We start from the raw sequence: 140761 nt of genomic DNA, 5'->3' as shown, positions 1-140761 counted from the left end.
GATAAAAATTAGTTCTGATTAAGAGTCTAAATTATAAAACATCTTCTGCAATATTTTTCTTTATAGTTATGATATAGAGAAATATTATGAAATCCTTATATTAAAAGAAACAAATTTTTGATATTTTATCCCCACTCCTGTCCTTGCGTTTTCCATAAATATCTCAAAACACTTAATATTGAGACCTAGACTGCTCTTATGGCTAAACCATGCTTTGTTTGTTTAAAATCTTTCATAGTAACAAAGTGCTTAATCTAATAGAAGTATAATAAAAAAATAATTATCAGTATTGTATCAATCATCAGACCTTATACCATTGGAATTCTGGAAAAAATAGGGCCTGAATTCATTATAACCAGGAATTGAAGGATTATTTCAAATATTGTGGCTAAGAATGTGTTTTCTTATGCTACATCAATTAGAGAATGTATTGTAATCTTAAATCAGAAATAGGAAACTTGAAAATGAATTATTGAAAAATTTAAATTTATTAGTCACTTCATTTGATGAAGCTTTTTTAGATATCTGATGTAATTGAAAATGAAATATCATGGATCTATATTTTTATCTAATATAAAATTCAGATTGTCCCAGAGAATTGCCAAAGTGAAAGTTATTTGAAAAAGAACTATCAGTGTGTCATAATGTTATGACATTACTTTTTGGGGATTTTTGCAGTTACACTAAGCATTCTTTTGTCTTTTTACTGACAAGCAGTCATATAATTCTACAGAAAAACTATTAAGGCATTCATCCAAGGTTTTCTTCCTGGAATCGCTCTGAAGATATTTCTTATATTGCTCCCAACAATATTGATGCTTATGTCGAAGTTTGAAGGATTTACATCCTTATCGGTTTTGCAGAGGAGATCTGCATCTAAATATTACCTCTTCATACTTGTTAATGTATTTCTAGGGAGCATAATCACTGGAACAGCATTCCAACAACTCAATTCTTTCATTCACCAGTCAGCAACGGAGTATGTCTTGCAACTTATCCTGATTTCTGAAAGTAATTATGCAGAATAATTATTTCAGAGTTTTAACCAATTCACTTATTTACAAATTGTTGATACCAACATCTGGGCATGGATGTGCATAATGGTTGATGAATCCATTGGCTCAGAAATTCATACATCTATGTCGACACCATGTTTTATGCATGAATCTTGATCCATGTTTTTATCAATATCAGCTAAACATCAAATTTTTGGGGAACAAGATTTTAAATACTGGTCCTATATTGATTTTGATTACATGTTAGTCTGGCATAATTAGAGATACCAAACCATATATAGGCCTATATCACCCAATGTCACTGAAAAAACTAATAAAAGAAGTGGTATACTGAGCAATTCTGAGCTCTTTGGTTTATTATGGACATCAGCATTCAATGAAATATTTCTTACTATTTTTATCTGTAAACCTAATGAAATAATATATCGCCTGTTACAATTTTCAAGCTGTGCTGACAGTTATTTGCTGTTAGATGTGGAACGAATTCTTAAATATAAATTAAATAGCTAAATGTTCTCCTAGGAAAATAGTAAAGCAAGTCTAAAAGGTGAATTATAAATGTAACATTCAAATCAGGAGTTTTTCTCAACTAAATCCTTTCACAAGAGTTGTAAAGGAGTATGATTGACTGAAAGAAGTTGTAGTTACGTATGATCAGATGGGCAACAGTTCTATTGATTTCTAAATAAATTATTGTGAGATTCAACCTAAAATTATGTATTAGATGGTAAATTTGATGTAGAGGTTGGGGAAAAAAAAGAACACATAAAATAGGCAGTGTACTTCAAACCTAGTTCCAAAGTTTATGGTTTACTGGCTGTACCTATCCAATTGTGTACTTGTATATTAGTGTGCCAACATATTGGTTGGTTCCAATATCTTAAGTAATTTTTAGTGTCTTTTCATTGATGTACCAAGGCAAACCATGTTATACCAACCAATATGAATTAGTCCAGTACGATTTTGGCATGGTGCTGATGCCAACAAGTAAACTTTGTTGCAAATTGCAATGATGAAAAAGAAAGAGATCCATCAAGTCATTTAATAAATATATATGGGATGAGAGATATAGTAATAATAACTTTTGCAGTTTATTAACATCTCATATAGATTTGCCTCGAAAGGGGAGAAGAGAATATTTGATATACTGTAGAAGTGTCTTTTAACAAATTAAGTATAACTAAGAAAAAAAAATTAGTTGCTGTTAGTTTTACTTGTGATGTTGGTTTCAAGAGTAACCAATGGTGGGAAACAATCCATGTGGACAACATGACATCGTTGGGATATGCATTATTTTCATTTATTTATCTATTGTGGGTGGGAGGTTTTAGGAGAGGGGAAGAGTTCTTGTATTTATGTCATTTGACACTGCCAAACTGAAGGGTTGATGGGATATTTTCACACACCCACAAGCTCTCTCATCCTTTTCCCTCTTCGTCTTGTTTTTTCCCTTTTGTCATCATTCACACAATTCTGTTAACATGACAGCAAGTTAATATATACCTCCTATTTGATACTGCCTGTTATTTGTCTACCCTCTAAAGATTAAAATAGTCCCTTTGCTGGAACCTCCCAAAGTATTGGTTATATGGTTGCATGTGAGCATACAATAATAATTTATTTTTAACTCCTGTACTTTCAACTTTCAAGTGCTCAACTTCAACCTCCTGTCACTAGTTATTCTCCTCTTTTGTACTAGGTTATGAGACTCCTTTAGTTCTTTCAGACAGTTGTCTTCTGGTTATGTTTGGGCTCTTAATTCACCATTACTTCAAGCTTTATGACATCTTAGGGTTTTTCACATTTGAATAGAACTAAATTGCCAATATTTTGTCTACTCATTTACTCCTCAAATCAACATTTAGTTTGTTACTTATCCATTATAATGTTTATTTGATTATGTAACAATGATTAAAATTTATAGTCTTTCTGGTCCATTAATCTTGGCTTCATCTTATCATAAATTATTGGTTTTTATTCATTTCCACTTTTATTGTATCTATTTTATGCCCTTATACTTCTAGAATTTTCTCATTATACATTTATGCTTTTGAAAAATTAACAGTTGTCTTCTTGTGGTAAGACCAAGAATTTAGTTTTGCTGGCCATACTTTAATCTTTTCAGGACATACCACCATTTATAAGTCCATCTAGGCTATGATAGTACTTGTTAAAATACTTGTGAATAAGCCATAATGCAAAACTAAATTCACAAGCATACCACAAGTACTTGTCAAGCATAGTTTATAAGTACTTTTCAATCTTTGTAGCAAAACTATTTCACAAGTACATACCACAAGTACATACCGCCTAGAAGATTAACAAGCATGCTACAAAGATGAATGCCAGTTTTCATGCTAGCATATAAAATAAATTCACACACCTCATAACAATGCATGGTGTGGCATCATAGTAGCAGTACCAGATTAATGACCTGCTGGAAAAGGATTACATGATAACTCACCTTGGGTGAAACACAACATAAACATTTTTACATAATTGGTTTTATTCTTTATAACTATATAGTATACTAATTGTCTTGCATTTTATTTATTATTCTTTTGTGCTAGAAATTAACATTAAATGAGATATCTTATAGTTAACATGACTAGTCAATTGTACGAGGTTGAATCTTTCCATATGTATCATTTATCTATATCTAACTTGTATAATTAATTGTTCATCAATTTAGTAAGTTATGTAATAAAGTCTTTATACTTCGAAATTTGTCCTGTTATGTAGAATTCCAAAGACAATAGGTGTATCCATTCCCCAGAAAGCAACATTCTTTATCACATACGTCATGGTTGATGGTTGGGCTGGAATTGCTGGAGAGATCTTAAGATTGAAGCCTTTAATAATCTACCATTTGAAGAATTTTTTCTTGGTGAAGACTGAAAAAGACAGGGAAGAGGCAATGGATCCTGGAAGCATTGATTTTGCCTCATCAGAACCTCAAATACAGCTCTACTTTCTGCTTGGTCTTGTATATGCAGTGGTCACACCATTCTTACTCCCTTTCATAATAATTTTCTTTGCCTTGGCTTATGCTGTCTTTCGTCATCAGGTAAGCACCTCAGGAATTTAATGATCCTGAACATTCAGAGTTGCCATATATTTTATAAAAAGATCGTGTTATGTTAATTCTTAATACATTTCCATGTCTGATTCAATGAATAACATGTGATAGTTGCCTTGAGCTTGGTTATGTGGAGTATATTCTTTCTTACCCTTCTATGCAGTTCCAACAGTATAAGCCCATCTAGGCTATGATAGTAGTTATTTGTTGTGGTAAACCCAACGAAATGAGGTACTTGTTTGCTAAACACCTGATATATTGGGAATAACAAGTTGATCTTTAGAGAATGAGCCTTATGTTGGAAAAGCAGAAAATGTGGTTAAATGATAGTTTGTTATCCATGAATTATAACTACTTGCATTAATGCTTCTTGTTGGCTATTTAGGGCCATTTCATCTGTTAATTGTGATCGGGAAGTTGGCCTTTGGCGAGGTTGAGAACTCATCTGTCATGTCTTCTGCTCTTTTTTTCTCCTATATCCCTATTTCTTGTCTCATTGCTGAAAGAGAGAATCTTTGCTTTGCCCCCTTGTTATTGCAAATATGAATGAGAACTAAGGTCTAATCACATTGTAGAAGTAAGATCTAGTTGATCAAATATATTAATACTTCTCAATCCCTTCTATGTTACTACTATCTTCTTCTTGATTATCTTTTGATGGGAGAAATGACAAGTATGATGCAGTGAAATACTGCTTTCCTTGGTGGTGTGCGAATAGTTTCCTGTTAAGTCGTGATATTGTGTAACATCTAGTTGTTCCTACATTATGGACTGGGCATACCAGGCAATATGGACTCTTATTTACTAGTATGAGTGTATGACTAAGGACCAGTATCATATAGGTTGGTACTATTCATAATAAGTTTTTTCAAAAAAATAATTCTGGTGATACTGGGTGATACATGTTAATATGTTGATAACAGGCTGATCCCAACCAGTTACTGAAAGCAACATCAAACCAAGATTTAAATCCTTTCTTGGAAATGTTAGTGTCTAAATAGCCTAAAGAAGATATTACTTTTTCAAGGTCCTTAGGAGGCATCCATGATTTCCTTTTCCTATATTTTTTTATAGATCAAGGGAAGCATCTTTTATATATTGCATAATCAAACTGGAAAACTGAATTCTCTCTTTTAATAAAAATAGAAATGAAGAAATTGCTAGAGAATTGCACAAACATAATAACTGAAGATCTCAAATATTTGTTCATGAACTTCAAAGAAATCTATACATACAAAGTCTATTAAATTTCCTTGAATTTCGCAATCATGTTCATTAGTATGAATAGTGGTCCTAAAAGGCTAGAGTGAGAGTTTATTAGTTTTATGAAGCACTTGACTTCTCTTTCCTCAAGCTTTTTGTTATATTCTCATCTATTTCTAAATGGAGGATAATACTTTGTGCCGTTTGTGGTGGATGACTTCTATGCCTGTGGAGATAAATAATTAGGGAAGTAAACTTAGTGAAAGAGACATTGCATTGAAACAAAAAGGAATTAAGACATAGAGTCTCCAAATTAGGTTTCCAAACTACCACGTCTGTGCTAGCTTATTTGAAGTGGCCTACTGTGGAATAATCATATTGCATATTATTCACTTCTTTGTCCATCAGATAACTTGTATTCTCTTGTGCTAGCTTATTTCAGGTTAATAATAGCTAAAATTACTTGTGGAATAATAATTTATATTATATGCTTACTTCCTTGTCCATCAAATAATTTGCATATAATAAAGGATAACGGCAACATAATGCTGGAATACTCGATTCATGTTTGTCACTTCTCTGTTAACCATCAAACAACTTGCATCTAACAAATCTAGTATTTTTTGCTGATCCAGTTTTTCTCATGATTCAGATTATTAATGTCTACAATCAAGAATACGAAAGTGGAGCAGCATTTTGGCCAGATGTCCATGGTCGTATCATCACTGCTCTGATTATTTCCCAGCTGCTTCTACTTGGACTTCTAAGTACAAAGCATGCTGCAAACTCGACGCCTTTGCTACTAGTTCTTCCTGTATTGACCATATCATTTCATAGGTTTTGCAAGAACCGTTATGAACCTGCATTTGTTAAATATCCACTTCAGGTAATGTTTTATTAAAGATGAGTTAGAAAGATTAACAAAAAGACTAAATCTATGAATTCTATTTCAATTTTTTTAATTTTATATTGAAATTGTAAGTCTATATTATTATTAATTTCATATTCATTTTATTTAAATGATAGACTTGTCTGCATGATTGCTTGTCAGATTTTCACGAGTCACATAGGATATTGTACTGAAATTTCTATTGTTTTCGTCAGTAATCAGATTTAATTCTAAGGTCAACTTAAAGCATAATGTGTGCTTGAAATGTTGGTAGTTCCTCATAATTCAGTAAATAAAGAAAAAATGGAAGATTTTCCAAAATATTCTGCATGTTTATTGTGGCAGCAAAAAAAGTTGATTAGATGCTTTCTTACTCTGTTACCCATTGAATGGTCTGGAGTAGGTTTCCTCTTTTTGTCTATTTCTATACCTAGAGTCTCAAAGTTTCAGTTTCTTCCTATAATTGTAATCAGTAATAGCTGGAGTATCACATATCTTCCTCAAAAATTGTGATGTTACGTGTTGCTATTTTCATCATCACAATAGAGATACTGCAAGGATGTAGGTCTTGTAGCTATTTGCACTTGAATAACGACAACATTGATAAATCAAATGCGGACAACTGCTGCTGCTGTTATCCGTCATATGATTGTTACATCGTAGCTTTCACTATAACTACTATTGCTTCTCTGCAAAACTAAATCAAATAGGTAATCAGTTCTAAAAAATGGCTCATCATATTACTACTCAAATCATGTCTTATATTGGCATGCATCTTCGATAGCCTTTGTCAGCAGTGGCCAAATCTGAATCGTAGCATCGTCTGCATCCATTACTGGGAGCTAGTTGATATTATTGTATGAGTCCTCAACATTAACTTGCTTAGATATGCTTTCCGTTTACTAAGATGCTGCTAGAGGTGATTTGAAATGAGAAGTAGTTACATATCTGTTGAGTATGATTTTTCTCTTGATAAAAATTTGATCTTATGCTTTTTCACTTGCAGGAAGCAATGATGAAAGACACATTAGAGCATGCCACGGAACCTAACCTGGACTTGAGAGCATACCTCCTGAATGCATATGTACACCCACTATTCAAAGATGAGGATGACGATGATAGCTTTTCGGGTGGTGGGGAGCAAGAGTATGAAACTAAACTAGTACCCACGAAGCGCCAGTCCCGGAAGAACACACCAGTGCCCAGTAAATACAACGGTTCATCATCACCTTCTCTTCCTGAAATTGTCAAAGAACAGTTATAATGTAGCATGCATGGTCATGTGCTCGGTGATGTGAATTCCCCTGTAAATTAGGTACCATAAGGAGCGGGATGTTGTGTGTTGTTAAATCCGTCTTGTCCTTCACTGAGACTACGAGATGTGTGATGTATTTAGAAGGCATCAGCAAGTGCTGAAGACAGATCCACGCGAACTCATGTCATGTTGTACAATCCAATGCACTTAGTTTCGGTAGCAAAATTAACAATGTCAATTTTTTTCGAGATATTTGAAAATGTGCGGAGGCTAAACTGTTCCAAGATTCCATTAGATATTTCTTATTCCTTGCATGTTCCTTTTGTATGTATATAGTGAACAGAGTGAAAGCATTCTAAATTGATTGATTCTATGGAGTTCGTTGTTGGTCACATGCCTGATAAATCATTTGTCATGTTCATCATTTCTTGTGCAGCTAATGCTGTGGATACTCTACTAGATGAAACCAAGCTTTCCTATTATCTCATGAAATGTCTTACTCCGGCTGAAATTGGTTACCATGGTGATGATAGTTGCGTTATTGGAATGCGTCTCGGTGTTTAAAGGAAATAATTTTATACCAGCATCCATTTTGTTTATTTAGTCATATTTTATTTCTATCTTTTCATACATATTAGAAGAAATTCTTTGAGAGTCATAGGTACATAGAATTTTTCATAGCCTCCATCCCCTTTTACCGGATGGACAATTAGAACTTGACCTCATCAAATTGTTACCAAAAAGATGGTGAAGAAAGCACTATGTGAAACATCATCTATACTCAAATTGCTGCATTCCTGATGAGGAGAACACTCGAAACGACACCGCTATTGTGTATGTATACTCTTTATATAGTAGAGTCTGATATGTAAACATCATTAAACTTTATCTACTAGCCTTTTTATATTAACTGAGATGTTTTATCGGTTGGCGGCCTAACAGGTAAAAAAAAATCCAGGTGAGAGTGATGCAATCAATCCATCATCCTGGACACCGTCATAACTCAAGTAGCTATTGGCGAATTAGGCACAAGGAGATTTGTTCGCTCGCCAATAAGATCTCCCCCTTAGCCCAAAGGGCAAGGAGCTATGGTAGGACTATGGACTTCGGAGTTCATGGTCAACCTAGTGTCATCGAATCCTAAATCCCAAATCAGCCTGCCTGCCGATACATTTTATATCGCAAATGTATAAAGATGCATGTTGCGTGATAAATATACTTAATCTTATGTCGATCGAGGAGAACCAAGTTCTTACAAACGTTAGGATCGCCTTCTATATTATGCAAAACCTTGAAGATTTATTATCGATACATTAGTAATTGCAAGATATGAATCGATGGTTCAGATATGTACTGACCTCAACTATATCGCATTTCACCCCAACTGTCTAGGAAACTCTTGTGCGTCCTAATTTGAAGCTCATGAACCTAAAGATAGGTATCTATGACGGAGTCAATGGAGCAATATTATATAGCATTTAAAGCTCAAATGACACTCTTTTAGATATAGTTTGATGTGATGTACTTTCTGTACAATCCCGAGGCAAACCATGAAAGAGTAGTAGTAGTGAAACCTTTTGAAGTTTTTAAAATATTTTATTATAAGAATTTTAAATTTATGTTGAAATTTTTGATTTTTATAGTAGCATGTAAAGAGCTCTTACATCTTTCCGTATGTTATCATTCATCTTAGATTTTTTATCTTCAATAATATTGAGCTCTTACCTATTATACTCAACAAAACTATTTTCTATTAAATTTCACAATCATTGTAAAATAAATAAGTTCTCATTTTAATGGTCCAAAATTGATAATTTTGAACTTTGAAAATAACAAGAAGTTGATTAAAAATATTTACTCCGTTGCATGTCATCTTTCTTTTTTTTTTCCCATCTTTTGGATCCATTTATCTTCCATTCTTTTTTAATCAATATACTTCTACTTATCTTATTCAAATCAGATATTATCCTCATTAACTTTTCTACAAAACTCCATAGAGAAAGGAGAGAAGATAGTAGAGGGAACGAGGATCAATCTGTGATGCTTTGGATTCAGCACCTATTTATATTATTTAAAAGATAGTATAATTTTTTTTAAAATAATAATAATAATAAAATAAATCATGATCCAATAAATCCTTTTTATTTTTATTTTTTATTACATCTAATCTGGATCATTTGAGGTAATCTTATCACATATCTGATCACAGGTGAGCTCAGATGGGTCAGCCTGGTGGACCTGTCCACGAGGAGGCTACAGAAGCTGTTGGGGCGCCGTCATTCTCGCGACCACCTCAGGCTCCGGTGCAGGTCTTCGCGGATGATGGCTCACGATGGAAGCCTGCAAGGGGATGAAGTATACTTAGGGAACGGAGAGTTCTGTTGCTATACGCAGGGTTTGAGTGGGACTATATATAGTGAGTATGAATGATGAACTGTGTAACCTTGGGGGTGTTAATGTAGCGATTTAGTTTGCTCGTAGGAAAGAAAGAAAGAAAGAATAAGAAATGGTTACCTGCATTTGTGATTCTAATACTACATTGGGTTTGAGTTTATGCTTTTTAATGGGCGACAGAGGGTATAAGACAGCTTGCCAACTGAGGAAGAAGGTGAGAATCTATTTGGCGGCATGAGAATCTATTTGGAGACATGAGACACGACATACTTGAGGAGCAAGAAAAGGTTAAAAGAAGTCATCATGAAGTGTTTTTCTACTTAGGATATCCATAATTATCACTTACCCATTAAACAGAAGCATATTTCTATCTTTCTAACTCAACCATAGACTATAAATAGCTCTCTTTGGTCATTCCATATCCTTACCATTTCAATTCAAGTAATCTACATTCAAGTAAGGATGCGCATAGCATTCATGGATTGGCAAATTGAAGTGGATCAAATAAGCTACAAAATGTACCATGATTAAGTAGTGACAACAACAAAGCTAAAATTAAGAGGCAATTGTTTTATATAAGACGAGTCACTTTGTAAGTTATTAACAATGGAATTGAGCAAAGTTAACGAACGACACAAGTGCTCTAGCTGATGACAATATTGATGAGAATTGAACATGTGTAATTTCCAATATTTTCTCATCTTAAACTTATTTAATCTAATGTGTCAAGTTTCTTCTTTTTGCGGTTGGAATCTTTGAACTTTTGTTGTAACATGCTCTTTCTTTGTAGCTCATTTTTAGGCACTATATTATCTTGATGGAGTTGAATTGATGCTTGGAATGAAATTGGATTTCTTTTCTTTTCTTTACATTTCCTTGATTTTGATTTGACGAATTGTTTAACACCAATGATCATCTTGTGTTCTTCGAGAGTTGCAGTGAATCTCTCATTTAGAGTTTTATGCATAGCTTTTCACATTTTTATCTTCTTTCTAATCTGCTTTAAAGACTAATGGATCATAAATTACTACAACAACAATAATAAGGTCATCTTCATAATGCACCAATTCTTCAGGTTACATCATAATATAGATTCTTGATCGTTCTTGTCCTAAACCTCTTAGATCATGTGACCCAACGTGTAATCCACACTCGTCTGTTGCATGCTGATAGTGGCAAATGACAGATGTTACTGGTAAAACAAGAATCATAACCATCATCATTCAATGTCATATTACAGGAGAGGTCTGTGGAAGACAAATGGCCGCAAGACTTTTCCTGCTGCAATTTATAAGGTCTTTTTGAACATCGGTGGTTTTGATCATCTGCTAGGGTTTGCCAAGAAGAATTTCTGCTAAAAGAACAATGTTTCCAACTCAGAGCACTGATTGGTTGAGTCAGTAGTTGTATTGCGTGCACAAAAGTTAGAGCATAATTGTTTTGATAGAAATGTTTGATCATATCACCTGCAATATGATGCAAATTTGAGAGTATTTAGATGTGTTTTCAAGACGAATTAGATTGAATGAACACACAAACTCGAAACTGAGATCGACAAACAACACGAACAGCACAATACCATATCCAATGCCGGTTTTTGCTTATTCTTAGGACGCTAATCACCAGACCTTTTTAGTTGAGAGCATGGAGGAGATCGGATCGAGACTCAGGAGTTCGCTTCGTCACCCTCTTCTTCTCTCGAAGGAGCAACCAATGGATCACTGAGGGTATCCTCGGATGACTCAACCTGGCGAACCTCTTGTTGAGGAAGCTGCAGGAGCGGTGGCGCCGCCGCCGCCGCCGCCTCGGGTTCCATCACCCCCATAAAGTTGATAAAAGGGGGAAGCCGATCGGTGCTCCGGTACGCCGCCCAGAAGGCATGGTTGGCGGCGAGCGGCGTCATGTATATCCCACGAGCTTCCTGCAGGCGACAATGGCGAGGTCGTAGCATCCGCATGCTCGAACGCGCCGCGGGCGTTGGTACTGCAGGCCTTGGCTGGCGATGGCTCGCCATGTACGCCTCATGCTGCCGCCGCAGCTCCTCCATCTCGCGCCGGTGCATGGTCATATGACCTCCCAAGGATTGCAGGCTTCCAAAGTGCTTCCTGCAGAAGGAGCAGACATGTGACGCGAGCCGAGGCTCGGTGCCGAGTACCGGCGCAGCAGTGGAGCTGCCATGGGGCACACCACCACCGCCATTCATGCTGCAAGAGATGAAGTAGATCAAGAGAAGAAGTCGGTCGCTAGGGAGGGTTTGGGTGGGTTTTATTAAGCAATGCGTGCATTGTAGCTACGACATGAATGATGATGAACTGCATCTTCTCCTTGTTGCCAATGAGAAGAGGGGTGTGAATGTAGTGATTTATTCTGCTCTTTATCTTGAGGAAACAAAGTGGAGCAAGAAAAGAAAGAAGAGGAAAGAATTCAGAAACTGTACCTATTTATTAGAGTAGGAGTTGACGCCCTCCACGTATGCATGGGAATTGTAATTTGCTCTTTAATGCACGACGGAGGGTGTAAGACAGCTCGCCATCTGAGGAAGAATCTATCTTTCTGGCTTTCAACGCCTCGTAGAGGTCGAGGGCGGGGCGTTTTGCGTGGGCATCATGCGAATTCTCAGGTGGATGAGGGAGACTGGTGTTCTCGAGGAGGAAAAGGTTAAAAGAGGTCATCGTGAACCTTTGCATGAACTCTGCAAAGCTAAAAACTTTTTTTCTCTCTCTTAATTTGGAATTTCGGAAGATTTTTTATTTTCTTCTTCTTGTTTATGATGTAGCTTTTGGTTTGGTTTGATTACTCGAGTGTACAAATGTAAGTCATTAATAAAGGTAAAATTAAGAGACTATTGTTTTATATAAGACAAGATTCACCGTAAGTTATTAATAAGACAATAATTGATCTAATTGATTAGCTGATTCCAATATTTTCTTTTTTTTTATTACGCGTATGAAAAATAAAATCATCTCATATTAATCATGTCCATATAGGGATGAAATAATATATTAAAATATCTTAATTTATCTTTTAAATATTATTAATATTAAATAATATCAATTAGCTCTCGAGTGACTTAAATCTTAACTCAATCGGTCGGATTAAACTAGATTTAACTAGAACTTAATTATATCGTTCTTTAATCCTTATATAACTAGCCTGAAATCATCGTAGACTAATATAATTTAGATTATATTAAATTTAATTTCTGTTAAATATATTTGAATAAGTCAAATTAGTCTAGAATATGTTAAATCTCATTTAGTTCAATCAATGTTTGGATCCAAATAAAATAAAATAAAGACAATGGATTAGATTGCAAAGCACTAGGCCAACCCATGTATTGGTCATGTGTATTGCATATGATTATACATTAATTATGCTAAGTTAGATCAGTCCATAGCGTATGGATAAGTTTGTGCATTGCATATATCTACCTATATTGGATTGGGCCAAGTTAACCTACAGGTTGGTTCTTAGCATGGTGACTGAGTCTGGCTTATTAGTTAGGCCTCTAAAGCTATGTCTAGCCAACAAACTAATATCGGCCTAAATATTAATCAATTCTCGTAAATCTGAGTTTTAACATCATGGAATTATAATCAAGATATTTATTCATTAACATTAAGTCATTACAACATCATAAATAATAGTAGATTAAAAATAAAATTACATAAGAAAATAATATTTTTAATAAAATATTATGTTAATCTAATAGAAATCAAATATTACTCATGCATATAAGGTAAAAAAATTTAAAAACTATATATATCATGAATAATTATAATATATTTTAATTTCAAAATAAAATTTTAAATGCTTGAAGGAATAGAAAAAAATTTAGAAACTACATATAGCATAAATAATTATATATTTTAATAAAAAAAAATAAAATTTTAGACATTTAAAGGAATAAAAAATTATTTTTTAGGAAAGAAAGGGGAACTCATCTCTTCTCAACCCCATATAAGTGAGAAAAAAAATAAGTGATTCTCTCCCCTTAAATAGGAATAGATAAGCTCTACGTATAAGATAATAATTTTTAAAATTTTATATTTATTTAATATTCATTTTTATTTAATTTACTGACAAAAATAACATCACCAATTTAGAATATTGAATATTTATTTCTTAAATTTTATTAGCAAGAAAAAAAAATAATTATACTTAAATTGAGAGATTTGATTACAAAGTGACTATGAAATTGTGAAATGTTTTGAGTATTTGATAAATAATAAATAAAAATTATATTTTAAAGATACATTAAAGTGTTGTTTGGTAAAATTTTATTTTCAAATTCCATTGAATATTTTATGACAATTTTACCATTATAATATTTTTAATATTTATTCAAAAGTGATTATATTTTTATTTAAATGAATAAGTAAACAATAAATTAAATAAATGAATGTACGCAATGTTATAAAAAATTTCATATGACCCAAATATATATATAATAGTTTTTAAAAATAAATAAATAAAATTCTACCTTTGTAGAAAATATAAATCATATTAATTTCTCACTAAATCAATTTGACAATGTTGTAATTTTAGATAAAGTTAGTTATTATATATTTTATAATTTAAAAATTACATTTCTTCTTACAAATGTTGAAATGCTGATCATTAAATATATTAAATATTTTTTTGTTAAAAAAATATTAAATATTAATTCATATTTAAAATATATATTGGATCATTTTATACATAAATTTTAAAATATATTTCCAAACACACTCTTAATTATTTTCTTCTGGAACAAGCAAACCCTTCAGGTTACGAGAAAGACACTATGTTCTGACATCTCATGGGTGAACTAAGTGTGTCATCCATTATTGACATCCAATCGCTTCATCTATATAGACAGACACTCTTCTTCCCATGGCTTCCCTGTTTATTGTCATCGGATGAATTCCCATGTTACGAGCACCGACGGCCACATCTTGTACATGAGTCAAGATGGCAGGTGTCACAATAGCCGCCTCCTCCGGGAATGGGGTTACGTCCCAAGTCCCTACACACAAACATTGTTCCACAGATTCGGCATGGCAAAGCCCTGAAGCCAGTCAACTTTATTAACATGTGACCTGTGCTCAAGATTGATTGAAACACAATACCACCCTGAAGCCGAGTCCCATAAAGAAGATCTACTAAGAACTCAGAGCCATGCGAATCCAAACTAACAGACGCTGAAGAAAAGACTGCATCATAAGATGATTATTGTCTCCACACTCGGGTGTTTTTTTTCCGATCGTCAGTGTGTTTGATGATTTGATGGATCGATACACTAACACAATGGAATAAGACATCACCGACCAGACTGCATGCATCAAAATGACGACCGACGACACGACTACGACGAAACACAAATGACCAACCTATCACAGCCAACGTCGGCACCATCACCTCTTAGATGTCGTTTCGATACCAGAAGACGCCCTTCTTCGTGCTCCCCTCGTCCGGCTCCACGTAGAGGCACTCGCGCGCCTCCCTCCACATGGCCTTCAGCAGCGGCGTGCCGTCGTACTGGTAGTACTCGCCCAGCAGGGGTTTGATTACCTTGGTAGCCTCCATCGCGTGGTAGTGCGGCATCGTCGAGAAGAGGTGGTGGGCGACGTGGGTGTCGGTGATGTTGTGGAACACGTTGTTGAGAATCCCGTAGTCTCTGTCCACCGTCGCCAGCGCCCCGCGCAGCCAGTCCCACTCGCTCGAGTCGTAGTGCGGCAGCGACGGGTGCGTGTGCTGCAGGTAGGTGATGAGGACCAGCCACCCGTTCACGATCAGAAGCGGCACTCCGTACACCCTCACCACCCACCAGAAGCCGTAGCTGGCGGCGATGCGGTAGAGGGCGTACACGGCCGCCATAAGGCCTGCATCGGAGATGAAGATCTGGGCGCGTTCCCGGTCCGTGTAGATGGGACCGTAGGGATCGTAGTGGCAGGCGAAGCGGGGGTAGGCGCGGCCGGAGACATTGAAGGCGAGGTACAGAGGCCAGCCGAGGGTGAGGGTGACGGCCAGGGTGAGGATGCGGCCGGGCGGGTTGTTGAGGTACGTGGAATACCAGCGCATGGCGGACTTGGGCTTGGGGACGAAGACCTCGTCGCGCTCCATGGAGCCGGTGTTGGAGTGGTGGCGGCGATGGCTGTACTTCCAGGAGAAGTAAGGCACGAGGAGGGCGGAATGCAGGACGAGGCCGACAACGTCGTCGAGGAGGGAGTAGTCGGAGAAGGCGTGATGGCCGCACTCGTGGGCAATGACCCACACGCCGGTGAGGACGCAACCCTGGACGACCCAGTAGAGCGGCCAGGCGGCGAGGACGATGCTTGGCGGCAGCGTGGGGATGATGGCCAGCGCGAAGTAGAGGAAGAGGGAGGCGAAGAACAGGTCATGGACGACGTAGGAGAAGGAGCGGAGAACGGAGCGCTCGAAGCAGCGAGGCGGGATGGCCTTCTTGATCTGGCCCAGTGTGAAGGAGGGTTTCTCGGTGGGCGAGCGGTGGAGTGGTTTGCCGCCCCCGCCGGAGCGGAGGGGCACGTCCTCCGTCGCCGTCGCCTGCTCCTTCGCCGTCATGCGTCCGCCCGCTCCCATTGCTGCTATGGGCTCACCTGCGACCCACAACATAGATTTTTACGGGATCAGCCGGAAGAGAACAGAAGAAGCCAAGAATGATGGCCCAATCTAGCTTCCAACTTTGCTTTAAATTAACATAATAAAATAAAACAATACAAGAAAGCACATGCGGAAAGGCCGTTCCATAACGGAAGCAAGCAGTGGGCACAGATACGGCAACCCAAAAATTCTCCCCCGTTTCCTAATGCAGCTCTGACTTAATAGAGCTTTGCGCAACCTTCGGTAACACGGTTGGAGACCCCACAAAAACCCTCCAAACGTACTATAAACACAAGACATTCATCCTGGACGATAAAGCTATAAATGAACCAATTTGAACCAAAGAAATAAATGAATCGATTTGACGGGGTTGGAAATAAATGAATCGATTTGACGGGGGTGGAAGGAGCATGTGAGACGGACAGCGTTGCCTCGTAAATCTCTGTCTACATTTATTAGAGTGAGTCCAAAGTGGGAAAGAAAACGAGAAAGCGTCCCAAAGTTGACAGAACATGCATTTATATATTTATTTAATAGAGTGGGGACCACACGGGAGTGGAATATGTCCCGGACCACTTCGCGTCCCACGTATGACGCCGACCCCGCATGGAGATTCGCCGTCCGGGGGTGCATTAATTTTAGTGCTCCGCCGTTCGTTTTCCTGATATTATGATGTCTAAAGGTGGGGATTCATCGTCGCCGGTGTTGGTCTTGGGACGCTGCGGGCCACCGAGATGGACTGTCACCGACCCCGGTCAAATCAGGACTGTCGTCGTCCACGTCAGCCCTAGAATGCACCATGTGCTCGTTCTCCTTTTTTTTATTTCTCGTGGTGGCAGAGGGGCGGCGTCGACAGAGGCTAGCGCGGTCCAGCTGTGCTGCGACGTCTCCGGACAAGGGGATGTCGCGTACCTACAGCGGAGGGCGGGGCACAACCGATGCGAGCGGGTGCCGTGTACGACTGTCGCAGCGATCTGTGACATTGGCCAGCCGTGTGGATCGAGGGATCCGAAGGAGGGTGGGAACAAAAAAAGGGGAAAGAGGCGAGTTCTTCTTCGGGGTTTAATAATATGTGCTACTACAGTTTGTTCTTCAAAATGAATGCATTTGGAGATGAAAAATCTGGCGTGCTATTAGCAGTAGATGTTTTAGGAGAAAAAAAAAAGGACTTGAAAAAGATCGACTATAAAAGATGATGGAAGGGAAAAAGAACTACTTTGGCCGGTAGATAGATGGAGTCGTTTCAGATCTACAACGGTACAACAAATACAAAAACAAATCACAACTAAAAAAAGTAGAGCAATACCAAATAAATGCGATGAACATTTCATAGAGGAAATAAAAGTAGGAAGGATTCTTGTAGACAGAGAGCACCAGATCTAACTCGAACAAGAGAAAGGAACATTATTATTCACGTACCTGAGAGAGAAATTATTGATGAAGAGGAGGAGGAAGAGGAGGAGAAATGATAGATGACACCAATATCAATCTGTGCCTCCTCTTCCTCTCTCCCTCTCTCTCTCTCTCCCTGTGACTCGCGCCGGGGTGGAGAGACTGTTAGCTGCGAGAAGAGAGACCTGCCCTTCATTTCCCCTTCCTATCCAAGCTTATCAAGGGCTTCCACGTGCGGGACCCACACGAGCAGTGTGTGGCAGCAGGCCGAACCTTGTTCTCGTGGCCCTCGGTCATTGGTGCTCCTGACAAGATGGCGGGGGAGGGGATGAGCCAATCCCCTCCGGTCCTCTCGCTCGCTCGCTTGCGGGGCCTCTCGATCGGGCCGATCTTTTAGACCGTCGGTTCTCTTGGACGCTACTGGGTCTTCACGGCCGATGATGACATCGCTTTGCCTTGCCTTCTCCTCATGCATAATGACAAATTGGCCCCTGGAGAGCCCATAAAGGACGTCAGATAACCGGTGAAATTTTTCCCCACATTATGAAGATTGGGGTAGGGTGGTCATTTAGGGACGGGGACGTATCTGCCGATTTCGTGAGTTGCGCGCTCACAAGCCATTCAAATACCCCAGACTGCAATTCCGGAACCACCATAAGATCTATGAACGACGGAGGCCATGGCATCGACGATGCGACAAGTGGACGTACTTGCCGACTAACAGTCTGGTGGAGGAGGGCAGGGCCAGCTAAGGCGCGGGTGTTTGCAAGGGGACCAGCGGGGAGGGTGACGGACACGCAACGTGCAGAGAGGGGGAGATGCTGGAGGCAATCGCGGTCAGTGGCTACACGACCACGGTCTGTGGCGATGGAGGGGAGGATGGAGTCTACCTGGGAGCGGAAGGCGGGGAGGGCGAGGGCGCTGGTGGGGGTCATGGACCGCGGAGAGGATTGTGAGGGAGGAAGGGGGACTAGCAGAGGGTTTTAGGGTGGCGCCGCAGACTTGGGTGATCTCTAACGGGAGCGGAGGAGGGGAGGAAGACAAAGAGGAGGAAAGCTATCGCCAGTGACGACGTCACGAGTAGGGTCTGTGGCAACGGAGGTGAGGATGGTTTTGCTTGGGAGCAAGAGGAGGGGAAGGCATCGACTGGGTCAAGACTGTCGAACTTTGATTTTGTGATTTGTATGAGAAAAGCTAATAAAATAATTAAATGAAAACAAAATTATGAGTTAGCCATGTTGATAAAAAAGGATAATGCCAAAATAAATTAAAAGTGCTTCAGAGATTGTATTTATGTTGAGATGGAAGTTTCAATCATATTGGAGTTTATTTTAAGTTGTTTTATTAATATAATTATAAGATTATAATAACTTCAATCGGGTCTAATTTAGTTTGACAAAGATGATATTTTTTTTATCTAAATTTATTATCTTAATATTTTTATATTTTTATTTAATTTTTTATTATTTTATTCATATCTAGATAAATTATTATTCTCCTAAATGATATGATGTTTAAAATTTAAACTTTCCTATTTTAATCATGGTCAAACTCATTAGAGCCTTTAGATTCATTGAAGGCCAATTAAAATTTAACAATCACTTCTATACATATTTATTACTATAACTTAACCTCGTATTTAAGTTTGTTAATATATTTTACTTTGTTAGGTTGAAAAACTATACCTTCTTGTTACAAACTATGATTAAAATAGATATTAATATTTATACATTTTTAACCAAAATTTTATAGAATATTATAACCTGAATACTGCCACCCAAATAATTTAAAACGTACCATCATATAGTTATATCCCAACTTCAACTTAACAAGAAAAAAAAGATGTGACATCATCATCTTCGACCATATGTCGTCCACCAACAAAGTACATCACCTTCGGACTCTCCATCTCGAAGGACCACAACCACCTATGTATCTTAATAATTTTTTAATATTATACTCCTCTTTAATTTATATTTTTATTTAATTTTTTATTATTCCATTCATGTCTAGATAAATTATTATCCTCCACATGAATGAATGATGTTTAAAATTTGAACTTCCCTATTTTAGACATGATCAAACTTATTCAAACCTTTAGATTCATTGAAGGCTGATTAAAATTTAACAACCACTTTTATACATACTTATTACTATAACTTAACCTCATATTTAAGTCCGTTAATATATTTTGACATATTACGCTGAAAGACTATACCTTCTCGTTACAAAATATGATTAAAATAAATATTGATTTTTATAATTTTTAACCAAAATTTTATAGAACATTATAGCTTGAATACTGCCACCCAAAAAATTTAGAACAAACCATCATATAGTTATATCCCAACTTCAACTCAACTAAAGATGCTGCATCATCACCTTCGAACTCTCTTCCGTCTTGAATGAGCACGACCACCTAAACAACCTCATAGAAGGTAAGCTAATTCCATACTTATTAAGTTAAGTTGATGCATTAGAATATTCCCTGAAGTCAATAACAACATTTGCTTTGTTAAGAAGGACTGTGTTAGAACCCATTGCTCTTAAGCAATATTTCCTGCAGTGAAATTCTACATATTACTTGAGCTGGCGTCAACAAGTCAAACTCGGTAAACCTGTCAAAGAAACCGAGAGACGGAATCCTGTGAAAGAAGAATCGTTATAGAGAGCTCAAAAGTAGGGTTTTTATGGGTTGGGCATTTAGGTCACAAACATATAAATGGATGGAAATACGTACCTCCAACGAACGAAAAATCGATCCGAGACTAATTACAGAGAGCAAGTGCAGAGTGCATACTAGTGGCCGGTGATGCCGTCGGCGAGGCCGTTGAGGCGATGGCCCATGAGGCATATGTCGGCGGCGGCGATCTCGCGGGCGACGTCGGGGTCGATGGCGTGGAGCACGGCGAGCGCGTTTCGTGGCCCTCTCCCCGGATCGCGCTCAGATGCTTTTCGAACATCTGCACCTCGAATCCCCTCCTCTTAGCCACCAGCGTCAAGACCAAGCCGCCCAACCCACCACCGGCCACCGATATCCGCGGCTTCCTCTGCCCCGCCTCCGCCACCGCGGGATGAGGCATGCTGGCAGATGGGAGTAGCGGAGAAACGTCCTGAAATGAGAGGAGAGGGAAGGTACATAGGAAAGCTCGAGACGAAGGAAAGAGAGAGCGGCGTCACAGTCGAGGAACGAGGAGGGGGATGTGTAACCGATCTCTGTGCCCTTTAAACGCCGTCTTCTAATTCCGAGAATAAATCGTCCATAGAAATATATATCATTCTGCAATTAACAATTAAACTCTCCAAGAAGAGCAATGAATAAAAACCACTTACTTAATTCTCGCAGTCCCCAACTACAGATCGAGCAGATTCTGCCCAACGGCAGAAAACATGAGCTTCCCAAGTCCCCTTGCTGTGACAAGAACCATGATAAATAACATTTCGACACACTATGCATTATATCATGATGGTATGGTAATGCATTTAGAAACCGGCCCATCCGGCGGGCTGGTTTGCATCTGCCTTCTTTGTTGCCCCACTGTTAGTCCTCATGGAAGCATTTCCTTGAGCAGAGCTCCCAGATATCTGCGAACCAGACGAAGCTGTAAAACTCCCCAAATTGAAGCCCCACAGATCTGTTGAGGGATTCACGGCCGACATAACATTTTGATGGCCATTGGTTGCCCCGAAAGCATTCCACGTCTTTGTCTCGGGTCTAGGTGATGGAGAAGGGTGCATCATTCCTTGCTGGAGTTCCCACACAGTTCCTTCAATCTTCATCCTCGGCTGCAGCGGGCACAGACATGGTGAGAAATTAGTGTGAAGCCACAAGTTGGGAAGCTTTAAGAGAAGTGACGGAGGAAGTACCGGAGTTATGGACTGCAGGCTCCCAGGATGCTCATGGTTCTTTGTGCTGTCTTTGCCCGGTGGTGATGGACTTACTGCTGCAAGAGCATGCTTCAATTCCTGTATCTCTTGTCGTTGAGAACGGCAAACTGCGGATAGCTTTTCATATCTGGATGTAATTTCAGTTTTCTCCAAATTGGCCTGCTTCAGCTGCCCTTTTAGCTGGTCAACTTCTGCTTCTAGCTCTCTTTTATGTGGTATATTATCACCGGTAATGTTCTTGGAGTTCAACTTGCCAGTACCGAAATCAGCCACAAAAGTATTAAATGTCTCATTCTCAAAAGCTGGTTTCTTCTCTGGGTTGGAACTTTGTTTCATCTCTTGGAAAAATTTGATCTCAAAGTCCTCACCAGTGCGTTCATCTGGCCTCTTCACAGGGTCCCCTTGTTCAATCCTGACTTGATTCCGAAGATAAACATGTCTTTCCCTTGGAGGGCTAACTTTGCAAACACTTGTATTGCGATTCTGAGTCGATGCTGATTGTTTGATCGGTTCATCGAAGTGGGGATCTTTGTTATCAACAACTGCAGAATCCTTTGCATGTTCAGTGGACCAGAATGCACCAAGCGCCCCACGACCTGTCTTTGGAGCATCTTGAAAGGGTTTGGTCTGACGCATCTCCTTGTCGGATTCCCGTGATGATGGTACCGAAGCAAGGCCCCTTCGAGGCAACAAAGTGGTCTTTCTTGGAACACCTTTAGAATTCAAATTGCAATAATCATCATAATTAGGATATACTGCAAATAATATCAAATAAAAAAAAATCAAATGATGTTGGTATCTGTTTTCAAGAAAGGCATCTGATTATGTGTTTTTAGACAGTGTAGCAACCAGATAACAAGTAGATTTCTTCACTGCAGCAAATGGAAGTAAGAAAATAAAACAAGTACAATTCTCCTCCAACTTCTCCAGGTTTTTATCAGGCAATCCAAAAGTGAGGCTTTACTTGAAAAGAAAGATCTTCACAAATAACTTTTCTGGAAATAAAAAAAGCAACTGATTGTTGTCATCTGCAAGATTTCTTTTGCCTAGAGGTTTTCAAGGGAATAGAATACTCAACGGAAAACTATGATAATATGAACATAACTACTAGTTTTGTATGAATCATCATGAATGATCATAATTCCTTCACAAGGAAAACAAAATTTTGTAGATGACTTATCTACCCTGTAGACAAACATTTATATGCATAAACTGGATAACTAGCTAAGTTTGGAGCATATTTTTACCTTGATCTTGAGAACCTGAAGGAGGTGGATGCATTTCAACAGCTCCACTAGAGCCATCAGGTAAGTGCTTTTTCAACTCCAAAGGAAGTAGTTCATTAACACGAAACCAGACCTGTCAGATAGATACACTATCAGCACAAGGATATGAGATTTATCCCAACTCCACGGTTACCACATATGCAATAATCTATGACTAACCTAGATTCATGGAGATGAATGACCAATCAAGCAAAGCCCTTGCCTGCGTGATGTCTGGCCTGGTGTTTGGAGAAGCCTTGAGCATATCCTTGATCAGATCGGTCAATGCAGAACTGTACTTTGGTACGTCAGGTATGCGATAGTTCCCATTCAAGACTTGAAGCTTTGATTCACCATCAAATGCAGATTTGAGGAAGCAGATTCGGTATAGAAGGCATCCAAGAGCCTGAAAGATGTAACGATTAAGTTATAGACTGAATAAAGTGAATCGACTATCTCTATTATGCATGCAGAAGCAACTCCAGTTCAGAGTGTGATCTGTTTATAAATAGGGAAAATAGGTTTGCATCACATTTGGCAACTTTGTTTCTTTCTTTCTGTACAGCCTTTCTTTTCTGGATCATGTGGAAGAACCTTGTTTCGGAAGATTTTCGTAGTAGAACTTTTTTTCTATAAATTTCCGAAACAAAAACCGGGAACAAAGATGGACCGAGGATTGCCGTACTGATAGACTATAATTTTATGAGAAGTTCTTTAAATACTAAAAGTAATTTAGTTGGGACCAGCAAAATTACTTCTGAAGTTCGAAAATAAGAGATAAATTTAGTCTCTTATATTTCAAATACAAGAAAAACAAAAAGACAAAGTCAAGCGATGTCCAAGTTAATTGCAAACATATTAAAAGTGTGCAGAAATGTAAAAGTAGAATAGTTTCACTAATAGTTCAAAGCATCAGATTAAAAATTCAAGCTTAATTTATTGGATAACAACAAAAAAGTGAAAAAAAGAAACATAAAGTTTGCTACAAAACTCAAACTGGCAAGATATCATATGTGCAGAGCAAAAAGATAAGATCCTCGAGAGTGGGAAAAGAAGAATCTCCAACTGATAAAAGCTGAGGGAATTCAGTCAGATAACTAACCCAGATGTCCACTTTCTCGCATATAACTTCCCTTCTAAACAGATCCCACATCTGGATCAATTTAAAAATTAAGAATCAAACAACCATTAGTTGAACAATTTATAACAGCATTTTTCTAATTAATTTAAAATCAAATCAATTCTTTGGTTAAACCTCAGGGGCCCTATATGCAGGAGTTGTGTACTTTCTGATATTGTCTTCTTCAATCCCCATCTCTTCAGGCTTGTCAAAGCATTTGTGATTGGTTGAGGTGCTGCCAAAGTCACATAACTTCCAAGCTCCATCAGGTCCTAGAAGAACATTTTCAGCTTTTAAATCCCTGCAAATATCAATAAGCACGATACCTGGCATGAGATATTCTAAGCAGAATGAAGAGAGATTTAAAGCTACTGATCATTTTTAGCAACAGATGTGGATTGGAGTGTCGACATTGAAGGACAACTTGTCAACCAATTTAATTTTCATCTCCCTTTCTTATCTTACCTTCTACCTGTGGTCATAAAAGGACGAGAAAGGATAGCAATTTGACAATTTGTCCCTTTTGGAAAAGGCGAAAGATTTGCTGAAAAGATGCTATTGCATTACAGAATAACCTTGAAAATTGTTCTTAGATCATAAAAAATTGCAAGAATCACCAGCTAATTTATATATTTTTTACCATTCCTTCCAAACTCCACAACAAACAAGAAACTTTTGGGCATCAGAAAGGACAAGATAAATAGCTAAATGTGTTGGCACATCAATATCATGGTAAGCGAAAATTGGAACATTTAGAACAGGTATGTGAGCCTACCTGTGGGCTATGGGTGGTGATTGGGAATGCATGAAATGCACTGCATTGCAAACATCTCTAAAAATCAAGAGGACCTGTTTCTCCTCAAAGTATCCAGACCCTCTGTTTTCCAGCAAAGTAGCCAGAGACTTCTCACAGAACTCCATTACAAGCAATGCTTCCTTCCTCCTGCCCATGTCCAATATGGTGTGTGCCACAAGAGCAACAACATTTGGGTGTCCTCTGAGCAGCTTCATCACAGAGATCTCCTTCATGATGAGATCCAACAAATCATCATCATTGCAGATCACGTGCTTCAGGGCATACTGTTTGGATGGTTGCACAACATCAGTGGCAACATAGATGCAGGAAAATCCCCCTTCCGCGATGGCATTTCGAACATGAACCTTTACATTACCAACATCGATCGTTCGGCCTTCAAGGCTGGCAGGTTCCTTGCCAGCAAATGGCTTAAACATCCACATGATTGCAACAAGCAATCCAAATAGCACTCGTAACTTCAACTGCAGATCAGATCAAAGGTGTTACTAAATATCGACCTATCATCTTAACAAGGTAAGCCTCTGTTAATTGTAGCAAAATGAGTTAAATAAAGATCAAAGTTCATAAAAGGATAAAGGAGACACAGATAGGAAATTCCATAACAAAGCCTCAATACCTAATCTGCACCAAAGCCTTTCGACACAACAATCCAGGATTTTAGACTAGTAACATGGAATAGTTAGTAGCAGCACCCATCGGAGGACAAATTTCCAGACTGCACAAAAATGACTGACATCAATAGACACACATAATTCTGGAATTATCCAATGAAGTATTCGACTTAACTCTGTAGTTAGCTCTACGATATTGTAAACGACTGATCTAACTCGTCTTAATTAATCCTTTCAACAACCAACGAGTGTGTGGTCTAAGAATCGAGCGTAGGATCTAAAATACGCAACGCATTACAGATCCGCTTGGAGAACCAAGATCCGAGGAATGAAGAGCCTAAATTTGGCGAGGAAAGCGGGTTGCCGGAAGCGGCCACGGATATCCTTTCGGGCTCCGATCAGATCGAGACAAACAGGAGAAAAAAAATCGAGGTTTGGGCACATACGCGATCCGGAGGCTCCCGAGGAGATGAACACGAAAGACACCACGGTCTAAGACTTCGATCAAAGCGAGATCGTAGGCAGGCAGTCTCCCACGAGATCTGGATCCAGATTCTTGGCTTGGAAGAGCGGAGACGAGATTGTGGGAAGGTGAAGAAGAAGGGTTGGGGATTTGGCCTTTGTAATCACTCGTAGCTCCGTCGCGGAGAGGAGCTGCGGCCTGCGCTCGAGACGCGTGGAGGAGGATGGGCGAGCAGATTTATTCTAATGACATCATCGCCGTCCAATCCGCGAAGCCTACCTACATTTAGAAGGATCAGGACCGTCCAGTATCTCGTCGGTGGCCCAAAACGCTTATCAACGGACACGTATGTGGTAACGTAGCTATTTGGTGGCTTGTGTGGTCAGTTGGAAGGTCCGTTGATTGGTTGCATATCTTGTTATTTATGGAAACCCGTCTCATAATTCAATCTACAAAAATATTTTTTTGGATTTTGTATTATTTTTGTTATAAATAATAAACAAAATATTTTATGAACAATATTTTGCTGTACATTAGGGTTGACATTATTGAATCAAAAGATTTTTATTTCTCTTGTTGTTTTCTCTTCTAATCAAATTGTGTAAAGGGTAGGTGACGTAAGTGAGTTTTGATTAAAGGATTCTAAACCATCAAAGTTTTCTTGCAATCCAATTACCAACTTTCTTATTATAATATTGATATACAATATTTTTAATATCCTCTCCCCTTGTTAGATTTGGAGACATAGGAAATAAGAAGCAGCTGAATAATAGTGTTTCTTACATTTATTGGTGTGATCTAAAGATTAAAAGGAAAGGAAAGGAAAGAATACGTCCATATTATAAAGAACTAAAAAAGTTGGGTGGTATATGTTGCAATTTATCCCGATTTAACAAGTCTAAGATATTGGATTAAATTGGTGCCTAATCTTATTTATTTTAACAATCAACCGACTCACTTAGACTTGTTGATTTAAAATTTAAACATGATATCAAAGTCAAATCCATAAAATAGTGAGGATGTCAAAATAATAATAAAAAAACCCTATGTGTTTTTTTTTTTTTTACTATGTCAGATTTTTATTGCACCTTTTTGCAAGTCCAAATATTTCAGGATTGATAGTTTATTTAATGCTCGTTGTTCTTATTTCGAAGATCTTATTGAAACATCTAAGCAGTTTTTTTTAATTTTTATTTTTGCATCTCTCCCTTCTGTTGGTCATCTTTGAATTGTCATATTGTTGTGTGCGAACAGTCTTATGGTGGCTTAATTATTTTTGTAAAGTTAATATGGATTTGCTTCTACAATTTAGATTAGTTTATCTAATTTGTAAATTTTCTTTTAACAAATTTAAGTGATAAGATTGATATTCGTAGAAGTAATTTTTATTATAAATTTTAAAATTGAAAGACTTGTTAAGAATCTAACCCATTGAAGATTTAATTTTTAAGATATGATAAATTTTAAAAATTAAATGAGGTCGGTTCAAAAGTAGTCCTTTCAATTATCATCTTCCTCTATGATCATAGCTCTCTAATTATTGATCCCTCTCTTTGCTCATCCCTTTACAATCATAGCTCTCTATCTTTCCTTGTACGGTGTTGTGAAGGCTTCCTTGTCTTTGGCCCCTCCTCTATTGGAGAAGCTGACGAGGAATGCCTATCTTTCGATCCTCCATCTGTTGAGGGTGTTGGGAATCTACTCTACAAAATATTACTTGTGTGATGATAAGGTCATTTAATCTCGCATTGATTGAGGAGTATGGGAACCAAAAGCTCATAAGTCCGTCAGGTCTTTCTTACCCTTAAAGGTATTTTTTGGAGCTCACATTCTCCGAAAGAATAAAAATCGTACTCGATGTGATGGTAAAAGGGTGTCGTGGGTGAAATTGCTTGTTGGTTACAGCAAAAACATTATTTTTTATTTCATATATTTCTACATTTATTTTTTTATGGAATCAAGCTATGGTCAAACATGAGGAGGAGACTATGAGATAACGAAGAAAACATGAGGAGAAAACTATGAGATAGTGTTTGGCCTCGTGTAAAGTTTCTTAAGAAATCTCCTCTTCTACGTATTTTGTTTCCAAAACCTAGAAAGTCTCCTCTCTACCTTTAGTTTTAGATTTAAAGAATAATTTATTTTTATTTCATTTTTAATTTAAAATAGATGCGATTTTAGTGCTTACATATTGTCCATTGTCCATGGTCTTTTCGTGATAGCTCTTATATCTTTTTCTATAATTTTAACCAAATATTGAAAACTTTCCCGGTTTGGATCCAACACCATGGATTACCCATGGAATATTAGAATAGGGAATGAGTTTTTGGGCATCATAAATGCATTGGGTCGTCCGCTAAAGATCGAGGACTCTTTGAAAATGGAATAGGTAGGTATTTAAGGGTTTGTGTTGAGATCGATCTCACCACTCTTCTATGTAAAGCATTTAGATTGGGAACCAACAAACTAGTTTCTTCCAACCTTGTTTGTACTATAATTTGCTTATTGTCTGCTTTCTATACAGGTATGTCGGACATCACTTAGCAAATATCATTCTTCTTTAGTGAAAAGTGGTGTGGAGGAGGGAATGTTGGATTCTCCTATCAAAATCTCTCCTACTTCAACTATGCCTTTGGTGACAAGAGATCTACAGGTGCCATATAAAGATTGGAACATCTTGAAACCATAGATTAGGGTTCAACTACGCTTGCGTCGATGGTGACAGTAACCTCTAGCATTGGGGATGAAAGGAGGCTTACGCTGGTCCACTTATGTCTTCAAGTAATACTATTAGAAATATCTTTTAAATGCTTTCAGTTTTTAGGAGGGGTATTTTTTTCAAGTATTTGAGAAACCTGATTGTTCCAAGAATGAGAAGTCTCATATAACATATTATCAATTAGATTAGGAGTTGGTAGGGGACTTATTTATGGAGTTGCTAATTAATTTTGTTTTGAACTTTATTCGTCTCTATTCGTTAAGATACCGAATGTTATCCTTGATAATATTATAATATTTATTATACATTTTTTTTTGGGAAAGTGAAGAGAACTGTTATAGTTTACATCTCTTATATTAAGTGGTGGTTATAGGAAGGTTTGACACTAAGGACCTTCGTATTATGAAATTTACTTTGCATCGAAAAGAGAATATTATAATATTTAAATAATTTCAAAGGCTTGTTGGTTGATGTGGTTAGTTCTAAGTATAATTGTGTTGACCCATTGGAATTTACAATTCTCTTCTAAAGATAATTGGTGTTAGAGATTATTTTTAACTATTTAAAAAAATTTTATATGACTGTTTTTTTTTTTATGTTTGTGGGTAATAATTCTACAATTGGAGCTTTTTTAGTTCCTTGAGTTTTAGATTTACTAATTTCTTTTAATCCCACTTTCTCTAATGTTAAGTTGAAACAATAGAGGGCAACAGTGAAGGGGCAACATTATTATTTTAAAAAATATTTTATGAGAAATTAAAAAAAGACATTAATTGAGAATTTCACCAAATTAGAGATTTTTTTTAAAATTTATCCCAAATAAAATCATATAAATAAATATAAAAATAAATTTTAAAAATAAATAAATTAAGTTTTATTTTATAAAAGACATAAATCATATCAATTTGTCGCTAAATCATGTTTTATATTACAATAATTAAAATTCATCCGGGAATGTATAGCGACTCACACCGAACCTTAATATATAAGCGATCGACACTGAACAATAAGTACAGGTGACTCACACTGAACCCCTACTAATTCCCGTTGGTGCCCGCACGAGCCCCAAAAGCCTTTCCTTCGTGGGCTCTGCGGCGCTCGACGCTTCGCCTTTCGTGCCCTCTCTCTCTCTCGCTAGATTCTTAGGGCTCCGATCGAAGCGGAGCTCTCCCCTCGCCGCTTCCTCCTCCTCTTCTCCCGATCCTCAAGAAAGTAATCCATTTTCCCTCACTCTTTGCGATCCATGCATTTGCTTGATATCATTTTCTTTTTGAGATTCGTCGTATCGATCAATTCCTTCGCTCTCTTTTTGTGGTTTCTCTTCACGGTTGATTTCCTCCGACGGAGACATACAAGAGTCTGGTTTGGTCACCGGTCTTAGAACGAGTTGAAAGGAAACAAAGAAAGGGTTTCGCTGCAAGTTTTTGTTGTATTTGCTGTTGGCACGCTGACGGGTGATTTGTTCCGCTGGATACTTTTGATGGTTCGATTTAGGGTTTTGAGTTTTAGAGGTTTTCGTTCCCTTACCGCTTTTGCCCGCGATTCGATGATTTAGGTTTTTGGATCTGATTTGTTGTACCTTGATCTATTTACGACCGTAGGTCTTCTTGGTTCTAAAAGGCGATTCTATTTGCATTTGGGCTTTAAGTAGTTATTGTTATTTAATGCCAGTGGAGTCCTCCTATGGTGCGTACGGAGGTGAAAGTGGATGTTTGGTTGTTTGGGTTTTGCTACGTTTGATTTGCTTCGACCTCAGTTTTGTGCTACGATATGTCCAAGGGGATGGTGGTTTGGCCCTTTTGTGAGTTGGCCCCCGGTTTAATACGGTTGTGCTCACGGTCTCTTGTGGTCTCTTATGGTTCTTGATCAGTTATTATGCCCCTTCTGGGGATCATGAGTACAGGCTTTGAAGGATGCTTTGTTTCTTACATACATCTGCATGGGTAAAATTTGGTTCAACACTTTGGCATGCACTTTTTAGTTTAAGGGTGCCAGAGAATATCGTCGGACCACAAGTGAATATATATGTATAAGTATTTGGAGCACAAAAGCTGTTTGGCTTTCCTAGTTTACCTTGATCTGTTTATTTTTGACTTAGACTATTGGATAGCCTGCTGTTACTGAATTTTCTGATTTCTTGATATTATTTTCTTTCAGATTTTCATTTTTCGGTTTAAAGGATCCTGCAGATTTTCATTTCTTTTTGTTGGTTTTATGGACACTCTCAATTACAGTGAACTAGGAAGCACATTTTCCTTTTGAATTTTGCACGTCATTATACATATTGTTCCTGACTTTCTATTGGTTCTAGGATTGATACTGCTCTTATGTTGCATATGTACTACTTGTGCTGTGATCTTATTTGCTGCCCCTCTAGTTATTTGTTTAAGAAGCCAAGAAACATCGAAGTTTGGTTGTCTTTTTTTATATTTATATATTTTGCTTATATGGATGATGAACATTATAGTTCATTTTTTTTACTATCCTATTAGTATAAGATGAACCTTGGTAGATTTCTAGCGTTTGTATGTTAATTGTCGTATTACTATTCGTATTATCTTGGGGATTGATGATACTTTTGTTTTATTGTCACGAACATAGCTGGTTTTGCCTAAGTCGTGCGCTATCTTTGGGTATCTGTCCGCAAAGGTTAGTCTTTTCGAAATCTTCTATAGTCTCTCAGGACCTACAAAAGAGAAAGTAGGTTAAAAAAAATGTTTCAATCGGGATCTACAAGTAAGTAATCATTTCAGTAAATATTTTATAAGTAATGCAAATTATAAATAAACATTATAAGCTATAAATGATCGTACAATAAAAGGGTCTAAAATGATCCATTATAGATCGAAATTCCTATAAGTGGCCATATAACACAACTTTTATTCGCAAGTAGGTCACCAGAATAAAAAAATGAGGTTGGTAAGTCTACTGGTAGTTTTTTATATGCTGTGTAAAGCATAAATAAAATTGAAAGACACTGACATATATAAGCATTACATTGAACATTTTGTTTATTATTTTGTTCGAGATATTTTCTCATATTTATTTCTTCGACGTTTTTGTTGAAATCCTTGATAACATTGTAACTTTCCGTCTTTGTAAAGTCTTTAATCTTCTGTTCCAATCGCAATGCGCCTCTTGGCCCCCCAATTGCTGTTGTTAAGTAGTCAAACTTTTAATCCACTATGTTGTTTTAACATGTTAATGACTTTGATTTTAATATGGGGTTTTTCGAGTTGTGTATATCATTATTGTTTCCTGTGGATTTTTCAGATAAAGAAAAGATCATTCATAGTATGCGTCGGTTTCTCAAATAACTTATGTCGTTTGAACTAGGTGTATGCTTGTTAGAGCTTTAATAAGCATCGTGACATCGTCATGTAAACTTTTGAAAATTTTGGATTCTTCCTTCATAAAATGTGTCTATCGACTTTTCTTTCACTTAGTTTTCATTTTCAAGAAAGTTTGCATCACTTTCGCTTTCGATTGATATTTTGTTTAAAAATAAAGCGGATAGTTTACTCTTAGTAGCACTGATTACAATTGGTGAGGATTTGATAATTATTATTTTTTATTTGATTTTTTTGTAAGGGTTTTTGAACATTTGTAGAGCTCCTTCGCTGGATATATAAGAGAATTTAGGTATTCAGTTTCGCCCATTCTATTAAAAGTTTGAGAAGACAAATTATTTTGATTTTGCTTGCCTCCTCGAGGGTTGTAATCTATGCATCAAGTTGGTTGTTAGCATTTATCAGCTTTTTGCTCACACTTCTAGAGCACTCGTAGTATTTGTACTCATTGCGTTTAGTTAGTTATTGTGATTTATCTTCTAAATGCGATTAAACTTTTAGAATATAAGAAATTTTTATCCTAACTTTGAGTAAGTCTCTAATAGTTTGAGTCATCTTCGGGATTGTATCGTCTTCTTCATCAACCCTGTCCTATACTCTTTTGAGTAGCAAAGGTACATAACCGTATATTACTTGTTTCGTTCTTTTTTCGTGCACTCTTGCATCGACCTGAAGTTTTTAAATTTTGGCTATTTTGATGAGAAGCTCATTAACACCAGTCTTACGAAACTCCTTGGCCTCTGCTATCCACCTCCTCGACTATTTTCACGATTAAGCGTTTTCCTTTATGAGACTAGAAGATCTATAAGTTCACGGAAGTCCCGTATCTGTGCTACCATAGTGTTGTCCTGCTTAAGACATTACTATCCCTTGCCTTGCATTTGCATCCCTGTTTTCGTGATCGATAGATCTGGCTCCATAATACTGTGATACTCTTTCGAGTCCACTTCTATTCTAACTGATGCTTGGTTTTGGTTAGCTAAGTCCCTTTAGACTTATCGTTGTTCTCTCGTCCTTTTTGACATTCTGCTTCAACATATTTGTATTCTTTAAGTAATTCTCATTGGTTGATAGAAAGATAGACTGCAATTCTCATGAATGGCCTCTGTTATCATATTGTAAAGTTCACACCAATTCTGTTTTTCTTAACTTCTTTGGTAGTAACATTCGTTTACTCAGTCTTTTCCTCGAACTTGTCGATCTCCCTTACGCGAATATGGTCTCTAAAGCAGTCCAACTCTCGAGCCGCACTAATCGTACTTTTGCATTATCAAAGTCCATCACATGAGACTCACTAGTATTTGCATTCGAACTTTTTCCTCGGTGCTACGTCAGCCTCATATGCTGATGACTAAGGCTTTCATCTGCGGTATAATGATTTTTACTTCTTGAATTCATAGCCCTTCTTATCATTGTGTTGTTCACCGAAGTGGAGCTCTTAGTAGCTCCCGATCATACTTTCGTATGATATAGTTCCTTACGGGACTAGATTCGTGTGTATCGGATTGTCACGAACTTTTTCACTAGCATCTGCTGCTTTATGTCGTCTCCTGGTGGCATGTCTATTGTATTTTGATCTTTGTGGGATAAACTCGGATTTTGATCCCTCCATGTGTGGCTTATGCCAACACATCACAGGGCCTCTTTCATTTTCGATTGTGTTCGATCCTTTGGCAATCGACCTTCGTCCACTTGCTCTCGGGTCACACCTAGATGAAAACACCGCTTTAGGATATTTCGTCGACTAGTAGCTCCTGAATTCCATCGAATTCGCTGAAATTGGTGCACCATTGTCTGGATTTTGGGCCTCTGCCCCTACTAGCATAATCATCGCTGCGCATCGCTTCATTAATGGCAACATGAATGATAGTACTATGACATATTCTTCAAGAGTGTTCGCCTCCGCGTCCTCTTGCCCCAGGCCTTCTGAACCTAACTTCGCCTTTGCAAGTTGAGTCGTCTTTGTTCTTTCGTCAAATGCTTCTCGGAGATAATGTGCATATACCAAAAAGATCCCTTCGTCTTTGACAACTTGCAAGATGAGTTCGCTCTATCAGAATGAAGGACTTATGAAACGACATTATCCCACTTTTGTCTCTATAATAGTTTATGTCCTTGAACTTTATCTAAGGAAAGCTCTGTGCCTCCGCTCTATGTTTTATCGCCTATGTCGGCTCGCTTCATGCGGCTTGGGTACTTTGTTAAGTTACACTCAAGTTGCTCTGCTCCTCGATTTGTATTGAGTTGATGATTGTCCTTATGCCCACAATTCAATGGGTTAACCCTCCATTGAGTCCGATCTCCATATTGACTCAAAGTGTGCCTTCATTTGTGTTGCCTTGGGTCGCTCCCCCACTTGATCTCGCAATACATCATCTCAAGCGAGATCATGCGACGACTCCTTGCCTCTCGCTCGGTCCGTTGAGTTTTGTGAAGTTGTTTTTAGGTACTCCTCAACATGTGCGATCCGTTGCACATGGTTCTCTCCCTTTGGAGAGTTGAGACTTATCCCTCCTGGCTATATGTCCCATTGTAGCAACTTCTCTCTTCGTTTCCTTCTCTTTGAAAGTTTCAGAAACCATCACCCCCTTGGACTATTCCATATTTCTGAATAAACTGTATATTGTTCTGTCTCCCGAAAATGCACTTGTTAGATTGCAACTCCACGTCAATATAGCTCCTGTTGCACCCCTTAAGGCCTAGCAACATGCTGAACTCGTTGCACACTTCAGGCTCTTACAAACGTATCATTCTCATGCCGAAGAGAAAGTTTTAATGCTCCATGGCGTGGAGTTTCGGTCGCCTTGGGATGAGCACGAACACTATATCGTTCGCATAGAAGCCCTTGCATGAGTATCGAATTCTTCGAGTTAGCAACTCTTTCGGTCACTGAACAACCCATTCCACATTGCATGGTCTTATTTTTTACCAAGCGACTCACTTGCCTTGAGCACCATTAAGTATGGTTGTCAACGTTGAGCCGTAGCTCAAACTCGGCCATCCCAATCTTTGTGTGCTACGCATTCTTCCTAGCTTGTTTGTCCTCGTGGTGCCCCTTGCGCGAAGGGTTAGCCATTCCTTTGAATGTCAATCTTAGATGCCCGCTCTTCTGCGCGATTCCTTTTCCCTACATCTCCATGCTCGTTTTCCCTCAAACCGTCGCGCGTGTTGGCTGCCCTCAATGTAATCACGCTAGGTCCCTCACGTTTGCATGTCAAGTGTTTCTATGAGTGCTTGTCCCGCTCTGATACCATCTATCACGGACTTAGCTGGTTTCGTGTAAGTCATGTGGCACTCTTACGTGTCCGTCCGCAAAGGTCAGCCTCTCCGAAACCTCCTATGGTCCCTTAAGGCATATAAAAGAGAAAGTAGGTTAGAGAAAGCGTTTCACTCGGGATCCATAAGCAATCATTTTAGTAAACAATTCATAGCCAATGCAAAATACAAACAGACATTACAAGCTCTGAACGGTCGCACAATAAAGGGTCCAAAATGATCCACCACAAACCGAAATTCCCACAAGTTCCCATATGACATAATTTTTGTTCGCAAGCCTAGGACGACCACCAAAACCAAAGAAAATGGGGCTGCTAAGTCTACTAGCAGTCCTTTATATGTCGTGCAATGCATAAACAAAACCGAAAGACACGGAATACGTAAGCATTATATCGAATACCCCGTTTATAATTTTGTCCGTGACACTATGTTAACTTATCTCTGGGTGTTAAAATTTGTGTGTGTACTGTGTAGCTCTTTCAGCAGCATGCCGTTGATTTATGTAATCTGTTTGAAGATTTTCACAAGCCTCCATGTCATCACTATTTGCATTGCAACTTTAAAGATATTTTCACCCTAATAGATGTTCCTACTGTTTTATGGTTTTACAGGCATGGCATTGCCAACTGCATCTCCTGTTTCTCCTCTGAGTCCACAAGTGGTATGAGTTGGTCCTGTGTGAGTTCCTCTTCCATGAATTTGGTTTTTTGTCACCTTAAATCTGACGTTTTGGTTAATGGCTTCGCAGATTGGTAATGCATTTGTTCAACAGTATTACCAAATTCTGCACCAATCACCAGAAATGGTTCACAAATTCTATCAGGATTCAAGCATTGTAAACCGCCCAAATTCTGATGGAGAGATGACTTCAGTGACAACAATGCAAGTATGTTTATCCAAAAACAAGTTGTACTACTTCAGTTTATTTATTACAGAGGATGCTTGAATGCTCTTTAAGATTCAAGAACATGCTTTAATTGGATCAGTGAATCATTTGAATGAACGAGTATGGAAAGATTTAATGATTGGCTTGCATGAAATAGTCACCAATGCCTTTAATAACATGGTTCATGTTTCTCTTTTTGTGTTTTTTTCTTCTCGTATTTATTTTGAATTTCTGTTTATACTAATGTATTTTTCTGGTAGTTTATTAGTTTGTCCTTATGTCTCCTTGACAGTGTAATTCATTTTTCTATAAATTCTTCATTCTAATGATGTTATATTCTATTCATTATTATTGATGGAAATGTAAAACCTGCAAACTGCATGAACCCTTTGTTTAAGTAACACAAAACAGAGTATTTATAAATTTTGTAGATATTTTGTTCACATTATCCATCTTTTGTGGATTGGACAAGTGGAGGTAGAAAACTGGAATCGTATTATGATTGGTTTGCATTATGGTTTTTGCAGCTAGTGTCTTTGATGGAGGGAGAATATGGAGATTTTGGATAGAAATTTTTTCTAACCAGTAGTTTTTGTTATTTAAGCTGTGTAAAAGGATGACTGCTAACCTTGCTATATTTTGTTTCTTTATATATATTATATTATTATGTGTATGGTTTGGATTATATTGTTTCATTTTATGTCTTTTTATCATTAATGATTCCTTACCAATGCACATTTATGTGCCTTGTAAGATTGGACTGATCTAAATGTACATTTTCAAATATGGAGCAGGCGATCAATGAGAAGATAATGTCGTTGGATTTCAGAAACTGTTTCACTGAGATAAAGACTATAGACTCACAACTGTCTTACCAGAACGGGGTGCTTATTGTAGTGACTGGGTCGTTTATTGGACAAGAAAATGTCAAGAGTAAATTTGCACAGTCATTCTTCCTTGCACCTCAAGAAAATGGAGGTTACTTTGTCCTGAATGATGTGTTCAGGTTTTTGAGTGAAACACAGCCAAGGGAAATGAACCATTTTTTGAGTGATGGCACAAATGATGATGCCCTCAAGGCTCCTCTAACTTCTGATACAGGTACAAAATTTGATCTATAAATTTAGCTTTATTTTCTTGCTTATGATAACTGACATTTTTTATATTTTTTTCAGAACAAAATTTGCAGGAGTATCATGATGTGGAAACTCTACAAACAGAGGAGGATGGTGACAATATGGAAGATGTACTCAACCAATCAGAGGATGGTGGTTCAGGTGTTGAAGATGAGGTTGTTGTGGATCTTCCAGCCAATGCAAGTGAAATTGATTCACAGACAACTCACGAAGTGATTGCTTCTGGGGCTCAAGATGATGTGCCTAAGAAGTCTTATGCATCAATTGTGAGTTAATTGTTCTAAAAAAGTTGTGGACTAAAAGGTGGTATCTAGTTTGTACTTTTTTTATATTTTGCCTCTTTTTTAGTGATCAAATTGCATTAAAAGTTCTTTTCCTTGTAGTGTTGTAGCTGTTTAGTTGATGATATTTTTTGCAATTTTTTTAAAAAATAGCTTCTTTCTATCTCTCAATTGTTGCGGTTTTCTAGGAATTTTAATTTTGTTTAAGAGAGTTGTTTACCTCTAGGAGTTGTTTTATTACTAATTTATTTTGTTAAATTTAACTCTACTGTCAGGTTAAAGTGATGAAAGGAAGCCCATCACCGGCACTGGTTCATGTGACTCCTAAGGCAAAGGTGGCTGCAGAGAAACCAGTGGTTGTTTCTCCAACACCAGCTACTGTCCCTGAAACATCTGTTCCTGCTATCAATGATGTCCCTGAGAACAAAAACAATGTTGAAGGTATTTCTAGAATCAAATGTTCTACTTTTCTTTGAGACATATTCTCCTTACATGTGTACTTTCTTATTTTGTAGAGGAGGGTCATTCAATCTATATCAGGAATTTATCTCCGAATGCAACAGCCGAGAAGGTTGAGGAGGAATTTAAGAAATTTGGGCCTATTAAGCCCGGTGGCGTGCAAGTCAGGAGCCACAAGGTTTGGAAAATTCTGGAGATTTTGTTAAGTAAGTTTATTTGATAATTACAATTTTTGCTTCTTTTATATTTGCAGGTTGAGCGGTACTGTTTTGGTTTTGTTGAGTTTGAGTCGCTGAAATCCATGCAAGCAGCAATTGAGGTATTATAGTTGGACTTTAAGTAGACTGGATTTGATTTTGAAGGTTGTGTGTGTTTGAATATTATGTTGGTCGGAATAAAAAATTTATATAAACTTTAGAGGAAGTCTGTTTCTTTCATGAGAGAATATTTTAGACACATTATCATGTTTTACCATTAGATACTCTTCGGTTTTTGATTTTGAAGGTCATGTTTTTATTGAATATTTTGTAATAGAACTATGTGAACTCTAGATAAGTTGTTTATCTCACAAGAGAAATCTTTGAGCCAATATCTTGCTTTACCGTTAAATATTTTCTGCCCCAGCTTTTGATGTTCTTGGACAACACCTTTTCAACCTAAAATCGCCTCATCAGCCTACTGTCATTTTCACTTAGGATTTTCTGCAGTGGTTGGAGAATTACTTTGGTATTTCTACTCTGTTTCATGTGTGCTTCAGATTTCTTCTTATGATATGACTGACTGGGGGGCCTGGTTCAGTGTTTGGACATTGCTCTAGATGATTATTGTTAGTTTATGTTGTATTTTCTTATTGTTAGTGTTTGGACATTGCCCTAGATGATTAAAAGATTTGTTTAATCATTTTATTACAGCGGGAGCTACATAGTGATTGATGTATACTCTTTCTAATGGTACTAACAAGAAAGATCTTTAAACAGAATTAGTAATCAAATAAGGCGGTAACTTTTTCTTTTGATTTATGAAGATGGCAACTGACAAGTAAATAATTAATTGTTGTCAGGAATACAAGTGGTAGAAGTGTGATAAAACAAATATCATGATTCTTGAAAAACAGGAATTGTTAGGTTTTGTCTATTGGAATTCTTACTAAAAGTTCAGTTTGGATCAGTGTAATCACAAGGCGCTCGGGCACTCGTCTAGGCACGTATAATATAATTAAGGATGGCTGGATAACATAATTGGTGGGCACTTGCATTGCTCCTGCAGTATTATAAGAAAGTCAACAATAGGTTTGAATATTTTTTTAGCTTTCAAAAGTTAATCATCACGTTTTGTGAAGTCTATATTTTTAGATGAATTCTTTTTAAGAGTTGAGTATTTACTCTAGAATTCATCTGCCTTCATCAGTAGACATATATATTAAGAATTTCTCTGCTCTTAAAGAACTGACTAGTTGCTTCAATTTTGCTAAATTTGGGGAAACTGAATTGAGCTGGAAGTGCTGAAGGATTCTTTTGCTGTGATACTGGGGCTATATTGTGCTCCATGTATCTCTTGTAATAGGAAGATTTATCTGTTGCCCATGCCCTCTGTAGGATCCAACCTGATGTATATCATATGTTTGGCAATGGCCAAGGGTTTACTGCATAATCGGATGGTTCTTTTGGTCACAATAACCCCTTTGTAGTGGTTGTAAGATTGGCTGATTTTGGACCTCTCTAGTACAAGTAGGTGAAAATATTTCCAAAGATATAAGTTAGAAGAAAAATTAAGTTCCATTGATGAGAAAAATATACTGAAAATGGCAAGGATGGCCATAGAGTTGATCATATGCATGTCAGCCCCAATTGTTACATTTGGCTCATCATCATGCCTGTTATGTTCTTGAATGCCAAATGCCAATGTGATTCATGCTCAATGCAGCTTGCAATTAATTATGAAATGTTGAAACCTAAATCAATATTCTGAACTGATTGCACATGGACAGTATGACTGTGTTAGTTTCCAAAGATACAAGTTCGAAGAAAAATTAAGTTCCATTGATGAGAAAAATATACTGAAAATGGCAAGGATGGCCATAGAGTTGATCATATGCATGTCAGCCCCAATTGTTACATTTGGCTCATCATCATGCCTGTTATGTTCTTGAATGCCAAATGCCAATGTGATTCATGCTCAATGCAGCTTGCAATTAATTATGAAATGTTGAAACCTAAATCAATATTCTGAACTGATTGCACATGGACAGTATGACTGTGTTTGCATATTTACCCATCTGAACACTCAGTTGTATGTATATATGGGATAACCGTGTTTGGGCCTCCATATTTTATTAGTGTGCATGTGATGCATGTGTATGTGAAAGCTTGTATGAAATTTTGGTTTTTTATAAAAGTCATTCTTCTTCCTTTGATCTTTGTTAGCATAATCTCTTTACTGATAGTTTATACTGGACTTGTTGCAAACTCCTAGGCATCACCGATCACGATTGGAGGTCGTCAAGCTATTGTTCAGGAGAAGAGAACAACAACACGAGGCAAGTATCGCCTTTTCTTCATCTAGTTGATTAGTGTATATTTTGCAAAATCTGTTTCATTATTAAAATTTTAATTTCTGAGCATGATATCTGCCTGCTGTTCCTGCATGAAACTACTGTGGTTTCATGTTCCATTCTTTTGTTATCATGAAGTAGGATTGTCAATTGTCTATAATTTTGTTCAGTTGCTAGAAACTTAACAGTTTGAGGACATTGAGCAACTTTTTAATTTTTGTTTAGAATTTGATATCGTAGCTTGATCATCAGCCTTTTTTGCCATCCATGCAGATAGGTCATCTTTCAAATTTTATTATATTATGATTTATTTCATTTATTGTTTGTCTTTTCACTCGTTTTGTCCTGGACTTTCTAGTTTTGGAATGGACAACATATTGTTAGTAGTAGCAGATATTTTGCTGGACTTAATGTTATTATAACTGGTGGTGTTAATTTCGCTGGGATAATAATTTTTGGCTTTCTTGCAATTTTGAATGATAGCAGTTGTGAATGGTGTGGTCACCAATAGCAACAGCGGCAGCGGTGGGCGAGGGCGCTTCCAGTTGGGAAGAGGTGCTTTCAGAAACGATAACTTCCGGGGACGTGGAAACTTTGTCTCCAATATGAGCTTTAGGAGGAATGAGTTCAGGAACCGGGCTGAGTACTCTGGACGTGGTTGGGACCCGACTTCCGGTGGGAGTAATGGTTATCAGCCGCGAGCCTTTCAGAATGGGAATGGCATGGTCGGCCGCCCTAGAGGACCCAAGCCAGGTGTTGTTTCAGCTTAGAGCATTTGATGATTCTGCCTCTTTACAGTAATGGCAAAACAATCTATTTCTTGATTAGGTATTTGATCTATAATTGGAAACCTTATTGGAAATCAATTTTTGTCTGGGTTTTTAACTGTCGGCAATAGTTCTGTTTTCTCTTTATCTTGGTGCATCTTGTACTATTTTTTAAATCAAAATCTAGGTAGCCGGTTTCATATCTTATAGGAGTTTTCATTTTGGAGAGTACATTTGAGATCTTCCTCAAAGCTTATATTGGTTCTCTTGCATGTGCAACTTGATTATCTTTTTGCACAAGTTTTTGTTGATTGGATATTTTATTGTTTTGTTACTTGTAGCTGCTAAAGCCATCATTTATCAATTTTAGACATTAAATGTATGGCTTTTGACTGGGGAGAAATTTCAGACTGTGGTACACAATGTGCTTTTAATTAATTGCTTCCATTTGGATCATGTAGTAGAATTATATTGTTGGTCTCAAATAAAATATCATTGTTTATAAATAATGTTAATGCTTTAACTTTTTTTTTTTCTTCTTGTCGATGGTATCATGAACTAATATTTTTTTTCCTGTCAGTATATATAGGTATTTGTTGTCTGATTTACTTTTTCCAGCAGACTTAGATGTTTCTGCAGGTTGCAATTAGGTGCCAATTGGTTTGGGGATAAGAAATCCGTGGATTTCATTAGGTCCATGACAGTGTTTGGCTGCATGTTTAAAATTTCAACCTGAGATTTTTAAATGTCAAGATATTTATACTTTGGTTTGAGGATATTTCGTGCTCATTAATGTTAATGTACATTTTGGTTCTTGTATCGGAATGGAACTACTAGTTGTAAGTGATTTCTCAACATTTTTTGTCATTGTTATTCGTCCATTCCCCCGGATGATCCTCAGGTTCCAGCTTTGACAAATTCATATCGCATCATCTGTGGTAGAGATGTTTTGCAGACGAACTTGTAGATTGTTTTCTCTCGTAGATTGATAGCTTCCTGCTGATATATAATTTTTTTGCCAAGCATTGCTCCCCGTGATTATCATTGAACTGTTTGTTTATTTGAACCAATGGTTTTTCGTTTTAGTGCTCGCTCCTTTACACCTTCTGATCGCAATGTTCTTTAATTTTTCAGAATTTTTTTTTTCTATGTTCCTTTCATCCAAGAAAGGTGTAATATGTCAGGCATTTACCGACTGGAGATAGAAAATTATCAGTACCATATTCGACAAAGAAAAGGCTTTACGTGCGTCATAAGAAAGTATACTCGCTTTCATATCCAGAAACAAAGGGTGAATCCAATGCAACATAAGAATATATGCAGGGCAGGAGGCCATACGTCTCTTATTGATTCAAACCTATATTATATGATTTTGTTTCAGATATAAACAAGTAGTAGTATCAGCATGACCAACTAGTGATGTTTTAAAAGAAATCTATATGTTCGTGCAGAAGCAGAACAGATAACATCCATAGGTGCAGAACCCAAACATCTCTGACTCGACCATTCTCTTCACAAACAGGGTCTCCAAAACTAGTAATAATTAATATTAAGCATCAGCTCAACATACTTTAAAACAAAAAATGTCAGTGGTTTAACTAGAGAAGACTCACTCCCTCCACATCTCTCTGACTTCACCTTTCTCCATCAGCATCAGCAATAGGTTTGAGATCAATGGGCTTTTCCATCTCGGGCTCAGCAAAAACAAGATGGCAATCTCGGTTTCACACAAAAGCCACAACAAAAAGTTAAAAAGGCTACACAACCAGAGTGAACCAACAACATGAAGAATGCAACTCTCAGATCACAATCTCAGTTTGGCACAAGATCTACAAGAAAGGAACAGATTGGATCAGCAGAGTGCCGTGCCAATCCGGAATCCAAAAGCAAATGCCATGGTTTCAAAGACCGCAACTCAAGTCATGAAAATTCCCATCAAATTAGATAGGAGTTGAGCTAAATACTAGGATCAGCTTGGTTGAAGCTTGATTTGTTTAGGTATATTGAAGTCCAATATGGCCCTAATTGAGCTAAATACTCAACTGGTTCTAATTAGGTGAAATATGGCCCTGTAAGTAAACTACTTTCTTCCAGTTAGGCTACTTCAATTGTTCTAGTGCGCTTATTGATGAATGGGATGGTGTGATGAAACTTTTAGCTTATAGTTCTAGGTTATCACCCTTTGACATCTTAAGAGGAGGAGACATGGGTTTTCTGGTTAGACTGTTAGCTGTTAAAGACTCTGTTGACTGTTAGCTGTTCAAAAGCAGCTCTCTTCCCTTTTTTAAGTTTGAGACTAGCAGCGAAAAAGATTCAACAAAAACACATGCACAGGTGTGCTTCTTGTTATTGTTTGGCATTAGATACAAAAACTAGATGACTAAAATGAACACAACTCGATTACAAATTCTCGTGAAAAGTCAGACGAACTAAAGATAAATCAATTACCAGACATAACACTAAGCACAAATAAGACATAGGAAGTAGGACCACATCCATGTTATAATGCTGTCATCTGCAGCATCCATTAACGAAGACTTTCTGCTCTTGGTTTTGCTTGCGACTCGACGGTCTTACCAGTTCATGGAGTCCAGTTAGGGTTCAAATTTGGCTTGAAGTTCAAGATCTAATACTAGGTCTGGGATCAATTTTATAATGAAACTATTTTCTATATATCTTCTTTCCTTATGAAATTTTTTCCCTTTCCAATTCCAAACTACAAAGATCAATATCATCACAAAGATTAATTATTTTAAAGATACAACTAATTGCAACATGGAATAGTTATTATCCAACCTGTCTTATGGCTACATGTTTGCTTCTTTTTATTTTCACTAGTTCTTCAGAAGATTCACATGTTTAGAATAAAAACCAATATCATAATGAGCACATAAAAGAACAAGGCAGAGACTGCTACAACAAAAATGGATCTACTGGTTGACGCTTGATCCTTGTATCACAAAACACATCATATGCTATAACTGAAAGCGCAAAAGACCTAGATATTTAAAGGAGGATTGGGTTCACTGTACGATGAGAATCACAAGTTTGATGATGCAGAACTGATATGTCACAATCAAAACTAAGAGTTCTGGATAGCATAGATTCTCATAATCATCTCTCAGTAAACTTGACAAGAAAAAAAGCATCGATTATGAGACCTATGAAAAGTGAAATATTATCCACCTTGTGCAAGTGCCCTTAAAAAACATGCACAACAGGCCGAGTGAAGATACTAAACATTGCCATGACAGCTTATAGTGGTGAAATTGTTGATTTACATCTTGTGAAGTACAAGAAGAAAGCAATTGATATAATCCACCCAGGTAAAGGATAAAGAAAATTTTAACCGCCGTTGAAATCCAAACCAAATAAAAAAGGCTTATCTCCCACAAATGATATAATACAATGCAAGAGGTTCCCACCAATGCGAGGTCTGGGAAGGTCAGTCCTATCTCTAAATATAGAGAGGTCATTTCTATGACTCAAACTATGATCTCTCGCAAAGAAGCAACCTTACTATTGCACCAAGATTTTTTATCTCGTATCGCATATTGGTCCCTAGTCGGATCGGTACGAATCAGTTGGTACCAATGTATAGATGCATGATACACTAGAATGTACCAAAGACTTGAAGAGGAAGAAGGAAAAGAGGAAGGAAGGTATGGTGATGAGGAAGAGGAGGAAGAATAAGGAAGAAGAGGAGGTAGTAGAGGAAGAAGGAAGAAGAGGTGACAGTGGAGGAAGAAGAAGGAAGAAGAGGAGGCAATGAAGGAAGAGGAAGGAAAAAGAGATGATGAAGGAAGAGGAAGGAACAATAGAAGGCGACAAAAGAAAAGATATAAGGAAAAGGAAGAAGTGTAAGAGGAGGAAGAGTAGGAAAAACAGCATACTTGAAGTCGATGATAGGCGATGGGCGATGAGCGGCAACAACTCACAGGTTTGTCCGTGAGCGACTATGGGGAAGAGGGCTTGTAATCCTGTGAAATATTTTTTTCCTTTTTCTATTTGTGGAACTGAACTATCCAAAACGGGGGCACAAGTTCATGCCTACCACTGTACATACCACCCATTACGTAATGGTCCAAGCAAAACCATCACCCACGATACCAATGCCTACCCTCAAAATGTGAATTATGTCTAAGCTTGGTAAAATAAGAAGAAATGCAACATAAGTATAGGAAGTGACGAAGACATCACATTTAAGGGAACAATAGTTGATAAACAAGGTCAGTTCAACTCTAGGGCCATGATACACACACTTCCTACAGTTTCTTTCTGCTAATGCAAAACTTAGTAGAAAATTTTCCAACTAGCCTACACTGATGGCTGAAACTTTAAAATGTTAGCAGATGCATCACAGATCATAAAGCTGACAAAAAAATTGTTAGGCAGAAGTATTACCTTTACACTTGTTTCCACCCTTCCTATGTGAGCCTTCGACGAACGTACGTCAGCATCACATAGTATCCAAAAGAAACATGACCTATGAGTAATGTAATTTTTCCATAACATTATAAAGCATATATATTTTCTTCCAACATCAATAATCAAGGTCAACACATTACTTTTATGATATTCATAGAAGTACAGAACAATAACTTGGTGAAACAACTAATTTCATTTCTAGCTATCATGGTGAATTTTTTAGTCAAGGATGTATGCAAAACTCATGTGCCTGACAAAAAGCAATTTATTAAACATTTGGATTTCGTAATGCTCATGTATTTTGTATGTCTCTTGTTAGGGCAGAATAATCAAATATCTTAGTAGCGGAACCACCTAATGTGTCAGTTACCAAAGAAAAGTTGGAAAAAAACTTCACAGAAGTCTATGAAAATTCTCTCTCAATTAATCTGGTTAATATACAACTGACCTTTTCTTGTTTCCTTTGCAGATATATCAGTGAGCCTCTGAGAAAGGACTAAAAAAATTTATAATTCACTGGCAACAGCTACAACTTAGCTTCTTCTTGAAGGTGATAAAAAAAATGGACCACTTGAAGTCGAAATTACAACCAATACTGAATGGGTTAATCATGCAGCTAATATTGGTTCTAGCAAGTAGGAGGCTGAAGTTGCTTTAGCCGTTGAACAACTTGCTTCATAGTCGGTCTGATAGAAAGTGAATCAACTGTACACCTGACAGCTAAATGCAACGTGTCCACCAAAGCATCATGAGGCCCAACATCCCACAGCCCTTCCATGAAGAATTCACGGGCCCGCCCCTGGCGGAGTAGCATGCAAGCCCAAGCAACAATATTAAAGCCATTTCCGTATGGAGAAAATGAAGGATCCAATGCTTTTTTGTCTGATATCAACTCCATCAGTACCACACCGTAGCTGTATACATCAGCCTTATCAGAAACACGACAAGTCATTGCATACTCTGGAGCAACATAACCAAAAGTTCCAGCTACACCGGTAGTTGCATGTGTTTCTGAGTTGCCTAGAAGCCTTGCCAATCCAAAATCAGAGAGATAAGCTTTGTAATTGTCCAACAAAATGTTGCTTGGTTTAACATCCCGGTGGAGGATACGGGGCACACAATGGTCATGCAGGTAAGCAAGTGCACATGCAATATCCATAGCAATTCTATGGAGTACCCTCCAATCAACAGCTCTTTTGTGCCTTTCCTGTATAAACCTCTCAAGATTTCCTCCTGAAAGGTAGTTATAAATGAGAAACATTTCCTCCTCACTAAGATGATACCCTATCAAAGTAACAAGATTTGGGTGGCGCAATCTCCCAAGTGTTTTAATCTCTGCATGGAATTGTTGTACTCCTTGAAATCTTCCTAGAGAAAGTCTTTTTATGGCCACTAATACTCCAGGTGAAATTTCAGCCTTGTAAGTTGCTCCAAAGCCTCCATGTCCGACGCAATTGCTTGCATTAAAGTTGCCAGTGGCTCGAACAACACTCTCAAAAGTAACTGGTGCTCCAATGTCTGTGAAAAGTGTAACCTCTCTTCTTCTTGAAGACTGGGCTGCAAATCTTGGTGCACATTTTCTTGTGTATATGTAGAGGACAATTAAAGCTAAAAGAACAGAAACGACAGCTGCTGCTGATGCTATTGAAGCAATTTCTACAGTGCTGAAACCAGTATTGTTACTATCATTTGTTGGCCTTATAGGTGAAGAACCAGTGTAATCCTGTGTGCTGCGCCCTTGCCGGCCAGAAAGCGATGGGACAGATACAGTATTTACAGGACAAGAGTGGATCAAAGGGTTTCCAAGAACACTATCACATGTCAACATGCTGGCGTTCAGTGGTAATGGCCCAGACAAGTTATTGAATGACACATTAAACTTTGTTAAAGATGTCATTCTAGCTAAATTCAAAGGAATTGTTCCAGAAAGATTATTGTTGTTGAGAAGAAGAATAGTAAGATTCTTCAGGTCGACAAGGTCAGTGGGAATTTTCCCTGAAAGATAATTGGAAGACAGATCAAAATACTTAAGATGATGCAATTGACCGAAACCAGCAGGAATGTTGCCTTTAAGATTATTCTTTCCCAGTGAGAGATACTGCAGATGCTTCAAATTCTCAAACCTTGCAGGAATCTCACCTTCAAGATGGTTTCTGCTGAAATCTAAACTGATAATGCCTTCCAAGAATCCAAAACCATGAGGAATCACTCCACTAATATTATTACGAGAAACATCAAAAACCACAAGAGGCAGGCACATGGCACCAACTTCTGTTGGAAATTGTCCAGAAATCCAGTTATTACTTAAGTTGACAATGAACGCTTTGACCTCATTGCACTTATTAAATATGACATCACTTAATGGCCCAACAAGATTATTACCATTAGCGAGGAAAGCATAGACAACCTCCTTCCCATATCTATCAGTTGAAAGTGGTAAAGATGGTAGGACGCCAGTGAACTTATTTTGTCCAAAGTTATGGAAAACTGTAATATCATCACCAAAATCATACATATCCAACGAGATTGCAGCCAGTGTTGTATATGAAAAGAATGAAGAATACCCAGATCCTAGGTCATCTAGCAGCAACTTTGATGAAGGGCAAGATTTCAAGTTAAAGCTTGGGATGGAACCAGATAGACGATTACCACTAAGATCAAAAACATCCATACACGGGACAGGAAGATCCTGATCCAGCCAACCTGTCAACTTGTTTGAGCTCAAGTTAAGAAATTTAAGATTCTGGCACTGACCAAATGCTTTGGGAATACCCCCAGTGAAGAGATTTTCCCCTAGATTAACAATTTTTAAGCTCTCGCAAGTACCCCAACTGCTTGGAATCTCCCCTTGTAGCATCGCCTTCGGTGCCCATAGCACTCTAAGATTTGGCAGGGCTGTGATATTCTCATTGATCCTACCTTGGAAATAATTGAACTCATCAGCGTCAACATTGCTTGAATTAACAGAAAGAATTGTTGGATTGTACGGGTTTGAAAGAACGATAACAGATAACTCAAAGCACCCTCCAAGTTCAGCAGGCACAGGGCCACTCAGACAGTTCCTCGAAACATCTAAAACTTGGAGCTTTCTCAACCGGCCCAACTCTGGAGGAATAACATCATCCAACAGATTAGATGATAGTATGAGTGAGCGGAGCTCACTGCAATCTCCCAAGCTACGAGGAATGCTACCGACCAGAATGTTACCGGACAGGTCCAAATGCTGCAAACTCCGGAAACCATCTCCCAGCTCATCTGGAATCGAACCACTGAGCTGATTCGAAGATAGATATAGTTCTCTGAGGTTAAGAAAATCGCCAACGAAACCAGGGATTGTGCCATTGAGCTGGTTGCCGGAGAGGTCCAGGGTTTCCAAACGAACATAACTAGAAAGAGACAGTGGGATCTCACCACGGATCAGATTCGAAGCCAGGTTCAGCACTCTTAAACTACGTGGTAAATTCGATGGGAGAAAGCCGGAAAGCAGGTTGGCTTCAAAATCGACCACCTCGAGCTTCTCCAATCCCCAGATCTCACTAGGGATCTCGCCACCGAAGGCATGGAACGGAAAGGAGAGGACTTTAAGCTCCACAAGCGCTCCAATGCCGGGGCTCAGCTTTCCGGACAACCGCCTGCAGGAATCCGGGCAGCGCCGCCAGAACGGACCGGACCGAGAGCAGGACGAAGGGAAACGACCAACATCGGTGGAGATGTTGAGGGCCACGACCTTCGATCTCGCGTCGCAGGAGACGCCGGGCCAGACACAGTGGTCGGAGCCGGTTGCGTTGGACCAGAGGGCGAGGAGACCGGCGGGGTCGGAGACGACAGAGGCCTTGAACTGAAGGAGGGCAACCCTCTCGGCCGAGCGGGAAGCGGCATCAAGTGAGGACGAAGAAACGACGGCGGAGGCGGCGAATGGGATTATGAGGAGGAAGACACGTACTAGGGAGGTAGGAGGAACCCGGCGGCGTGGCATCGCCACCGTCCGGCGCATCCTAAGGGGAATCGGAGCCCCTACGCCAACGTTAGGACGGAAAAAGAAACCCCAGCCCTGGTTATCGAGGGAGAGAGAAAAGGTGAAGAGTGAGAGACGACGGAGACTAAAAATGTAATTTTCTAGAACGAAAGGGACTTTTTTGGGAGAGCGCTTCTTCGTCGTCTTCTTCTGCTTCTACTACTACTACACTCGACTCCCACTCTTTTATCTTTTTTTCTCATCTAAACATACATCTTATTAGAAAACACACATTTACACCCCCAATCAACCGATAGGCCAACCCGAGTCTATCAAGATCTCGTGGCTCGCGAAATGGGTATCCAGAAACCGCGTCCATTCTCTAGGTTCCCACTGCTTTGCTGCTGCCGGTGCTCTCTCCCGCCGTGGACAAATCCAAACGGGCACTCCTGAAGGCACCCACGGTACACCCAATTTACAGGGCACCCAGGAAGCGGGGCCCACTATTCGAGCCCGTGAGCTAAAATTTGAGGTGTCGCAGACCGAGTGTGAAAAGCGAGTGCCGCTTCGTTTTTCTTTGTCATTTGGAAACTGCATCAGTCCACGCGAGCGCTCGCGTGGGGCCGTCAACGCGTCGGGAAGGATAAGAATAGAAAGACACGTGGCGGGTGGCTCGGACGACAGGGTGGGCGTGACGCCAGAGTGACATGGGCCGTCGATTGGACCGTCGGATTTGGATATGGGAGCTGGCATCCGTTTGATCTCATCTAGATTGATTGAGGTGAGGTTGATTGTTAGGAATATAATCTTATTTTCTTCATCTTTTATAAGTTTTGCACATGTTTTTTTTTTAATTACTATTAGATATTACATTACAATTTACTATCATCGGTCGTCACTCAACGTAGCATTTGAGAGGCCACCGGGAGAACATTAATTTGAATGCCTTGTTAAAATCATAAACTTTAACAACACAAATTTGGAAGGTAAATAAAAGCAATTAATGCAATCAAATAGTTTCAATTAAATTATGGAGGTAAGTAGGTAGGTACCATCTCCAGCACCGACACCTCCCAAGAAATAAGGCAGATCGGATGGTGATAGGTGCTTTCGATTGGACGACACATTTCACACGTTCAATCGGTGTCTTATTCTTCGTTGTTTACTAAGTAGAGTTATGTCCTTATCACAAAGTGCATAACGTGCGTGGTTGGACTAACACCCAATATGAAGGGTAGAAAGACGTAGCTTGCAACAACTTGTGGTGCATGTCGGCATGCAACCATTAGTTGGTTTCGAAGTATTGCAACAACAGTTAGCAGTCATGTCACAATATCTCAGACTTTGATGCGATGGTCGCATACTCCCATGTTGTCTGAGCCCGTACAAAATGACGTCGTATAGTACAGAGTTGCTCCGGAAAGCTCGAAACGATACCACGCGGTGTCGATCCGTGCAGATCGATCATCGCTCGCATGGAAGGTATGAGTCGACTACTCGAGGAGTCGATGACCATTAACATGTATGATCGACCTTTGTTTGCAAGTATAAAAGCCGACCTCCTGACCAACGTCAGGGGTTGGACTTCGAATACCTCAACTCCCCTTAACTCTATTCAACACTGATTTAAGCTTCGAATGGGTCAAGTTGAAAAATTCATCTTCCGACCTCGATCTGTGTACAGGAGCTCAACGACGAAGAAGCAGACCACTCGCTAAGAGAGAAGACAACACTCGGAAGATGAGACTTAGACTCAACCCGACCTGACGCTCGCTTTTTCCACTCGAGCATCCACCTGGGTACCCTTGCGCATCTAGGACTGGACCGAACCGTACTGACACCCCTAGCGTAAAGGTTCACCAACACTAAGCATCGAGAAAACCCTTTTTCTTTCTCAATATACGAGAAGAAATGTGAGAAATACGAGGGAAAAAATTTAGTTTTTTTGTTAAATTATATATATACATCCATTCTCTTGAACAGTTGACTCGTCAGTCGATCAGGCGTTTTGTTTTCTTTAGCGTAAGCTGTGTTTTAAAGAATTTATAGAAGATGTTATTTAAAGAAGCTCGCATCAAAGATGGTAACTGTTCTTATGTGGTGGTGTTGGGCCTTCCTTGCCTTCTCGAATGGACTGTTCGACTTTTATTTGTGAATTAGTTGTAAACTCCTAACTCATAAGAATTTGTATCACACAGCTCTTACTCCATATGATACTATAGATTTTTATCGATTAATTAAATTATTATTAATTTATTTTCTAATGAGTAATGTAATTTTTAAAAAGTAAATAGTTCAAAATTTATTTTTTGCATGAATCATAAGAAATAAATATTATTTACCTTTCGATGAGAGTTTATCTTTTCGTATCATCCTCCATTCTTTATCGAGTATTCTCCGAGAAGTAGTATGCTTTTTTATTTTTTATTTATATTTTATTTTTTTTTATTAAAATGGTTATAATATGAGATAGGTATGAATATACAAAATACTTGAATTGTTTTTTATTTTGTTTAAGTCGACAGAGCCTGCTATCTGATAGTATGTTCTCTCAAACAAACAACTATTTTGATTTGCCTGTTCACCATATGGTAGCTGTTAATCCATGAACATGACGTTTGTGAAGAACATATGGTAGCTGTTAATCCATGCTTTTCAACTCGCCATTAGTTAGTTGCTCGAAATGGACCAAGTTGTATATCAGAACCTTGGATTTGTCTAATTGATGCAATCAGTAGAAGCTAAGATGATAAAAGCAAGAACAGCACCCCCTACTTGCACCACCACCGGCATATGAAAGCAATAATGCTCTCGACTGCACCCCCAACAGAAGAGAAAGGAAGCGGAGGGTGAGACACAACCTCACCAATGAGGTCGTCGCCGGCAAAACGTCTCACCGACTACCATTATAGACTTTGTTTCAAAACCCTAGTAGAGTTTCTCTATCTAGATTTTTCAATAAATTTTTACATTAGTATTATTGGATTATGACTTCATGTAATATGTCAAATGTACAAAAATACTCAAGTATCATATCCTAGTGGAAATATGTAGTACAATGTATTTTTTTTAAATAAAAAATATTTGTATTATGTTAAATAGCATATTTGATGCTCACACATGAATTCAAAATTGAGACCTATCACTTATATAATAATGAATTAATCAATCGAGATAGAGTTTATTATCATGTTATTCTAGCATAAGAACATGGCATCTAATGCCTCAATAATGACATCTAATTAATTACTCTATGATGTTGACGTTATATGTGAAAAAGCTAAATAACATCATCTAATTAAATCAAAATAAATTAGAACCAAGCATTTCTTTTTCATTATCAAATCTTGATTCGTGAAACTAATTTATACAAGTGCGATAAAATCCATAGATATTTGTACCTGAATGGTCTTCCTAAGGTGTCATTGGGATCGATGATGCGTCTGATTTTACAAGCATGGAAGGTTAGTGCGTAGAGTTCAGAAAGTTATCAAGGTGACTCTTTTATGTTCGAAGATAAAACGATCTTTTGCCTATAAATATTATCATAGGAGTTTACTATTTCGAGCTCATTTTTACTATTCACAATCCCTTTATCCTTCATAATCTTTTAATAAATTAATAAAAAAAATATAATATTTTACTATTCACAACCTCTTTAATTTTTCTTTTATCCTTTCTTACGGTCTACGTATGCACTCTACTATCGTTAACTTTTTTTATCGATTATTGTTACCAATCACCACCCCTAGCTTGTCCCTACTACTCCTTGTCATTGATCGACTCTCCCCATTATCCATCGTTAATCACTGCCCCAATTTGCCTCTTATCACTTCGTGTCGTTGCACACATTGCTACCTCATATTCTCCCCATAGCTTATTATTATTGATCTCTACCCATGGCTTGCCCTTCATCACTCCCTATTGCTTGTGTATGGTATTGTCACTAGCTCTCCTCAGTAATTGTTATCATCGATCATGTCCTCGTGTTTACTCCCCATCGCTTGCTATCGTTAATGCTCTCCTCTTCATCACCACCAGTTTTATCGACTACGAATGTCATCGTTGTCGACCTCATTGGACATGGAGAGGAGGAGGAGGAGAAGAAATAAAAGAGAAAAAGAGGTTTTAGATAAGGCTTGAAATATTTTATTACAATTGACAAAGGAATAACATAGAAATATCAATCGTAAATAATACAAATATGGTTACAAATAATAATCTCTTTATTACATGCTATTTACCCATACTATCTTTAATAAATACCATAAATCAATTTCTAGTCTAAACTACTCTTTAGGTGAACACTTTTAACTAATAAGGAGAAAACACTCTTGTGTCATTTAGAGAACGTGTTAGGCTATTTTAGTAAATTGGGTCGGCTTTAACAACCCACCACCTAACAGCGTCGCGACACAGGATAGAAATAATATGGTAATTAAATAAAAGGACGAACGTGTTCGATAATTACTGCTTTTTGCCCTCTTTCTGTCTTTTCGCAGCCAAATTCACCGATTTTGATCCAGATTTCCCTCCGATTGTTACTCCAAATCCCCAAATCGACGACGTCTTCGATCCGAGCTCGTCGTCCTCTTTCGATCGGTACCGATTTGGTCGCCACTCGAAGCGTGCGAACGCTTCTAGGGTTAGAGTTTGTTGGGACCTCGACGTCGCCACTCTATCTCCGGATCTGTTGCATCAATAGATTCTTAAATTAACCTTCAGTGTTTGCCCTATTTGGATTTGTCCTGATTGGTTACCTGGTCGGTGAGATCGATCCGAGGGTTAGGGTTTGTTTCGTGTTCTCGATCCTCTGGGTTGTCGAATCCCTGTTCCTAGATCTCCTCTTCCATCATCTTGTTTTGGATTTTGCAGCCTTTCCCCTCTCGCGATTTAATGTTATCGTTACACCTGTGGCATCGACATCGAGTCGCTTCAATTCTGGTACATAAGCTCTCTGATGCTACCAATTTCTTGGGGTAAATCTTGTTTACCTGTCGAATTGAAGGTGTCTTGATTGAATTTGCTTGTTAGGACTTGTTTTCTTTGCAGCCTTTCCCGTATCGCGATTAGTGTTATCGTTACACCTGTGGCATCGAGATCGGGTCGCTTCAATTCTGACAAATAAGCTCTTTGATGCTACCAATTTCTTGGGGTAAATCTTGTTTACCTGTCGAATTTAAGGTGTCTTGATTGAATTTACTTGTTTGGACTTATTGTCGGGAGTAATTAGGTCCTAGGTTTTATAACTTTTTTTTTAATATCTGAAATAGGCAAGTGTCAGCTTGTTGGTTGGGTTAGGACTTCTTTTCTTCAATATTTTTTTGCCATTTCCTTGTAACCTTTGATCTAATTTTGTTAATTGACTGCTGTTCCGTGGAGCGCTAGATCTTTTGTTGGATTACTCCTTAAAGGTAAATTGCAGCACAAAGCGCCATTTCCTGTCTTTATGCTTTCAGTTATTTGGCAAGTAAATTATTCTTTCTTAACACTGCAGAAATTTATTTGTTGCTCCTAGTTTAATTTTATATTGTTTGGAAATACATTCTTGTTCTAGATACCTATGTTGATTAAAGAGGAAATTTATTGGGGTTTGCATCTTTTTCTATGCACAATTTTATGCATTTTCATACTTTTCATGTTTTATTGTTAATTACAAAAATGTGGGTGCTTATGCAAAATGGCTTTCCAGAAAAACACTTGATGAAATATTACTTGTTTTGTGTGCTATTCTAGATAGGAAAAGGTATATTATCTATATGAAGGAGTAAAAAGACAATTATTCATCACCCAAAAGCATCTTAATGATGCAAAATTCAAAAGTTTTGTGTGTTTAACATGCTTATTATCCCAGTTTTCTCTTAGCCAGTGTTGCCTTGCTATGTATGCTGACTTGTTCTGCCAGGTTACAGCATGGAGTATGATATTGTCATGGACACATCATGATCACAAGCTTTCTAAAAAGTGGTCTTAATCTGCAGAAAGTCAGGGTATCTTATTCATATATAGTATGTGCAGTGACAAATGTGGTTTGTATTAAGTATCCAAGATCTGGATATTTAAGTGTAACAAATGATGTGGTCAAATCCAAATATGTAGTAGGTAGATTTACACCGATCATATCGAAAATTTATTGGTTGACATTTTGTCATTTATGAAATAAGTAAAAGTCTAAGCAATTAATGCTATATTTTCATTGATCAGTATTGAAAATGACAGTGTATATAGTACAAAGTCCATATATTCACATGTGATCACATTTTAGTTCTTGATGCATATGATTGCATATTCCACATGTACAATAAGACTATTGTGAGGTTGTACAGAAATTTTGCAATATGGTAATATAATCTCATCGATGTACCATGCTTTGGAATACTAAAGGCCATGCATGCAACACAGCTTGGATTGCTATATGTCATGTACCATGTCAGTGTTCATACTAACAAGGCATTTTGATTTGTTTCAACTGTAATTTTTCTTATTTCTACATCTTTTTCTTGTACTTGGGCCTATAAAAAGGCTAGAACATTGTAATGAAGATCGTCATAAATAATCATTAACTTGAGTTCTTCTATGTTAGTGGTGCTATGTCATATATATATTTTTTAATGATTTATTGTCCACGTGGGAGACGTGCGGAGGTGCGAGCCTTAATCCTTGGAGTTCGCTCCTTGAGCTAGAGTGAGTATGATAAATATCCATTTATTTTTCTATTATTATTATTCTTTTACCAATTTTCTTGTCCTTTGTCATAAAAAAAAAATTATTACTTGATTGGTATCAGAGATTTTGATTTAGCCAAGATGTGCGTCAATCTAAATCTTAATTATATGAACTCGGGGCGAGTTCATACACAGTGGAAACATATGATGCAGGAGCAATTAAGTTTGTTTATTGATTAGTTTAGGGGAATTTTGTATATGTTATAAGTTGTCACATGACAATATCTATTCAAGTCGAAAAAAAGAAAACAGATACAGAGAAAAAGAAAGAAATATTAATTGAAGATTACAAATCTTGGCTAAAGATCTTAAGGATTCATCTATATGAAGATAAAAATCTATCAATGAAGGATATATTAGAAAGGAAAGATTATTCTTGAGATCAAGTCAAGAATATTATCTTCATTAGAGGAAAATTTGATTTTATGTAAGTATAGTTTTCTTTACTTTTACTTTTTTTTTGTATTGGAGCCTATATTAAAATGGCTAGAACATTGTAATGAAGATCATTAGAAATGGATCAATTTATAAATTGAGTTTCTTACCACTTTATGTGTGAGGAATATGAGGCCACATTTCTTTTTCTAATGTTATGATTCCATTGACCAGTATGAGACATACGGAGGAGGTGTGAGGCCTTCACTTTGGGAGTTTGTTCCTTTCTGAGCTAGAGCGAGTCTAGTAGTTATCCTTTTATTTTTTATTATCTTTCAGGTATTATTAGTTTCTACCTATCTTTTTTAGTCCTCTATCATAGAAAAAATCCTTTATTACTCGTCCTTTATCACTTACAGAAGGCTTTGGTGCTCAATTTGAAATTAGTACAATATTTGATTCTCAAGAAGATGGTTAATTTGAAAAGGACAATACAAACCTTATATGATCTCGTAAGAGCTTGTACCTTGCATTTAGGAGGGAATTTGAATAAGAATGTGCACCTAATTGACTTCGCCTGTCCATGTGGCCTCTTTCGAAATTTACAGAAGAAATTGTAGGTCACCTGTGTATTGGGATGATGTTGGAGAACAAAAGCTTCTTTGACCTCAGTCAACGAAGAGAGAGTCAATTGAAAAGCTATGCAGATTGAACAAGAAGGTACTTAGAATTTAAGGTTAAGGATTACTTCTTTTTGAAAGTATACCTGATATAAGGAGTTATTGGATTTGGATAGAGTGGTAAACTAACTTTAAGATTTATTGATCCTTTTGAAATTTTGTAGAATCTCAGGTATGTGGCCTATCGATTGACCTTGCCCTAGCACTTATAGGCATTCATATTGTATTTCATGTCTCGATGCTTCGAAAATATATTAGAGATCCATTTCATGTTATTTACATGTCAACTTTTGCGGTAATATAAGTTGACTAATATCAAAATATATTAAGGAAATTTTGGAAAGGAACATATGTCATGTTAAAGTTCATTAGCAACACCAACCACTTGGGAAAGGAAGAGGATATCATAGAGCAATATCCACATTTATTTCCTTAAGGTAAAGTAATTTTGGGCTCCAAATTTTCTTAAGGGAAGGAATGTAACTTCCAAATATTTTTAATTTGTTTTTCTAAAATTGGAGTATAATAAATTATAATTTTCTCCAAACATGTTAGTTGCGTCCTTGTTTGGATAAGCCTAACGAAATATTTTCCTAGTGGAGATATAATTCTTGATTAGTGTTGGTCAGTTAGGATAGGATAGATTTATTTAATTAGTTATTATTTCTAAAAATTTAATGATTGATTTCCTTAGTGGGAAATGCTCCATTTTATTTAATGATGGGCCGATCCCTCATGCTTCAATAGAAGCTCTAGGTTCTTAATCAGTGAAGGAGATCATGAGGGAGTAAGATCTTTGGGAGAGATTTATGCATGATCTTAGTATTGAAATATAGATAGTAGATTAAATAAAAGCTTTTATTGAATATTTGAATTTATGTAGTATATTAGATCTATGGTTGTTTTTTTCTATGATCTGCAAATAATTTGTATGATGTTGTTGTTATAAAAATTCTTGTTATAAAAATTCAGATTTGAATTTATTGGAATTTTTAATTTATGAAAATAGATTAAAATTTTAATTAGTAATAATATGATTTTGACAGCTACTCTTTTTTTTTCCTGCTAATACATGTTTTAAGTTATTAAACCAATCAATTTTTTAATTTTTGAAAAAAGAATGCAGATGAGAATTTAATTGAATTTAGGATTAGAATTGAATCTGACCTGAGCCAGGTGGATGGGTTGAACCATGTCAACCCAGTGCCTTATGGGCTAATGCAGATTCAATGTATTTGACAACTCTGCAGGCCAATGCATGATGGCCCATGCCCATGGCTTGGCTCGATACAACTTGGCTTAGATTCTGCTTAGTGTGGCTTGGTGCTACTCAGTTTGCGGCCCAATGCTGTGGCTTGATTGATGTCCAGCTTGTGACCATCTTACCACACAAGTAGTGGCCCAGCCATAGCACCTATGCACGCAGTTTGGTTCAGCTCAAATCCTCTGTTATATCTCAAGTTTGGCCTGCTCATGGGCCACAATGGCTCAACATTTGTGGCCCTTTCGTAGCCCATCCTCTAGCCCTTTGTGCCGGTCTATGTCCTGTATGGTGGCTGAACCAGATCGGTTTGGCCGGTTCCAGGTGATTCCAGATCAATTCTGATCGGTTTAAGTCTGTTTAGCTTAAATTGACCATCCCAAATCCAATTAGACCAGTTTAGGTTGAAGGCTGGTTTTATGTTAATTTGATGCCATTCAGTTGGTTTTTACCTGAAATTAATTCGGTTCAAGTCAATTGGACCGCTTTTGCTAGGGTTCAATTAGGTGTTGTAGATGGATCGACATTTGATGATATGGATGTTTGATGGATTTCAAAGATTTGTTGATGTATTCGTTATTGATTTGAATGAAATTGATGAAATTGTAATGTGAAATTGGATTATATGACGAAAATGACTGATATAAGCTGTGATATGAGGACTATGTTTCTCGTAGGCCAATATTGGTAGGGCAACTCCCTTAGGCGATTAGTGGGCTTTCAGAGATAGTTCCTTCGTTGTAGGAAGGAATATATTCTCACTTTGGCAGATGAGGGGCACCACATCATCTATTCATTGTTGGGAACATAAGGAGTCCATCCCGTGAGGTAAGACCTCTCCATCCGTTGAGTGCACTATTGATTGCCCAACCTACTCCATCTTATGAACATGAGACTCGAGACTCGTGATGATTTTGATAATGATATGTGGCATGAACTGATTGACATTTGTTTATGATTTACTCAGTTTGAGGCTTTGTTATATGTTATGAGATGGTATTTTGAGAGGATACTACTCAGCATCTTTGCTGTTATCTTCTGTTTTTGTTATTGTTTTTTCAGTTCAACCTTCTGATATTAATTGCGATTTTGGCACAGAGAAGACCATCATCTACTCATCTATTGCCAGGTGTTGTTGCGAGGATACCTAATATTTTATGATTTCTAATGCAAGTTGATAGAGCTTCTTTTGCTTTTTGTCAGACAGTACAATTGTTATTTTATGAAATCAATTGAAATCTTTGTTTGAAGAAAATTAGTTTACTTTTATACTGCTCTCTGGATTGGATGGTTGTGGAAAGATTGTCACATTTTTGTATCTTAGGAACAAAAATTTCATATAGGATGTGATGACAACTGGTACTGACTGTATGTATTGGTATGTTGATCCATATTGGTATTCTACCAGTTTTTTCACCAACTGGTATTGGCACCGAACCTGTTTTACTTTTGTGACGTTTCTGCCAATGAATGGACAAATAGGATCAACTTAGATTGAGTCTTACAATTTCCTTTTAGCATGATCAAACTGTGGATGTGCACCTAACTGCAATCCTCCTTTTACCCTTCAGTCTAGCATGATGTATTTAATGGTCACTGGTCAAAATCTCTATTCACCTATTTTAGTATATCTGCAAAATTTTCTTGCCTAAGAGATGCAGTAAATTGCTTCTTGACAGAGGAGAATAAAATAGGTCATGTTAATAGTTCAAGTCACACAAGTTTTTGTCCTGAGACTTCATTATGAAGCCAATCATTTCTCCCTTGATTGTGGACATTCCTTCTGACAGAATGTGAGGCAAGTTACAGCGACTGGCCACTCATCTTCTTGTGAGCTATGTTATCCTTCCTAGCATTTGAGGCTGTCCATCTTGCTTACGTGATTTTGATTACTGTTGGTTCATACTTTTTTTCATTTGTGAACTCTTCATTCTTGTTTGGTTGCTTTCATAGCAAGTTTGGGAATAATCAGGTTGATATACATTAATGATTGGTCAAATCAAAATATTCACTTTACCTAGTTGTTATTGTGATCTAGGGAAGCATCGTAAGGTTGCTCCTTTGTTGCACAAGCTTAAAATGTAACTAATTCAATAGGGATTTTGCCATGTTGGCTATTCCTTCTATCTTATTAAAATTTCGCCGATTAAGAATTCAGCATAGAATTTAAGTTGATGTTGACTTGATGGCTAGTTGTATAATTGTCGGAACTTTTATTGTCATACAATATTGTTAATCACTTATTCTCCTAAATTGTTTTACTTGGTAACTTGTCCATTTGAACTTATTTTCCCTGTTATGTAATGCAGGTTAAAGATGGTGTTCAACCATAGCAAACAATCTTCTGCTGATCACACATCTGACCGATTTGCTTATGAGCGTGCAAGACATCTGGCTTCTGATGATCAACTTGCACAATATGCTGAAGATTCTCCATCTCTGGCTATCCCTGCTAAATCACCAGCTTCAGGTAACTAAAGGAAACTTTTAATCTGCAAGTTGTACAGTTATTAGCCCATATATCCTTATCATTTTCTTCTGATTTAAAGGTAAAGGGAAGAAGGATTTTTTGAGCTGTCACAAAGATTTTGAGAACGAGACTGCTGATCATTCCTATGACAACTCTCATAATGGTCTCAGTGGCAATCCTAGTCTGTCATGGGTGACAGGCAACACTAGCATGGATATTTGGTTAGATAATGGCAAACGATCTCTTTGTGATGGTGAGACTTGTGAACATGGTAGCAAGCGTTCGAAGCAAGCGGACCAAAATTTACAATTGTGTTCGTCCAAAATTTGCATCAGTGCTTTCGAGGAGTCACCTTCAGGTAGTTTGAATACTTAGCTATTTCCATGCTTTAATCAGGTAATATATTTTTTTAAGGAGAGTAAAATTTTTGTCTCATGGTGCAATTATGTTTCTAGTTGCTTCTGAGGATAGGAAGTATAGAGGGACTGCTGCTGTTGCTGGCGATCTTGTTAATCAGGCAACTAGCAGCAATTGGTTCAGCCGAGAATCTGCTTTGGACTCACCTATTAGGATACCTTCCTATCCTAGTTATTATGGAGATACCTGTCAGGCAACTGAATCTGATCAAGTCGAGGATAGATATTCACCTGTTTTTGATTACCATGGTCGGAAACATGTTCCTATTGGTGCTAATCATCAGGCTGATCTTCCAGAGTGGGGGTCCCAAGATTTTAAGAACCATATAAGGGATAATGATGTTTGTGCATCTCCAATGACCCCAGTGACAACTTCACTGTCGTGTGATAATGTTGTAATTGATGGGGATGACGGTGATAAATGGGTTGGGACATGTGTAATTCCTATGCCTGATTCTGCGGTATTGGCTTCAGATGTTTTAGCCTACCATAAGATGGAGTGTAGCTGTCTAGATGCGGGTTCGATTAGATGTGTGAGGCAGCATGTGATGCAAGCTAGACAAAAGCTCAAGCAAAAGTTGGGGCACAAAACATTTTTAGAGCTGGGTTTTGGCAATATGGGCGAGGTTGTAACTGAAAAATGGACTGAAGAGGAGGAACAACTATTTTATGAAGTTGTGTTATTAAATCCTGCATCGCTGGGCAAGAACTTCTGGAAGAAATTGCCTCAGGTGTTTCCTACTCGAAGTAGTAAAGAACTAATAAGCTACTACTTCAACGTATTCATGCTTCGAAAGCGAGCTGAACAGAATAGATTGGATCCACTGCATGTAGACAGTGATGATGATGAATGGCAAGAAAGTGATGATGGTGAATCTTCAACGGAAGAAGAAGATTCTGTTGTCGAATCTCCTCCAGCAGATCAAGATGTTGCTGGTGAAGAAGATGATCTCGAGGAAGCAGAAATAGCCGAGGAAGATGATGATGTAGAGGATTGTGTTTATTACCACCTTGCTGGGTACAATGAGAAACAGCCCTCTGGTGATATAAACAGACACATTGTTGGTGAGTCAATCCTTCATTCTAGCATGACTGCGAGCAATTTGCACCATTTCATGGAGGAGCATGACATTCAGGATGATTCATGCACATCTTACGAGGGCCAGCACAACGGGGTTGTTTCATGTGATGCTGTTGATATATCTGACTTGCATCATGGGTTGATTGAGGACCATGAGAACTTGCACAACGAGCACCGCAATGATGGTCTGAGTGGGTTAGCAGATTATGGTTTCTTTGATGGCCACTCTGATCTAAAATCATGGGATATGAGGTATAGCTGTGGAACAGAGAAAGATGACTTCTTTTCGACATGTAACGTGATAGAGGAGGTGTTTGGAAAAGAACCTTTGGATAAGTGAAAGCCTAGCTGTCGTGATCTTGGCAGTTCTTGATTAGTGTCGGGTAATTGCTTGCTTGCTTTATCTTGTGTTGCCCTTCATGAGGCATTTTTCTGAGTTGAAAGCTTTGGTCTCCTACGATTAGGTTTCCTAATCAAATCAAATCGGTTTAGCCTTTTGTGTCTTCCCTTTGTAAATTATGTGAATTAGGGGCTGTCCTGCCTTGTGAAGAAAATTGTGTAATCGAGATCCTTATATATCGGTACAATCCATTTTTTCTTTCTGAATCATCCATCGTCTTGGGGAACTTGTCAGGGAAGATAAAGCTATTGAATCTGGCAAAATGTATGGTCATGAGTTCACCTAAATATTTGTTTGTCATAGAACTATTTGTTCTTGTAAATTTATATGAATATTTTCTCTAGCATCCTCTGGCTAATTCTACGCCGATGCGTGATTCTGATGGTACAAATTTTTCTTCAGTTTAATTATTTCGGCAGGTGTGTACGTAAAAGTTATAATGGATTTGCTATCATTTGCTTGTTTCCTTTGTGAACGCTGGATACTGCTCATGAAATAGTTGGATGGCATTTTCTTTTAACGAGGGCTACTGAATTATTTGTTTGTAGAGCTTCAGCTTGCGTCTCTACCCGCATTATTTTTAAGTCGAATGTAGATTTGTGTTTCTAAAAATTTTCTCCATTCATTCAATTGGATGATCTTTCGGTTTTCTTTGATATATTTCTTCATCCGTCAGCCGAACACCAAATCTCATGTTCGTGTGTCTTCATGATGTGGAAAGACTTGTCAGATTATTCTTCTCTATTTTCCTATAAGGTATGGAAAAATAAAATAGTAAATTTGAGGTGTGTCATGATCCTTGCTGCTCGTGTTCGACTGTTCTTTTTTTTCATATAAGATTTATTAGATTCTCTTCTCTCTCTCTCTCTCTCTCTCTCTTACCATATAAGATTTATATGATAATATTTAAATCCTGTGCATAACGAGAATGAGAATGTACGTCAATTATGCGCACAAGGGAATGACTAATATCTTTTCCAATAATAGCATCTTGTAATTGCCAACGCACTCATTAATATATATATTATAAAATAAGAAATACTGATAAGAATATTCTTCTTTTAAATAAGGAATGGAATCGGGTTCAGGCCATGAGAAATCAGTGTGAAACTGTCTTGGAAATGAAGAGTATTATTTAAAGAATTAATATGAAAATAGGCTTAATTCCCCGTATAATATATATATTTTTTTCACACCTAATCTAATATTATACTATAATTCCACATGTTATAAATTTTAGGCCATATGATCCAGATGTATATCAAGTTAATAAGTCAACTATATCTCATGGCTACACGTTATATAATTATTAAAGATGAGAAATAAATTTATATGTTAAAATATCGGTAATGGTCCACTTGCCAAAGGCCGACTAAATTCCATTTGCATTCACCCACCACTTTCACCTAATAATAATAATAATAATAAATGGAAATCCAAAATATGCAAGTAAAAAAAACATAAAAAGGGAAAACTTCCTAAAGTCATATCGACATCAACATTTGGTTACGCTATCTTAGACCATCGCTACTTTTATCTTTTAGAATTTAACAGCGAAGGGACTCTTTAACAGATTCATCCTCTCATCTCTAATCTAAAACTAAGAGCACAACAACTCCATTTCGTCGTTCCTTCTTAAAGCCTCCCTCGCCCTTCCTCCTCTTCTGACCTCACATCTCATCTTCGTGTCTTCCTCATGCATAAACGAATGCCGCTCTCTTTTTTCTCTTTCGCCGTCCCCCTCCTCTTCCTTCTTCTCTTTTCTGGTTTATCTCCCACCCTTGCCGCGACAGTAGTCTCTATCAAGGCAGTGACCACCATTGCGAAAACGGATGATAACTTCGTGTGTGCAACCATGGATTGGTGGCCGCCTGACAAGTGCAACTACGGCATGTGTCCCTGGGGAAACGCATCCATTCTCAACCTGGTATTTGTCTCTCACTCTCCTACTCTTTGATCTGCATCCATGCATGTGAAGAATCCTGCAACGATGTTTTGCTTGACGCACGTTCTTCATATGCTCGCCAAGATACATGGTAACCTGGAACTCAGGTTCTATCCTGTGATTTCATGATTCATGTCAGATATGAAGAACTATCCACAGAGGAATATATACATATATATATTTGTATGTACGTCGTTTCACTTAGTTGATCATTGCTTTATGTCAAATCTTTTCTTTTTGATGTGTAACAAAGGCGATCTTCACTTTTGTTAGCGTGTATATACTGATGAGAATTAATATGCATAAGCAAATATGTTCAAATAGATGATAACACATTTATCGTTTTTTTATTTTGATATCCTGAGTTGTTAATACCCAAAAAAAAAAAAAGTCCAATATACATATCAAAGGTTTATTCTGACCATTGCTCAAATAGATATACGTGCATATTAATGTTTTTTCTTCATGATTTTATTGGTATATCACTTTTAGGCATCCCTGTGCACTCATTTTTTGTTAACCTGACAGCAACATATGATTTTATTGGTATATTTTGCAGGATTTGAACAATCCCATTCTTGTCAATGCTCTTAAAGGTCGGTGAAGCTAGCTATCATTCTTCTCCCCTTTAGTCCAATTAGTAATTACACTTGGTTTGCAAAAACATGAGATTAAGGTTTTGTTTGTGGTGACAGCTTTTGGGTCTTTGAGGATTAGAATTGGAGGGTCACTGCAGGACCAAGTGTTGTACAAAGTGGGTGACGGTGCCCATGCATGCGCAGACTTCAAGATTGACAAGAATGGGTTGTTTGGCTTCACCGAAGGCTGTCTTCCCATGCAAAGATGGGATGAACTCAACAAGCTTTTCAATAGTACAGGGTAATCTACATATAAAAGTTGTCTTATTTCAAATTTGATTGCATCATAGCTTCAATATTCCAATGTTTTTGTTAAAATGTGGTTATTGTGATCTTTGTTTGCAGCTCCATAATTTCTTTTGGACTGAATGCATTAGCTGGGAGGTCGAAGTCAAACTCCAGTGGAAATTTATATGAAGGTCAATGGGACCCTACAAATGCTCGTGACTTCATCAAGTATACCTTGTCGAAGAACTACACCATCGAATCCTGGGAGCTAGGTGATTGCCACAGCAACGCAATCAGAAGTCTTTCTGCATTCAGAGCAACTCTTTCTCATCTCTGCGCTTTGTTTCCTTGTGTATCCTCTAGGAAATGAGCTCTCTGGATCTGGAGTTGCCGCAAGTGTTGAAGCTGTGCAGTATGGCAAGGACATGATCGTCCTGAAGAATGTCATCAATGATCTGTATGGACAATCCAAACGACACCCAAAACTTTTGGCACCAGGAGGATTCTTCGACAAGAAATGGTTCGCTGACATGCTTCAGACATCAGGACCCGGTGTCATTGATGCAGCAACACACCATATCTACAACCTCGGCCCAGGTGAATCATCTCATCCTTCTCATTGTTCTAAGCTTATGATCCGAGAGGAGCTCCTGTCTTCACTCGAATTCTGTGGTCAGGTAATGATAAGGATCTTATCCGCAAGATCCAGGATCCATTTTACCTGGATCAAGTAGCTCAGACCTTCAATGATGCCTTGATCACCGTCGGGGAGTTCGGCCCGTGGAGTTCTCCTTGGATCGGCGAGTCCGGAGGTGCCTACAACAGCGGTGGCAAAAATGTCTCCAATGCGTTTGTGGATGGATTCTGGTGAGTTCAATCGACGCCCACATGATCACGTTCGGATCTTTTCTTACGTTTCAAATCTTTTCTGCACTGACTAGGTATTTAGATCAGCTGGGCATGGCATCCACATACGACCACAAGGTCTACTGTCGGCAAAGTTTGATCGGAGGAAACTACTGTCTCCTGGACACCACAACCTTCGTCCCCAACCCAGATTTCTACGGGTTTGTTCCACAGAACTTGTGTGATGTTTTCTGTCAAGCGCTGCAGTTCTAGAGTGAGATCTCTTCTATGTTCCTTTTTCTCTACAACCAGTGCTTTGCTTTGGCACCAACTGATGGGACCGGGAGTTCTTCACACAACAAGCGACGGCTCACCTTACCTTCGTGCATACGCTCACTGCTCCAAGAAGAAGGCAAGATAAGAAGAATCACTGTCTTCTTCTCTCTCACCATCTTACATGCTACCGTTGATTTGTTCTTGCAGTCGGGTGTTACGCTCTTGCTGATAAACCTGTCTAACTCCACCGCCTTCGACGTCGTGGTCACCAGCGACTTGAACTTGTATCGACCTCGGTCGGGCAATGAACAAGGACAACATGGGGAGAGGGAGGAATACCATCTCACAGCTCAAGGTGGAGACCTCAGGAGCAGTGAAATGCTATTGAACGGGAAGCTGCTGAAGCTTACACCGAGCTTTGAGATACCGCATATGGAGCCTTCCATTGTCAGTGCTGGTGCTCCTCTTACGATTGCTCCACTCTCGATTGCTTTTGTCAGATTCAAGGACTTCCAAGCTCCTGCTTGTGCAGGCAACTGAGAGGGTTTCTGTGAATCCTAGTGTGTGTTTCATGCAGTGCTCCTCTTTTTGTCATTTAACATACTGCCAAGGTTAGAGGTAGCTATTTTTTTTATTCCAATTCCATTATTTGGCGTCAAGGAGTTCTCATGTAGTTTTTCTTCTTCTTTTATTCTTTTTTAAAAAGAAAATAATAAATATAAAATTACTAATTACTTAAAAATATTGTTATCATAAATGCTCCTGCCAGCTTACTCTATAAGATTATATGATTCATCATCATACTATATCTATTTTCAGTGGTATATTTGAAGCTTTATTACTGTCTCTATATACATGATAAATATTAAAAAATATTATAATTCAATATGGTTGAATTCTTAGAAAATGTCTCTCCTTTTGAGCTTTTCCTCCCTTCATTTCTATTTTTTTTTTCTATGGATCAGTTTATAGGATGAATGGATACAGTTATAACGTTTTCAGTATTATTAGCAAAATACTTTAATGCAGTATAGAAACATTGTAACATAATATTTTTTTAAAAAAATAAAGTTTATGAAAATATTATATTTATATTATTCTTTTACATTATGTTAGAGTACTTTCAGTAATATTAAAAAAATATTATAATGTAATACAAAAATATAACATAAGGTGATTGGGGTATTTTAGGTATTATGTAAAAAAAATGGTTCGTTGATAGGTAATTTCTGAAAATGAAACAACTTTTTTGACATTTTTCCCATTAAATATCATAAATGTAATATTTGTCACAAATTTTAAATGCATTAAAATAGTATAATTAATCATTCTAAACATAATCGAGTCGAATTTCAAATGTTGTAATCGAAATTGTTTCTATATTAATCAGTTGGAATCAAATATAATTAAAACATAATTTTACTCTATTTTAAGAAATTATATTGAAAAAAATGTAATCAGTAGGAAATGAGTCGGAAAGATAAAAATTTTGGTTTTTAAATATTCATTAGACCAGAAATATAAATTATCTCCTTTTTCTTTTTAAAAATGGGAAAAAATATTATAATGTTTCAATTGATTTAGTAACACGTCAATTACCATAATCTTTGACCGAAACCATTTATAGAACAGTGATATCTTTGATATGTTAATAGTGCTAAATGTTAGTTTTACAGTCATTCAGCATTTTATTTTATAATAAAAAATACCAAATGTTCACTTTGAATTTTAAAAATAAGGTTCACTTTTGATTTTTTTTTATTTGTATAAGAACCTCAATATCATTCCTATTTTCACAAAACAAAATTAATATTGTGTGGAATTCCACATTGTAACTAACGTTTTTGTAACATTCCATTAGTTTCATGTCGAAAGTGGATAATGAGTACGATTGACTAAATATTCATAAGAACCACAATATAAGCCATATAATTGGCTAACTATTTACTGTAAATTGGTGAAGAAGATAAGCCGACCACACTATTTTTTAAAAATATTATATTATTTTTTTAAACAATAAAATTGATATCAATTTTTGGTTATTTCAATTATTTTATTTTTATGAAATAGTATTTTTAGTTATTTGTAATGAATGATTTATTGACCCATAGTTGGTTGTTCTCTTAAAGCCAAATAATAATATTACTGGGAAAAAAAAAGATAAAACAAAAAAAAAGAAGGATATTATTTAAGAAAAAAACTTCATGGTAAAAAATCAAAACAAAAAACATTTTTGCGATTTTAAAAAGTAGAATTTTCGTGTTCAGCGCATCTCACATCGAACGCGAATCTCCAGGCATTCCCGGCTCGAATCAAACGGTTCCGCTACCCTCCCGCCGGGCCAAGCGGCCCAGCAACTGGAAATGAAACTGAGAGCTCTCTTCCCTTCCCCTCTCCTCTTCTCCCCACCCTCCCCAAGTCGATTCGGAATTCTCGATGGCATCGAAGCTCCATCATTCGCCCTTTTAGCCGATCACGCTCGGTTATCTTCAGGATTCGACGAAACGTCGGTGAGCTGCTGATCCCTCCGTCTTTTACCCCCTCTTTTCTTTGGAACAATTTTGTCGATCGATCCCTTTTTTTGCAAATCTGACGATACTTGCTTTGTTCTCCTTCAGTTTCTGATTCTTCTAGTTGACTTTCAAATCTGACGAGACTTGATCTGTTCTTCGGTTTCCATTTCTTCCAATCACGTGGTTGTATCAGTTTCTATCGAGCGGATTCTTGGGTTCGAACTGTGGATTTGGGAAGAATCCATTTAAGTAGTCTGCTTTGTGATTGGAATCGATTGGCCAAGGAAAAAAAGGAACAGATTTTTTGTTGTGAGATGACATGATAGGTGACTTGTGGAGGATGGTTTTTCACGAGGAATGTATGAGCGCATTTTTGGTTGATACAGTATTAGAGATCGAACATGGATAAAACGAAGAATATTTGTATTGAGAGGAGAGCCCAAAAGAACATGCCAGTTTCGAGGAGATAATGGATTTTTTCTTGCACAATGTGCTATTATGATTATTTTGGTTCTTCTTGTTTTCCTCTTTTACTGATGGGAATTGCATACCCGAACCTTCTGAAGGCGGACTGATATGAAAGTTCTATATGCAGTAATAGCAAGTCATGATCTTTACGGGGAGTTTTGGTCAAATGAAACAATCATAATATTATTGACTTAGCAAATTAGGCGATTTCACATTTTATTAACTTAATCATAAACAAACTACTTAATATTCTGCACCGAAGATAAAATGGCAATGATCATTTCATACATTGTTAGACTGCACAGAGGAGACTGCTGGTACTTGAATACAGATCCTATTGAGAATTTATGGAGGGTGTTTGGAATCGGATCGGAAAATCGAGTCGAACCTTAATCAAACTATTTCAAATCGTCCGAATTGGTTCATCAATTGTTTGGTTTTGAAGATTATAAATGGCTTTAGTTTAGGATGGTGCTCTTCTTTGTTCGGGCGAAACCGAACCGATTTTAATTTAAAAAATACTAACTCGACCCAAAGGCCCCAAAAGCCTTAAAATCCCTTCCCGAACTCAGTAAGCCACCGTTCTTCTTTGGTCTCTACGACTCTTACTCATTGTCCCCTTGTTGCTCTCTCTCTCTCTCTCGTTTTAGGTATGAACCATATTTTTTTTATCATCCTTCTCCATTAACAATCCCTTTGTTGATTTGTATGCATCATTGTATATCCTCATCATCAAGAAAAAAAGACTGTATGTGAAGTTGTTATTTCTCTATGACATCTTTCAATAAAAAATAAAATATCACATGTGCATAGGTCCAATTGTTTATAATGTTCAGAATGATATCTGTGATATAAATTTTTGAAGAATGTAGGTCCAATTGAATTAAAATTCTAGTTTGGTTCAATTAAAATGAAATGGTTCATTATATATATATAGATTAATCATTTAATCAAATCGCATTAACCAATTTTGTACTGATTTGATTAGGTAGTTCTGAAATGATTCCAGTTCGGAGTATCTTGCTTTAACTGAATCAAATTCTTTTTTCACAATTTGATTCGAATCGATCTTAATGGTTTAGTTCGAATCTCTTTGAACACCCGTAGGATATAGAATCAAATTACTTTCTGAACTAGTTTGCTGGATCCTCTGTAATAGGATGTGCGATGAAGTCTGTGATTTGGGCAATTTGGACAACCATTACTAGCTTCATATATTGTTGCTTCTGACTATACTCATGCTAATCTTGAATCTTTAAAGGTTGCAGTTTCATCCTGTTTGTAACATAATATTAGCTACTCTTCTAGTTGATTTATCTATTAGATACACCAAACAAAAAGTCTGTGACTATCCCTTTTTGAGCGCAGGAGCTAGTTTCATGTACTCTGATTCATTTCAAATAATTGTTTGGATCTTTGCTTTGACGTATGAGGTTTTAATGGTTCATCACTTGCAGGTTCCAATGGAGCAGTGCAATTTGAGGGCAGGGGCAGATCCCCAGCCAATGAATGCATCAAACTGGACAATTGATGTTTCAGATGTGAGGATTATAGCTTTGTTTTTCTATGCATTGATTGGTGTAACTGATAGCATTGTTTGATTCTTGGCTTGCTCCATCTGCTGGTCGGAAAGTCCATTCCAGTTTAACTAAATTCATTTTATTTAGTTCATGACGAGTAGAATGTATTGGGGGATATATTTATTTGGATATATTTCTTCTGGTTGTTCTTTTATTTATGCATCAGGTTTGCTATCATATTTCTCAGTCTTCATCTAGAATTTTTTTTTTAATTTTAAGCCTATTTGTCAGAATTAAGGAGAAGTTGTTTTCTTTTTCTCCTTGTGCAGGTAACAACTGTCAAAATTAACAATGTTTCTTCGGCTGCGTCTGTGAAGGATATCGAAGAATTCTTTTCTTTCTCTGGGCATATCAAATACATCGAAATGCAAAGGTTATTCTATTATCCTCTTGTGTGTTTGATACTTTTGACCAGGAAAAAAATTGGAATTTTTTCTTTTGGCAGAGAATCAGAAATGTCTCAGCTTGCTTATGTCACTTTCAAAGATTCACAGGGAGCAGATACTGCACTTCTTCTTTCGGTGAGTTCAAAATTCTAAAATTCAAAGGCATCTTGTTTTACTGTACGTATTATTGGAGAATTTGGGTTCTAATATATGTTCTGTTTGATTTCAGGGATCAACTATTGTTGATCGTTGTGTCACTATTTCACGGGTTGAAAATTACCAGTTGCCACCTGAAGCTTGCAGGCGCACACTGGTAACTCTTAATTATTACCCTAATTTTGTTTGTTTTAGGTTGTGTTTGCATGAGTTGAGAATACTTCTCCATAAAAGCAAACCTATTTGTGTGTATGTCTTTTTGGTTCCAATAGAGTTCTCCATCACACGATCAAAAAAGAAATTACTTTTTTTGTCTTATGTCATTCAAATTCTTCTGGTTTGTTAGCATCATTCAACTTCGTCCCATAGATCAAGTTACTCAAACAATTAGAAAAGATTAGGCGTATAGCTTTTAGGTGAACTTTTCATCAAAATTTTGGTTTAAGTGAACATAATCTCATTCGTGCGACATCCCAAGGATTCTAATATGGAAATCTAATTGTGATATGCTGCAATTTGGTTTAGGTCCCATCTCTTTATTTCTTGTGTGTGTTTCCTGTGCTTGAAAGGAAGACGAGTCATCGCCGACCAATGCAGCAGTCGGGAAGACAGAAGATGTGGTAAGTACCATGTTGGCCAAAGGTTTTGTTCTTGGCAAGGATGCACTCAAAAGAGCCCGATCCTTCGACGAGCGACACCACTTCCTGTCCGCTGCATCTGCCACCATCGCCTCTCTGGACCGCAAGATGGGCCTAAGCGAGAAGTTCAGCACCGGCACAGCCATGGTCAGCGGCAAGGTGAGGGAGGTGGACGAGCAGTTCCAGGTGTCTGGGATCACCAGGTCTGCCCTTGCGGCAACCGAGCAAATGGCCAGCAATGCTGGATCAGCCATCATGAGCAACCACTATGTCTCCACCGGAGCATCGTGGGTCTCGAGTGCACTTAGCAAGGTGGCGAAGGCAGCCGAGGATGTGAGCACGATGACCAAGGAGAAGGTGGAGAAGGCTGAGGAGCAAAGGAAGGAGATCATTTGCAGGGACAGGAGGGAGATGGTGAGTGAGTTTGCACAGGTCTATCTTGATGAGCCCTCGGTCGGTGAGCCTGCAATTGTTCCTGTGGTTTCGGTGGACGTAAAGATCATCTGACTTTGTGAAGATTTCTTCTGTTCATTGTTGCAAATGTTGGATGCTGAATTTAGCATGTTTGGTGATTAAAATATCGTTCTTTCACGTTTTTTATTTTGGTTTGATGATGCAGGATCTAAAATATGGTTTATTTTAGTTTTTCATTTAAAAAAAATATTTTTTTTAATATTGACAAAATATTTGAGATGAAATATTGAATTCCAAACCTTTGATTTCATAAGTGGGTTTCTTACATCATCGCCAAATCGCTATTTTAGTTGTAAGAAAAGTTTGTCAGGTGGTGTTTTAGATCCTGCATCTGAGATGATTCCATTTTCTCCCAAAATTTTTGTTATGTTTGTAGATATTACTATTTACATTCCTTTTTTTTACTATCTACAATCTTATTTAAAATTATTTTAATATCTTTAAATTGCTCTTTTTCTCCTACTCTTCCTCTTACTTAGAGAACTGCATCGAGGGGGCAACAAGCAAACGATCGATGATGACAACTAGTGGCGTGGTATCGATAGTGTGGATGAAGCGAGAGTTTTCGGATGGAGAGCTATAAATAATAAAATAATATTTTATTTTTTAGAGTTTATTAATAATAAGAGGATCGTCAATAATAAAAAAGAGATGATGAATAATAAACTATATATATATATATATATATATATATATATATATATATATATATATATACAATAAATGATAAGTGAAAAAGATGAGATTCGAGCTCAAAATATTATGATAATCTATTAAAGTTTTTACCGACTAAATTAGTTGATACCCTCAAAATATATTGATAAGTGGATTTGGTACACAGTGCACTACCAATCCAATATTTTAGGTATACCAACAATAGTTTATCTATCATATTTACCCAGCAATAATCTCCGCTAAGCAAAATATATTAAAAAAACTCTTTTAAGAGTTGAGCCACTACAGTTCACGGCTTAAATCTCCATCTTTAACCAATTTAAATTGTGTGCAACAGGAACAAAATCACAATATGAGATTAGTTTATTCCACTCTACCATAGCCGAGGAAAACTCAACTAAGATTAAGACTGGTGGTGGCTATTAGTTATGATATAAATTCACTTGAGAAATCGGAATTCCGAGACATCAATACTACGATAAGATCTGTAGCCAACAACAGAGGTGCAAGCCAAATATCACTAATATAATAAATAGAGAGCACACTGATTTGAAACCGATCGTAATTTGCCATTTAGTTAAAACGGAAGCCAACTAAGGTCCAACCAACATGGCGAACCCAATTAACCATGACAACCTAAACTAGGCGATGGCATGTCACCACGTAAGAATACCCATTCAATATGACGTCGGACACCCAAAAGTGAATATTTCTTTTTGACACCACGATGACATCTCGCGCGCGCGCGCACGCACACACAAAGGATGGTCATACACAGCCTTGCCTCTCACCTCTACATGCAGAAAGACTTGTCTGTCTCTTAGCATCAACTTCACTAATTTTAAAGGTCAGTCTTCGCTAGCAAAATAAGAAACACACTAATGCTTCATTAATGTCTCAAAGATTTTTCTCCATCCCACACTTTGTAATGTAGTCCAATATGATGTGCTATAACAACTGTCTATCTAACCTTCAGGCACACTCTTTTGAGTTGGACTCTTGGAGTGGGTTACCTGCTCTTTTGCATGCCGGTCTTCTTAGAATAACATACAACAAGAAGAAAGAGCTTTTAGCATGAAAGATATGAAGGAACTGACGCTTCGATTGCATAAATAGTCTTTATTAGGTGATAGGATCGAATATACGGAGAATGTTAGTAGAATGGATCATCAATAGGATTACATTGAATACATTGAAGGATATTCTTGAATTGGCTCCAGTATAACTAGTTTGCTCTCTTCAGATATTTTAGTTGCCGAGCGTGACGAGAGTTGGAATTTGCCCATGATCAACAAGATCAATCTTGTTCAACCTCATGCAGCAGAGGACCTGCTCCGGAAGTTCCTCCTGCTTCTGGGCCTGCATCAATTCTTGCTGAAGTTAGTTCAACATCAGATGGATAAGCATTAGTGGATGTTCAAGATGACTCGGGAGACAGAAATGTCAGGTGAACATGATGCTTTAATCTTTTGTTTAACCATGACTGGATAAGAAAGGAGGTTCTGATCAATGCCCGTGAAGCTTCCATGGTGTTGTAAAGAGAGACATAAGATCCTCTTGATAGTTAAATGTGCAGTCAGTCAAGTGATCAAGTACATTCAAGCAATACTGATCCATCTTATCTTTTGGCAGAGAAAACAGCAAATGATCTATGAAAGACAAACACAAAATATTACTCCATTCAGAGCCTTAAAAAAGATCTCTCCACACATCTCAATCCTGAAGTCCACTTTAAAGATTAAGGACTACAAATGAAGAAACTTATATTAGAACAAATGTACTCTATCTAAAGCCCCAAGAAAGAGACTTCCACACATTTAATGTGCTGAAGTACACATTGAAGATTGAGGGCTACAAATGCATAAACCTGATTGTTTTACTTTATTGGATTCTTATATGATTGTAAATTATATGGGTAGGAAAAATGGATAGAACAGCAAGATTCAAGATGTGATCCAATAAGAAGAGTATTACAAAAGCACAGTCAGTGTGTACAAGAACCACATGAAGGTGCAATTGCAATATAGTAATATCACTTTCTAGCAATGAACTATATATGTTATTGTGGAACTTGTAAATGGGCAAAGATCCAATGGGACATGGAGTTATGAGTGCGATAAAACCAAATATATTGTGTGCATTTATCATGATAAATTAACCAAGAATAAATTTGATATGTGGGTAACAGTGATCCCATGGAGTCGAGGACAACTCTTCTATAATTTGATCTCTTTAATTAGATATACATTTCTTGTCAGTATCAGATGTATCATGCTTCTTCCACTTGTGTAGGATTATTAGAGTATGATGCACTAGCAGTACTGAATATATATTTCTTCTGTTTCTGTTTAAGTTAAAAAAAAAATCAATATTTGAATTAGAAAGTAGTGTTATATCAAATTCACCTTTTATATCTGATAAGAATGAGTTCATCTTACATCAGCAAATTGGGAACTTCTTCGCCTAAATATTACAAGACATGAGAGATTATACAAGAACAAATGGATGTTCTGGAAAGCAAGGTATGCCAAACAAATAGCAAAGAGTAATCCTTAATAAAGTCTGTCTTGGCTTAACAATCATGTCATATACCTGAAACAAAAATGAAGAGGATTTGAGGTGCTAAATATGTCTTTTTGTATCACCCTCTTCTCTAGCTTCAAATTTTCTTCAATCTCAATATCTAATTCTCCACTGTTTCACCAACTTCTCTTCACTTAACTTTTACTTGTCTTTCCTTTTAGATTGTTTCAAAATGCAGCAACTTTGATCTAATTACTCTTGCGTGTTGACTATTATGATTTGTTGGGAATATTAATTGAAATTATATTTATTCGGAATATTCATTAACTTGAAGGATGCATGATAACTTTTTGGCACAATAATTAAAGCACACAACTTTGTTGTACAATAACAAAGCTGAGTAATTTCTGAGGCTGCTTCATTTCTTGTACTATGTGGTATACATTTACATCTCTAGTTAATTGATAGGTGAAGGATCATATGTTTTCAATGATTTACATGTTATAATGGCCTTTCTTAGGTGGTATTATATAACATAGCTTTTTCTAGAAACAAAGAAAATTTGAAATTCAGGTTTAGTTGCTTCTAGCCTTCTCGCTTCTTTCCCCAACTCTCCATCTCTCTATCTCGATCTCTGTCTTGCATATCTGGTTTTATAATCATTTACATAGTCTTCTCTGCTTTGACTTCTATCTGATCTATATTTATTCTCGTTTCCAGTTGTGGATTTATATCAGACCTACTTCTTCATGTAAGCTACTTGATACAGCTTATTTGGAATGAAAGTCTTCTATTCGAAGCTTTAGATGCATTTTTCCTGTATTATCCTCTACAATCTATAAAATTTGATCCATAGTTAAAGTTAGTCTCTAGTCTCTCACTCCTCTCTCATATATATTACAAATTTTGACTCAAGCCAGTTATGGAGCTTATATATTACTGACAGCTCTCGGCACAACTGGAGTTTATGCATCACTCACATTCAAGATGTTAATTATGGAGATGCATGCTTTGCCACAGTCTGGAGATATTTCCTAATGATTTTCTTTCTTAGTGAAGTTGTGGTTGATAGTTCGATACCTATATAGGTGTTAAAGAAGGCTAAGCAAACACAAATCAAAGGTGGTTCGGCTTAATGAAGCTCCACAATATGTGCAACTCTGTTTCTTTGATGTTGCTGCTTGACCATTTGTTGTAGCTCACATTACTTAGCATTAAGTTGAGATTGTGTAACAACTACGGGATCTGTGCACTAAGATCCTAACAGTCATACGTATTTATCATTTGGTTTGGAAATTGGAGATCAATTTAGAATGAATATTTTAAGCAGCTTTGCTCATCGAAGATTCAGGTGAAAACTCTAGACTTCTGAGAATTAGTAACTTGTCATCAAACAATCTATTTTTTTCATGATAATCTAAGCCAAAACACAAAACTGGGCCAAACATGCATTAAAAATTACCTGGATTGTTAAACCCAAATCAAGGATCCCATGCTTCAGACGATCTCGAAAAGCTTCTAGGCCTTTTCTTGATATGTAGCTGAAGCGATGTATGTCAAGGTCAATCTCAAAGTAATTTTCACCCTGCAATAACAGCATGTAAAGAGTAAGTACTATCCTAGTTTTCTAAAACAAAGTACAAAAGTCGTCCATGGTACTACAGACAAACTGCTGGATAAAAAGGTTTTCATAAAACTTGGAAGATACAGGATTTAATTATCCAATTTTAAGATTATACAACTAATTATCCAATTTTAAGATTAAACTGAATTTTCAAGTATATAGGTTAAGCAACTTCTGCACAGAAATGCATCTCAAAGTAACAACATTTTAGAATAGTTTAACCAGAAATACAATACATCTTTTATCCTTACCTGATAAAAAGTGTGTTGAGGGCGTGAAAGCACAGGCTTCCTATTATATCCTTGTATTAGCTTTCTTTCTGCAGCGCTCAAATTAAGATCCTCTGGGTTGACCACTCCACCAATAATTTTTAACCTCTCTCTAAAGGGTACACTGGATTCACTTGCAAATCCTTTAACCCTTTCCATTTCATCATCGATAAATTTCTGCAGAAGGCTAAATACTATCAGCTCAAGGAAACATAGAAGTTGAAAATGTGTACAAGCCACTTGTTTTTCTCTTTTTCCCTTTCTGTTTGTTCTAAGAGTGCAACTAACACATTTATTGCACCGATCAACTGTCATTGATTCCTAAAAAGAAACTTACCCTTACTAAATCCTGGAAACTAGAAGAAACTTCTTTCTCATATGATTCAGAAATTTTAAAATACAACACAAGGCTCATTCCTTCACCATCACCTTCACCAAGAAACATTGCAGCAGGATAAGTAGGCACCTGTTAGGAAGACATAAAACATAAGCTTTGCTTCTGACCTTTTTAATCAAGAAAAAGGCAGTCCTTGTAATAAGCAGCTTGACTAATACCTGAATATTAACAATCAGCAGCGAGGGAAGTTTCCCATGTGGCTTGACATATGGAAGCTCAATGTGTTGAGCAATATGATGTATTTTGCGTGGGCATACAAACAAGTCAACACCAATAGGATAATATGGTGCATAGTTTGGAGCCGGAGATTTTTTCTTGTCCCTGCATAAGAATTTTTACATAAAATACAAATCAAATGACAGAAGCAAAAGACGAAAAGGTTAGCAGCTTCAAGCCACAGAAAGAATATGAGTTTGACAAGAATATTGAAGAACTCATGCATGAAAAGTTTTTGGCTACATAGAGCAGAAAGAACATTCATTTAACATGTACAGGGAAAACTCATGCCTGAAGTAGCTTTCTCCACGAAGATCAAAAGTAGAAGGATCAAGATAGGACCAGCATCCTGGAGTTGGTTTCTCCCCTCGAGCATGTGGGATAACTAGACCTCCTCGGGGACGAAATAAGAGTCTTGTTGAGGCACCTATTTCAACAAAAGAAAAAGTAGTTCTTGTTGACAATGTTTGGACAACAATGCAAGTTTAGATGAAAAACTTTCAAGAATGAAATGTATAAATATAAGTTCCACACCCATCTTGAAAGCAGTAGAGAATTGCAGAAAGCCAACTTGTCAAGTTTGATATTTTAAAAACTAATGACAAGCACAGAGTAGCCAAAATGCATTGACAAGGTTACCAAATATATTGCTTACCAAATATGTTGTCACCACAAACTCTTGAAGAATTCATCACAGGTATGGAATTTACAAAAAAATAGTACATAAAGTCATGGTTCGTCTTACCGGTCCATATCGGTGTACCGACCAGCTATTGGTATGATATATATTTTGTTGTATCGAGTCGTACTGAGTATATCGACACATGATATATAGGAGCATACCAATGTACTGCCCATATCGGTCCCCTATCAGATCGGTATGTACCGCCCATACTGAGCAGTACATCACGGTATGACGAACCTTGCATGAAGTATGGTACTAGAATGAAAGCAAAGACAACCAACATGCTATACCAAAAAAAAGCTATGTATCAACTAATTCTAAAAAAAATATTATAAGAAACCTTTTATCCTGATTGTCTCCTACAATTTATTAAGATAGAAGGTTCCAGAACTAACAAAATATGTAAAAGGCTCCTTTTTGATCCTCGAAGAAACCATTAATAAGAGAAAGCATAATATTTTGTACGTGATAAAAAGTGAAACATTATGCTAACTTTGATAACATTCAAGTGTGACATTTAAAAATCCATAACAACTAGGTTGATGTGGGCCATAAGTATATTATATATATATATATATATATATATATATATATATATATATATATATATATATAATAAAAATTAAACAGAGTGGATGTTAATTGTTTATACTCACGGAACTCGGTGGTTTCTTCTCCATCATAAGACTTCCTCGTGTAAGAAAGCCTGATAACTGCAGACTTTTTCTTTTGACAAGATGGGCTAAGTTTTGTCATGTGATAGATCTTATCATTGAAGCTCACAGAAGAAACTAATTTGCGCAAGTATGATTGTTTCTTGTTCCCAAGAGACTTCTCTTCAGTATCATGTCTTTCTCTCAAACCTTTAAAGCTACCATATGAATCTGCCAAAAACTTTCTCTTCTTCATACAAGCTTCGGAGCCTAGGGTCTTATTGACCTTTCCCATAGGAAGTTCACGACGGTGAGGCTTTATAATTTCTGAGCCATCAGCATCCTTCGCTTCGTCCTTGCATGAAATCTTATCCATCTTACCTTCTCTTTTTAAGTAGTGTTCAACTGCCAATGTCACTGGAGTAGTACCACAAAATCCCTCCAACTTATACATTGCATCAACTAGTCGTGAAGCATTTTCATATTGCAACATTTGAGCCCCTATTTCATCCACTGATGGACTAGAATCTGCAAATGATAAAAAGTAATAAGTACTTGTTGGAAGGTCAGTTATGAAATTATATCTCACAGGATTCATGTACTTGACCTCCATGGACACTGCTGAAATCATCATCAGAATCAGACTCTAAAATGCTGACCGAGTCAAACCATGTGTCTTCCTGGCATATTCCTACAAACATTTGTATGTAGGTTAGACTTTGAGGAAGAAAATAACAATATACATAGTATCAAGAGAGCAAATGACCATCTGATCTTGTAGTGGGTAATTCTTCATGTTTTCTTCGATGTGGTGCCTTCTACCACTATCTTCTATTTTCACAGGATGTATGAAGAAATTGCTCATGTCAAAAGAAGTGAACTCCTCCCATTCGAATGATAATTATTATGATGATTCATATTTCATATTATGATGATTATTATTGTGGCCATGTTGATTCATTGGAATTAACCTCAGTACACACTTCTTTTAGATTTACCTCGCCATCAGTATAAATACAGAAAAGAAAACATCAAGAGTAGATCTAGGAAGGTGCAAGATTATTATGAGGCAAACCAACTAGGCAAAGCAAATGCCAGGGTGTATATATTTGAAAAAGAAATAGAAAGCAAAACAATCAACTTACAAAAAACAATTCTAAGCAGAGTCTAGGAAAACTGTCATACAATGTATAGTATACATATCCAGATAGAAAATAGTTCGAGTTTGAAGAACAGTACCATAAGAGTCAATCTGACTATGGTGCCACTGCAACTGCGTTAGATGGAATTTTCCGCTTGTTCTTGCAGCAGTCTCAACATGAACAAACTCACTTAAAGCATAATCAGTTAAGCAATTTCCAGCAGTGCCAATCTGAGTTTTAGATGCCTTAGGACGGGAACCTGAAATTTTTCCATGGTATTTTCTGGATCTGTGGGTGTACTTTCGAGTCCTAGATCTACCGCTTGGCTTTGATATGCATACACCCATGATGATCACTCAGCGTTATGAAGCTGGGCAACAAGGACAAATCCTTTGATCAATATTCAAAACTCTATAGGAAATCCAGATAAAAAATACACAAACTTCAAGAGAAAAAGATCTAAGATGTATGTGCTTCAATAAAAAATGTCAGAAATTACAGATAACAGGTGAGACTGAGACATCATCAAATGTTATATCCATCTTTTTTTCTGTCAGACAGGACTAATAAATGCAGAGTTCACCTGTTTAGAAAATGACTTATTATTTGTAGGTTCCATTTTCCAAAACCTTTTTCAGCTGCTGACTTTAGTACAGTTTTTTACAAGTTTCAGATGTTCTTGATAATATCATGTCAACCTGACGCTTGAAAATGATGACTACAAAACACGTTTTCAGCATTTTATTTAGAGTCAATCAACTCCAGCAATTGCAATGTATCTCTACTGCAATGAATTCAGTTGAGTCAATCCAAAGAATGAACTAAATAATACTGGGGAGTATACTAAGAAAAGGATAAGTGAGATATCATAATCATCATTGTATCATACATTTGATATGCTGGACCAAAAATTACCCAACGAGAACAATAACATAAAACTTTACCAACAAAGACTTAGAAACAATGTAAGCCACTCATCTACCTAGCAATCAAATTAAAAAAGAATGAACTAAATAATACTGGGGAGTATACTACTTAGAAAAAGATAAGTGAGATATCATAATCATCATTATATCAAACATTTGATATGCTGGACCAAAACTTACTCAACAAGAACAATAGCATAAAACTTTACCAACAAAGACTTAGAAACAATGTAAGCCACTCATCTACCTAACAATCAAATTTAAAAAGAATAGCTCACCGCAAATGCTAAAACCTCAGACATGCCTTCACCTATTTGACACCTTTCACAATGCACAGCCTCAGGAACCACAAGTTACACTCTAGAGATGCACAGACAATCCAGTAAAACACAACATCTCATGCACATCCAATATCCAATTACAAAAATCACTAACTGCTTCTTACTTCACCTATAGCATGCCCCAAAGAGAGACCAAAGTCATGTTTTATAACTGTGATTCACACAAGCAACTTTAGTGAAGAAAAGACATCTTTAGAATGATGAGGAGAGTTTTCATCAGGATCACTTAAGAGAAAATGAATATAAATATAGATAGAAGAACAAAGATGAAAAATAAAAGAATCAAGAGAGAATAGTGCTACACGATAAAGGAAAGAGGAGGGAAGAGTATTCAAAAATCAAAACTAAAAGAAAAAAAATGGATGAAGCTTCGATTAATGTCAAGTTTGAATTTCAGGTATATGTCTCAAGCATTAGTCACCCATGAGATGTTAATACTTTGTATGATGTACCAGTGATGCGTCCATTATAATTCATGATGTCAGTCAATTTTCATATCGTTCAAGGCTGATCCAGTCTTAGCTAATTTCTTGGTCTTATATCCAGAGATATATCATAATAAACTACACTTAGTGAAAATGAACTAGTCGGCAAGTTTTAACCAAATCTAGCTTACTCAATAGCCTGAAAAGAAGAAAAAGAAGAGAGGATTGGCAGAAGGAAAAGTACAAGAGGAAAACCGATGCGGAGAACAGTAAAACAAAATAGACTTGAGATTGAGTAACAGAGGAGATGTTTCTACTATTATATTTACTAGTCATAGCAACTCTGATATTTGCCATCTGCCACCACTATTACAATATTCTCCATCCAGTACCACATAAGAAAGAGGAAAGCAAATCAAAAGAAGGAAAGCAAAGGTTAGAGAGAAACTTCTAAATGTAAGAAAGTAAAGATCCCAACACAAAAGAAGTGAGATGTCATAAGATTATGAAGTAGCATTAAATTCAGTGGCCACTTGTTTCAAGTAAACTTTTGTTTATTTGTCTCTGTATTATCCAATACTTGATTCTCATGAATGTTCAAGAAGCATTGGGCCACTGTGGAGCCTACTGTCATCTTAGCTACAAGTGAAAAGTTTTGGTCATCATCATTTAGTATGATAGTTTATAATAAATATACATAATTACTTTTATTGAATTATTCTCCCTTATTTTTCATTGTTATCTTTTATGTTTTGGATTTGTGCCTTTCAAAAGTGATCCATCTTTTGAAATGTGAATGTAAAAGAATAATTTAGAACAAAATATTTTTGGCTTCTCAAATTTTTTGATTTTATATATTTATGTGACCAATCCTAATCATACTGATATGCTCCAATCATTCCTGTTAATCTCAATCATTGCAAAAACTATTACCAATTTTGCAAACTATGTTATCTATATAAGACATCAAAACTTGTTAGTTTTGCCAGATATTAGATACTCTGAAACATAATAGAAATCTTCTGCAATTTATACATATTTATATTAAAATATTGAGCATATGTGGGACACTTGTATCATTTTTATAAGGCTTAAAAGCAAGTTCGACAATCATTAAAAAATGCATCTAATAAGTACTTTTGACATAGTATTTAATGTTTTGTGAATATGCATGTAATAACTTTGTGCATTGTTTCCAAGCATATGAATGATTCCTATAATTAGTAAAGATTTGACAAATGAAGATCTCAACCTCTATAACAATACATTAAAAAGGTATATGCATTAATTATCATGTCCATGTCATGGCATGCCATACAATTATAAGATTTGTCTATGTCTAATCAAAAGTTACATCATGGTTGATTGCCTGAATAATGTTATAACATATTTACATTCAGCTATTTCTTATTTTCTTATTTCTATTATCACATAAATACTAGTTCTAGCAAATCCATCCACTAGTTGTAGGTTTCTTCTCTTTTTTCATTTTTTTTCCCATGGGCCAAAAGTTTGATCCAATTTTATTGCAAATCTACATAAATTTAAATTTCTGTAACACCATAGAGAGAAAATAACAGTTGATATATGTTGTCATTGGTTTGTTGATATAGATACGCTCCCTCGATCTATTCACCCTTTGTTGATATAGACACACTCCCAGAAAAACGTCCTCATTGTTTATAATCACAATTTTGTGTTAAGTTTATTAGTCATTTGAAGATATTAACCTTCATGATAGGAACCAATTTTTATAATTCTGAGGCCTGGCTGTACTTGATTTAACACTACAAAAGACTGGAAATTCTAGATGAGAACACACCACTACAAACAATTCCATCTTGACGAATATCAATTTGAGCTTAGATCTAAATTAAGTATAATTTGATAGAGGTCAGGTGTAGAAGTTATAGGCTTAAGTTTACTTTTTTTATATTGAATTTATTTTATAGACACTTTCTAGGTTTAATTTGTCGCAAAAACCTTTTTATTTTCAATGTGTTATGTGATTATTTTTATTAAATTTTGGTCAAAATTGAGCTTATGTTAGTTTAAATTAACGTGGCCTTAGTTAGCCAATTTATTTTTTTATTCAGTAGTAATTTGGTTTAGACTTAAAGCTTTGTTATTAATGCCCAATTTTGGATAGTTTTAAATAGTTGTTAGTTGGGACTTTAAATGGCTGTATTCTGATATGTTTTGTGTTCAGAGAAGGTATATAAGTTCTTCGTTTAGGTTTCATGAATGCAATGCTCACTACCCCATCCAACAACATCAGCAGTAATGATGCTCACTCTCTTTAAGACCAAGTTTTACACATGTACAAAAAGCTTAATACCTACTATTGAAATTATATTTTTATTACCAATGATAAAATTTAATACCATGAGAGACTAATTCTAACAATTTACAACTAACTAATACTGCACTTCAACAATGTACAGTTTTCTGTTTTCAAATCATAAAATAAATCTCGATTAGAAGACAATTACAAAACACAAAGTTTTACTAGGATTATCAAGTAATATAAAACACAATCAGCTTGTGATCATGATCATGAGATTAACCCCAATGAGCAACAACAAGAGGTTAAATAGAGCATTATCATTTGTACCTCACTATGGACTTAACAATATAACTAGATGGTTAAAGTTAGTCATGCTGCAGAGTAGCATTTCACCTTCAAAAGTTACAGAAATCTTAAGAGAATATACTTTGATTTGCAATGGTCAGTTTGAATTGAACGACATTGAGACTTTTGCTGTTACTTACAAGCAAAGGAGGCAGGTATGCAGCAGTTTTACCTAGTTGAAAACATAATAAACAAAAAATTATCCCTTCGATTTTTGAATTTTAAAATGGAAAAAACAAGAGATGAGGTGACTGGAAATTCCACATCGCAGACCACATACCACTGTCAGAACTTATATGAATCTGGGTACAGAGAAATCTAAATATAGGAAAATGAATCACGACGACTTAGATGCATGCGTGCATCTTATGACTCCAAAATTACACGAAAGAACATAGAAAGACAAAGAACATAATCTAGAATCTAGATAACAAACTCGTGAGCAAAACATTAAAAGGTAAATTCCTTTTAAGGAACCCAAGATAGGCTGGTACCACCAACAGAGCTTGATGGTTACACCGTATAAGATAAAGTAAGAGGAGCACTGGAACAAAAAATGCACTATACAACAGCGGATGATGAAACTAAAGAAACAAATGGGGAGGGCGACAAGTACCTGAGAGTAATTTATTGGATCAGAACAGGACGAGAGGTATAACCCATGAAAAAGATTAGAACGGCATGGATCGAAAAAGAGAAGTAAACATTCTAACCGGCAACAATTGCCAATAGGAGAGGGAGCGGCATCTCAAAGATGTCGTGCCCTCTTCTCTTCTTCGAGTCCCTACGAGGAGGAGGAAGACGAGAAGAGGCTAAAAGGAGAGATTGCCACCCTCGCATCCTGGCTATTCTTAGACTCCTTTCTATTTAGCGATCTGGAAGCCCTCTCCGGATCGAGCGAGACTCGGAGGCTCCAAGCTGCCCCCTCGCCCCATGTGGAAGCCAAGCCCGACGAGTACGGGCAACTACATCGATTCAACGAAGCCTCTCTCTCTCTCTCTCTCTCTCTCATATAATATATATATATATATATATATATATATAATAAATTTATGAAAACACTCCTTTCTTTGATACCGACGTTCTTTGCCCCTTGTTAGACTCATTCTCTCCGCTCTTGTGTAATTAGTGATGACAGTGATTTAATTAGACCTTTCCTTATGTGCGAGAGGTATTGTTACCTCCGTGAACTTAGTCGAACCTTTTTACGTGTAAGGGTCACGAGCAAGGATGATAAGAGCAATCATTGTCATACCCCCTCGTTTTCTAGGTGAGACCAACGAGGGTCACCATCGTTGCACCCCTTTCTTCATCACATTAGAACGAGACGGGTTCGTGAAGACGACGATAGGTTTGGTAAGACAAAGAGGAGAGGAGGCAACGGTGGAGGCGATGCAAGGGCAGTGTAGGGTGGAGATGACAATGGGCTTGACGGAGATAGGGTAAATTGGTATTTTCACATAATAATGGGTGTTTCGCAAGAATTTTTCAAAGATATATGCATATATTAAGAGTAAAAAAAATTAAAGTACTTTTACATATGTATTCTTAACATATACTCATGTTACAATTCAGATTAGTCACGTCTACCTATAGCTACTAGCTAATTAAAGTTAAAAAAGAAAGAAGAAATATAATATACCTTAAATAAGCATAATATTCTCATCATCAGAATAAGAAAAATTAAAGGTGTTTTACATAAATATATTTGCAAAATTTTGAAAATATTGTATTTATCCTTACAAATGCTGATATGCAAATATATCCCTCTATGTATTAATATCCTTCGTACTGATACGTATGTCCCTCTTCTACTACATTAATATTGATAGATAATAATACATATGTATTAATATCTCCTTCTTGATATCAATGCATATGTATTAATATCCTTCATATTACTACAGATATATCCAAGTATATCTCTCTTCTACTAAAATTAGGTTAATCACTTTTAACTATCGCTAGCATTGACTAATAGTTGAAAAGAAATTATAATATAAAAGTACCTTAATTATTAAATTTGAAGAAATATTTACCCTTAATAAATTTGAAGAAAAAGAATATTCAATATCCATTACTTTGGTTGACTTTGATTTTTTTTTTACTTGAACTGATTTGATGGACTGAACCAGATCGATTCAATATAACTCTAAATATTTAATTATTTATTATTAGGGCCTAGTTTATGTTTTTTTTTCCCCCTAAATCACTCTGCTACTCTCATTCTACCATACAATAGCACATTCTACTCTCATTCTTGCTCGTGGTGGCTGACAATGTCACCGTCTCCATCCATCTAAAGTGGCAGCAAAGGAGCGTCGTCGAAGAGGAGAGGAAGGGGAGCTCGCTAATGACATCGGTGGTGGCATCGTCGTCGTCGACTTCCTCCTGTAGGTATCACCGAAGAGGAGAGGAAGGGGAGTAGTGGTGATCGTTGATAGATGAGTTACTGTCTTTCCTAAAAGAGTTAAAAGTTCATGACTATGAAATAATTATTTCATTAATTATTTCTTTAATGTTGGGTTATTTTGGGTATTCGGTGGTGTATGTTTACACAGTTTTATTCAGTACATTCATCCAGTTATCTATATACCCTGTCACATTTGGAGTAGTAGAGTCATGGGAATAGTTTCTTTTCAAGTTTGGAAAATACTTTGGTGCACACTATGATTCTTTAAGTACTGTTAGTGATAAAAATCCAAGAATGCTTTTAGCAGTGAAAGAAATATTTTCAGAAGCATATCACAATTACTGTTTGGTTCATCTTTCCAAAAATTTAGTAAATATATGTGATTGGGGGGCTATCACGAGAGCACCTACTAAGTTGCATGCAAAACCTAATGAAAAAGTTATATCAAAAGTTAATCGTTGGATTTTAGGATTAGATAGAGAGAAGTTGGCTACGACATTTTTTTATAGAACGACAATATGCAATGTTAATGTCGACTGCTTTCTCATCGTCACCTTCCTTAGTGCAGCTTTAGATAATCGAATTAGCTTATGATTCACACATTTAGATAAATTTGTTGAGTTCTTGAACTGGATTCGGATGGAATTTACTGTGTATCTGAACTCTAAATTATAAAATTTATTTATTTGGGTCTTATTATCCAAGATACATGCTTTTACTGAGTAGTTTCGGATTATGTTTCCTCGGCTTAAAAACTATAAATACAAATGTCCCCAATATATTTTACTGTACCCCATGCTTCGTTGGCTTTGCAAATTCGAAACAAGCATGCGCTTTAAAATTTCTAATTGACGTTTTGAATTATGCCTTGCCAAGCAGCTGCAACCTCCCATCCAACCTTTATTAAAAGTCCAATACCTGCTTGTAGAGATGGACAAATAAATAATCCATCAATTCCAAAAGAGTACTCATGGGCATCCCGAAAGTCTCAGATGTTGTTCCTGTGTAAAAGTTGTGGTTGAAGAAATAGTTGGTAGAATCAAGAGCTCCCATGGCAAGGATTGAAGATATGATCAAGTGATTACAATGCACTGCATCGTTTCGATTAGATCAAATCTACCATAATGAGATCGTTTCGATTAGAGCCTTATAGTGGCTTATTTACAGGTAAACAGATGTACAACTCATCCTTCGTTTTCAATTCAACACACAGAAAGCTTGCAATTTTGCAGAACACAACAAAAAATAAATAAACAAGAAGCTCTAACCATACCATTGGACTGATACAATCTAAATTACCAGTAATTCACATAGGAAGACAAACCTTTTTCTAGTACCAAAGCACCATGCATGTAACCCTCAGGTTGTGATAATAGCACTATTATAGAGATCCAAGCTACTTAACAATGGATATATAAACATCAAGAAGGTTAAAAGAGAGAACAAACTTACATAACAAAAGGAGAGTTAGGTGCCTTTCTGTGGCAGAGTCTCGAATGCAGAGACAGTATTCAAGAATTTCACCCGATGCAAAGGGGCACCACTTTGCTTGATTGCGCATGCAGCCTTGTCCTCAAGGGGGCAACGTGCTCGCAATATGCAAAACACATGATTGTTCAACCTTCTTGATTTCTTCATAGCTTCCAATAGGTTCTCATATCCCTTCTTGGAAACAGAATGAAAGAAAGTTAGCATCAAAAGGGATAGCTTAGTTCTACCATTAAGACAGAAAGATTCTTGCATGATCAGCACCAATAAAAAGCATGAATAGTGAAAAGTAGCACTAACCAAGATCTAAAAGCACCTGAAAACTCTCCAAAAGCTAAACCTTAATCTTTCACAAATAGTTCATCCACTTAAACAGCATCATATTTATCATTATCTAAAGATGCTATTTTGCAGTTTGTTTTTCTTTTGGTTAGTCTTTTTATATGGAAAATTCAGCAACCTCCCCCAGATTTGTTTGTGTTGCTTTAACCAACTCATTCAACAGCTCAAAACTATCACTATGATTATTGTTCACAAAGGTAAAGTGAATAAGTTTGAGCAAAAAATGTGAAACAACTTGAAAAAGTTAAAAGACTGCTGATCTGTTTTGAAAAAGTTACAAGAACTACTCTTGATTATATCTGTCTTATTAACATAATTGCTATGGATCCATAAAAAAATCATCAACCAATATGTAACAGACAAAAAAAGAAATTGTGAAGAACAATGTGTGTCATCTCTAATATAGAACTATTGTAGTATCTCAAACACCAAATAAATATCATAGACTGCAGCAGAATTATACTGTATTATCCCAAACATTGGCAAGGCTGATATATTTCACATGACATCACATTATATTAAAGATGTCAACAAAAGGTCATATCCACAAAATTCTTATACCTGCGAGTAGTTATTAATCTTGGCTTGATCAGAAGATGGAGGTTGTACGAAAGTGGAGCTTTCTACTTCAGCAACATTTAGAAACTGGTAAGAATAATCAAAAAGCTCAAAGTGCTGCTGTTGTCCAAGTAAGTAGATAATGGTGCAACCGGCCCAAGCAACAGAGTCGCCTAAAAATTCATGTCTCCTTGATGCATCAAGAGTTGTTTCCTCCAAATATTCCTGGAAGTTCAGTGAAACTTTTAGAGATTCCTAGACACGAATATCTAAAAGAATATTCTTTGTTAAATTTAATGATCAGGACTAACAACTTTTAGATTTAGGGCAAGGAAAATCAAATTCTCTGCATTGTGCTGCAATTAAAACATGCAATTCTCAGGCAAAGCTTCTCACCAACCTCATCATTACTGCCCATTGCCTAGATATGTTTGTGTCAATATCATGTAGCTCCCACAGTGTCACATAAAAATTCCATCAAGTTGCTGGTTCAGGAATGCATAATAACCAAGCACTTATACATTAAGATATAAAACCTATACTCCATGCAGTATCCTCTTTGGCTACATTATTGTTAGTTAACACAAGGTAACCCAAGCAGGAGCTCTGTAACTTGTTGACCATAAAAGTCAAATGCAATTATTGTAACTTCCTACTGCAATAAAGTTACATCCATACGTACAACCATAGATTCTTTATTTAGATTCAAACTTTTCAATAGCTCTTTGGGGTCTTAGTGGTTAAATTCACCTTGGTCACCTAATATTATATCATCAGCAGATGACATGGATCACAGATCTCATTATACTCACATTCATTTCAAGGTGATTTCAGCATCTATTCCTCCGTTGGTGTCAACCACTCAATTTAGTAACTGGGTAAACTATTATCAGGTTGCATCGGTCCATCAAAATGTTATCCGATGACCTGAAGAGATAAAGAGACTCAGACTTCATTGTTACTTTTAGGCCCTTCTTGCATTTTGAACCAGTTTCATCTGGTCCTAACCTAATGGTTCAAACTCTTATTGAAACAAACCTCTCAAATTAAAAGAAATTATAGGATTGTATCAAAAAAGTAAAGTAAAAAAAAAGTCAATATGATGAACTTCTTGATGATTCTACTACGATTTCTACTGTTACTATGCCAGTCCATAAGTTTGTTACCAACTGTGTAAAACCTGAGCAGGCTATATCTCTAATGAGAAATTCCTTGTTGATTTAGTTTATTGGTCATTGTTGCTATTATGATTTAAATCCTACAAGTTATCTAAATTCAATATGACTATGACAAACAATTTGAAGTGTCCATGTTATGTATGGGTCACAGTGATATACCGCTGCAACTGAATAGTAGCATGCCAGACCATGCTGAGTATGTAACATCATTTTTGAGGAATTTTTTTAACTTAACACAATCGTGTTCCTAATGTGATGTTACCTATGCCTTAACGTAAACAGTGTCCACAATATTCTTGGAGAACTTAAGAACATAGTCCAGCTTTCATCAATCTAATCCTCATATAAAGGAAATATGCAATTAAAGTCTTCTCCACTGTAGAGTTTCAACCCAATCTAAGTTTCAATGAAATTTTCCACAATTCTTCATAAAAACTGATCAACCTTATCTTTCATAATATAAATTACACAAATAACTGGTTCACTAATGTGGAAGGAATGAAAACTTACAAACTGAAGGCCACTAAAAATGCGGTAAAAATCTTTAGTTGTTGTTATGTCAATGAACCCTGTCTTTGGAGTTGCGCTCCATTTACTGTAGTGTCTATCCAGTGCTGCACTTATGAAAGCAAGTGTGTATTCTAACACACTTCCAGTGCTCAATTTCGATTTGTACAGGAGATCTGCAACAGAATATCTTTAGCTCCATTATTGCAAGCCAATAAAGTAACTGAGGTATGCTGGTTAAAAAACAATTACAAAAAAAAGATCACATAGGACTATAATAACATGTGACCCTATAATTATCTGTATTCTGTGCAACATGTCTAATTGATAATTCAACAAAAATCAATGTCGCAAACAACAAACATATATCTTTAATAGAAATGGACAGTTATGTGCCAATACTGAACACCTATAAAACTATAACCATGTCAAATGATCAAAATCAGATGCAGAAGAAATTAACCCAAAACAGGCATATTAAGAAAAACAAAGACTCCCTGGGATTAGAGAAATTTTACCAGTAAATCTGTAAAACCTTTTATGGTTTATAATTTGCATTTTTCATTAATATTTTGCATTTTTCATTAATATATAAATGATGCAGCCTTCCATTCAAATGAGGATGGATGTGGACAAGAAAATGAGAACTGACAATTTAAACACATTCTAAGGTGACATTTCAAGCTGCCAGAAACTCTTCATTGAATCATGCAAAGTTCTCAGACCAATGTAACTTTCAATCTGACTCCCAAAATACTCTAGATTGAAAACTAATAAGACAAGGTCTCAGACCAATGGATCTGCCTATGGACACATAACCGGCCTTAGTCTTATGATATTTACAAGGATATCGGATTAGTTTTGCCACTCTGATACTCTTCATGTTGCTTTACTTGATAGATATTTGCAACTCTAGAACCTCAGGGAAAAAAAACATTATTTAAAAAAACATAATAATATTTGATTTAATACCAATTTATTTTTGCTTTTCTATCAGAGTTTAGATACTGGCTGATCTGTATGCCAAAACATTTTATCATAGACATGCAACCACAAGACAAGGAGGGACCTATTTGTACCAACAAATGTCTAATTCAGTATTTTTCTTATCAAGATACCTTCTTCATGGATTCAATGGATATTCACCATCCCTTTACTAACAAGCTGTTTGTACCTATTTGTACCAACAAATGTCTAATTCATTATTTTTCTTATCAAGATGCCTCCTTCGTGGATTAAATGGATATTCACCATCCCTTTACTAACAAGCTAGGTAATGTTGCTATAGAGTCTCAAACGAAAAGACAGTGAAGAGGTTACCAAAATTATCCACACAACCATTCCAAGAAACAGATGGAAGAGAGACTATTTTCTTCAGTTTCTCCTTTATATTTACATACTGTGCATCTTCTAATATTTTAAAGTAGTCAAAATTGTTGATCTTCTCATTTGAAGGATCTTATTCAATCCACTCACCAACCCTCTCATTGATGCTTATCTTGATTTTAGTTTATCTAACATTTTCTTAGATTAGTGAATCAAGTTATGCTTGGTATGGTCCACAGAAGAAGATTTAATGATGCATTATATGTTTATACGTGGATGTGGAATGAGTTTGGATCTGTCACAATCTATCTAAGAACTAGGAATATCACCCAAAAGAAATAACCAAAATAGCCTCGTCCTATTATATAGCTACCTAATATTTTCCATGCACATCTATTGTAGGACTTTCACACCAAATAATATCTGTGAAGCCAATCCATCCTGATTAAAAATATATTGATATTAAAGTATTACTCAATCATGCTCACAAACATTTATTAAGCCAATCAGTCCTGATTAACAATATATCGATATTTAAGTACTACTCAATCATATAAAAATAAAAGGAAGATATAACAAAAGTACGACTTCTAATAGGGGTATTTGCTTACCAGCAGCTTCCGCTTGCTTTGACATGATCAGAAAAGATGATGGATTAAGGCATGAAGGGTTTGCCATTATTGAAGATGTTATGCCTTTAAATAAACTGACAATGGGGCTAACACCCGTGTCAAATTGCTTCACTTGGCCATTAGCCGCAGGAAGAAGCCCCAACCATGTGGCTGTCTGCATGAACTGGGTAGTATCGTTCTGTCTCTGTTACAGTTATATTTCTGACTAATGAGTAGATATATAAGTTGAAAAACGAACAGAAAAACATAGTTGCCAGAACACAATAAAAAGAATGAAATTTCCTTCTTAATTGCAACCAGGTCACCCTTTTATTACAATTTTGCAGCACCTGACTATTTCAGATTTTGATTCTATATGTATTTACAAATTGTAGATAAGAATTCAAATACCATATCATTTGCTAACACTTTAGGTAAGCATATCATCAATGACATATAAAAGACTTAATAGTTTTTCGGGTTTAGGGTGATCTCAATCACTTTTTGATTAACCAATGATGATACTCAGCAATCACAAAGGTAGACTGCTTAAGCATAAGCCTTCCTTTAACTAAGCAATCACAAAGGTATAATGCTAAGCATGCTTCCAGTCATGGACAGCAGTTTTGCCTATACCGATACAAAAAAATGTTTGTTCGAGCTGTCACATCCTTAGCTGGGATTGCCTAAAGTATACAGCATCCATGCAATACTTGTCCACAAGGGTCAGCCTAGACCTTAACCTCGTGCAGTCCACAAAGGATCTGCATAATGAAGAAAAGTTTAGAAAAGAGAACATGCAGATAATTTGCCGCCGTCATGTATGAAAAAGGCAACATAACCGAGATCCAAAGCAATACCAAGCAACTAGTCTTTATTAGGCACAAGAGAGTCAAAAAAACGAGCTAAATGAGTGCACACAAAGGGAGCTCCAAAGGTATATGTAGGCTCAATGTTCACCTAGCACTTTCATCGAACAAAAAGTAGGAGGTGCAAAGACGTTGCATCACCCCTCAAACATATACCTAAAGCTCCATCACCCCGATGCTACCCAAGGGGTTCCAATGTGCTGAGACGATCAACCGGAAATCAACCCGTGGCACACGAGAACAGTGCTAATTAGGGCCATTTTCCCCTTTGCGTGACATCACACAACCAGAAATGTTTCCAAGTTTTACATCATGAAAACACAAAACAAAATCACTGACAACAAATAAATATGGGGCAGATAGTAGTGTTTTCTACCCTGTACATGATGCCTCATAAAAAACATCGAAAACACAAGAAAAAAACGAAAAAAAAGGAAAAGCGTCATGGACAAGCATCGAACACCTTGTCTACATTGTTCCATAACATTCTCCCTCACTTATTTCTTTGATGCCCTCATCGAAGCCTCTTTGTATGCTGAAAATTGATCATCCTCAACCATTTTGAGCTTCTGTTGAGTCGTCCACTTCGATCCATCCACTTTGTTGCAACTTGTTGTCGAATTAGTTCAGTTGAGGAAGTTGGCTAAGTTGGAACACTTTTTAATCCTTTTGATCTTTTGGTTGGCAAGAGAAGAGCCTTCATGTTTGTGTTTAAGCCCCTTGGAGGCATTAGGGTTCCCAATTTCGATGTCGGGTGGTACAAACCGGTCCGAGAGGATACCGGTACGCGGACCATCCTCTACCGGGCAATACCAACATATTTACCGGTACCGAGGCATACCAACTGGTACCGCCCCGGATTCGACTGTTACGGAGGCAAACCGATCGGTATGCCCCGACGTGATAGGTGAAGATAATTTTAAAGTTTTAGGGTGTACCATCGGTACGCCCTAGCATACTGACGGTATATACCTGCTAGTCATATGTGCCCTGCAAGCTAATCACGTGAGTGATGACATGTGTGATTTAACACGCAATCTTTTTGTTTATTATTATTATTTGGCATTTCATCACTTTATATTGCTTGTTGCATATATAAATATATATATATATATATATATATATATATATATATATATATAATGATGTCGATAGATCTGTGCAATAGGAATCGGATCGTGATGAAATCACGATAATGAGACCGATTCACCTTTAAACACAGATCCTAAATAATCCCGATCATAGATTACTCGAGAGGGACATCGAGATAACCGGACAGACTGGTGTGCTGTATACCTGTCCATATGATGGTTGTAGCTGATCTCATAGCTGCTCATGTGGGGACACTATGGACACAGTACAGATGCTCATTAGAGAATGAGTTCACTGATTGATCCGCTTAAGGAATGTTGGATGGTTGATGATGTCTTATTGTCAGACAATGATTCCGTAGTCCCAGTAGTGTATCTGGTCCTTAGACTTGAGACACCAAGGATGTCCTGTATGAGTACTCCATTCTTTGATACCAGACTTATAGGTCTGGAGGTTCCAAATCTAGTACAACCGATCATCGGGAGTGGTAGTCAACCTTACGAGTACTATTGAGTGTCGATAGGGAATTATCCACTCTCGGTGTCATGAGAGGAATATCCCATGTATTCTTGCTAAGACAAATCTCTGGCCAGGGTCATTCGGATTGAGAGAAAAAGAGTTCTCCGGGAGAATCCGATTAGAGCAAGACTCGATTAGAAACCGTATGGGTCTGACAGCACCATGCCCAGTATACGGTCTCTGGGATATTAGATGGATGATGGACTATAGATACACGGTAATTGAGGGCATACAGGTCCAATGGATTGGATTCCCCTGTATCGTCTAAGGACTGCGACGTAGTGGCCTAGTACGTCTGCAATCGATGAGTCGAGTGAATTATTATGAAGATAATAATTCACTGAGCCAGAAGGAATTCTGACATGTATAACTCACAACCAGCTCGATATTGGGCCTAGAGGGTCACACACATATGGTAGGCGTTGCGATAAGTAGAAGTTCGAATATGATATATCTATCGGAGCCCCTATCTTATTGGATATCCAATAAGCCCCTGAATTATTGGATATGTATGAGATCCAATAAGAGCCAATGAGAGATTATTGGATAGAGATCCACTAACCTAAGAGGCTTGAGTAGTTGGATGGAGATCTAATACCCAATAGGACAGGATTCATTATGGTTAAGTTAACAAGGAACCTCTATAAATAGGAGAGAGAACTAATGGTTCATAAGCTAGAGCTTTTTGATTGCCTCTCCTATTCTCCTCCCTCTCTCCACCTCAAAGCAGACCTGGAGTTATGAGGAGCGTCGTCGTAACCCTACTGTGTCAATTACCGCTAGAGAGGAGGGCGCTTAACCTCCTTCACCCTCTTCTAGAGATCTGCAGGGATTCAGGGATATACGATCTCCCTAGGTAACATAATCTTTAAAATACGTAGTTTTCTGTTTCACAGATTTTGCGCACCAATCTTCACACAACGACGAACACATCTTTGGGAATTGGGGATTTTGTTTTTTATGTTCTTCCACTGCGCATGTGATGTCGTCCCCAGATTTTCCAACAATACAAGTATGTACCATACTGAGTAGAGCTCGGTATACCGATACAGATCGGTATTCAACCTGGGAGGCATTACCTTATAAAAGCTTGATTGTTGCTAGTTGGAGCTTCGTCAGTGCCATGTCGCAAAACTTGAAGAGTCTAAGGCTTTCTCCCATTAAGTTTCCACTTTACACCTTCTATTGAAAGGGACTTCCAATTGATGTAGAGCTCCACTACAGAGGTGAGGAGAATTGGGTTACTTGGAATGGATTCACCCAAATTCCTCGAGTTGTCCTCCTTGTTCCGAGCTAGTTACTTGACTTCGCCTACTCTTTGCCATCACACTTCTGGAGTGCTAAAAGTGTTGCTTGAACCTGAGCCTGATTTCGACCTTGTAGAGCGCTTAAGTGATAACTTTGGTCACGCTTATGGGATCGTCCACACCCCATTTGGGGTCGAAATTGTGCTCTCCCTCTGAGAGCACAAATTTAGTCAGTGCTTGGAAGACCTGCCACAACAGTATTATGCCTCATCACTTGATGTTCTTGATCATCAGCACGACACTTTCTCGACCAAGTTCTTCTTGGGGAATCGAGTCTCTCCTGAACTTGAGGTCGTTGCAATGTCTTGCCACTATTGATTAGCTGCTTTTACACACCTTGTGACTATTCCTTACTAATCTTCTGCCAATCAAACTATTGTAGGATCCTTACCAACAATGATTCTTTGGTCGTTCGCTTGGTATTGGCAGTCGCTCACCTGATCTTGCTCCTCGAAAGCACCGAGATACCCACAAGTAAGTCTGTCGTCCAACAGCTTGTTTTAGAGGTCCCGAAGATTCTCCCACTCCAGAAATGATGCTCGATGCAGATGGTTGACTGGATTTTCAACTCCTACATTGAGTTCGAACAGTCATTCCACCTTGTACCTTTGTGGAAAGAGCTTTGGCAACTTACTTGTTGGCACACTAGCATATTCTCCAAGTGCGTCTATCTCGACGGACCCTTACCCTGCATTGAGGCCTTCTGACTCTAGTTGCATCATTGTGGGATGAGTCAAGTCTTCCAGCCTCGGTTCCTTCATCACTTGCATAGCTAAATATATGTCCTTCGAGGGCTCTCTTCGAAAGTGCCACTATGTAGGGAGTGTCACCATCCATCATAAAGAGAGAGTTCAAGAACAACATAGGTACTGCTTTCACCTCATGTAGAAACTTCACTCCAAGAACGACTTGGAAATCATCTAAGGGAAGCGCCATGGAGTTAGTGCTCTCACTCCAATCTCCAATCTAAATGTTGACTCCCTTCGCCGATCCAAGAATAGGCTTTGCATCCAAATTGACTATTTTCATGCAGCTCAAACACTTTGCCAACTTCAATCCAAATCGCTTTGCCTCTTGATCTACTATGAAATTGTGTGTGGTTCCTGTGTCCACCAATGCATCAACAATTGTCATGTTGCGCTCTTTTAATGTTGCACTCCCCCACTTGACCTCACAATGCATTCAGCAATTGCACTGCCCAATGCAAGATCCTTGTGGCGATCCTTTATTATTACTTGACTTCAACAAACTTGAACTTGAAGAGTCAGTCGTGTTCTTTGGCCTTTGTTCACGCTTCTCTTAGACTTCACATCACAATGCTTTCAGCAAACGCATTGCTCCCATGTGAGGTCTTGGCAACAAATCGTTGCTACTCGAATGTGACCTACTCAAGCTAAAAGATTGTCTTTGCTCTACCCTTCTCTAACTGGCAAGAGGTCGTCGTAATGGCATCAAGTGCCTTCCTTCGCAGTGGCATTCCAACATTGGATGCTTTCCACCACACAAAAGACATCTTTCAGACTTCGAGACGCTCCATTTGGATCCATGACCTGTCGGAGCTAATTAAAATAGACACATTCAAGAAAAGCAATATTCATAAAAGATGTGTCATATATGTAGGATACTTCAAGGAGGTAGCCAAAATGAATCCAAGAACTATGTTATAAGCATTAATATTTGATACTTAACAGATAAATGACAAGAATTGTGAAGTATTCAAATGACATTACAAAGTGTAACATGGTGCTCATTAAATAAATTATCACCAAGGATACAATATATCCTTAGTAGCGATGATGATTTGATCCACATACAACAACCTAATCAATTTTATAGTCAAATAAGTTATATGGAATCTACCCACCAATTAAATTCAAATAGCCAATAGTGTCATGACCAACCTCATATGCCCATTAATCCAGTAAATTAAATAAAACATGCCCTTTAACCACTTGGACTAAAATATTTAAGTCGATATTACATAGCGAATCCTGACTTACACTTCGGATGGGACCAAAGCATAACCAATATCATTCCCTAATAGGCATCGTATAAGGCTCATGGTTGGTGCACATCTTGTACCACCCCTGAGAAACCCATTTTGGAGCTATAATATGTTCATTTTGAACCAAATGTTATAACCTAACCTATTAGGCCCACTCTGGCTAGGAAGTTGGACTAAGCATGTGGCCCACATGCATATGCTCGTGCATCTAGCAGTGATATTGAAATACGGTTATTCCCACTTCCAAAGTAGGACTAGATGAGATATCATGATAAGCCACTCAACTTTAGATTATAATATGGGGTTACTAGGATATCACAATCTTCCATTCAAATAATTTACATCAATGTAAAGACTTAACAACTAAAATTCCAGTCATAGATAAGACTGAGTAGTTACAAGCTCACTAAACAACTTTACTATCCTTTGGTCACTTTTCTTAAACTAGAATAAGATGCACATACTAAATTCTTGGTATGGCCAGCACACTGAGAGCAATAATTCTCGCATTGCATTTGTAACTACTAAAGATCTATTAGCCCAATAATTCATTGAGTGCTCTAGCTAGCATGGCCATAATGCTACTAGTAGTAGTTCAACCAATTTATGTCAAAATGTTTAGTATTTTTATTAGTTTGCTTTACGTTCACTTTCCCAATATAACCAGTGAGCACCCTCTATTCTTCAGTATGAAGTTCAAGTTCATCAAATTTGCAAGTCTTAGGTACCAACTACTAAGTTTTCTAGAAATTATTAAATAAAAAGGTTTTTAACAACATAAGCATCCTGCATATATTAAAAAGAAAGAAAAATACTTTAATTAACCATTGAATGCCCTTATTTTAATGAAACATGGAGTTGATCACAGACCTTGCAGTTTCAGGAACCAAATTTTAAGGTATAACAACAAGACATCTATACATATATAGAAAGTGAAGCTTTATACAGTAATGATTAAGACCAAGTAGTGTTTATTTCATTATCCAATAAACCTGAAAAATCAGAATTAAAGTAAAGAAGAGCTTTAGAGAAAAATGTAACAGTACCTACCAATACAGTATCAAGAAGGCTCAACCAATACAATGCACTTCCTATTTCTTTCAGGCCATGAAGAACTTCAATTTTAAGTTCTGACTTTGCACCCCATGTTAATTGCTCATGTATAAACTTTTGGCAGCCTGCACATTAAGTATAAAATTGTCACAAAAAAAACAAGAATGTGGAAACAATAATCACATTATAAGTCCAATTGCAGGCTCTTTTAACTACTTGTCATGCTAGAGAAGATTGCAAATGCAAGGTAAGGAAAAAAAACAAAAAACAAATAGAACTAGCAACTTAGCATCTTCAAACTTCTGTTGATAGATAATTCACAGAGATAGTTTATATCAATGTGACAATGTCATCTACTAACTGCTTTGTCTGTTAAAAAGTTCATGTTTAGAGAGAGTTGGATTTTATGTTTAGTTTTTCTAGATGAGTCTAAAGTCCTTGTAGAAAATACAACCATGTAGTGGTTGTTCAATTACTTGAATGTGTGCCTATCATCTAGAAACTTGGCTCTTAACTTAATCATCTTTTAGAAAGAAACAAGAAACCATAGAAATCCCTTAAAAATGGACTTTGAACTAATAAACAAAATCAGAAGATTAAGATTGGAGATAGAAAAACAAACAAAATTGTTAAAGGTAGAAATGAGGTAACTGGTTTTGGGAAATGAAAGCGCAATACTACTAATGAGATATCAAATAAAATCTAATACATTAGAAGTCAACAAGTTGCTTCACTTTTGTAATTTGATATCTTTAATTATGTTTGATGAATAAATAAAAAAGTGTGGCCCAATGGACAAAGATCCCATCAATATGGGATTTGGGAAGAGTCCCATATGTAACCTTACCCTCACAAGCTGATATGTTGCTTTTATAACTTGAATCTTGTTGCCCACATTGCAAAGGACCAATCTTACCATGACATCAAATGATCAAAACTCACACTCTGATTAATAAAAAAGTCAACAGATTTCTTTTGGATGGGAGGGTGGTGGCCTCTTTCCTGGTTCATAGAGTGCAAAGAAAGAAAAAGTGATCTTGGTTTTGTGAATCTGACGGAATTCAATTTAGTATTATTTGGTAAGTGGTAGTGGAAGCTCATCAATGGGTGCAACCTTCTATGGCAGGAAATGTCATGTTTGCTAAAGTAAAAGACTACGGGATGACACTGAGAGCAGTCCTACTCCTATCCTCAATTGGGAAAGGTATCCTGCACTATGAATTAGCTTCAGTCTAGGCATTTGGTTTAACCTAGATGATGAGTCCTATGGTTCTGACTTAACCTTTGGATGGATAGGTCATTGTTCAGCTCATCTAACGCTCTGGTACGTCAAGCAATATACATCTCAGTTGAAGAGATTAAACAATTGGATTAAAGGACTGTAAGCCAAGGTTTGCAATATTGCCGGGTACAATATGATATACGCTGTCTGTACTGGTATGTACTGGTCCAATGGGTCACCAGTATACAGAGCAAGGTAAATCAGGTGGTACACCCTGTGCTCCTGATACGTCTGGTACAGGACCCTGTATCGACAGATACAAAGCAATACAAGCTCTATATAATGCAATTGCTGTTTTTTCCATTTTGCAGTCTTTTTAGGTATTTTTCAAGACTTAGTTCGTTGACATACAACACTTGGTCCATGCTGTGATCGATAAATGAAATTGCGAATGTTGCTGTGTACATCTGGTTTGGAATTGGAAATAATGCAGTTTAACAAGCTCCTGGGCATATGAGATAATTCTAATGGCTCTCTTCCTCTCTCCATATGGAAAGGATTTTATCAATTATAGATGGGAATCATCAAGACAAATTTGGAGGAACTTGATGCTCCTTCTCAAGCCACTCTAGAAATGTCTGACCTCAAATAAAGCGAAATGCTTTATATGAATGTTTCTAAAGGGCAGATCACTCAAAACATATCCTTCTGAAGTAAGAAAGACATTGTGATCTGTTACTTGTGTGGTTGGCAAGATAAGGTGAAGAACCATATTCTTTTAGCATGTGAATCCCTACATACGTATGGGATAAATCATCTGGATGTTAATATGTGAAGTATCCTAGGAAGCTTAAGAAGGTGTAGTCTAACGGGAGAAAGAAACACATTAAGGGAAGATAAAGTTTTGCATGAGACCTCATTTGTCTTTCATCAACTAGGAACAATGGAAGGCAAGGAATGTGAGAATTTTCAAGGAGCACAAAGAATAATGGAATTTTGTGTAAATCCATTACGAATATTGTAGAGTGGAGAATCAATGTGCCTTATATAAAGAAAGTACTAGAATTTGATGCGTACATTGTTAAGACATCTATCTGGCTTACAACCTTCCTTCTCTTTGTCACTTTTGTACTTTTCTTACATTTTGATGAATAAGTTGAGCAGTCTACCTACCTACCTACCACCAACCCACAAAGACAATGAAAAAAAAGCAGTTAGCATGCTTGGAGATGTTAATACTTTCTTTAAAGCTAATCAAAGTGGGAAAATCAATCTTTTATAACTATATGTTTAAGTGGTTCAACCGTTCAACAATCATCAGTTTCTTCTAAATTTTCAACCAAATCCTAGGTAGTTTTTAATACACAATCAGCATCATGAGCAGCAACTTACGACGACATTACTGATGCTAAGAATAAACAATACCAGCATGATGGAAGGATCATAATATAATTTCAAATTCAATACAAATATTTAATAGTTTCAAGTAATTACCTGCTACACCACCATCAAATGAAAGTAGCCCAATAGACTTTGGCAATGCTTCTTGCAATCCTGTTATTCTTGGTACAATTGTCGTTATCTAAAGTAGCAATTAGTATTCACTTAATAATCTTCATTTAAAGACATCATTTTAGTATAGCAAGAAAAAGAGCATCACAACTGCAGTTCAACTTCAAATATCAACCTTAAAAAATGTTCAATGGCAGGAAAGGATAACCAATCACAAATAGTTGGAGCCTATATATTCGTTGCGGTGTTTTGTTGTATTGCACAAAAAGGATAATAATACACAAAAGTTAGCACCGAGTGTAGCATTCTGAAACATATAGTGTAAATCACAATTCCAAACATAAAATTTAATTGACAAAAATTTAAATGCTATTAGCTTTATCATTAATCAAATCAACTTCTTCAAAAGACTAGAACCATCAAATTAGAGTCATTATTTGTGCTGGTGTAAAATAAGACATCAAGAACTGCATACAACTCATTCGTAAGAAGAGATACTAAGAAAAATAGGAGTTAGAAATTGCCAATAAAATAAACAATCAAATGTTCTAGGCCACGAATCTCCACCCAACATGGCACAGACTAGGCCTCAATACAATTCATGATACAATACTATAACTGGGCCATCCATGAGCCACAATGGAGCCTATCGCTATTTTCAAAACTGTACCTATGTTTTGGATCATTATGACATATAGTTACAAATTATTATGAATTGCTCTCCAATTTGCAGTATCCTTTATATGGTTATTGGTATTTTATATATAGCTTTTTTGTGAAATGTTATCCACTAGAATATAAAGGTAGAATATATATATATATATATATATATATATATATATATATATATATATATATATATATATATATATATATATATATATGTTTTAATTATGATTTTGATATAAATTATCTTGCCAAATCTCATCCATGAACCACAATGGAGCTTATCGCTATTTTCAAAACTGTACCTATGTTTTGGATCATTATGACATATAGTTACAAATTATTATGAATAGCTCTCCAATTTGCATTATCCTTTATATGGTTATTGGTATTTTATATATAGCTTTTTTGTGAAAAGTTATCCACTATAATATAAAGGTAGAATTTATATATATATATATATATATATGTGTGTGTGTGTGTGTGTGTGTGTGTGTGTGTGTGTGTGTTTTAATTATGATTTTGATATAAATTATCTTGCCAAATCTCATCCTGTAATTTTGTGAACTATGGCAACCAGTACCAATTTCATAACAACAATATAAAGCTAGAAAGAGCAAGAGAACTATGCTTTTCATAGAGGTTTCAAATATTAGATAATGTGGAAGTAGTAGTACAGTAGTACAACATTAAGACCAGAAAGGAGAACTTCAGATGTATTGGATGAAATGCTAGGAAGAAAAAACTTATCCACACATAGAAAGATGTAAAGATACTTAGATGACAGGTTAAGTTCAAAAATAAGAAATTAGCAAACGGAGTCAACTGAGTGTTAGGGAGGAAACGTGAAATGTGAAATGCTACCACCAATCAAGGTTTGTAATACCATCTGGTATGACTCGATATGGGTGGTATTTACCGATCCAATTGCCTACAGCAGAGGGTAAATCGGACAATACATCACATACAAGACTTATACTCGACTTGTATCATCCAATGTGCCTAGTAGAGGGTTTATACATCCATAAAACGATTGTATCAGCTAGTAACTTTTTTTGAATTTTCAACCTTTTTTTTCAAGCTTTTTTGAAACTTGGTAGGTACCGGAATACTGACACAATACGTCAATATAGCCTAGACTTGTCCAATATCCAATGCTACCCCACTGCTACTCGTGTGAGAGGGGGGGGCTATCATACTAGAGAGAGAGGCAATAATAGTACTTTTAATTTCAAAAGGTTTATGTCCCACGAGTCATGGCATTCAAATCATGGAATTTAAATCACCATTCATTACTCTAGGCAACATAGTTTCCAACAATCATATACATGCATTATTCTTTTCTCTCCCTCTAATTTACTCAAAGCATACATACATACATACATGCATGCATACAAGGTTCGTAATTTCGTACCGTGCCGGAGTAACGAGCTCAGCTCGGTATGGTACGGTATGCTCTAGCGTACCGCTCAATACATACATACATACATATACATATATATATATATATATATATATATATATATATATATATATGTATATATAAAATAAAGTCTAAAAATAAAAAGAGGGCAACGTCGCCTCGTTTCTTCTCCCCGCGTGGATGAGGAGAAGTCACTGACGACGCCGAGGCCTTGTTGCCTCTGACAAGGAGGAGGCAACATGACATCTGTAGTGTCCGACGAGGGAGGGCAACAACAGATCGAGATCATCGAGAGCGAGCAGCGTCGGATCTCCAGGTTCTCCCTTTTCTTCTCTCTCTTCTTCCTTCTCCCTCGGCTAATATTGTCCGGTAGCGGGTGATGACAGTCAAAATCGACCATTACCGACAGATTTTGAGCAATAACGGGACAGAAACAACCCCAATCGACGGTACCGCCTAGTAGCAGGCGATCCGTATACCGATCTGCTAGCAGATCGATACGTACCACCCGGTACGAGCGGTATCATTCGAAATTAAAATCCTTGTAAACATACATACATACATATTCAACTATCCTCAACGTGATGTTTCTACGATAATCCACTAGGGGATTGTAGTTCGGATAAGAATGGGCTGTTTAATTTTCATGTCAACTGAAATGTAGTGTCCAATTCATATTTTGGCCAAATTTATCAATAGCATGCAAGTTTAGAATGTAATGGTCAGAATGTTCGGTCACAAAACAACTAAAAGCATAATCCTACTGCTACATTGAAGTAAAGATTAAAGCAATCGATAAAAGAGAAGTGTTTGACTATGCATGAGTTATTATTCACAATTGCCTATCAAATATAATAATATGAGCATAAGTAGTACAAATGGATACCTTATGAACAAAGAATAAAATATCAAATAAAATAATGTGTGCATAAGCAGTACAATGGATATCTTATGAACAAAGAATAAAATATCAAATTGGAAATTTTCTTTTCATAGTAGTTTAGAATGCCAACACAAACGCATCCCTTCGTTTTTTTTTCAATATTACCTTACTTGATATATGATCCAACAGAGCTCTAACAATCCAAGGTACTGATCTTGGCCCTAGAAGTTGGGCAATAGCAAACATATGAGGAATCCCAAAGAACTCAGAATATAATGATGCCAAACTTTGGTAGGCCAAGTTCAAATCCTACAGAAAAATGATAATATCATAATCAATCTCTAACATGCAAGAACTCAAAACATAATATTGACTATACTTTACAAATAAACACGCTAGAAAAAAGATTCATGAAATAGACTCAACTTCTTGCAAAATATATTAAGAAAACATACTTTAAACAGAAAGCATAATCAAAATTTAATGCAGAAGGATCAATTTGTAAAATTTTAGCTCATACTTGATTTAGCAATCCCCAAATTTAAATTTGAAAAATAAGAATAACAAATAAGTACCTTAAACAAGAATATAGAACAATTTACATAATTACTATAAGTATTAAATGAATTAAGAACATGCTCATCACACATTATAGCACACAAATCTGTTACTGTGAACCAAGTTTTCATTAAAATCATATAAGTCCTCACGAGCACGTTAAATCTAATACATCAGAACTTACTGCAAGGAATGTACTAAATCAGACAATTTTCCCTCAAAAATTATAAACTACATAAATATGATAAAGAGTTGCAAAAACTAATTGATCTGCATCAGTTAAACTTTGATCATATTTGTGTTTAAATGCAAATACAAATACTCTATTTAAATGTTCCAATTGTTAGCTTCAAGAAAACTATGCAACTGAAATTTCCATATACAATCTTCTATCAAGTTCAGAATCTCATCATATAAATAAATAAGCATTTCTTTGTGGTAAGTTTAGAATTAGTGCCAATCCATAGACATGAAACACTTATCTCCACAACATCCTGCAAGGTAACAAAAGATAATTATAACCCTATGCCATCAAACAAAAGATTTCTTATTTTATTAGATCATATGTTCGTCAAGATATAGTTCAATTGAAAAGGTCAGGAATCCAGATGTCTTTAGAGTATAAATTATGATTTCAAGGTGAAGATTATGGATCACTAAAGTGTTTGATTAAAGTATCTGACTTCTAAGTATTTGATAATTTTTTGTACCTATCAAGTCCAACAATGTAAGTGTTGCATCTTGTTAACTATACAGGTTTTATTTTTTTTTCTTTGTTTATGCAATTCAAACCCAAAACTGAATATATTGACAAAGCAGTCGATACTGCTATTATAATAATAAGGCACTGCTTGTTTAACCTATCCCTGATATATCTGCTTGCCTCTTCTTCAACTTTTATAATTGTTATTGCCTATCTATATTGACTATTGCCTACCTACATTGACTGAGATAACCAAACAAGAGAGGAAGTTACTGTTAACGGAAAATGAAGCATCACTCAACCATCATTATATATATAAGCTAACATGAATGAAAATGGGAGACAAATAAGAACAGCAAGACAGTTTTTCACAATTCCATAGGTATCTTACCTGAGAGCCACAATATAAGTATGGCTTTCCACTTGGAACAGTTTCCTTTTCATAAGCTTGGCATGGTCCTTTTGCAGAACGAATGAAGCGTTGGGTAGTGTTACAAAGAATAAAGTTGGGCAAGAAATCATTCTGCATCTCAGCCCAAATCTAGTAATAAAATAAATAATTAATATCACGTTCAAATAGAATAAATAACAATGTCATTGGTAACCAACTCAGAGGGTTACTTCACATCAAGGCTTAAATACTGCCAACCCAATTTCTCCCCAAGTCAATCTAAACACTGAGAAGTAATACCAAAGAACCAAAGAAATTGTTTGGATGAAGAAACTCCTAGTCACTCAAATCACAATGATCTGCACAAATATCAAGGATCACAATCCATCCCACATTTTGTCACTCAAAAACTCCTAGATTTAAGCCTTTCTTTTGGTAAGAAATTTCTGAAAAATGGGACAAGTTAAATATCTCAAGAACCATGCCAAAGGAAAGAGCTTTGCTAGGTGATGGGAAACAACCTCTAATATTTGGTTAATCATTTCACTTATTGTCTGGATGGAAGCAAAAATTACTTTATGCTTAAAAGTAATTGGTTAATTATTTCACTTAATGTCAGGATGGAAGCTACTTTTGTGATGTTTAAAAGAATAGAAGAATATGTTAAGAACTGTAGACATATTGAAGTAAAAAAAAAATTCAAGGTTCTAAATTGAGGGGAAATTAGAAAACTAACAAGAAGGTCACTAAGTTGAGATAGAGGCAGTATACTGCTCTCAGTCTATATTACAGAATTTGTTATTGCCCCAAACAATTTGTTATTGCTCCATGCACAAAATCATGTAGTTGCCAACATTAATTGTATGATTTATTTTAGTATTACATTTTTTTTCCATGAATCAAGGATTTCAGGATTTATTGCAGAAGTAAGGCCACAGAAAAAATCTTCCTGTGGGTTTTTATCAAATGAAAAAAAAGATTATATAATTATAACTATCACTAAAAAAAGGGGTATGATGCAAGAGATTCTACACTGGGGTCTGGTGCAAGAGATTCTCACCATTGTAGGGTCCTAGGAGGATTAGCGTACACGACCCTACATCTATAAGGGAAAATGTTGTTTCATGCCTTGGACATTCAGGTTGCAAGCAGCCATACTTTCATAACAAAGTTCGCTCTCATGTAAAATTAACATTACAAATAACAGATAAATGTCAAGTTCTAAGAGAACAGATAAGAAACAAAACCTGTGAAGAGAGACGGCTAGAGAAGGAAACAAGAGAAAGGTTTTCTTGAATCTCATTCAGCATCATAGTAAAGGAATCTAGTTCAAGATCTTGGCAGAGAAATTGATGTGTCAGCTTTAAGACATCCAAGAGCTTCTGCAATTCCTGTAAGCAGCAAAGTATTAGATTTAAACCAAAAACATTACATTCTAAGAATCTAACATTAGTAAAACAACTTACCACAACAGCACAAATATCCTGGCTCTCAAAATGATCAAAGAGAAAATCTATGTTCTCTCGAAACAATCTATTCATTCTTTGAGTGATTAGACTTCTCAGATTTATAGTCCTACCCAAAACCTTAAAAAAATAAACAATAATAAATTTTCATTTAGCAAATAATAAAGATAGAATACACTGAAAAACTCATTTACAAGAGACAGAAATGTAGATATTAATATGTTGTAAAAGACCACTTAGGATATCACTTGATTCTACAAACCTTTATTCTCCTCAACTTGAAAATCTTGTTGAATCTCATAGGTTTAGTCGAACAATTGTAAGCATCATCACATGCAGAAAGGAATGATTGATCAAGTAATACACTGTAGAAAGGAATGGAAAAAACACTAAAAGGCAGCACATATCTGAAGTTAGTGATGTGATGAGAAATGGTAGGAACGAATAAGTACCTTGCAGCAAAGCTTTTGTAATGCGAAAATATAATCTCATGGAGCTTGTTAACAAGCTGATCGAAACAAAGATCAACCTACAGGCCAGCAAAATCTCAAGTCACATCCAGCAAAATATTAAAAGTAAAAGTTTGATTTGCAAAAATAGCACATCAAATACAAAATTCATAACTCAAGAAGTTTGTATGAAATTAAATAGGAAGAAGTAATGTCATGTAAGGTATAGGAACTGGACCTCTAGAATTTCAAAGCATAATTATACATTCAAACCAATTGCTTAACACCACATTTATTGGTTTGATGAAGCTAATATAGCAAAGCATTGTGTAAAAGACAAGCAATATTGCTTCAGCATTATGTGCATAATATATCTCAAATTTCCAGTATCAAGGCACTTGTGATCAAGTTACTAGAAGTTACCCACTGTGTCTTGTATACCAGATCATAACACAGTTCTGATGTGGAACCAATTAAATATTAATAACAAATAACACCACAATTGTTAGTTTGATGAAGCTAATATAGCAAAGCATTGTGTAAAAGACAAGCAATATTGCTTCAGCATTATGTGCATAATATACCTCAAATTTCCAGTATCAAGGCACTTATGATCAAGTTACAAGAAGTTACACACTATGTCTTGTATACCAGATCATAACACATAGTTCTGATGTGGAACCAATTAAATATTCATAACAAAAAAGCCACTAGTACAAATTAGACATTTAGCAAATTAAATGTAAGCAAGAAAGTGAACTTAAAGCATGAAGTTACCCCAATACAGGTGTCGGAAGGGTCAAAGTACGAACACATATCTCTATTAATACAAAATAGAAAGAAACCTGAGAACTGTTTAATGTTATGCCTCAATCTGATTTATAAAATTCATGGGAGCATATGATCAGCTTTTGTAAGTGCCTTCACAAGTTATCAAACTACATTTCTTCATAAGGTATCAGACTATATTTCACCAAATCCAGGATGAGTAATATTCCTCGACAATTATGTAATGTTATGGCTCAAAATATAAAAAAAATAGTTTACATAGTTTACACATTTACCGTAGTCATATCACAAACATAAGCTATCATGCTGGGCACAAATTTCTATAATAATAATAATAATAATAATAAACATCTAAGCAAAAGAAATGTCAACATTTTGAACACTGTCAAAAATGTATGCATATTACACATACCTCAGCTTCAATTTCATCATAAAGAAATCGCTGCTTCAGCACTGTTAGTGCATGTTGAGCAGAATCATTATAGATATCAAATGGCATTAGAATGCTTTCAAAAAGTCCAGCATCTTGCGACTCGATCACATGATCCACAAGCATCCAAGGAAGGGAGCAATCAATTGGAAACTGCACAAAGCTATTATGTTAAACAAATTTCTCCAAGATTTAGAGAATAATTAATTTATACAAATGCCAGTTCTGTTAATTGGTGAAAGCACGCTCTTGGACAAGTACAGAGAAGTCTAGCATAAAAATTTGGAGACTAAGAAGATTGACAGAGAGTTAACCCGAAAACAACCAATACTGACTGATGAGATAACTAGCTAAACAAATGCCAGTTCTATTAATTTTACCTGGATCACACGAGAAGATTCCAAATAAAATTCTCTAAACCACAGGAACCCAAGGTCTGTCAATGTACAAATAGTTGCTGCAATAACCAGACAACAGTGAGTTACTCTTAAGAATAAAATATTGTTTATTTTTCTTTCGACCATCAGAGCACACTTATAATATTGAATTTACTGGAAGTTTGTTATCCATTCAAAGACAGAAAAGTTCATAGACAAAGTACAAAAGGAATGTATGAATATCTTAGCCAATTATAAGAGAAGCAATGGAATTAATATAAGGCACAAAACATCTTCAAAATTGTGCTAAGTAATATGAAGTGCATCTTGTAGAATATAGCTACCCTAGTTCAAAATCTCGATATCGAACTGCTATTGGTCTCTGGGAGCACCAATAAGAGTCTACTACATTACTATGTGTTAGTCATAAGTGTCGCACAAGTCAATCACGTGAGTGATAGAGCATGTGACTTGACATACAGTCTTTTTACTTAATATTATTATTTGGTATTTTATCACTTTATATTGTCTGTTGCATGAATATATTGTGATGTCCATAGATTTGTACAATAGGAATCAGATCGTGATAAGATCACGATAATGAGACAAATTCACCTTTAAACACTTATCATCAATAATTCCGGTCATAGGTTACTCGAGAGGGGTATCGAGATAACCGGACAGATTATTGTGCTGTATACTCGTTCATATGATGAATGCAACTGGTCTTATAGCTGCTCGTGTGGGGACACTACGGATACAGAGCAAGTGCTTATTGTCAGACAGTGATTCCGTCGTCCCAGTGGTGTATTTGATCTTTAGACTTGAGACACCAAGGATGTACTGTATGAGTACTTCATTCTTTGATACCGAACTTATAGGTCTGGAGGTTCCAAATATAGCACAGCCGATCATCGAGAGTGATAGTCAACCTTACGAGGGCTATTGAGTGTCGATAGAGGATCATCAGCTCTCGGTGTCATGAGAGGAATATCTCATGTGTGTTCTTGCTCAGACAAATCCCTAGTAGGGTCATTCGAATTGAGAGAGAAAGAATTCTCCGGGAGAATCCGATTAGAGTGAGACTCGTGTAGAAACTGTATGGGCCTGACAGCACCATGCCCGGTATACGGTCTTTGGGATATTAGATGGATGAGGAACTATAGATACATTGTAATATATAGATCCAAAGGATTGAATTCTCCTGTATCGTCTGGGGACTACGGCGTAGTACGTTCGCAGTCGATGAGTTGAGTGAATTATTATAGAGATAATAATTCACTGAGCCGGAATGAGTTCTGACAATATGACTCACAGTCAGCTCGATATTGAGCCTAGAGGGTCACACACATATTGCAGGTATTACGACGAATAGAGGTTCGGATATAAGATATCCGTCGGACCCCTATCTTATTGGATATCCAATAAGCTCCTAAATTATTAGATCCTATGGATGAGATCCAATAAAAGCCAATAAGAGATTATTGGGTAGAGCCCCACTAATCTAAGAGGCTTGGGTAGTTGGATGAAGATCCAGTACCCAATATGGCAGAATCCATTAGGGTTAAGTTGACAGTATGCCTCTATAAATAGGAGGGAACTAAAGACCCATAAGCTAGAGGTTTTTAAACTGCCACTTCTTAGCTATCATAAGAAGAATATCCTATGTGTTCTTGCTCAGACAAATCCCTGGCTAGAGTTATTCGGATTGAGATAGAAATAATTCTCCGGGAGAATCCGATCAGAGCGAGACTCGAGTAGAAACTGTATGGGTCTGATAGCACCATGCTCGTTATCTAATCTCTGAGATATTAGATAAATGATAGACTATAGGTACATGATAACTGAGGACATATAAGTCCAAATAATTGGATTCCCCTGTATCTTATAGGGGCTACGGCGTAGTAGCCTAGTACGTCCACAGTCGATGAGTCGAGTGAATTATTATGAAGACAATAATTCATTGAGACAGAAGGAGTTCTGACATGTATGACTCACAACTAGCTTAATATTAGGCCTAGAGAGTCACACACATATGGTAGGCGTTGCGACGAGTAGATATTCGGATATGAGATATCCACCGGAACCCCTATCTTATTGAATATCCAATATGCCCTCGAATTATTGAATCTTATGAATGAGATCCAATAAGAGTCAATGAGAGATTATTGGATAGAGATTCACTAATCTAAAAGGTTTAGATAGTTGAATGAAGATCCAATACCCAATAGGACAGGATCTATTATAGTTAAATTGACAGGGGGTTTCTATAAATAAATAAGAGAGAACCAAAGGCTCATAGGCTAGAGGTTTCTTAACTGCCACCTCCTATTCTCCTATCTCCTTCTCCTTAGATAGTAAGTGTGGAGATTTAGGGAACGATTTGAAGAGCGTCGTCACAGTCTTACTGTGTGGATCACCACTAGAGAGGAGGGCGTTTGACCTCTTTCATCCTCTTCTACAAATCTGCAAAGATTCAGGAATATAAAATCTCCTTAGGTAAAACACAATTATCTCACTCGAGGATTTAAGTTTCGCGGGTTTTTACGCACAAATCTTTGTATGACAACAAATATTTTTTTGGGAAATTTGGAGTTTTTATTTTCTGTCCTTCCGTTGCAAATGTAATGTCACCTCTAGATTTCCCTATATATAGGTCAGATCATTTTATCTCTGTTTAACAAAATTCGAGAGATCTATTGAAATAAATATTTAGATAGACAAATGTGCTTCAAATTATTCAAATAATATATTAACAAAATTATAAAAGAGTTTGCTCAATTTCAAGCTTTGTACGAAATATTATAGTTGAAACAAGGCAGATAGGTTAGAATTCTTAAAATTCTAGCATTGCAAGTTTAAAAGAATGCATAAACAATAGAAGATTCAAAACAAAAATGAAAAGTTTTCCCCTTATGAGAAATTACCAACTAGATACACATTGGTGTCCTCATATAACAGCACGAAAAGACATGTAATAATCTAATTTGGATTAAGGTGGACATAAGATATTATTGGTTCAGAAAATATTTAATGTTCCCTTGGCCCCACTTAATGCATTAAGAAGACAAGTAAAATCCATTCTGGATTAAGTAGAACAAATAAAATTATCGATAACTTAGTTTTTTTGGCCCTACTTAAGGCATCAATTCATTTGGATTAAGGACAAAAGAAATTATTGATTCACAAGATGCTTTAGCATTTTCTTACATGGGCAGAGTGCTATACAGTGAATCATATTTACCAAGTTACCCTAAAACACAACCTTGATAAAAAAAATAGCATAAAAATAAATCCATAAAAAAATAACATCAAATGCCTCTGATAGGAATGAGCACCTTTGTAATCAATAATATGTAGGAAAAATCTAAGTTTATAGAAGAATGTCTCCAACTGTTTAAGATCTTCAACTGAGATTCCTGAGCCACTATTCCCAAATAAACCTCCAGGTTTTCTTAAATTGCCACCAGAAACGAGCTCACAAATCAAAAATTGCAGGCAATGTACCTATACATAGAGATTGAATTTTTTATTTAATCAACTAATGTTGAACATAAAAGAAAATTAGACTGAAGAGAAAAATGCCTTGGCACATATCAACCTACCAGCACAAGCGGAACATATTCAAGAAAATTAATAAAATAGATAAAACTTTACAAATATTGCAGCTATGATATCTTTGTCAAAAAATCAAGAATATAGCATTCTTGTTCCATTTTGATGCATATAAAACATTAATTCACGATGAAGTACATTTACAAATATAGTATAACATAAAGAATAGTTGGCCTACAAAAATATAAGCTGAGAATATTATGCGATATGAATTTCCAAGTTATGTCAAAATCAAGAATGTAACTATTGGTTAAACGTGAAGTCGTACAGTACAAGTCATCTAGTATGGCTCAGAAAATTGTTAGGGTGATTAAACAAACAAAAAAGAGAAAAGCAAAAGAGGAGAAAGAAAAACACAAAAACGATCATAGAATAGATAAGAGCACAATTACTTATTTATAGCACAAAGTCACTTTTACTTTCACCCCTCATGGATTGTCATCTCGTACCAACCATGGGGTTCCAGTCCCTAACAAGAATGGTACATACCAACTGGTACCAACATATCGACATGGTACACCAGTACATACATACCAGGGACTCTAAGGAGGGAAGGAAGATAAGAAGGCGATAGAGGAAGAGGGGGAATGAGTAAGAGGAAGAGGAGGTGGTGGAGAAAGAGGAACGAGAAAGAGAAAGAAGAGGAGACAGCGGAGGAAGAGGAAGCACACCCAAAATCAACAGTGCTAGCCCTAAACAAAAGAAAGTCTTTTCTTTTTGTTTATAGGTTGGTCCAGACCACCCATAATGGGGGCAGTCCACATACAAATTCACACCCAGACAGGTACATATTGCTAGTCTCCTACCAGGGTGAAACTGCAGTCCATGCTCCTAATAGTGGTATTTATTGGACAAAATGGAATATTTCAGCAACTACCTAAATCATTGGTCCCAATTACTTTAACAAAAATTCAACTGTCAGAATAAAAGAAATGACACAAGAACATAATCAAACCTGAGCAGCAGTGGGAGCAACTGGCCTTGGATAAAATGCACTTTGCTTGGTTTCCTCATTTTCTTGATGCGATGAATGCAATTCAGGCTCAGCTTTGCTTGTATTTGCCATCCAATCTGCTGATAGGGTACGCATATCAGAAAGAAGCCTGAAAAGAGAACAAGTTGCTTATATACTGAGTGGAACTGATGCATTTACAGAAAGAAAATATCTTAAACATCAAACTCAAGACATCAAAAACTTGTAGAGCATATTGGTACTCATATATAGAATAAAAATTGTAATAGTCGAACCTATCATCAGCACAACAAAATTCTGTCATAAACAAAATGAATAACAAAAAATAATTAGCATGTGCAGCAGTTGAAATTCATTTCAGTAGCAGGTATATTATAGAGGTACAACCATCTATTACTATTAGGACAATTTGATGAGGTCACAGAGGCTTAGCATCAATAGCGAGTGATAGCATAAAGAAGTTCAACATGAGACAGCTCAAAGAAAAGTTTCCCATTTGCATTAACATTCATAAGTTCTCAATTTTTGCAACTGACTGTGTGGAAAAAAGTCAAAGTCAACAATATTCAAAATCAAATAAATTGTTACTCCAAGAACTAGCAAAAAATGAGGATTTTATAACAAACTATCTTGTGAACATATTCTACTAGCCAAATTAAGCAAAGAGCTTAATCGCAGAGATAAATAAGAATGGTTTAACAAAAAAACCTGACGCCTACTAGTCATCAGCATTACCTATGACATAGAAAAGTATGCATTTTATATCATGACCAGCTTGCGAAGAGGTTCAAGGGATTTATGACATGACATCAGAATTTGCTAAATTTACCTAGATAAGTCTTTCTTTTTCCGAAATGTTGTCCGCAACATGGTGTCTAGCCTATCCTGCACAAAATCTTGCACTTCTGCATGGATTGTTTCCCATAAAGCATCAGCAACTAATGTGTCACAATGCTCCATCATCAAACCAATGCTCTTTATGTAACCAACAAGCTCTAACAATGTTTTACGTTCATCAGCTGTATAATTCCAACGTACAACCTACATTGTGATTATTGGCAGTTTATATCACAAAAATAATAGTTAAAGAAATCAGTACAACCAATATAATTTAGGAGCATAAGAATATAAGATAATATAGATGCAGCATATGATCAAGACTAGGTAACATCTTCCACAAATTTTGCCTAAAAAAAAGAAAGGCACAATTTCAACCATCAGATATATGTTAATCAAATAATAGAAAGCAATTTCTTATTCACTGTGCAGAAACAGAAACTCTTCAAACTTGTAAGAGATAAATACTATAAGCTCCATAGCACTTAAGAAAAAAACTTCATAACTGTAAGCAAGAAAATGATTTTAATCATGACTATGGGACAACCAGCAAATCTGAGAAAACCCAGTCTTGCATAAAGCAATGAATGGAAAACAATCAAGATGAGCATACAAATCAACGTTGCTGTATAAATAATCCTGCTTCAGACAGAACAAATCCAACAAGCAAGAGAAATTGAACACTAAAAATTAAAAACATTTTAATGAATTATTAGCTCCAATAGTCATGGTAGGTTAGAGGATCATAAAAGGATACTACACCACTGATGAAAATAAAAACTAAAGAAACAAAGCATAACCTTTTCGTAGTCAAAAAAGGTGGTGGAACTCTGATGTGCACCTACAGCAGCAGGTTCCTTGCATGGGCGGGAGAATTTCCAAGCACATTGTTCCCATATCCGCCCAGTCCATCGGCTGAGAAGCTGACAACCTTCAACAACCAAGTCGTACATGTTTCCTTTGACTTCTCTAGACCACTCGGTATCAGCACCATCAGTTGATTTTAGTACAACAATCTAGATACAGAACCACTCAACAATTGAAGCAATCAGATAACTAAAGAAATCAGATAAAGAACAGAAAAGAAAACTGCAAATTAGCATAATGGATAATTTAACAATCAAGTCATGGAGTACTATTTATTTTCTCACAAATTACAGCATGTCATACCTGCAGGCGCACACAAACATACATTTATGGATCCAAAGAGGCAAATAAGTGAAATTTCAAAGGCACAGATGCCCAGTACAAGAAAATACAAATGAACACACAGGTAAAGTTGTACACTGGCACAAGTACATAAAAAGATGGTGCGAATATATGTGTCACAGTATACAGAATACTAATGTGTGCCGCACATACATAATATATATGAGACTGAGAAAAAGTTAATGCTTAGACAACCACTAGTTGAATTGAATTTTCTTCTCACAAAAAGAAACCACCACAAAAACAAATAATGGGACTTGATACCATAGTGGACAAAGGCATCAAAGATAAAGACAAGAACCTGATTCAAGGCTGAAACAAAACGAATTGAGAAGTCATCATGCTCCGCTCGAATAGTTCCAATGTGGTTCACAATCAAATAATGCCTCTGATAAGTGGACCAGTTAAGGATTAAATGCACAAAAAGAAAATCAAAATCCAGCACAACTTTTAACACCATGGAAAACCAATTTCAAGTCAAAAACCTAGACTTGAAAGTTGAAGCTGAGCAATTGAATCTACAATAATAGTCTTATATAATTGAAAAGACTGATAAAGATGCTATATTCGGTCTTTCAACTGGAAAATAACGAAAGTCAATCACCTACTTGACTCCAAACACACAAAGCTATAGATTGCAGACATCAGTCTAATCCACATTGTCAATTGTGCAGTCCAAACACACAAGGACTGCATTTTTTCCTGGTTCAGCTTGTACTGACCAGTATATATCAGTCCAAGCCCAAAACAAGACATGGACTACCCCCATTTCGAGTGGTCTGGTCCAGTCTATTAAAAAAGAAAAAATCTTAAAACTAGAGCCTACATTCTCTTCTCCAGACACACGAAGCCCTGTGAGTCGTTGCTGCCGTCCTCTTTACATACGTGTAGAGCCCCACAAGCTGCCACTGCTGTCGCCCGCCACCGCTGTCTCCCCACTGTCCACTGCACACCTGGTGCTTCCTCTTCTTCTCCTCCTCTTCCTCCACCGTCTTCACTTCTCTTCTTCCTTTCTCTTCCTCTTCCTACTTCCTCTTCCTCCTCCCTCCTCCCGTTCCTCCACCGCCTCCTTTTCTTCCTTCTTGTTCCTCCTCCTCCTTCCTCCTCTTCATCCTTTTCCTCTATAGCCACCTCTTCCTTCCTCTTTCCGTGTTCTTCCTTTCAAGTCTTTGGTACACCGATACCGATCGGTATGGACTGAATCTTATATATTGAGAAAGCCATCAATTTTAGAAAGTCAAGCATTAATATCAAAACTAGACCTTTGATTATACAAATCTCTTAAAAGAAAATAATTTTATACATCAAAGAGAAAAAATAAAAGAGTGTGCTTCATGCACAAGACTCCCACCAATGTGAGGTTTAGAAAGGGTCAATGTACACAGCCTTCTCTTTAAATATAGAGCGGCTATTTTCCATGACTCAATCCCTATTCTCTCGGGTCGCAAAGGAGCAACCTTAGCAATGTACCAAGGCCCTTTTATACATCAAAAAGAATAGTACATAAAATTACAAGTGTTTTATTTTTCAAATTCAAAACTACAATACTACCTAATGCATCTCCTTCACCTTTTCCTTCATTGTCCCCTTCTCTTCTCCTCCACCATCCTTGCATCCCTCCCCTCTCCTCTCTCTTCCAATTTTCCCCTCCTCCCCTAGCCTGACCCACAGCAGTCATCATAGGAGCATATAGATACATGATATGCTAGCCACCAGTACTGCCCCAGTCAGCCCAATGACTATCTTATTGGTACTCTACAAGATTTGAAACTTTGGTTTAAAGGAAAAAAAATCATCTCTTCTTGCTTTTGATTTAATAAGAGTAACAAAAATCATATTCCCTTTCACAGAGTCATTAAACTTACAGTCTATCACAAATTGAGCTGACTAGGTTGTATCTCACCTGATAATTGAATCAATCATCAAACAAGATATGAATGTACATGATCAACTAAAACACCATATAAAATATTGTTAAACAAGATATGTACATGATCAACAAGATATGAATCAATCATCAATCATCAAATACCTTGTTTGGGAGTTTACTTCACCAGCTTTCAGTTACAAGATATTGTTAAACAACAGTTTATAAACTTCAGTTCGACGAAAACACCATATAAAATATGATTATTGCAGTATATTTAAGTATAGGTCCTAATTATAAACATGAATATGCTTTCACTACCAAGATAAAGCAACAATGAAAATCAAAACAAAATTTATACCCACAGATAGTTCGAAAATCAAAGAATCAATAGATAAACAATGAAAATCAAAACATGAATGTGTTACTATATCAAAGAATCAACAGATAAACAAAGCAATTACTTCAAAAGAATGCTCAGATAAGGATAAAAGCTTCACAAAGTCCTTCCAGTTCAAGCCTCAAGCTTTGTTAATTAACATAGACTTGCAAGAAACATCATAAGTTGACAAATATTCATATCTAGTCATATATTCTACACAAAACAAACACAAAAGGCACAGAAAAAATAGCTAACACCAAATATAATCAAATACGTCAGTTCTTTGGACTCGTACAGTGTAAACTTAGGCCCTGTCCTTACAGATATAGGACAGAAATCATTCTAACCAAGCATATTACAAAGAAGCACCAATATTTGACACTTCTTTACACTAATTTCTAACTAAATATCAGAGTAAAATCAGACCATAACAAGCCAGATTTTTTCTATATAGAAAAACAGCACAAAAATAAATGTGTATAGGATATTCTTGCAGCTCACGAGGTGGAATTTCATGAGGCCCAGGAAGAGTAAGAAGACGAGTTTGACTAGAAAAGCTTTGGAAGTACATCGATAGTTCCTTCATTATAGCAGCTGGTGAAAGATGAAGATCTGGAAATGCAGGAATAACAGGATCACTCTGCCAAAGAAGATCACAGAAAGGGTCAATATACCATGCTAACTTAACAGTCTTAACAAAAAAAATGGACACAAGTATTAAACATGATTTTCCTAATTTATATGCATACTGGAAAAGTCTATGGAGATAATACCTTGAAGATGTTAATAAGCCGATTAAACTTGACCCTCTTATACAGTGACTCGCTCTCTTTTTCAGATGAGGTTGCTAAAACAACAAGAACCGGCAAAACACGAAGTAGCATATGGCGCTCTGGAAATAAGAGTGCAAAGTCTAGCTCCAAAGATTCAACACAAAATACTATGAGTACTTGCAAGATGTCTTCTACGCTATGCTTGAATCAAGGATGTCAAACTACCTGTAAATAGACTCAAACCAGGAAGAGCCTAGAAGACATTTCCCAAATAAGAACATTGTCAACTAGTAAAAAGAACTTAAGAAAGCTTATCCAACATATGGAGAAGCCTATAGCCATAAGCAAACTAGTTGAGGTATCACCTTAGTCTGATTCATGCATATAAAAATATGATACAGGCAAGTCATTGCTAAGATCATAGTATTTGTTTAAAAAAGTTTAAAAAAATAAAAACTGTTTCTTCTTTTTTATGGGCAACAGTAGCAAAAGTATCAAATAATAATTGTTTCTGTTTAATCCAAGATTGACGGGAATGTATCACTCAACAGAAAGAGTCTCTGGGAATACCTAGTTTCAATTTTAATACATAAGTTTCAACCCATTCTATGCAGAACTCAATCTTGATGAGTAAGACATTAAATAAAGGATACGTATTTGTGCGGAACATCTCAGCGTGCAAATTCAATAGAATAGCCCATCTTGTACTTAAGAAAATCTGCAAATATAAATGTGAGTTTAGTGTTGGTAAAATCTATGGATATAGTAACATCTAAGGAAACAAAATCTAAAACAACCTATTATAATGGAATGGTCAAGTTATAGAATACACAATCTGAGGCCCTCACGGATCCTATACCAGTAAGATAAATGAAAAAAACATATAACTAGAAACCTGAAGATCGTCTAACTCTTCTCTCATAGAATCAGTATCCTGCCACTGAACACTCACTTGTGTAAATGTTCTGAAAAATTAGAAGTATAGAAAAGAATCAGTTACCAATACTTTCTGTTGTGGAGTCAGAAATAAATACAGAAATCTGGAAGTGCGATTTAGGGCATCAATAAGCAGGAATGAGAATGCAGTAAGCAAAATACATCTAAACCTAACTAACCCTAGAGAATATTATTACTACCAAACTTAATATATGATAAAGCAGATCCTAGGAATGTATAACCTTCAAAATAACTGCCCTATTTGTATGGATTCATCAAGCAATCCATGTGTTTTTTTTTTTAATCATGTATAGAATCGAATGCAACTGGAGCAAGCAATACAGATGGGTGATTACAGTATATATTTATTGGGAATATAACCAACTGTGCTAGCCATCAAATTAGATTCTGAATGCTTGCCAAAGGCTGCTCTATATGTATGGATTCATCATGAAATCCATATGTTTTTTTTGTTTTTATCACAGAATCTAATGCAACTGGAGCAAGTAATACAAGCGGGTGATCACAATATATAGTTATTGGGAACCAGTGGCGTTTGCCAGCCTACCAACAACAGGATCTCATCTGAAAGACAAGTGAGACTGAAATGCTGCCTTCTCAAGCATATTGTTCCATGTAGATAATTCATTTTAGGATAAACATCTCCTAGCATGTGCAACTATATTTTAAGGGAAAGTGGAAACCTTCCAAGAGAAATCAGGGATTTCAATAGGCGCTCGGGCGAGGCGAGGCGAGACGAGTTCTCTAACTCTATTCACGGGTAGCTAAGTGGTGGTTCCACATGGTGACGAGTTCTCTAACTCTATTCACGGGTAGCTCGTTCTTACTCGAACCCCCTCACCATGCCCAAATACTAGGTCAGCCCTATACCAAATGTCATGACCCGAGCCTCCTCACCATGTGAGAAGTCCTTAATGCCTACTACCTACAATCCAAACCTTAGGAGGTTCTAGCAACAAAGAGAGGAGACCAAAGACCGATAGCAACCACAACCAACCGAAAACACCGACGTGCTGGCCAAAAACAACCAAGGTTTTGACGCACCCATAAGCTTTCTTTCATACGTCTATTTCCATTATTTCAAGTTTCGTAGTTATGACTTTAACTTTACAAATAATAGAGGTTGCTTTCTTTCTATTTTACGCTTGGTTTTACTGCAACAATTCTCTTCTTTGCCAAAACTACCATCTAGAAGGTGGCATTGAATCAACAAATCGTCGAAACCAAACGGATCACTCTCCCCCCTCCTCTGCCTCATTCTCCTACACGTCATTGCCAGCTCCAGTCCATTGCGCCATCACCGTGGTCGCTGCCTCATAAGGGCCACCACTTCCTCCATCTACGATCCTCTACCCATAAGCCTCACCTACTTTAGTCTTAGTTTATTAATTCTCTCTAAAACACATCCTTGATAAAAAAAAATAGCATAAAAATAAATCCATAAAATAAAATAAAACATTACATCAAATGCTAGGCGACGAACCAAGAGAGACGTTGCCATCTGTTGAAGACTTGGTGACCAACCAAGAGAAACCCCTTGAAGAGGATACTATCAACGAGAAGAAGTCTACTACCACCCGACAATGCATCTAAGTCGTCTTCTGAATTGGACACAAAGGACTATAACCAAGTGTAGCAAGATGGTTCTCCGAAGAAGCTGCTAAAGTCGAGTTTCCCCACCGTCAAAGCAAGATTCAATGGGACGTGAATCACTCAATTGAGGGAGTCGTGTTCAGAGACGATCTCGATTCTTGACAATAGTCAACCCTATTTGATCAAGCAAAGCTCAAGCCCAAGGACTTTAGGCAAACCTCTACCTATAAAACATCTAAAGGGAACCAAGAAAGCCTTCAACAAAGAGGCAATCGGCCCTAGTTTCGCAGTTCAAAGGAGTGAGAAGAAGAGGGAAGAATTCTGCACCGCTGTAGCCAACTTCAAACAGTAGCCTTCTTCCTCACATTCTAGCAATCAAAGCTCCACCCCAAAGCTTCGTCTAACTACCGCAAGAAGTCCTCAATGCCTACTACCTACTGTCCAAACATCAGGAGGTCCTAGCAACAAACAAAATTGATTGAAAAGTACCAAGTTATTGCATACCTCTTGTACCATGAGAAATCATTGGGAATGCTAGCTTTTGCATTTTTGAGATGATCAAGCTGCACTAAAACATCAAGTAATTTCAACATAGACCTGCCATACAAAAAACTTAGTATCGATTTCCCACCACCAGGAAAAGCATCATTGCAAAAGATAGCTACCATGGAAATAAGAAACTAAACTAACTGAAAATCATAAGTCATATCTCATCATACTAACAAAAAAAATGTGAGTTACTTCATTAATTTTATCAACTTATACTTTGAACATGAAATAGCAATTCATAGATGAAGTGACAAAATCAACGTGAACAAGAAATAGTAAAGCACAATTAGGATTCTATTGATGAAATAATCCTTTTTTCTAATTATAGCATAGAAAAAGGAATTCTAGAAGCCCAAAGCATATATACACACATATATATATATAATCAAATTCAAGCAATGCTTTATGCAGCCAACAAAAGTGGATAACTTATCGTGTTTTCAACCATGGTATACAGTTGATAACAAGGTTTTAAATTTCGAATTGTACCACCAATACTAGGCGGTATCAGCTAGCAGACAGAACGAGGAGCACGACGGGGAGGAAGATGAGGCTGTGACATTCGTTGGACGGAGAAGGCATAACGGAGAAGAGAGTTGGACATGGCAGGGCACGAAGAAGCGCTCTGTCGGGCGGAACACAGTAGGGGGTGGGTCCTCACTTCATTGGGCAAAACCCTATAGGGGGCAGGTCCTCGCTCCGTCGAGTGAAACACGATAGGGGGTGAAGGGATCGTGGACGCTGTGGTCGGGGAGGTTGTGGTCGACAATGAAGGAAGGGATCCTGGCACAAGTAGGACTGTCGCTTCCTCTTCTCGTTCTCGCCATCATCTTGGTCTTCTTCCTCACAATCGTTGAGGGTGGCAACGGCGGTGGAGCGGGAGATGAGCTCGCCCTGGGCTCAGTGATTGCAAAAGGCGCTCGGGCGCTCGCCTAGGCGCTCGGGCGAGGCGAGGCCCGAGCGCCTCGCTAATGTCCCAGGCGGCGCGCTTCAAACAGGCGCCGCCTGGGCGCTCGCCCGAGCCCAGGCGCTGGGCGCTTCGGGCGAGCGCCTGGGTAAACCAAGGCAACCGAACCAGAATTTTAGGTCTGGTTCGGTTGTTAGTTGGTTCAATCGAACCAACTAAACCGATATAACCCCAACCCTAACCCTAACCCTAACCCAACACTAACCTGTTGCCGCTCCCGATCCCGATCGCGATCTCGTCGCTCGCTGCCGCTGCTCCCGCTGCTGCTGCTCGCGCCTCCCGCGAGCCCTCTCGCTGCTCGCGCCTCCTGCGAGCCCTCCCGCTGCTTGCACCTCCCGCGAGCCCTCTCGCTGCTCGCGTCTCCTGCGAGCCCTCCCACGAGCCTTCCCGCAGCTCGCACCTCCCTCGAGCCCTCCCGCTGCTCATGCCTCCCGCGAGCCCTCCCGCTGCTCGCGCCTCCCGCGAGCCCTCTCGCCTCCTGCGAGCCCTCCCGCGAGCCTTCCCGCTGCTCGCGCCTTCCGCTCCCTTTCCCTTTCCCGCTACCGCTGCCGCCGCTGCTGCCGCCGCTCGCCGCTGCTTCGTTTCTCCATCAGGCTCAATATACTCTTAATATTAAGTTTATTTGAATTTTGAAATGATTAATTTTCTGTTAATAGATTAATAATATATTATTTTGATTTTAATGTTGTTAATGTTTATTTATTTGAAATTATTGTTATAATTATATTATATATTTTTATAATTATATTATATATTTTTATAATTTAGCGCCTCGCTTCGCTCGGGCGAGCGCCTAGCGCCTCGGGCGTTTGTGGACCTTGGCGCCTTTTGGCGCCTAGCGCTTTTTAAATCACTGCCTGGGCTAGATCCCCGTCGGATCTGACTGCCGCGAGAGCATTACGAAGTACCTCACAAGGGATGAGTTCGAGCTGGGGATGGAGATGACGCGTCGCATCCTCGCCCGCTCCGCCATCACCCCCTTTCCGTCTCTCGAGATGGAAAGGGGATATTTTTATAAACAATTTTTATAGTAATTATTACATATACATATGTTTATGAGTAAACATACGTATATAAACATATTTTTATATACATATGTATATAAAATTATAAATATATGTATATAAAAATACATATACCGAGCGGTACATCAATACGATATAAAATTAAAAACCTTGGTTGATAAGATATGTTGATGCTTACTGAGTGACAAAGAACAACCTAAAGGATAATAGGCTTAAAAGTGTCGTACAAAGTGTTGGTAAATAAAAAAAAGTAGGACAATAGAGGCAGAGAATTAACACAATGAGAGGATACTTAGTAAAAGTTTAGATGCATACCAATTTCTAAGAGGGAGAAAGGCATTGATCCGTGTATATTGATTAGCTTGACTTGGTTGTGAAGTTAATTCATGAATGTCCAATGCTAGAGAGAACCAACATAGTTGAGGACTCAATAGTTTTGGGTTTAGAAACTTTGCAATGGTGGAATTTATGTGGTGGGATATTTGGTGAAGGTCATTTTGGGTAAAGGTCATTGTCTTACACCACTCAGATATATTGTAAGGCTAAAGAAACATATTCTCATGACTAATTACAATGCCCTTCCATCTTTTTATAGACCCTAAGTACAAGAAGTGAAAATAGTGAAATAGAAAAAAAATTAATTACATAAAGATACATTAATCCTTTATTTTCAAGAGAGAGAATTTAAAATTTGTCTTTGTAAATGATCTTCCTTTTTGATAATATATCTTTTTTTATTGTCTTTCATTGTTGTATACTCTACTATAATGTCAAAAATTTCTTATTAAGATTATTATTTCCTCCTCTTTTCTTCTTCCCCTTATAGCAATCTAATTAATAAAGGTAGACATATATCATTTTGGCATGTGGCAACTTATGATTTTTACAAAAATCCCCTCTAAAATACTAAAACTATTTCAAAGAAGAAAATGACGAGATAAAACTTTTAAAAAGTCAATTGAACCTGAATTCAAGTTCATCAACAATTGAGTTGACTTTTCTTCCATCAGCACATAGTGTAGACCCAAAAAGTGTCCTGATTCCCACCACTAAAGCAACTCTAGTTATCTAAATCCAGCAAAGTTCCAAAATGAACACAAATATTTATCAAAAGACTGATAGACCCTTATTTATAGACTAGTATGCCTTGCATATTTTGCCTACATCCTTACTCTGCCGCTATGCATTCATCCATAATGATGCACACCAATTCCTTATGCACCCTAAGTCCAAAACGACTATGCAAAACAAATTCATCAAATTATGTGCCTTGAATGTGATGAGGCCCATACATCACAGGACAACTTTTAACATATATTTTGTACTAGTTCAATGACATGCAGGATTCAATAAATGGAACATTGACCTTTTTCTGTATAAGAATAGAAATTTTAACCCAACCGTAAGAAACAATGAACAACTTGAACATTCAATCATCCAAAAATTCATAAAACAATTCCAATTGTATCACGAAACTAATGGCGATCAACAAAACTCATAATGTCAAATTGCAATAGAACTAACAGTTCACATCAATAAATTCATAAAGTTTCACTTTAAGAATAATGTCAGTGCAAAATGCTGAACATTCAGAAAAAAACCAGCATAACCCTAATCCGACACAAGATTTCAAAAGGTCAAGAGTTCAAGAACATGAGGGCAGAATATCCTATATATAACCTTAATTCATTATTACATAAGTGATCAAAATCGACCTTAACATCAGAAACAAATGGAAAAAGGCAAGTTAGATATCAAACCAGAAATGAGTTATTGTGGGTCCATTCATCAGTCTTTCAGGCCTAGAAAACCTCTGCATATCGGCTGCCAACTAGATGACAAACATAGGAATTTAGCATTGTAATGTGCTTCAAATGCATTACACAAAAATATTAAGAGATACATAAAGTCCAAAAGAGTTCAGATGGACAGTACCGTATTGCTTCAAATTAATCGGTTTAGAATTTAAAATGTGATTTTTTTGTTGCAATACCGTACCGTACCGAATAAGTCTCGAAATTAATCGGTTTGGAAAAGGATGAAAACAAAGAAAATGCCTCCAGTTGCTCAAATTTAACCTATTTTCTTCCTATCAACATATGAGACAATACCACATGCAACACACTTTGCTGCATATGAGACAGTACCACATTGACATGTAGTGCTCATTATGCAGATGTGTAACCTTGGACACAGAATTAAAATTTGATCAGCATGAATACAACTACATTGCAAGGCACATATGGCAACATGGCTAATCAATTAATGAGTTACTTATATATCTATCCAGCTATTGGCGACTTGATACAAATCCAGACAATATCTTTTGTCACTTAGACATAGTGCAACTCAACCAAGACCACAATACCTAACAAGCCAGGTTCAGAAAACCAGTCGGACTAGTATGTACCATCCAGCACTTATCAGTCTGACCAATTAGAACTCCAATTACCCAGTTTGGTTTGAAACTGGGTTTTCTTTTTCAAGTTTTGTATCTGGACAGCAATGAATCATTTTTTATTTTTAAACTGGTCAGCTATTGACAGCTGTCAACAGTTATTGGTTTTTAATAGCAGCCTGTTAACTGTCAAGTGTCAATAACCCTCTCCTCTCCTCCTCTCCTCCCCTCTTTCCCTCTTTTTCCTCCACCTCTTCCTCCTCTTCTGCTTCTCCTCTTCCTCCAATCCTCCTCCTCCTCCTCCTCTGCCTCTTATACTCCTCATCCTCCTCTCATTCTCCTCTCCTTCTCCTTCTACTCTTCTTCGCCATGTCCTTCTTCTCCTCCTCCTCCTCACCTCTTCTCCCTCTTTCTCTTTGCTCCATGCTGACTGTTACATTTCTTTTGCTGGTCGTTATCTCCAGGCAAGTTACATGTGCATTAATAACAAATGGCAGGCACTTCATTGTGGAAAAGAAAACATTAGAAACAAACAAAATAACAAATGGCAGGCACTTGGTTACAGAAAAAAAATGGTTAGAAAAGAACTTCATAACAAATAGCAAGCACATCCATCATAATAACAAAAGGGAGGCACTTCATTACGAAAAATAAAAATTTAGAAAAAAAATATTTATTGAACCTATAGAAAGTAGAGTACAAACTTTGGAAGCAGCAGATGCTTGCCATCTCTGAATTTCACGAAGCCGACTCATCTCCAAATCAAGAACCTGATAAGTCTCAAGATACAAGTCTGCTTGGTTGTGCTTCATGGAATCAGGCAGCTGCACAGAACAAACTCTCTAGGTTTAGCAGATAGTATTACAATAAGTTTATAATTTTTTATATCATGTAGATGTAAACAGTAAGTAAAACTATAAAAGGATATTCATTTCAACATTACAATTTATTCATTTTTATCTGTATGTAAACACTTTTTTAAACTAAATTCCAATACCTAGATAGAGCAACCACAATTCAGAAGTGAAATAAAATCTTTTGATAACGCAACCCCTACTTAGCAATCCGAGGTTCTAAATACCACTTTGTATGCCTTTTCTATACAGTTGAGAACATAAAGATTACTTGCAACAATGATTTATGACTTCAACATCACTCAAGACTTCAATGTAACTCAATTTAAATCTCTCACATCTCTCATAAGCAAGCAACCATAGTAACTTCTTCCTAACTAAAGTATAATTCTTGTAGGATCTATTTTATCTTTGATTTTTGTCACATCTCCAGCAATACATAAAAGTCTTGCAGAAGCTCTATTTTAGACCATGTGAAAACTGAAACTATGACATAAGGCAATGATCTACAGAATGATTTTCATATATATTGATTCTCATCAAATTTGTACTCCTACTTGAACTGTCGTAGTTGCCCTACTCCTATTTATCCTGACTTCTTTTCAACTTCTCATATTGCCACTTCGGAATTTTAAGGATCAGCCAACATGGCAAAACATAATAAGGTCAGCTTGAACACCAAACAAGATGCAAGCACAAACAGAACAGATAGCATCTTACCAAAAATTGACATAACAAAAAAATACTAACCTAAAGCAATTATCTTGTCAAAAATAAAGAATTCAATTTTTTTCTGGTACATGTCAGCGGACAAAAGCCAATAACTAAGTGTCATCAATATCACATGGGCATAGATGTATATGAAGTAATATTTTTCAGATATGCATTAGAAGAACATTTGAAAGAAGAACAAAATCATAGAAGTGACATGAGACCATCTGACCTACAATTTTTCTATAAGCATACAAGTTTTCTTGAACATAATCATCAATATATAATAATCAGAAGTGTATCAACAAAATTTGAAAAAAAAAAAAAACCTTAAAAGTCTAGTGCAAGATAAGAGACATCTAAAAAACCATAGATAAATGAAAAGTTGAGAATTTTAAATTAAATAATACTTATGTGCAATTATGCAACTGCATCAAAGCTGCGAATGACATATTTTAGACTAAATAACTTATGTTATTATGTTATCTAACTATATACACCATGTCAACTTATCTATAAACTGAGTAGCATAATACTTCATATAACCTGATAATGGAATAACACAATTAACAAAATAAATGAGAAGAAAACATCATAAAAGAGTTAGAACCTGGGGAAGAGCTTTGACGCAGCTGCGGTATGTATAAAGCAAAGATGCCATCTCCCTTCCTTCATGGATCAGTGCATTCTGCATAATTTTCCAAAGTTACATGTTTATACTATTTGGTGTGTACAATAAGCAAATCTAAAGTGCATCTGACAACTTGCCTCAAAAGATGTGCATCTGACAACATAAAGATAGGAACAAAATTCCAAAGTATTGTTATTATTCTACAACTCCTTTTGGAGCATAAAAAGTAGAAGAGAAACGAATATAGACAAAATATTTCGCTTTCAGCTTTATCATATACGTAGACCAACCAATTTAAGCTAAACTTTCTTTGGTTTATCCAACCATCACGGTAGCCACATGCTCAGCAAGACAATGAATTGCTAATCAGCAATTGATTTAAACTTGTGAAAGCCTTGCACATAATCAGTTTACACGGCACTAAAATTGAAACAACAAAATAAGATTAGGAGTCAATGATTACAAATTGTTGCCACATGGAGAGAGATTATGTAGGAACAAGAGACATTAACTGAAGGGAATGAGAGGGTCAACCCTACCACAGGAGTATGTCCTATTAGATCCCAAACTCTTGTTTGGATATTTGTCGCTCCATTTAAACCAACAACACTTAAAAACTTTGCAAGCCTTCTTTTCTTTCCCATTTTTTCTTAGAACAAAATTGTAATTCTTGGGCGCAGATTTATCTATAAGCATTATTTAAGAAATAAAAGACCTGCATAGACCAAGATACTTAAAAACATACTGAATGAATACCAAAAACCATTGAAATTTCTAACGAAAATCCAAACACCCATATGAATCAAACAGACTCCCAAATATACCCAACCTAAACACAATATGCATCAGTCTAAATCTAAACACTAGTTGGCTGACATGAAAGTTTCTGCATCTGTGTACACTCCATATATGTTGGTGTGTAACTTCGGCTACATCGGGAGGAAATTATAGAGATAAAGACAACCAAAGCAAATTACAAGCACATACGGAAAGATGGCTTTCCTTTTCTTTGATGGATCAAAAATTTAGTAAAATTGAAAAAATAAAAGCTACAGATTGATTCCACTCAGAAAACATATCACCAAGACTTAAAAGGTTATATCATGACAAATGTAAAGTCACTGCATTACCTCGCATTAAGTGGAGGCTAAGCATTTTATCTTTCTTTCCATAAATCTACATGTTCGCTTTTATTATATTCAAAAATATAAAGTTTTTTTCTTTTGCAGACAGAAACAACTTCAAGTTCGCTCATGCAAATTGCAGATATGCATATAATGGGTAACATTATCACAATCATAGCTTGAAAGAAGCCAAGTATGGGCAACTTTGTTCTTAAAAGTAGTTGTATATACTATATAAAGATGACAAGATATTCTACAGATGAAACACATGTAAGCAATATAAGTCCGCCTCAATAACAAAGTATTGTAAAAAGATACACAATACTAACAGAAAAAGCTACGAAAGATAAATAAAGATTTTATATATATATATATATATATATATATATATATATATATATATATATATATATATATATATATATATATATATATATATATATATATATATATGTATGTATGTATGTGTGTGTGTGTATATGTATATGTGTATGTGTATATGTGTATATGTGTGTGTATATATATATATATATATGCATATATATATATATATATATATATATATGTGTGTGTGTGTGTGTGTGTGTATATATGCATGTATATGTGTATATGTATATGAGTATATGTATATGTGTATGTGTATATGTATGTGTATATGTATATATATATATATATGAATGTATATAAATATGTATGTATATACATATGTATGTATATACATATGTATATATATGTATATATGTATATATATGTACATATACATATATATATATATATATATGTACATATATATATATATAAACACATATACATACATATATTAATATATATATGTATATATATACATATATACATATATATATGTACATATATATATACATATATATATATATGTATATATTTATATATGTATATACATGCATATGTATATATACATATATGTATATGTGTGTATATATATATATGTCTGTATATATATATGTATATATATATATATATATATACATAACTTTTGTAAGAAACAAAGTCATATTGTACCAATTGATTAATAGCCTTTGTATCTTCTCCAAGAGAGAGACGATAAGCAGCAACGTCACCAAATTCTACATGACACAAACATAAATATCAGAAATGAGAATAATAAAATATATCAGACTAATGAAAATCAGAAGCATAAACACCAACAGGGCCTCGTCCTAGTCGTTAGTTACCCTGTTCACCTTTAAGGGGATCTAGGATCAAGAAGTACCAGTGAAGATGGTGCCCAGGTATTTAACCTAGGCAATCTCATTAGTGAGCGTTCAATTCCACCATGTTTTCTCAAGCAAAATAATAGCAATCATAACTTAGACCAAAAGAGAACTATTTGGCAAACATATATATACATAAGATGTGAATCTAGCATCAGAATAAATGAAGGCACACAATGAAATCCATTGGGCACCAAACTCAATTATTTCAAATAAATATGGAATACATGGATGCCAGAGAATAACCACATGAAAAAACTTGAAAGAATTCTATAAAAGACAAAATTTCACTAACAGCAAGCTGAAGTTCAGAATAGTTAGGTATCTAGTCAAACTATTAAAGGGGTAAAGGTGCACGCCAGAAGGCCTTAGAGGAGAGGATATCATGGCGTAGAATTGCTTCAAGATTTCAAAATAATTAATTACCAAGAATGGCTAAGCCCGAATGAGACGTGTGCATGCAGGCCTAAACTCATCAAAAATAAATCTTAAACTTCAAGTATTATCAAGCCCAAGCTAAGTCCAATGGAGCATTATCGCTCATTAAATTCTGTAATTAAGCCCCAAAACCTTCCTGCCAAGTCTTAGACTCACTGCCAAACAATACATTAGAACCACATGTCTAAGCCCAGATTTTCAGGGACACCTTTGGCTGGGCTCATGCCATTCCTGTGACACACATTATTAATGTAGTTTGACAAGGCAATTGATGATCATGTTATCAAACAATGCATTAGGACCATAAGTCCGAACAAAGGTTTCTAGGACATCTTTGGTTGGGCCAATGCCATTCCAACCCTGTAAGATGTATTATTAATGTAGTTTGACCGAGTAATTTATGATCATTTTCAGCCAGAATCAAGGTCAAAAAAGCACATTATCCAACTCATCCATTGTCATGGAGCTTCCACATAAGTGCAACACTTGCTCTAGCTTTATGAGATGTATAACAACTTTAAAATTTGTAGCTGTTCTTATTGCTTTCAATTATCAATTCTCCAAAGTCCAAAGAGAATGACCTAACCTAATATAAAGCCAAGTTGAATGTTGCCGATGTTGTAAGCCATTCATTATAGCACAAAGAAATAAGTACTTCCAGTAACACCAACTCTCACAAGGTCTACAATTAGCTAGTCCAGCAAAATACCAAAAGAAGTGACCAACAATCCTTGGAAACTTTTACAGAATGATAATATATTAGACCACCTACACTGCAGCCTGTTGTTGTATAAAACATCATTTACATATAACTCAACAGAACCAGTTGCTAGATTACCTAGAGGGCTATTAGTTGCACATCTTTCGGTAGATAACAAAATAGCTAGTCCCTGCACATCTGGCTGCTCATCCTGCAAGGTAATAAATTAGTTAGTTCTATTTCAAAACAAATTACGCTGTGAATTTATTTAATAGAGTCCCAAACTTGTAAATTGAAGAAATCCCATTATTTAGATAACTATACACTTGGACCTCTTAGTAACCATGATGCATAAGAGGAAAAGTTAGGAATATCCAAGTTGCTGAGGAAATTGATATTATAAGAAAAAAAAACTACAAAGATGTGCAAATTCTCTAAATGATGGCTACCCACAAATCTGGGTTGTAATCCTACTTTTAGATATCTTAGAGTAAGGATGATAAAGACATTACTGATGAAGTTTGAACAAAATGGTTAAAATGAACATATCTCATCATGAAGAAGAAATGTACGGTATTTATCTTCAACCATTCTGAGTATAACCTGATAGAGACATATTTTTGCCATAATATAATAATTTTGAAAAAATTTATTAATTGATGGTTGCTACCTTGGGCCTACTAATGCAAAACATAACTCCATATTCAAGTTGCCAGGTAAAACTCCAAAGGAATTTTATTTAAGATGCATAACCTCCCAGTGTTCTACAAAATATTTATTTTAACATTACAGAAGAGAGAAATAGAAGACGACCCAGGAAAAGGTAAAATTCATACAGTATGTTACATAAACAAGGAAAATACTATGGAAACAAAACAATAGGAGCAAGCATAAATTTTTAATTCACAACCATATAAAAGAAAATTCTTAGTTAACTTTAAAGTATTTAGATCTTTATTTAAACTCTCTAGTAAAGTCTTCCTAAATCTCCTTCTACCTCTCCAGATACTTGTAACACTGACAATCTCACCTCTATTAGCCCTACTAACTACAGTATCTATAAGTTGTAGCATATGTTCATACTATCCTATCATCTGAAAAATAAAAAAATCATCTAAAACCCACTTGAGCCCCCTTTCTTTCACACTACCCTTTGTTGTTCAGAAGATCAAGAATCAGTTGGATCCAGACTCATCTTTCTCCCAAGAAGTCCAGACCCACTACAAGGAACAAAACCAATGGCATCGACAAAACCCAAGAACCATCAAAAAAGAACAATCAACACCTTAACTTTTGATTAAAATCCTTTAGTTATTTGAGCAAGATTTTGACAGAACTAGTTCAACATTTCTAACCGATGCTACAATCGAAGACCACCAAACATCATAGACCTCAGAATACTCCAGCATCATTTAAGAACTATCGCAACCCTCAAACTATGCTACGCAACAGTCAACGCACTACGCGTTGTTGTTCCAAAGGAGATTAAGAACTAGTTGCATCCCGACGGACTCATCTTTCTCCCAAGAAGTCCAGATTCGTTACAAGAAAAGGAACAAAACAATGGGCATCAAGAACCAATGGATCTCGAGAGACTCATCTTTCTCCCACGAAGTCCAAATCCGCTACAAGGAAAGAAGAAAACGAACTGCATCAAAGAATCCAAGAACCATGCAAAAAAGGACATGGCATTTCGGTTCCCGACCAAGAAACGACATCAGATGTTGAGAAACCTCCAAGGAGGATGCCGAGAGACCAGCAATGGCTTCTTCGACAGGATCCGCCACAAGAAAATAAGCAAAACAAACGGCATCGAAAAATCCAAGAACCATCCAAAAAAGAAAATGGGGAAGAAACGGCATCAGATCTTGAGATACCTCCAAGGAAAATGTCGAGAGAGCAGCAATGGCTTCTTCGACGGGAATCGCCATAGGTCTCTCTCACTCTCCTCGTTCCCTCTTCGAACCCTAGTCGCGGACAGATCGAAGGTTCGCGGAAGGAGGAGGAGACGGAGGCGACGGTGGGAGGGGAATGGGACGGATCGAAGGTTTGCGGGAGGAGGTGACGGTGGGAGGCGACTGGGACGGGGAGCGCTCCAAGGCCTAATGCCCAAACCTGCGTCTACCTAACAGAGAACGGAACGTTACAGCAAACAGTTACAGGATCGAGAGATTTCACCGCACTTTACCAAACTTTTTTGTTTAATAATAATATATATTAAATCGAACGTTTTGTCTTAGGGGACGGTGAAAAAGAAATACAGTAGACTTCAAGAAAATGAAACATTACAAGAAAGAATTACCATAACTTTTGTTTAATAATAATTTAATATTAAATCAAACATTTTATTAAAAAAAATATTATAATAATTTATATATAATAATAGTTTGGTAATGTATCAAAAAAATTCCAACTCACAACCTAGAATTTTAAAAAATACAAGAATTATTTGTATCCCTTGTGAGAACTGTTACTTTTATAATTAAATTATTTTAAAAAAAATCAAACTCTTTGAGATCATAGCTCACTATAACGGTAAACTTATTTTAAAAATATATATAAAAAATAAAAAAAAATTAAGACCTATAAAAAAATCTTATAAAATCAATAAAGCAAATTATGCAAAACTCCATCAACTATCACTAAACAATATATGTAATAGTGTAGCTCCCTATCATTATTCTTTATTTTTCTAAAGACTAAGTGGTAAAAGTAGGATTCGAGCTCAGCATCCTATGATCCATGTATTCACTACTTTATCTTAGATATAGTATAGAGTTAGTAACAAAATTGAGCATCCTGTGTAGCTCAAGTGATAGGCTCGAGGGATCTAGAAGTACATGGAATAAGATCCAAACATCTAACACAAAAATATGTGAGTGATCCATACATGGAATAAGATCCGACTCATACAACTTCTATTATTTGTAAAGTCAAAGTACTAATAATAAAACTTGAAATAACAAGATAAAAGCATGATAGAAAGCTTACGGATGCATATACTTTGACAACCCATAGGTTCTCTCGATATGTTACAATCATTATCAGTTTTTGGTATCATTCTCTCTTCCCTATTGGAATATGAAATGTGTGAGTCTCACAACTAGCATGCTAATAAAAGTAAAAATAGTATATATTACCCTCACTTAGTAATATGATTTATGATATCTATGCTTTATTAACATGATAAATTATATACTCATGACTTTTAAGATTGAAGTACATGCTTTTTTTTAAATATCATTATCGATGTTCTACAAAATATTAATTAAACATACATAAGCATCAATGTTTGTTTTAAGCATAGCGCAACAAGCCAAAGTGTGCTAGCAGATTTGAATATGATGTTAAGTTATGGTAATAAACATACATATAGTGACTAGAAGTAGCAGTTGAATTTTAACCAGCCTTTAAGTGAATCTCAAGGCTTGAATGAGTTTGACCATGACTAATATAAGAAAGTTTGAGTTTTAATAATTATATATATATAAAGGATCATAGGCTACTTAAGCACCGATAGAATAATAAAAAATTAAATATAGATGCAAATAAAAGAGAAGTGCTATATTAAATATTGAGATACATAAGTGATATTCAAGAATGAGTTTAAAAAAAATAATCATCTTTGTCAAATCAAATTAGACTCAATTGAAGTTATTGTAAAATTAAAATTATATTAGTAAAAAAACTATAAATAAGGCCTAATAAGAGTGAACCCTAAATCTCAAGGCAAACTAGCTTCTCTATTTTAACTTGACTTTATCCTCTTTATCAACATCATAACTCATGACTCTTTCTCTTTTTTTTTTTCAGTCATTCTCTTAGTTTTCCTTGTAGAGATTAAGAAATCCGAGTTCTAAGAAAAACTCAATTCTTTTCTTACTATAGATAAGGTTTCAGTTTTACAAATTATAAGCTAATAATTTTCAGTAACTTTTGAGAAACATATATTTCAAATTTATCTTTATTTTTTGAATATATTTTGTATAATTCTATTATGATTCTAAGACCTCTATTATGACCTCAATCTAAGATCGGTGAATAGAGCGATGATTGTCCCAATCTAAAGTACTCAAAATCCCTTATTTTTTTGAGATAGTATTTTATTCAAGTTGAATTGGCCCCCCTTAGAGATATGATTAAGCTCTAACCTTCCTACATATTTTAAAATATTCCCTTAAGATCATGTGAGATTTAGAATTGAGTAAATATCACTTCTATGCACCAAGATATGAGGTTTATAAATTTAGACAGTCCCAACTCAATTTCAACATAACAAAATAGATATTGGTAATAAATTAGGAGGGTAGTTTAACTTCTAAATAATTATATTTTGAGCTAAAATTTAGTATATATTTAGTTTTATATGTCTCTTAGTTTTCTATAAAATTTTAATTCAAGATCATTTGATTAACTAGAATAGTGAAGTAAATTTTTTTTTGAATTGTATGATGGCTTGATTAATACTAATTAGTCATTTGATTAAAGAGTGAAATGTTAAAAAATTGATGGTGGAATCTAGATGGATTTTCAAACTGAGTATAGTGTATTTTGAAAAATTTTATCAAACTTTTTTTATAAATTATTATAATAAATTACTATAAATCAATAATTCAAGATATATGATTTTTAATTAAAGTATCTTTTGATCCTCTACTCCTAATTTAATAGGTTTATTGCTTCATATGCACTCAATCATTAAGGAATATCGTTATTTATTAGCATCTTCATTTTTTAGGTCAATCAAATAATTACAAGTTTAATTCACTACTAAATAGTGGTCATATAAATTTTATATCGTATTCACAATGTAATATAAATTGTCGTATTCATAATGTATTTTAGAAAGTATGTTTTGAATGACATGATTGTTATGAACTAAATATGAATGTATGTATTTTGTAAGCATAAAAATATATTATATGCATGCATATATGATGACGTATGGTGTGGGAGTAGTTGTGAGAGTGCATAAATATGTTACGATATGCGATACATGTATATGCTATGATAAACGGTGTGAGAGTGCATATATATATATGATGACATATGATGTGAGAATACATACATATATATATATATATATATATATATATATATATATATAGTATGACGTACGACGTAGGAGTACACATATGTATTATGATATGATGTAATAAAGTACATGCATATATTATGATCATATAATGTGCAGTGTGAGAATGCATATATATATATATATATATATATATATATATATATATATATATATATATATACACATATATATATATACACACAGATATATATATATATATACACACATATATATATATATACACATATATATATACATACATGTATGTATATATATATACATGTATGTATGTATATATATATATATAAATGTATGTATATGTATATATATATATATATATATATATATATATATATATATACATATATATACATGTACATAGTTAACTGTAGTTCTATAGTTCTATAGTTCTAGTCATATAACTGGACCAGATTGAATACTACTGACTCAAAAGTTAAAGATCTCAAACTTAATCCTAGTGAGAGCATATTGAAGCAACAAAAACTGAGCACTCTGCAGTGTCACGCCACAATATTGATTAACTATACATCACATCCCACAAGATTCAAATTACCAGAGTCATCTCTGTTCTACGCATCAGACTCATTCTCAGGTAGAAGCTAATATTTGCTTGAACATGTTGATTACTAGACAAAGCAAACAAGAAGGACGAGAGAAGCCTGCCGAGCTCGAAGAAACCATAGTTTTCAGCATATAATCTCAGCTCAGAACCCAGAAAGACGAGACGTACGAGAACGAACCAACGAAAGATCCAGAGTTCGATCTTCTGAACGAGAAACGGCGTTAGCTTCCCATGGAAACCAACA

The 140761-nt window shown here is 36.4% G+C and overlaps 10 protein-coding genes across 31 annotated transcripts in view; 5 read left to right on the top strand and 5 right to left on the bottom strand.

The window, feature by feature from the left end:
• LOC135609358 (calcium permeable stress-gated cation channel 1-like) overlaps window positions 1-7733 on the top strand; it is a 22117-nt gene extending 14384 nt beyond the window's left edge. For 3 of the 4 annotated variants that reach the window (XM_065102535.1, XM_065102534.1, XM_065102533.1), the window contains 4 exons: window positions 734-979; window positions 3759-4083; window positions 5951-6184; window positions 7194-7733. In XM_065102535.1, coding sequence (XP_064958607.1) covers window positions 734-979; window positions 3759-4083; window positions 5951-6184; window positions 7194-7451 — 1063 coding nt within the window. In that variant the 3' untranslated portion in view covers window positions 7452-7733. The remainder of the gene's footprint in view (window positions 1-733; window positions 980-3758; window positions 4084-5950; window positions 6185-7193) is intronic. The other variant, XM_065102536.1, reaches the window with a different exon arrangement.
• A 7287-nt stretch (window positions 7734-15020) lies between these two features.
• On the bottom strand, window positions 15021-18042 carry LOC103980416 (delta(12)-fatty-acid desaturase FAD2-like). Its single transcript, XM_009396821.3, has 2 exons — window positions 17859-18042; window positions 15021-16435 (listed from the first exon to the last, which is right to left on the bottom strand). Exons 1-2 carry the CDS (start codon window positions 18025-18027, stop codon window positions 15240-15242), a joined length of 1365 nt encoding a protein of 454 aa, XP_009395096.2. The 5' UTR covers window positions 18028-18042; the 3' UTR covers window positions 15021-15239.
• A 2223-nt stretch (window positions 18043-20265) lies between these two features.
• LOC103980417 (uncharacterized) lies at window positions 20266-26210 on the bottom strand. 3 transcript variants are annotated; one of them, XR_010485750.1, is made up of 9 exons: window positions 25979-26210; window positions 24880-25382; window positions 24240-24405; window positions 24087-24137; window positions 23208-23390; window positions 22967-23078; window positions 21699-22432; window positions 21165-21617; window positions 20266-20944 (listed from the first exon to the last, which is right to left on the bottom strand). XR_010485750.1 is itself a non-coding variant. In XM_009396822.3 (9 exons), exons 3-9 carry the CDS (start codon window positions 25341-25343, stop codon window positions 21315-21317), a joined length of 2013 nt encoding a protein of 670 aa, XP_009395097.2. In that variant the 5' UTR covers window positions 25344-25382; window positions 25538-25636; window positions 25979-26210; the 3' UTR covers window positions 21147-21314. The 3 variants fall into 3 exon arrangements, 2 of the variants coding, with proteins under 2 accessions (XP_009395097.2, XP_009395098.2); XM_009396822.3 differs by lacking the exon at window positions 20266-20944 and adding an exon at window positions 25538-25636 and having other exon boundaries at window positions 21147-21617; XM_009396823.3 differs by lacking the exon at window positions 20266-20944 and having other exon boundaries at window positions 21147-21617.
• A 3554-nt stretch (window positions 26211-29764) lies between these two features.
• On the top strand, window positions 29765-41538 carry LOC135609356 (nuclear transport factor 2-like). Of its 5 annotated transcripts, XM_065102528.1 has the most exons (11): window positions 29765-29926; window positions 32306-32356; window positions 35952-36001; window positions 36089-36226; window positions 37021-37327; window positions 37402-37628; window positions 37919-38084; window positions 38159-38280; window positions 38356-38421; window positions 40575-40638; window positions 41137-41538. In XM_065102528.1, exons 3-11 carry the CDS (start codon window positions 35954-35956, stop codon window positions 41421-41423), a joined length of 1425 nt encoding a protein of 474 aa, XP_064958600.1. In that variant the 5' UTR covers window positions 29765-29926; window positions 32306-32356; window positions 35952-35953; the 3' UTR covers window positions 41424-41538. The 5 variants fall into 5 exon arrangements, with proteins under 5 accessions (XP_064958600.1, XP_064958602.1, XP_064958603.1 ...); XM_065102530.1 differs by lacking the exon at window positions 32306-32356 and having other exon boundaries at window positions 35952-36011; XM_065102531.1 differs by lacking the exon at window positions 32306-32356 and having other exon boundaries at window positions 29767-29926; window positions 35952-36011; window positions 41140-41538.
• A 4690-nt stretch (window positions 41539-46228) lies between these two features.
• On the bottom strand, window positions 46229-50077 carry LOC135609355 (LRR receptor-like serine/threonine-protein kinase RPK2). The gene has a single exon (XM_065102526.1). It carries the CDS (start codon window positions 49840-49842, stop codon window positions 46477-46479), a length of 3366 nt encoding a protein of 1121 aa, XP_064958598.1. The 5' UTR covers window positions 49843-50077; the 3' UTR covers window positions 46229-46476.
• A 4179-nt stretch (window positions 50078-54256) lies between these two features.
• LOC135582174 (uncharacterized) lies at window positions 54257-63554 on the top strand. Of its 5 annotated transcripts, XM_065102522.1 has the most exons (5): window positions 54257-54747; window positions 54838-55217; window positions 61154-61314; window positions 61394-61672; window positions 61770-63554. In XM_065102522.1, the coding sequence occupies exons 3-5, from the start codon at window positions 61161-61163 to the stop codon at window positions 63149-63151; spliced, it is 1815 nt and encodes a 604-aa protein (XP_064958594.1). In that variant the 5' UTR covers window positions 54257-54747; window positions 54838-55217; window positions 61154-61160; the 3' UTR covers window positions 63152-63554. The 5 variants fall into 5 exon arrangements, with proteins under 5 accessions (XP_064958594.1, XP_064958592.1, XP_064958595.1 ...); XM_065102520.1 differs by having other exon boundaries at window positions 54257-55217; XM_065102523.1 differs by lacking the exons at window positions 54257-54747; window positions 54838-55217 and adding an exon at window positions 55227-56487.
• Window positions 63555-64896: 1342 nt separating this feature from the next.
• On the top strand, window positions 64897-67684 carry LOC135609037 (heparanase-like protein 1). The gene is made up of 9 exons (XM_065102124.1): window positions 64897-65138; window positions 65716-65752; window positions 65852-66035; window positions 66140-66294; window positions 66386-66619; window positions 66700-66889; window positions 66964-67089; window positions 67181-67280; window positions 67352-67684. The coding sequence occupies exons 1-9, from the start codon at window positions 64908-64910 to the stop codon at window positions 67682-67684; spliced, it is 1590 nt and encodes a 529-aa protein (XP_064958196.1). The 5' UTR covers window positions 64897-64907.
• A 1620-nt stretch (window positions 67685-69304) lies between these two features.
• LOC135608864 (binding partner of ACD11 1-like) lies at window positions 69305-73455 on the top strand. The gene is made up of 6 exons (XM_065101914.1): window positions 69305-69654; window positions 71583-71666; window positions 71975-72078; window positions 72151-72226; window positions 72321-72404; window positions 72817-73455. The coding sequence occupies exons 1-6, from the start codon at window positions 69508-69510 to the stop codon at window positions 73390-73392; spliced, it is 1071 nt and encodes a 356-aa protein (XP_064957986.1). The 5' UTR covers window positions 69305-69507; the 3' UTR covers window positions 73393-73455.
• Window positions 73456-75138: 1683 nt separating this feature from the next.
• Window positions 75139-86859, bottom strand: LOC103980422 (uncharacterized). Of its 7 annotated transcripts, none has more exons than XM_009396839.3 (11): window positions 86484-86859; window positions 86008-86039; window positions 81641-81913; window positions 81009-81092; window positions 80405-80929; window positions 79355-79490; window positions 79006-79168; window positions 78788-78916; window positions 78433-78627; window positions 78020-78142; window positions 75139-75393 (listed from the first exon to the last, which is right to left on the bottom strand). In XM_009396839.3, exons 3-11 carry the CDS (start codon window positions 81888-81890, stop codon window positions 75283-75285), a joined length of 1716 nt encoding a protein of 571 aa, XP_009395114.1. In that variant the 5' UTR covers window positions 81891-81913; window positions 86008-86039; window positions 86484-86859; the 3' UTR covers window positions 75139-75282. The 7 variants fall into 7 exon arrangements, with proteins under 7 accessions (XP_009395114.1, XP_018681014.1, XP_064958590.1 ...); XM_018825469.2 differs by having other exon boundaries at window positions 86581-86859; XM_065102518.1 differs by having other exon boundaries at window positions 86700-86847.
• Window positions 86860-89526: 2667 nt separating this feature from the next.
• LOC103980423 (protein PIR) lies at window positions 89527-136984 on the bottom strand. Of its 3 annotated transcripts, none has more exons than XM_065102512.1 (30): window positions 136735-136984; window positions 134996-135068; window positions 133508-133572; window positions 131325-131402; window positions 129854-129973; window positions 128512-128582; window positions 124715-124807; window positions 122556-122625; window positions 122314-122378; window positions 121661-121856; window positions 121376-121527; window positions 118940-119033; window positions 118230-118445; window positions 117422-117633; window positions 116575-116722; window positions 115343-115511; window positions 112008-112084; window positions 111610-111780; window positions 110412-110488; window positions 110222-110324; window positions 109960-110079; window positions 109741-109884; window positions 108494-108643; window positions 107007-107150; window positions 103852-103939; window positions 101133-101260; window positions 94291-94495; window positions 92357-92529; window positions 90672-90893; window positions 89527-89945 (listed from the first exon to the last, which is right to left on the bottom strand). In XM_065102512.1, the coding sequence occupies exons 1-30, from the start codon at window positions 136786-136788 to the stop codon at window positions 89748-89750; spliced, it is 3876 nt and encodes a 1291-aa protein (XP_064958584.1). In that variant the 5' UTR covers window positions 136789-136984; the 3' UTR covers window positions 89527-89747. The 3 variants fall into 3 exon arrangements, with proteins under 3 accessions (XP_064958584.1, XP_064958585.1, XP_064958586.1); XM_065102513.1 differs by having other exon boundaries at window positions 89527-89942; XM_065102514.1 differs by lacking the exons at window positions 133508-133572; window positions 136735-136984 and having other exon boundaries at window positions 134996-135060.
• Between the last annotated feature and the right edge of the window lie 3777 nt (window positions 136985-140761).

Source organism: Musa acuminata, chromosome BXJ2-4 (assembly GCF_036884655.1).
Source record: "Musa acuminata AAA Group cultivar baxijiao chromosome BXJ2-4, Cavendish_Baxijiao_AAA, whole genome shotgun sequence".
Taxonomy (NCBI): domain Eukaryota; kingdom Viridiplantae; phylum Streptophyta; class Magnoliopsida; order Zingiberales; family Musaceae; genus Musa; species Musa acuminata.
This window is presented reverse-complemented; position numbering and strand designations above follow the sequence as displayed.

Bases quoted from the DNA above. Each gene is read 5' to 3' on its own strand.
- LOC135609037 (XM_065102124.1), top strand. From the start codon at position 64,908: ATGCATAAACGAATGCCGCTCTCTTTTTTCTCTTTCGCCGTCCCCCTC. The intron at 66,620-66,699 runs GTGAATCATCTC...TTCTGTGGTCAG, and splicing joins TATCTACAACCTCGGCCCAG to GTAATGATAAGGATCTTATC. The intron at 67,090-67,180 runs GTTTGTTCCACA...CTCTACAACCAG, and splicing joins CCCAACCCAGATTTCTACGG to TGCTTTGCTTTGGCACCAAC.
- LOC135582174 (XM_065102522.1), top strand. From the start codon at position 61,161: ATGGTGTTCAACCATAGCAAACAATCTTCTGCTGATCACACATCTGAC. The intron at 61,315-61,393 runs GTAACTAAAGGA...TCTGATTTAAAG, and splicing joins TGCTAAATCACCAGCTTCAG to GTAAAGGGAAGAAGGATTTT. The intron at 61,673-61,769 runs GTAGTTTGAATA...TTATGTTTCTAG, and splicing joins TTTCGAGGAGTCACCTTCAG to TTGCTTCTGAGGATAGGAAG.
- LOC103980422 (XM_009396839.3), bottom strand. From the start codon at position 81,890: ATGGGTGTATGCATATCAAAGCCAAGCGGTAGATCTAGGACTCGAAAG. The intron at 79,169-79,354 runs GCATGAGTTTTC...ATTCTTATGCAG, and splicing joins CGTGGAGAAAGCTACTTCAG to GGACAAGAAAAAATCTCCGG. The intron at 78,628-78,787 runs GTAAGTTTCTTT...AGCCTTCTGCAG, and splicing joins GTTTCCAGGATTTAGTAAGG to AAATTTATCGATGATGAAAT.
- LOC103980417 (XM_009396822.3), bottom strand. From the start codon at position 25,343: ATGTGGATGTTTAAGCCATTTGCTGGCAAGGAACCTGCCAGCCTTGAA. The intron at 24,138-24,239 runs GTTTAACCAAAG...AAATTGATCCAG, and splicing joins CTGCATATAGGGCCCCTGAG to ATGTGGGATCTGTTTAGAAG. The intron at 23,079-23,207 runs GCAAGGGCTTTG...TCTATCTGACAG, and splicing joins CCAGGCCAGACATCACGCAG to GTCTGGTTTCGTGTTAATGA.
- LOC135609355 (XM_065102526.1), bottom strand. From the start codon at position 49,842: ATGCGCCGGACGGTGGCGATGCCACGCCGCCGGGTTCCTCCTACCTCC.
- LOC103980423 (XM_065102512.1), bottom strand. From the start codon at position 136,788: ATGGCGATTCCCGTCGAAGAAGCCATTGCTGCTCTCTCGACATTTTCC. The intron at 122,626-124,714 runs GTATGCAATAAC...CTAATTTTTCAG, and splicing joins GATTTCTCATGGTACAAGAG to AACATTTACACAAGTGAGTG. The intron at 119,034-121,375 runs ATATCCTATACA...TAACTGGTCCAC, and splicing joins CCACCTCGTGAGCTGCAAGA to TTATCAGAGGCATTATTTGA.
- LOC103980416 (XM_009396821.3), bottom strand. From the start codon at position 18,027: ATGAAGGGCAGGTCTCTCTTCTCGCAGCTAACAGTCTCTCCACCCCGG. The intron at 16,436-17,858 runs GTACGTGAATAA...TGTGGGTCGCAG, and splicing joins ATCAATAATTTCTCTCTCAG to GTGAGCCCATAGCAGCAATG.
- LOC135609356 (XM_065102528.1), top strand. From the start codon at position 35,954: ATGGCATTGCCAACTGCATCTCCTGTTTCTCCTCTGAGTCCACAAGTG. The intron at 38,281-38,355 runs GTTTGGAAAATT...TTATATTTGCAG, and splicing joins TGCAAGTCAGGAGCCACAAG to GTTGAGCGGTACTGTTTTGG. The intron at 38,422-40,574 runs GTATTATAGTTG...GCAAACTCCTAG, and splicing joins CCATGCAAGCAGCAATTGAG to GCATCACCGATCACGATTGG.
- LOC135608864 (XM_065101914.1), top strand. From the start codon at position 69,508: ATGAAACTGAGAGCTCTCTTCCCTTCCCCTCTCCTCTTCTCCCCACCC. The intron at 69,655-71,582 runs GTGAGCTGCTGA...CATCACTTGCAG, and splicing joins CAGGATTCGACGAAACGTCG to GTTCCAATGGAGCAGTGCAA. The intron at 72,079-72,150 runs GTTATTCTATTA...TTCTTTTGGCAG, and splicing joins AAATACATCGAAATGCAAAG to AGAATCAGAAATGTCTCAGC.